Source organism: Primulina huaijiensis, chromosome 18, assembly GCF_012295235.1.
Source record: "Primulina huaijiensis isolate GDHJ02 chromosome 18, ASM1229523v2, whole genome shotgun sequence".
In the NCBI taxonomy this organism is placed as follows: domain Eukaryota; kingdom Viridiplantae; phylum Streptophyta; class Magnoliopsida; order Lamiales; family Gesneriaceae; genus Primulina; species Primulina huaijiensis.
In genome coordinates this window covers 4496836-4629920 of record NC_133323.1, presented here as the reverse complement: position 1 = coordinate 4629920, position 133085 = coordinate 4496836, and the positions used below count along the sequence as shown (strand labels likewise).

Below are 133085 nucleotides of genomic sequence, written 5' to 3'. Positions count from 1 at the left end.
TAAAAAAAAAAAAAAAAAAAAAAAAAAAAAAAAAAAAAAAAAAAAATAGCCGTGAGATGTTTTCAATGGTTAACATAGTTGCAGTTCAATCTGATTTGACCCTGATTTTTCCCTGTCAGAACATTAGCATTTCCGACCTTCACCATTGACACAGCAAACTGGCTTGAGAAGAACTCGGGCTGCGTCGCCATTAAAGTGACCAACGAACCTGTTCTCGAGTCCGAGTAAAGCAATTGATCCGTTGAAAGCAAGCCCATCTTCTTTCCAAGATTTTGATAGTAAGCCACATCAAATGTCCTTGGTGTCGTGGCATCAAGATTGACGTAATTAGTGTCGAATCTGCATTGTGTTTTCAGTAGATTCGAGTACTTTGAGTCCAAGGTGGGGTCAGGTTTCCCAGTTCCTTTGAAATTAAACAACCTTTGCTTCACAGAAGCGCAGGTGCTTCTGCCAATGGTGTGTGATCCAGAAAGAACGACCAAATCGACGAAGGTGAGCCCCAGTTTATCGAAGAAACTGAGTAAAGAAGTGATATTTTCGTGGCCATGTGGGACTGCGTTCGCTTCCTTTGCGAGGGAGACTAGGCCGTCTTTTCGGCCAAACGGCACTTCCCAGAATGGGCCGCCAGCAAGAACTGTCGTGTCGCGGGCTGCGGCGGTGAGGATGTCGGCGCAGGAAACGGTTTTGGGGCACTGGCGCTCCACTTCTGCCTTGATCTCGTCGATTAATGCGAACCCTCGGAGGCTCTTGCTCGCTTCTGCTGCCCTCTCGCTGCCAGGATGGTTTAGCAGTATTGAAGCGTCGCAGCCCTGCAAAATAAATATTTATCTAATGCTTACTCAAAGACCATAAAGCTAGTTACTTTCATACATATTGGTAAGAAATTTTGATATTTTAAGATGATTACTGTAATACATTGCGATCAAGAATTCAAATATGTAGCTACGCTCGATCCCTTTGTTAATTGATCTAGTGCATGCATTAAATTTCGAGCATTCAGGTGGAAATGCATCATTTTACTGGAGGGAGATGCATGCGCGCATTAAAAACAAGAGTCAAAATCTTTTGGCTAAAAGTTCACTTTTTCAGGTAAATTTCATTTGACACTACTGCTGGTCCACTCTCATTCGTATTGTAAGTTGTAACAATATATCACACATCATATTGTTTTTTTATGAGTCAGTTACCCTGACGGCGCAGTCGTGGAAATGGAGACGAATGATACTCGGAGCCATGGTGTAGTCTTTTTTAACCCAAGCGCTCACTTTTTGTTGGATTATGCGCTCCAGATTCGGGCATGACTTCAGATAATAAGTAGGGGATAGGTAAGCAGATGCAGGAAGCACTGCAACTCGTGGCTTTGCCTGTGGCTTCAGTGTCTTCGGTCGGCCGATCACAGGTGCGGCCGTGGCCTTCGCGAACAGATGTAGCAAAACAATTACGCAAACCCACCTCATTGTTTGAAGATTTTGGTATTTTTTTCATGCAAGTTTTTGTATAAATTTTGCAAGTGGCACAAAGTTTATTTGTATACATGTATTGGTATTTGTTTGGAGAGAACGTGCGTAGCACTAGCTAGGTGACATGCTACCACGCCGAAGGTCATTTTCAAGAATCAAATACTTGCCAAATTTCCTGGTTACAAATATTATTATTAATTCAATGAACGACTGAAATGGAAGTGTGCGTGGACTCTTCAAGGCAAAACCAGTGAAGGTTGTAAGCATTTTAAGTGCCTAGCTGGCCTTGTTTATCTTACATTAGTCTGTCGTGATCAACGTGTCTTAGATTAATTTTCAGTCATGGATCATATAATACCCACTTGAGCACCTCATGTTTCACATTCAGTTAACTATGAAGCCATAAAAAGGCAGCACCATGCCAAAAAATGCAAAGCATAAAAAGTTGATGTCTTGAAGAAAAATACTTACATTGGGTGTGCTTAGAAACACAGCCCACAGAATTTTGTAACAATTAAGCAAATGCTGAAAATCTCTAAAGACACACCCACAGAATTTTGTTATGATTAATCAAATAAGGGATCCAAAAATCTAAGTGTAGCATGAGAGTATGTTCGGTGAAAGTATTTTGTACTTCACAACCTAAAGGTGTAAAGTTTCGTTTCAGATCACACAATCAACAATATCATAAATTCATCCAATAAAGGAATGTATAGAATCGAAGTTCGCTAAGAGCATTCTAAGTTTCTAACTGTATAAGTGTTGGCAAATGAGGTATACAATTGTCTGCAGATATCCCTGCTCCCATATTTACACAGACATGGTAATAGCCATGGTCACTGCCACTGATAACCAACCGACAAGAAAAGGTGATCGTGATCGTGATCAGATGTAGTATATTAGAAAAATAAAAGAAATGACAGTAGAAAATTGAAACACATCCACAACAGTAAGTTTCTCAACGTTCAACAATTCATGAGAATCTGAATGATTTATTGTTTACTGCACAACGTCATTGATTCAATGCTACTGTGAACAGAACAAGAAGGAACGCACATTTAGCAAGTCTCTCTTTCTAGGTTACACAGTGAGCTTGAAGTTCAACTTTTGTGAGATTTCAATTTTGTAAGATAAATTTTTTATTTAGATGTTCATATAAAAATATATTATTTTTTATAAACAAAATTTACATATTTATTTTGTTTCACTTATTTTGATATTAAAGAGCAAATATAAAATCCAAGTCCGACCACAATTACAGCGTTTCAAACGGCGATCCTTGCGCATCCCCTCTCCTTACCTTACCTCCCCCCACGTCTTTCGATTTCTTGCTCCCTATTTTCTTCTTTCATAAATGGGTTTTCAATTTTCCTTTCATACTCCCCACTTTTTCCTCTCCTTACCCGTCAATGGAAATGGCTGTAGAAGCTATATCAATGGCGAAGACCAAGTTCCATTGCCCTTGGTTGCAGTTGATTTCATCCGAGACCCGTTAATAAAATCCCTGCTACCCTTTTATTTCTCTTGCCTTTGCCTTTTGGAATCAATGTTCTACTTACGATTGTTTGGTACGGGGAAGATACGTTGTAGCTAAAGTGGTGTTGGAGTATCTCACAGATAGCCAGGTGGGTTTCTCATCCATAGCTCATTTACGAATTTCTTGGAATCTTTGTACAAATTTTAAAAGCACGGCGATCATATGCTTTAATTATTTGACCTGTATTCAGATGAAAAACTCGGGAGCTTTAGTCAAATTTGGTTCGATTTTAAATGAAAGCACTGGCATGTATCTTTTTGGGGCAAAAATTTTTTTTTAGAAAGATTTATAGAATGGTGTGATTGGTTTAGTCTCAAGAGCCTGCATGGCTAGAAATTATGGAAGATATTTATTAAGAAACTATTGATGCGTTTTCTTACGTTTTTTTACTCGATGTCTTTTCTTTGTTTCTCCCCTTTTTTGTGGCAACTGGCAAACATATCAAATCTTGCATTTCGTTGTTATTGTTCTTCTAGTGGTACAATGGTGGGAAATATGAATGCCATTTTTGTTTTGTTTTTCTGTGAATGCAAATGAATTACATCCACAGAAGAAAACGAAAGTGAGCCGGCGAGCAAGATGGATCTAGCTTCCAAAGGTTCAGGCCCATCTACATCAAATGCATCTCATTTCTTGAAGAAATCAGAGCAAATGCCGAAGAGGAACGGCAATCATGGCAGGGTCTCACCATGTGAACCTATCTCTGTCGGTCCCGGATTCCAAAATAATTCAACTTCAGCTCATAAATCACCGAGTGATTTTAAAAGAACGGAGGCAGCGATGTCAAATGGGACAAATCCATGCCCGTTTCCCAGCCCAAGAAGAGTTGTGGCTACCGATAAATTGACTAGTGTAACATCTAGCTCATCTACTATCCACCATGGCTGGAGTAGTAGCAGCAGCTGTAGTGACAGTGTGGACGGTACAAGTACGCCCCTCAGGCCCCACACAGGTGGGGATGTTCGATGGGATGCCATTAGTTCTGCTTCTTCCAAAGATTCTCCTCTTGGTCTCAGTAATTTTCGGCTTTTGAAACGGCTTGGATATGGAGACATTGGAAGCGTCTATCTTGTTGAGCTTAGAGGAACCAATGCGTTCTATGCCATGAAAGTTATGGATAAAGGTTCTCTTGCAAGTAGAAATAAGCTACTTCGGGCTCAAACAGAACGAGAGATTCTTAGTCTTCTTGACCACCCTTTCTTACCGACATTATATTCGCACTTTGAGACTGAGAAGTTTTATTGCTTGGTCATGGAATTCTGCAGTGGAGGTAACCTTCATTCTCTTCGGCAAAAGCAGCCCAACAAATACTTTACAGAGGAAGCTGCTAGGTCACCACCTGATTATTTTAGTAATCTTTACATATCTCTGTTAATTGTATGTCTTCTCGCTTTCTCTGTTGCATCCGTTGTATTAATCAGCCACGGCCTACAGCTGTCCCTAATGTCCTCTTTGACTAGCTACGCACCACAAAAACTAAAGCATGATGCATAGTCTGCTATATGGTTTAAAATTTTGAGTTGTATTGGCAATATTTGTTTTAACTTTTGGTAATCAGCGAATATCAAGTCCTGCTTATCAGTTCATTTAATGATTTAACTTAGTTGCGCTGAATATATGCTCTAGTTATTTTCTAAATCAGTATGAGGATTGCATAGCAAGGATCTGAATGGATTTGAAGTTTTGTTTGTAATTTGACTTTCTGCAGATTTTATGCATCCGAGGTCTTGTTAGCACTCGAGTATCTGCACATGCTTGGAATTGTTTACAGGGATCTAAAGCCAGAAAACGTGCTAGTGAGAGAAGAGGGTCATATCATGCTTTCTGATTTTGACTTATCTCTCCGTTGCTCTGTGAGTCCAACACTAGTAAAATCTTCATCTGTCCATGCCGGAAATTCAATCGATGCTTCTAATTGTGTCATAGACAATGAAAATGCAGTGCGCAGCTGTATGCAGCCATCAACCTTTTTACCACGGTTCCTCCCCACCAAAAAGAATCGAAAATCAAAATCCGACTTTGGATTAGGCCATAGCATCAACGCCCTTCCCGAGCTAATGGCCGAGCCTACAAATGTACGTTCAATGTCTTTTGTTGGGACACACGAATATCTCGCCCCAGAGATCATCCGAGGAGAGGGACACGGTAGTGCAGTGGATTGGTGGACATTTGGCATTTTCTTGTACGAGCTCTTACATGGAACTACCCCTTTTAAGGGTTCAGGAAATCGAGCCACACTGTTCAACGTTGTTGGCCAGCCATTGAAATTCCCTGAAACTCCACAAGTTAATCTTTCAGCCCGTGATCTCATACGAGGGTTACTTGTGAAGGAGCCACACAAGCGAATCGCATACAAGAGGGGTGCTACCGAAATAAAACAACATCCTTTCTTCGAGGGTGTGAACTGGGCACTGGTCAGAAGTGCCTTGCCTCCTTCTATTCCTGAACCTGTCGATTTTCTGCAGTTCGCATGCAAAGAGTCGGACAAGAAAATCGCTGATATTGGAAGTGATAGGAGTAAAGGCTCCTCTACTGATTCTCCTTGTGTTGATTTTGAATATTTCTAAGGCTAAGGATCTCGATGTTATTGGTGACGAGTGAATGTATTTGTATCGTTCTGTGGAGAGTATTTTGTATGATGACGAGGTTGGTTTCACATTATGTTGTCTATCAGATTCTATAGGAACATATGATTTCACCTAGCAAAGATCTCTAGGTTTAGTATCCTTTTGTGTGTGTTTTTTTTTTTTTTTTTTTTGAGTGAGACATATTCAAGATAAATACATTTAAAATTAATTTATTACAGGGATAAAAAAATTTATTGCACAGAGTTTCACATATCTATTCTTATTATTATTACATATATAAAATTGATTCGTCTTATCGAAGTTAACGTGTATTATTATATGGTAAAAATTTGTGTGAGACGGTCTTACGGGTCGTATTTTATGAGAATAATATCTTATTTTGGTCATCCATGAAAAAAGTATTACTTTTTATGTTAAGAGTATTATTTTTTATTGTAAATATCGGTAGAGTTGATATGTCTCACATATAAAGATTCGTGAAACTGTTTCACAAGAGACCTACTCTTTTTATATATAAAAAAGATGACATATTTTTTGTGAATACTCAAATTTGTCACATAAAATCTGAATGACAAAAGTAGGAATCCGTTTACTTCAATTTTATGTTTTTATAAGCTACAAAGAACTTTATAAAAAATAAGTTTAGTAGATCAAATGTTTTTATAAAAGTTGTGAAAACTACAAATGAACTCGTCTCATAAAAAGGATATGAGCCGTCCTTACATTTGTTACAAAGTAGGAATCATTATTCTATGCTGTTCAGCTTTACTTGTAATTCTTTTCAATTTGAGTTCTTGGGAGTAGAAGAAGAAATAGTGCGGTAGCAGCCAATGACCTTCGAGAAGATCAAGGTTGAAAATCCCATCGTCGAGATGGACGGTGAGGTTTAAAATTCCGTTTGTCGTGCTTTCAGTATTGGTGTTTTCTTGATTAAGATCCAATTTTTCCATGTCTGAAAGCTTTGAATTAAGTTTTGGTTGGATTACGTGGGCATCAGGGGATCTTTTGGTGGTGGAGATTTAGGGGTTCTTTTTTTCGGTTGTAGATTGCTATGGAGAATGGTGGCGATGAGGATTGAAAAGAAAATTTCCAATTTTAAGCTTATCGTTTCTAAAACAATTATTTATACTCGAAATTAACTAAGTCGGAGTTCTTTGTTGGTGGTGGTGATCTATGTTATTGCTCGTGCTCTTTAGTTGCAATAGGGTGGAATTTCTCCCGGACAAGATTAGGTAAAGCCACGAAAAGTTTGGTACGGGATTGTTTGTCATTCGTGAAGTTCTTTTTTTTTTTTTAACCAATGGAATTGTCCTCTCACGATTGAAACCCAAAAAACTTGTAAAATCTCTTTTAAAAAGTCACCGCAAAACCATCAGTATCCACACACTTCTATTCCCGTGCAAACAGAGAAAAAAGATCATACTGATTACTGACTGCAATGAAAAATATGGTGCAGGTGATGAAATGACTCGAGTTATATGGAAGCTAATTAAGGAAAAGGTTTGGGTGGTTATTCTAATTTTCTCCATGTGAAAAAACAAAATCATTATGCAGCAGTCTAATTGATTTTATGCTATTAACAGCTTATACTTCCTTTCTTGGAGCTAGACATAAAGTATTTTGACCTTGGTCTTCCTCATCGTGATGCTACCAATGATAGAGTTACAATTGAAAGTGCAGAAGCCACTCTCAAGTATGTAATGTATTTTAAAATTGTTCTACTTATACTTCAAAGGGTTAACTGGGTACATCTATTTCCCAGAATTATGCATGCAAGATCATCAGTCAAATTTTAGAATGGAACATGAGCTATTATCAGTGTTTAATTCATCTTGTATGAGAAAGTGAAACTCATGATATTAATTTTTCTCCCCCTTTTCTTCACTTTTATGAATGTATTCTGGCTTGTATATATTTTGAACCTAGGGTGGCCCTGATTTGATATTTATGTGTACAATCGCTGATGTACTTGCTTATCTTTGTCACTTTCTGTATTAATCAAATTTTATGTTTCATTGTTCCGATTCGAATCCCCAACCAAAAAGATTTGGAAAAAATAGAGAATTGGATAACTGTTTCCCAACTCTTCTGCATTTGGGTTATCTGAGTTTTGTATATGGTTATGCTTGTATTAGAAGTTAAGCCATGTAATCTATTATTTTCCTTTAATAAACTCCAGGTACAATGTAGCAGTTAAGTGTGCTACTATCACTCCAGGTATGTGCCTTTATCACAATATTATCTGCATTCTGCTCTACCTGATGCCTATTTTAATTTACTTATTGGATCTGGCTAGGATTTATTACTTTTGCCAGTCAACACCAGACCATTATTCTTGAATAATAGCTAATGACGTTGATTTCGTTTTCCTTGAAAAAATCGTGGCATTATCCATGTCCGAGCAACGTTTATTTCGAACAATTTTTATATTTTTATCTTACTTGCTTCTTAAGTTGACATTCTTAAATTGATTGTTTTGTTGAATAGATGAGACACGGGTCAAAGAGTTCGACTTGAAACATATGTGGAAGAGTCCAAATGGAACCATTCGAAACATCTTAAATGGTTGACAAACCTCTTTCTAGTTTTATCTTTTTATTCTGAATATTTGTTTCTTGCCAATTGTAATTGAATTGTGAATTTGACATGCTGCAGGGACAGTATTTAGAGAACCAATCCTATGCAAGAATGTACCTCGGCTTGTTCCAGGTGTTTATTCTGAGTTCCTTGGCGATTCAAATGAGGGCTATTTCTCCCTTGCTTGACGTTTCAGTTTTTTTCAGGATGGACCAAACCAATATGCATTGGCAGACATGCTTTTGGTGATCAATATCGAGCTACTGATCTAGTAATTCAAGGAGCTGGAAAACTTAAAATGGTTTTTGGTACACTTTCAATTAATCTTATTTTCTCAATAGCTTTGCAGAAAATAGGTTTTAGCTTTTTGCATCACCTTTATTGCGCTGACGAAGACCTTTGTCTTTGTTGTCACCTCTCTCTCAAATATATGGTACGGATCTCAATAAAAGTGACTATCCGAATGTATTGCAGAGCCCACTACGGCTGATGAGAGCATAGAACTGGAGGTATTCAACTTTACAAGTTCTGGTGGTGTGGCATTATCCATGTATAACACTGATGAGGTTTGAGTTTATGTATGTCTTTGTACGGGGAACTAAATTATTTTGGTTATTGCATGATGAGATTAGTGATAAACTTTTCATTTTCAGTCGATTCATGCTTTTGCGGAGGCTTCAATGAACACTGCTTACCAGAAGCAGTGGCCACTTTATCTTAGCACCAAAAATACAATTCTCAAAAAGTATGATGGAAGGTAATCTTTTCTTTTGTCGCGCTCTTCAATTTTCAGACTCTGTCATCATCATTTTCAATTTGTGCATTGCTGCACTCTTTAAGTTTGTACATTGTTTCTCCCGCATCTCTTTTTTCTGTTGTTTCAACTATTGAAGATTTAAGGATATCTTCCAAGAAGTTTATGAAGCAGAATGGAGGTCCAAGTTTGAGGCATCTGGTATCTGGTAAGCCCAAGTATATGAAAGAAATAGAAGTTGAAGTTTTCTATTAAAGGTTTTTTTGATACAACAGGTATGAGCATCGGCTGATAGATGATATGGTTGCTTATTCTCTAAAGAGTGAAGGAGGTTATGTTTGGGCATGCAAAAATTACGATGGGGATGTTCAAAGTGATTTTTTGGCCCAAGGTTTCTTACATCCTTTTCTACGAATTTTCATGACCAGTTCCACCTACAATGGAGACACCTAGAAACATTTATATTTCCTCTAAAGGATTACGCGTTTTCACTAAAATGAGGTTGACAACTTGTCTTCTCTCTTTCTGCAGGATTTGGATCTCTAGGTTTAATGACTTCCATACTCGTATAATCCCACATCATCATACTCTCCCGATGCCTTTTCATTTGATGGCACTTTCCAACATTTTACCGGTTTAATAGGTATGCCCTGATGGGAAAACAATTGAGGCGGAGGCAGCGCATGGCACAGTTACACGCCATTATCGTGTTCATCAAAAAGGAGGTGAAACTAGCACTAACAGCATAGCATCAATATTTGCCTGGTCACGGGGGCTTGCACACAGGTAACAGATAACTTCACCTCATTTTACCTCTTTGTTTATCGCTATGGCGGATATGTTTTTTGTGTAGTATTACATTACATTTGTTCATATTCACAGGGCAAAATTAGACAGTAATGCCCTCCTCTTAGATTTCACACAGAATCTTGAAGCTGCCTGCGTTACTAGCGTCGAGTCAGGAAAGATGACCAAGGATCTTGCTATTCTGCTTCATGGTCCTAAGTGGGTACCGTTTGCAGTTTATGTTTTTCTTTCTTTGAATATACACGCCTTACATGCAGCTGCATTCTTCACAGGGTGACTAGGGCGCAATATTTGAATACTGAGGAGTTCATTGATGCGGTTGCTGAGGAATTGAGAGGCAGACTGCCTAAGAGAGCAAAGATGTAAATAGACACGAGGTTAACTTTGTGCAAGACTTTACTAAGGTGAGCCGATGCGAAAATTTAAATCAAGTTGTGCTTCATGGTAGCATCAAGAATGGCTTGATGACATCAGTATATCGTAAATGCAGATCCACCTTGTGTCTAGGCATCGAGGCGCTTTGCTCGTATATCTATATTCGCGTGAAAAAACTTGTTGCTTACTAATAAAAAGTGGTATTTCTCTCATGTTTCACGTTTTGATTAATGAGACACTTCTACGAGGTTGTGTGGATTTTAGGTTGATATATTTGTATCTGATGAAAGAATTTGAGAAACGGATTTCAAATTAATTCAGGTTGCATCTGGGTGCATCAATCTGAAATTAGAGAATTCAAATAAATTGGTTGAAAAATCTTGGCAATAGATTTCAAATTTCATGTAGTTATTTTTTGAGTCATTGAGATGAATTTCAAATTCACCGAAATATGGAGTCAGTTTAAAACTTTTCTTCAAATATTTTATCAAATCTAAATCTTCTCCGGACACAACCTGAGATAATTTGAAATCCGTTAGGTAATTTAGATATAAGCTTGCAATTATAACGGGAAAAAAAATTGGGAATTCAACGCAAAGTTTGGTTCTTGTTTTTTTGTTTTGGGGAAATTTTGTAGGGAGATGCGCGCAGAAATAATTTTTGATAAAAATGTGTTTAACATTATTTTGTAATAAGACGATTTCTTATCAATTGAATTTTTTGTAATGATGATGATTTTGTTATTTTATTAATTTTATAATATAGTATATTAAAAAAATAGTATATAATAACAGAATATTTTTTAGGAATTTCTGAAAAATTTAGATGAAGTTGGAAAGCGTAGAAACACAACAATATGTTTTAGGGGAAAAAATTAAAAATGATGATATAGTATTCAATTCTACTTCGATAGTAAGAATTAGGTTTTGAGATCCAAATTAATATAGATTGTATTTGGATGAATGAATTTGAAGTTAGATATTTCAATTTGATATAACAAATCCATTGCTAAATTATGAAATATGCAGGTATTTCAAATCTTTCATTTAAATATTCTACAAAATCCAGATATTTCAATCCAAATACAACCATAAGTAATTTGGATCTAAATTTAATTTTAAAAAATTGTTGAAATAAGTTTTATCGGTTTATGGACACGAGAGATATGGGAGTTAGTTGTATACTTGTATTTTGTCAATTGAGCTTTTTTGTGATCGGAATCCTACTTTGTCTAAATTCACTATATTTTCTGAGATTGCCATTTATGGTCTTTTTGCTAATTGTTACTCCATTTTTTTAATTTGTATTTCAATTGATTTAATCGTTAGGTCATTATTGATACGTTGGGATGAAATCTTTAAATAATATAGAAATATAATTGTTAAATAGTACATAATCATTTAGGTCATGATTGATACTCTCAAATGTTTAATAGTAATTAGATCGTTGAATAAAAAATCGCTAGGAGGTCGTTACCATCATGTAGAATGCATGAGTGTTAGAATAATAGGCTAACCATCCTTTCAAAATAACCTTGTCTTGAATCTGAACCGTGGAGCACCATTTTAAACCTGTCGAGGTTCGGGCCAGTTACGACGCTCGGAAAAAATAAGGGATTGGACTTCATATTAATCAATACATTTCGAAATACACAAGCTTCAGCGAATTCCAAACAACTTTTAGTCAACAAAGTTAATGAAACATCTAACAATGCTACATATAATCAACACCATTTATCCAGGATATTGGCAAAACCAATCCATAAGAAAAAGCTTTCAGATCGATGTCAACTGCTGCTTCTTCGATTAAACTTCTTCTCCATCGACATCAGACTCTGAGGCACCTTCTGTTCCTGCAGATGCCATCACCTCTCCAGGAGGGGGGTGGTCGAACTTGCACGTTGCTCCAAATTTGCATGCTCCAGTCTTCATATAATATGGGCAATGTATAGCACCCTGTAAACATACTCGAAAGATAGTTCATTTCTTAACGAAACGAGTAGAACTGTGGGAAAGAAAATGATGAAAAACAAACAGAAATTAAAAAATGTCGAGATAAGAAGCAATGGACTTCTAACCAGAAATACCCAATGAGAAATAAAACCATGCCTTCAAGAATCGATGACTAATACATTTACATGTAAGAGAAACGGAAGCAGTTATAATTGTTGGATCCTCACTCCTCAGCCTTAACTTCTTAGGTTAATACAGACCAATAAAAAGATTCATGTGGTGTTTCAACATAGGTTAAAAAATACCTCTCTCCTCGGTAGCCCAGCAAGAGTGAACTTCATTGCTGTGCGATCAATAGGGTGATGAAACCTGCAGCTATCTCCAAACTTGCATATCCCGGTTTTCATGTAGTACTTTTAACCAAAGAAATTTTAAAAAAATAATAATAAGATGTAAAGCAGGAATAAATGTGCATAATTCATTCTAAAGATATTATGGGACAAGCACAAGAAGGTTAAGAAGTAAGACATGGTCTATATTTTAACCTAGAGCTTAACGTATGAACAAGCTAGAATAAATGAATGAATGAAATAGTCGAATCATTCTCCTTGCCATGATTAGATTCTTACACCTCAAATAAAAGACAAAAATATGGACACCAAGGAAGGTTGAGATTGTTTAAAAAAATAGTTGAATCATTCTCCTTGCCTCGATTAGATTCTTACACCTCAAATAAAAAACAAAAATATGGACACCGAGGTTGAGATTGTTTAAAAAATAACTTTGGAAATACATATACTTAATCATATCGGACAAAATATTTGATAACTAAAAACGCACATCACATTCCAGCTGTCCAGGACGTTGAGGGTAAACAGATGCCCCAAATCCAAGCTGCAAAAAGCAAATATATGAAATTCCATAAGATGGTAAGAACAGTTTAAAAATACGTATGGGGATTTTGGTTGATCCAAAATAACATAAAACTCGGAGAAAGCAGAAGAAAGATGAGCAATTGTAAAACATAGCTTCACATGTGAAGTTTGATAGTCTCCATTCCAAAAAAATCAGGATGTGAAGAATGAGAAAAGTTTTAAAAAGAAACAAACTCTGCTGTCTGAAACAACATTAGAGTGTAAAACTCAAAGATGGCCCCCACACTCAGCATTCCTGCGTGTTCACGCTAAAATTTCATGTGAAACCACCAAAAAACATAAAAGTTCTTCTAACTTACCATAGTTTGAGTCAGCCTTGGATCAAAAGCTGGCAGGAGGGATGTTGCCGAGGCAACAGCACCAATGTTGAAATGTGTCGAGGAAGAAGTTAGAAGACTAGGGACTATGGCGGTAGAAAGTGTGTGGGACGCTACATAAATTTTTATCATTTCATAGTTAAAAATCTATTAACCAAATGACCAAGGTAAATTTAACCCACTTACCATTTCGCTCTGGATGACTGTAGCGGCAAGTGGCCCCATATTTGCAGCTGATTAATGCATGTAAGTAAAAAAAGATTATTTCTGGAATGTCTTTTCCAGATGTACATCATAGTTATTAAAAGTGTTGCGCCCATAACCCAGGCGCACCACTTGAAACAAGAGCGCTTAAAGCGTGTGTCTCTGCCTAGGCGTGAGACATCTGAGAGGCGCAGAAGCGTGCTTTTTAAAGAAGTAGGCTAATATTTTGTAGGTAAATAAAAATTAACTCGAGCCCAATCAATTTTGAAGCACAATTAGCAAAGCTCATGGATATTTAAAGATTAAAAAACCTTATTGTCACTCAATTATGCAAGACGTCTTTATCAGAAAGTTCAAAAGTCTTATATGCAAACGTTTATGATAATCTTCCCCCTATGATGATGATATAGTTTGAGGAGGATGAGAAGAGTTTGATGATTTAGATGATAATACAAACTTTTACTCTAATTTCTTTTACATTCATCGCTCATCACAGTTTTGGAAGATGGTAATGATGATGTAGTTGAGGAGGGAGAAAATGAATTTTAATTATTTAGATATTTGAATTTTTTTTTTAATATACTATGAATTAATGACTTACTAATGAATTTTAGATGATTCAAGTTTTTTCTGGTTCTGATTTACGTTACATTATCTATTATTGAATTTTTATTTATAATATTTGCTATCTTTGTGAAAAATATTTAATTTATATAATATTATAGTATAAATCACTTTATATATATTGAATTTTAAAATTTATATCAAATACGTTTTACTTCGATAGCTTGCGTGAGCTTCGCCTTGGGCTCCAGGGTACCCTAGCGCTTTAGTGCGCCTTGCGCCCTAAATAACTATGAAGTGTATATGATGCAAAAATAACAGGTGTCCAGTATATTAAATGACAAAGAATGCACTGACCTGCCAGTTTTTAGATAGAATGGGCAATCTTCTCCGTCCTATCAACAATGATCACAAATAAAGTGAGCGCACAAAAACCAACTTGTGTACCAAAGAGAAGGAATAAAAATTTGATCAGATCAAAGACGTTAACCATTAAATCAAATTTCTAGTTCAAATAAAGCAGTAATGGAGGAAACCACAGTCGAGGAAAAAAGGTTTGGGTTCTGGAAGCCTCCAAATACACAATTTTGACAGTCTCGTGAATGTCATCCATTCTGTCAGATTTGACTTCTAAGATTTATCATATTTTATAATACTGTAGAAAAATGAATTATTGACACAACAAGGTTGTGTTCGGATGGATGGATTTGAAATCCATGGATTTCAATTATATTTTATTGATAACAATGAAACAATATATGAAATCTTAAATCTATATTAATCTTATTTACACATTAGTTACAAAAAAAGAGAATGAATTTCAAATGTATCCATTATTGGAGGAACTTTAAATTAATCTTAATTAACATGAAACACTACATAAACATGCGAGTAGATTTGAAATTTATGATCTTGCTTCTCTAAAACTACAAAATATACATTTGAAATCTATCAATCCAAATGCAAACTAAAAGAAATTTGTATATCAGGTACCAATTGATCATCTTATTCGATAACAAATAATAACATTTTTCAAAGCACGTATTTCATTTTGGCCTTAAAAGACATAGAGCAATCACTATGCTGTAGACTGCAAATTCCAACATGAGCCATATATTAAGTAATAAAGCAAAGGGATGATGACATGCTTCAGAATTTTTAGAACCATGTGAATCTAAACATTCAGCACAAGTCAACTATAATCATCGAACATAGTTTATTCTTATTACAATCTTAAAATGTTTACCCTGATCTGAAATCCCAACATGAGTAATGTATTAAGTGATAACTGATAAAGCAAAGAATGATGACATGCTGCAGAATTTTTATTAACACTAGTGTCACTTTGCATGTATAGCGTATTTGTAGCCTTTTTTATAATATTAGTTATTATTTTGTTATAGTTTTTAATTATTATGTGGATAACATTAAATAATGTAAATACGTAATTTGTAGAGATAATAACGGAAATTTTGAATTTTAAAGTGGATGAGATATTATAATTATGAGTAAATTACATAAAAAAATACTCATCTAAATGGGTAGGGTATTTTCATAAAAATTAATTGTTGTCACAAAGTCGGACCACTAAAGACATCGATATTTATATATAGTATAGATGAATCTAAATATTCAGCACAAGTCAATTACGAGTACCTGACGCTAATGACCTATTACTTACCTAAAATAGTGAATTAAATTTTAACTTTGAAAATATTTTATTCACTTTTAATTTATGGACCCAGATACGGATCCACCCACACGATGAATAGCTATATGTATTCGCGTGTATTTCAACTACTAAAATACATAAAACTCCTTCCATATACATGTGAGCTTCATTTACAAAATGACAAGAAAAAGTATTAAATAAGAGAAATTAAATTAGTGAATGTGGATGTGGGTGGATTGGTCATCTCGGGCCCTCATACGTGTTTCTCCATAGGATTTTGTTTTCTTTGTTTTGCCGACACATAACTTATATTTGAATATTAAACTGAGTGAACTTTACCTCCTCCTTGTTTAACTTCATAAGATCGGCAAAAACATGAGCGAACATTTCGAAGTATCACTTCCTCACGATCTAAGCTTACGATTTGAGTTGAAGTGTCAAATTAAAGAAGAATTCAAGTCCTTTGTAGTGAGGTATAATTATTAAATCTCCTTTACATATAGATTCATGGTTGTGCTGCTTAAAAGCTAAGAATTGTTTGAAACAAAGTTTATAGAATTTTAGTTGAGTTTAAATGGATATGAGATTGCTATATGATAATAAAACCATTTAAATTTAATATTCAGGTGATTTGTCTGCGTTGGAATTTCCATTCTTTTCTTGAGGAATTGAATTATTGATAACTGCTTGGTTGAGGTACATAGAGATCAATTATTTTCATAATGTATGAAAGAGGCATATGATGATCCTAATGTATGATTTATATATTAACTGTTGATTTATGTGATATTATATGTTGAGTTGCATATTATCAGTTGGTAATTGATGTGCAAAATAAAATAAAATATTATTTTTGTTTACATATATTTATATATTTATTTTAGCTAAACACATCAATACAACTTAATATATCATGTTAAGTCTATCTGTTACTGAGATTCGTTATATGATATTATGTTGTGTCTTGAGGATTTTTGGACAACTCGATTCTGTCCGACTTAGATAGTCGATGGGATCGAGAGTGAAGCCATATTCATAGACACGGACCACTGAGGCATGGACCAACTCGAACATATTATGTATGATTATTGATTATCGATCATTTGACTCCTGATATCCTGATATCTTGTACACGTACATTCATTGCATTCATGCATATCATCATTGCATTTCTACGTCATATTTTGTGGTTTCTCAATGTCTCGTAATGGGGTTTTGAGCCCCCGAGGAGAGCTATCGTGTCTTTTATGTGTGCACATGACAGGTTGTACATGTGGTTTGACTCCAGGTGCTCGAGAGGAAGCATCAGGAAGTACCAGAGCTCCTTGAGAATAGACTCCGTTGTATTTAGGTACTTTGTCGTGGTGTTGTCTCCCAGATAATATATGTACATATTATGGGGTTGTACATTCACCGAGGTATGTCCCGAGTAGTTGTACGATATATTTGGAGTATTTTGGAATAGTATTATGTTATTATCAAGCTTTGTCGACTTTATGAAATTTTTGGTTTGTTTCTATTGTGATTGTATCTAGCCGGCACTTATTTATGTGTTTGAGTTCGTGGAGGGCGTATGACAATTATTTGAGTATTTGATTTATTTTTCCGTATGTCCTATTTATAAGAAGGTCGTGCTGAAATTTTTACAGGCCCAAAAGCAAATTTTAAATCACTTTTCTTATGTATATTAATTAATAACGATTGTGTTATTATTGTTACACTCTTAAAATGTTTACCCAAAATCTGAAATCCATCCCATTAAATAAAAAAAGAACAAGTAAATCCCAGTTGCCAAATGCATACCGATCTGATTGGGAGGCCTTTGGAATTGTGTGACAATGCTGGTGTGAAAAGTGGCGATTTTCCATCTCCAGATATTTTTTGCTGCACCCCAGCACCATTTTCTTCTCCAGCTGATTGTATCTGCACACCTTTGGGGTGATGAAATTTGCAGGTCATACCAAATTTACAATTTCCAGTCTTCATATAGAACTGTTAAAAAGTATCAAATTAAATCACTAAATTAACATTATATCCACCAAGGGATCTTGTGTGAAAAATCTTACAGCACACGGAGGTTCTGATGGCCTTTCTGGTAAGACAGAGACATCAATATCCCCTGGAGCCCCCTAAAATCAAGTTAACAAAGCAATAAGTTGAAAACATGACAGAAGTAATTGTCCCATTTAAATTGAATAGGAACAAACCTCGACAGAGAATTACCTGGAGTGCTTCTTTCGGATGGTTGAATTTGCATCTTACACCAAACTTGCATCGTTGTGTCTTGAGAAAGTACTGGACCAACAAACAAAAATAAGTGTAAGGATCCTAACCACCAAATGATGTAATAAAAGTATATACATTAACTTACCGGACAATTCGGTTCTCCTGGTCTCTCAGGAAGGGACTCACTTAATACAAGTGGAACCTGAAAAGATAATAAAGCAATTGTGATTAATCTTTCATGAAAATTTCTAAATATATGCAGCATTTCATGAGAAAGAAACAGTCGATTGAAAGAAAAATTATTTTCATTTGTCCAAAAAAATGTCGGTTCAAAGTTAATTAGCCATTGGAAGCCATGATCCATGTGAACTCATATTCATAATAAATAACTGGATTAATTGACAGGTTGAAAAGTGCTTCTTGACCAACTCCCTGCCGTACAGTGTATACAGTAGAAAACCCCAACAAAATCTATAAATTAGGCCCTCAGAGTTCTCTAATTCTAATCATGCTTATATGCACACACATAAAGAAGAGAGTCATGCATCATGGGAACACATGTAATTAAGTATTATGGTGTTTAAACCAACTCACACTAGAAAAGAAGTTAACTTTTTAATATAGTTAACTAAGTCGAGTAACAGTCTTATATTGCACAGCTAGATAAAAATGGGCAAAAGCAAAAAAAAAAAAATGTATAATAAGGTCCCCTGATTTGCATGGGGAATCCATCACCATGGAACGATATTTGGTTTCAAGAAACCAATGTTCAAGATAACAATGTATCATTCTAGAAATCTCGCATATATAGGTTGTCTAGGCATAGATGAGATCTAAAATGATGTAGCATTACTGCAGTACCAATAAGGATAGTACAAAAACAGACCTATTGTAGACAAAAAGTTCCCAGTTTTCAGGATAGAAAAAGTGTGGAGCATTGGGTTGATGAAGAAGTTCACCAGAACTTATGTGATAACCATGTACAATATTCCACTCACCCACTTACTACGACCCCGAAAAAGGAGGGAAAACATAACAATACACTCATGAAATTTCAAAGAGAAGAGAGAGAAAGAGAGTTATATAAATTGGACCAAATTATCAACTTATATCAAATTCAGAGAGAGAGAGAAACAGTTTATATCTTACTTTGAAAAAATTAGATATTATGTACCACATCCCGAGGTAACATTTCTGTCCACCCAACATTACTTCTTTCTAATCCAGTGATGAAATAGAATAGCATCAAACAATACAAAAGGCAGACATGTGAAAGTAATGAACCTAGTAGAACCCACTTTATCTTGAGCAAGCCGAAAGAGTATTGGCACTTGTGTGTTGCATGGACCTCTGAATTAAGAGGTATGATAATATTATATTTACCATATAGTTGTAATAAATAGTACCATACACATATTGTAATAAGGTAAACTAAATTAACTAGTAACCACGTAAAACACCAGGGAATCGAGATAGATTTAAAAATAATTGATATATGATAACTAAGTAATGGAGCACTGCTAGATATTAAAGCAGCAAAAAGATCACCTCTTTCCAATCTGGGATCCCTCCTTCTGGAACCCAAATAGGATGATCAAACTTGCAGCTCTCTCCAAACTTACATGTCCGTGTTTGCATGTAAAAGGCACAGTCCTTTTCTCCAGGCCTCTGAGGATAAATGGACAAATTGCTTGTGCTCTCATATCTAGGGCGCTTGGCTAAAAGGTCTGCTGGATACCAAGCTTCGGTCTGCCCAATCGGGTTATGGGCACCCAACGGATGATAGAGTGCTAAGTAGATAGTAGACATATAAAAATAAACCAATTACATGCATTACTTTACAAATAAGATTATCTATATATAATAGAAAATATGAAGGCAAATTTTATTGACTGATGATATCATCGAACTCAGATCTCTACATAATAGTATTCGCGAATTATAAGTTTGAAACAACTAGTTATTAATATAGATTGATATACTTCATATTTCCATATTAACATTGACAATAGATTAAAGTTTTCAGAAGGACAATTGAAACTCAACAAAGTCCCTGTAAAACAGCAACTCACTGAAGAGTGAAGTTGTGTACATCCGACACTAAACTCTAGCTTTTCTTTGTATTTTACTTAACATATGTTTATTCGAATATAAGATACATTTTGAGACATAGAAACATCATTTGAGTAGTAATTTGACATCCGAAGAAAATCTCGACACTCTTGCTCTGATTCCCTTCTCTTCATATAACTCGTGCGATGTATCAAGGATCCTTGGATTATGTTTTGATTAACCACATAACATTAATAAGCTATCCAGTTCATTCGCATGAACCTTTGGACATAGCATCAACAGCTGGTCGATAAGCGAGATATTGTCGTTGCATTTGTTGGATGTTAAGAACTAATCACTGAAGGAAATGTACTAGTATATGGGTGAAATTTGGTCCTCAACACAACCTGACTCTCCCTCCTCTTCTATTTATCACAAATTTGTAGAATCAACCAATAGTTTACCATGATAAATAAAATAAAATAAAACCATTAGCCGCGCGCAGCTGCTGTAAACCACTAAATTTATCCTTCTCGGAGCATTCAAGAAAAGTACCCTTGAGCGAGTAAATAGGAAGTAGCTAAACAAGTACTGCATTATATATTCTCTAATTTGAAACGCGTGCTAACAGATCGGTACAATACAACTAGAGTATGACAAAATAAATAAAATTAGAAGATGGCAACACAAGATCAAGTCATCCATCACAAAGAAAATATCAATGAAAATAAATGAAATAGGGAGACAATTTTCTTACAATCAGACGAGGCGCGCTTCAATCCAGCGTAAAGTAAGCCAGTGGACGTAATGGTAGACCCCAAATCAACACCAGGAGGGGCATACGAACTAGTCGAAGTGGTGACGGATACACCAGGAATCTTAGTGGAGTAGCTGTCAGGGTTGTAGAGCATTGAAGAAGAGATGGCTGCAGCGGCAGCGGAGAGTGAGTCGGCGCTTAAGAATCTGAAAGCACTGCCTCGCAATGAAGTATCAGCGGGCAGGTAGGAGTCGACGATGGATCTAGAGCTGTACAGACTGGAGGTGGTGGCGCCGCCGTAGCTGCTAGGGTTGTAGCCGTAGAGTTGATTCGCCATCTGCAACCGCCGCTCTGTTTACAGAGCCAACACGATTAATAGTAGTGACGGGGAGACAAGTAGTTATTATTATATACATGGGGAAATTGAGTCGATTTCAAGCGTTGTAAGACTCATTTATAAGAAAATTTAGTTTTTATTTTTTCTACGGCTAATCGTCGTGTTGGCATGTTACTCCTTATAGAAATCTATACTAGTATCTATACTATTATATTAAGTGTGATGATATGATAATAACTACTTAGATAGGACATCAATTTTTTTTCAATTTTACCTTTATATGATATTAATATTACACTTTTGTTTTTTTTTTATTTTGTTTTAATTTCAATACACATTTTTATTTTTATTTAAAGAATTCAAATATCAATTTAGTCCCTCCATAATTTGTCAAATTTCACTTTAGTTCATCGATAATAATAAAAAAAATTGTACACACACGCATCGCGTGTGCATAATAACTAGTATATAGTATGGATGCCAAACAAACTATTGATTTAGGTCTGAGATATTTTTTACTCATATTATTGTTCGTTTTGTTTTTTTAAAATTTGGTAATTTTTTTGTCATTTTAACTCGTTTTTCTTGACGTGGTATTGTATACCCCAACAACGTCTTATGGAAAAAATTTGATTGTAAAAAATAATTACGAACTAAGACTAAAATTTAATAATACATAGTATAAAAATCGTTTATAACCAAACACATAAGATCAAGATTATAATTTTTTCTTGAGACATAAATTTTCAGTGTAAATGAACACAACTTTTGATTAGATTAAAAATAAATTAACTTTAACCTACAATCATTGCCTAAAAACTAAACAAAAATGTATTAAAAACAAATAAACCAACTTGAACTAAAATTTATTAAATAATTTACATTCTTTTTAATAAATATGCATATTTTTAATATCAAATTAAAATGAAGGAAATGAGGCATCCAATCAAATTTGAAATAATTTTTTTTTGTTTGTAGATTTTCTCTCTCTTGTTATATACTTTTTCTTCTTCTTCTTGAGTTTTGATGTTTAATTTAATAAGAAATTGAACATGTTATCATCTATGAAATGAATCATAAATATCACCTCACGTGATTCAAAATGATAGTGATATTTACATTTCACTTTTTATTTTATCATGTTCTAAATTTATTTTAAATTTTTGTAATACCAAAAAGTAAACTTAGTTATTTATTTAATTTTAACATGGTAATGATACCTCAAATCTTCGACACAATTTCTCAATTCTATATTTTGTATTTAACAAAATTTTATTTTAATAAAAAATTTAGATTCATTCAATAAAAAGAGAAATCATGATAATAATAATAATAATAATAATAATAATACTTATTAATTGTTTAGTATTTAAATAAAATTGAATCATCAAAATTTTCATGTAATGTGGCTTTCGTGATTAATATTATTTGACTTATTTGCAAAATACAATATTTTTTATTCGTAGTTTTCTTGTTTTTTAATATCCTTGATTTTGCTGTTATCATTTCAATAATACATGAATCTTTTAGTTTGAGATGCAAATAAATAGAAGATTATATAAATTACAATATAACTAATTTAATTGAAAAACTATATCTATTAAATACTTGTAATTTCAATGAAACTTTAATACTACTTTCATTTTGATATGATGTCTCTTACGAAGTGCAGTTTAACATATATGTGCTTGAACCTCTCGTGGAACATTTGATGTTTTTGTCAAATGTATAGCACTTTGATTATCACAAAACATTTTTAGCTGCTCTTATCTTATCCCAAGCTCTGCTGTGATTGCCTTGAGCCACATAACTCCCTAAACGGCCACTGTTACGGTTATGTATCCTGCATTTGTGGTTGATAAAGCAACCACCATCATTCCATACATTATGCTACCTACTCCACTAGCATAAGGTATTCTTTCCATATCCTCTCTATCTTCCTCACTGGCAGGAGATAGTTTTCTGATAGCTTCAACTGTTGGCCAAAAGGTGTGGTAACAACATTTGAATCATGCATTCTGAACTTTAAGAACCTTACGTATATATGAGCCTTGACTTAGAAACAAGCTTTTCTTCATTTTATTATTGATTATGTTCATCCCCATAATCCTTTGTGCTTCTCCCAAATCTTTTATTTCAAACTGAGTTTATGTGCACTTTGATCTCGATCTGGTCTTGTTGTTTCTTGGTGTTCTCCTTTCTGTCCCGCCTCTTGCAACCAGAATCTCTCCTTGAGTTTGTTCAATCCCCTTGCCCTGAATCTTTCTCTGTAATTCTTTGGATTGATTTTTAGATTACACTTCTTCCAAAGTAATATAGATTGTTCTCTGCCCTATAATATTGCATCTTTGAAGTTTTCATATGACTTTAGAATATCATTCAATATGATCGAAGCTTTATCATCTTCATCCAATTTAATCTCAATATTTTTCAGATCATCCAATATCTTAATGAACTCATCAATCTGAATTGAGATGTTATTTTCTTCTTGGATCTTGAATGAGTATAATCTTTGTTTCATGTATAATCAGTTGGCCAGGGACTTTGTCATGTATCAAGTTTAGGCACTTTGAGCTAGAGGTGGACATAGTTTGGTTAAAACCGAAATAACCGACCGGACCAAAAAATTCGATTTAAATGGTTCGGTTTTTCGGTCAGTTACGGTTTTAAAATTAAAAAAATTCGATTTTCCGGTTCGGTTTACGGGTTTGATCCCCTGAAAACCGAAATAACCGAACCGGCCATATTATATTTAACTATATGACTTTTTTTATAATGAATTAATAAATGAGAAAGTTCTTTGTTAGTTTCAGTAAGTTTATATATATTTAAGTTATGCTTCAAGGTTGTGATTCATATTCACCATTGTGATGAATTTAATATTATTTTTGTTTCTAATTTTGCAAAACATGATTTTGGAGTTTGACAATTGGAAGTTAAAATTGTTATTGAAGCTCATATTGTTAAATGTATTGAGATTTGAGATGTAAAATATATGTGCATTTTGGAGTCTTAGAATTGGAATTTAATGATTGTGTATCTTTTTATTGAATAGCTATTGTTTGAAATTGTATTTCAAATTGTTATTGAAGCTTAGATTGTTAAGTCATAAGTATATTGTAAACATACATGTTCTACTCATCTAATGTCATTGTTTCTTTTATATGTGTGGCATCTATCGAGCATCAAGTGATGTATAATTTTATTTCTTAACAAAATATTATAAAACCGTACATAACCGACCATATAAACCGAACCGTATTACAAAAAAATCGAACCAAACCGTAATAAAATGATTTGGTTTTGGACCAGATATATTCAAAACCAAAAAATAAAAAAACCGAACAGTTATAGAGAAAAACTGAACCGAACCGATCGACGTCCATCCCTACTTTGAGCCTTTTCCAAGATCTCAATCTTGTCCAAGATCTCAATCCTTGTCTTCTGCTTGCAGAGAGCTTGGCATCTTTTCTTCCCCTTTGAGTGCCTCCACCAATCCTTGTTGTACAAGAATTGTTCACATCTTTATTCTCCATATGCCAAAATCATTATTTCCCAAAAACTTCTCTAAGTCGCATTTTTTCGAACCCACTGATCTCTTGATTCTCACATATGGCGTCACTTGTAGAAGAATCACTTTAGATTTTACATAAGATAGTCCTGGACTATCTTGTTAACATCTCATACTATTATTAAATTTCTTGTATTCATTGAACGTCTAGAAATATTGAGATAAAGTCCATAATTTTTAAAGAACGTCTACGACGTTTTTCTTTTTAGACATTATTCTTTTTAGACGATAGTTTGAGAGGAATATGAATCACATTTTTTTTCCAACTCAATCTCACATGCAAGACGATTTATAATTGTCAACAACAGAAAAAATGAATCGTGTGTATTTGTGTACCATCATTTGTTCTGTTTTATACATGTCGGTTACACCGACTTCTTTTACTAGCTGTTGGTCTTGGACGTTTTTATCAGTTGTGGCCATCGACTAAACAACATCCACACCATCAAGTATAAAATGATCAAAGACACTAATATTGTGAGACACTTTCTCACAAAATCATTCAGGGGTATTTTTGGCAACTTGTAGATTAAAAGACTAAATGATAATAATTAAATGCGATTAGGGAAATGACATCATTCTTCTATGTTTCTCAAAAAATTTTGTACTTTTCAAACAAACCCACATAAATTTGTCCAATGTAGTATGATTTATTACTGTAGCGACGTCGAAAAAATAAAACTATAATAGTAGAAATTCAAAGGACACTGGGCGTGAGATTGCAGGAAGTTGGAAACGATCGAATTCCTCTTCCAATCAAGAAAAGTCTAGGTAAACCCCCTAAAAGCATATACTCGTCGACACTATAAATTATATCGCCTTTCCTTGATTCGATTCTGGTGTAATTTGATCATCATCAGGGATCGGCATGGATGAGCTGCAGATATCTCCGGCCGATCCGCGAGGAAGTCCGGGGAAAGACCAGCAGGCGGCTGGGGTTGGGATTCTTCTGCAAATCATGATGCTCGTTCTTTCATTTGTTCTTGGCCATGTCCTTCGACGTCACCGGTTCTATTATCTTCCAGAAGCCAGTGCCTCACTTTTAATCGGTTACGTTATCGTTCATGTCCACTTAACCGCTTCAAAACCACTGTACAATCTGATTATGATTTTGAGTGTTATGTGGTCTGACGATTATGATTTGGGAACACAGGTTTAATTGTCGGTGGGCTAGCTAATGTTTCCGATACGGAAAATAGCATCAGGTCTTATTGCGATCATCAGTTTCTTGTTCTTGACCCCTTTTGTAAAACCCTAGTTCGAATTTCAGTAGGCAAAAATGATTTTTTTTATCTCTTCGTTTATCTTGGTTTTGCAGGGCATGGTTCAACTTCCACGAAGAGTTTTTCTTCTTGTTTCTGCTGCCCCCGATCATATTATATCCTTGTTAAATGAACCTTTTTTTTCCGGTGTAGTACTATACAAAATGTGTGCCATTTTATTAAGTTACCTTCATTTGTTGGCTAGCTAAAGTAATTTCCTTAATTTATTTGTGATTACTCAGTCGGGGTTCAGTCTACAACCGGTGAGCCTTTGGTTTTAAGTTTATCTTTTCCTGCTCTTTAGAAAGTAATCATGAAACTGAAGAAGAGAAATTTATATGTATATGATATGCATTCTGAATTTTATTTGCAGAAACCGTTCTTTTCTAACTTTGGTGCAATTGTCACATTTGCTATATTTGGAACTTTTATAGCTTCTGTTGTCACGGGCATTTTAGTGTGAGTTTAATTTATATTTGTTGCCTCAAGATATATATACACATATATAAATATACATACATTTTTATAAATCAGCAGTTATTGAAGATATGCCTTATTGGACTAATGCCCCTTATTGAATGCTATAACCTGTCATATTACAGATATCTTGGTGGAGTGACATTTCTAATGTACAAACTTCCATTTGTGGAGTGTCTGATGTTTGGTGCTCTCATCTCGGCTACTGATCCCGTAACTGTTTTGTCTATATTTCAGGTGACCCGGTGTTTTAGGCACATAGCATCCAAATTTTGTTTGCTGTTTGCTTGTCACTTAACCATTAAAGACTTCTCATTAAATAGTTGCGAATTTTGTGAATGTCAATGAGACTAACTTACTTAAGGTTCATCATAAGACAACATTTTATTAATAGGCTGCAGTATCTCTCATGCATATTGAATTAAATGATCCAAAATTTAGCACTTGATAAGTTTTGCATTAGATTATTGTAAACATGTTTGTTAATTTACTGGCTTAGGTGAAATTGTTTGTTTAAGAATGAAAAAGAACTGTCAATACTTACAAGTGATTTTAAGTATTGATGTCGATTGTAACCTGCTCATCTCTGTGATGATAATCATTAATTTGGTCTCATCTTTATCTCTGTTAAACAAATGATCAGTTCTTTTTTTGTCATTGACTAATTTTAGAGATGGAAGACATACCTTTTGCTTCTTCAAATTCAAATCAAAATGTATCTCAGTATGATACAATTGTAATTGAGATCTACTTGATATGACATTTTTAGGAGCTTGGTACAGATGTGAATCTATATGCTTTGGTCTTTGGCGAATCTGTGCTAAATGATGCTGTAAGTCTACTTATTTATAATTTGTTTGTTTCATGTTGAGGATGCTTTTGTGGAAATAAGATATTTTTCATTGGGTGATTTATCTATTCACTGATTTGTTTTGCCGGAACTTGCATATTTAAACTTTTGAAGATGGCAATTTCTCTGTACAGGTCTGTTAAATTGCATTTTTCCATCACATCGTGTAATAATCTTGCATATGATATTGACTTGGCTCTACACATCCAGGACAATGTCTTTGGTAAGGAGCCATGATTCATCAGGACAGAATTTTTTCATTGTCGTGGTCAGATTTCTTGAGACTTTTGTTGGTTCAATGTCAGCAGGTTCGTATTTGTTTGACCCTTGTCATAATTGAAATTGTTCTTATATTATTCATATGTCGTGGTTAAAATATTCATTAAACGGCAGGAAATCACGAGGATTTTTTCATTAATTCATTTGTATACATAACAAAATCTCATCCTTCATTATTCTACCTTAAATGCCTTTTTTCTTTGCTGTCGTGACAAAAGTTTCTGGACTGTTGGTTATCTCATACTTCATTATTATGAGTAATTACGTTGGTAGAAATATGTCAGTGAGAATGATATCAACGTCATGATGGGCAAGGCAAGTCAATTCTTTGAACTCCTTGGCATTTTCTAATTCTCAATCTGGAAAATGGCTTTTGTTTTGCTGAAACATTAGTTATTAAGCGTTAAACTTCCAAGGAAGAGTTCCAATGAATGTGTTTATGTGTGTTTCAGGAATTATTGTACTCTGACTAGCACTGATTCCGTATTGTGAAACCTATTTGTTTAATCCCCCATGCCTACGGTGGCCGAACAACTTATTGCTTTTGTTAAAACCATCTTTCTCAAAACTTGAGTTCATGGGAGTTGGCTCAAGAATGGTATATAGATTATAACATGCCCTATAAGTCGAAGTCTAGAGAGTATATGTCCCATTTTAATATCCAAGGAGACAAGTGAGTGTTGGTTGGCTACAACGAGTACCCAAGATATCCAAGTTGAATACATGCAAGTTGATTGGGCCTTGGGCAAACAAGGAACACCAAAGACTAATTTAATAAAAGTTATGAAATTTCACGCAACTGTGGTTTTGACCATTTAACCTCAATCTTTGATATTTGAAACTACTTCTTACAGAAGCGCGAGCTTATGGAATGTGACCCGATAATTCTATTTATACTTTAATTAATAGATTTGAATTGAAATTTGTGAAACCACTCAAGTTACTCATCTAACTCTTCAAACCTCTATCCCATGCGCATCTGTGAGGGCTGCATGTTTCACTTATTCCTCCTGCTCAATTAATCTTCATGTTCTATTCCCATCATCTTGGCATATTTGGTGTTAGTGACTTTTTTGTACAATGAATAGTTATGTTTGGGGAATTTTCCAGTGTATGTCTAACTGGAAAATTTATGCTCCTATACACTGTGTTGAAGATTCGTACCCATTGCTGCTAACTGTAATTTGTTTCTATATCCACAGGGGTTGGAGTTGGATTCACTTCTGCTTTGATATCCTTTTTCAATTCTTTTCTGTTGGGTCGCCACTTTCTTGCAATGATCTTTTTTTCATAGCCTATTTTGCGAATCCTTAACTCCCAGAACCTTTTCAAGTATGCTGGTTTGGATATTGACAAGTAAGTACATTTTTTAAATAGCATCAAGTTCAAGTTTCAGATCTAATTAAACCAGGTACTTACTGCAATCATAATATTTTCAGTCTTCAGAACTTGGAGTGCTGTTTATTTGTCCTTTTTCCGTATTTCTCGTAAGTCACTTTGGCATTCTTCCATATAGTTTCACAAAATCAGTGTTTTTAGGAGTCTTTAGGACTCAGTCGTGTTTGATTTTCTAGGTACATGCTAGCTGAAGGACTTGGCCTCTCGGGAATTGTTTCCATATTGTTCACGGGAATAGTAAGTGAAACTAAGTAGTTATGCTTTATTGGTCTTTAATTTGTTCTTGTTTATTTGTTTTGGTAGATGACCTTAGCTCATGGACTTTTTATGTTTTAGGTCATGAAGCACTACAGTTTCTCAAACTTGTCGGACAGTTCGCAGAAATTCGTGTCTGCTTTTTTCCATCTAATATCGTCATTGGCTGAGACTTTTATGTAAGCAATCTGTGAGTTCATTTAATGTTTCTTTGAATTCGTTTGATGTTTGCTTATTTCTACTGTTGGGCGCTTTTTTGGTCTGTCTTGCAGATTTATATACATGGGATTTGATATTGTGATGGAAAAACATAGCTGGTCACATGTTGGATTTATCTTTTTCTCAATCGTATCCACAGCTGTATTAGTTCTAAGCGGCTAATTTGGTGTTTACTATCTGATATCACTATTATTTTCCTTAACTTGCTCTAACTTACATCAGCTATTCATTGGAATTGCAAGGTATATTTGCTTTGCCTTCTAAATTTAAACGAGTTTATCGCTGCTATCAACTTCACCATTATGTTCATATTGGCAGCCAATATTCTCCTGTGCAGTTTTTATTATAATATATAGATTATGTAGTGTTGGAATGATATGACTCCTGCTAAACCTTCTGATACTTGTTCTGTGAAGAGCTACAAATGTGTTCTCGTGCGCTTATTTGGTGAACTTGGTTAGACCTGCACATCGGAAAATACCAATGAAGCATCAGAAAGCACTTTGGTATAGTGGTGAGTGGCTGAAAAACCATTGGTGGTGTGCAAACAGATTTCTCTTGCATATCCAACACTTTGCTAACACACCTTTTTTAAGTAACTCCCAGTTTAACAATTATTCGATCATGTGGATGCCCTCTGGCTGCTCTGACTCGTGATTTTCTTTTATCACAGGGCTCCGAGGGGCTATGGCTTTTGCCTTGGCTCTTCAATCGGTTCATGATCTTCCGGATGGCCATGGTCAGACAATCTTTACTGCCACAACTGCAATAGTTGTTTTGACTGTGAGTGCAGTTTTCTGTTCTAAATATTACTAGTTTATGGTGGACCTTGGCTGCTTTCATGAAGCTTAATGGTAGCATGTTTTTTGTATGATAATCCAACTTTTTATGCGTAGTTTCCTCAAAAGTAATCTGCCTAATTGGTTTTAGAAGTTTAACATGAAAGTAATTGTGTCTTGTTTGTCTTCCAACTGTTACCCAAGGTCTTACTTGTTAGATCAGAGCTTCCCTTGTTTAATTAAACTCGCAGGTAATTCTGTTTTCATAAATTTCTCTGGAAATAGAATGTTTGTGTGTTAATAAATTCAATTGATTTAGCTAGCAGATGTTCCCTGAAAAACTTTCAGTTTTGCTCATAGATATACACAGAAATTTTATTTCGTAATGTTCTTGGGTAGAATTAATTTAGCTTGTAGATGGGGCCCAGCACTCAGTTTTGCACATAAATATAAAGAACCGTTTTATGTCTTATTATTCATGGGTGGTTTCAATTTTCAGGTCTTGCTGATAGGAGGATCTACAGGGACCATGCTGGAAGCTTTAGAAGTTGTGGGTGAGGGTCATGATGGCCCATTGGGAGAAGTAAGTCAAAAATGTCAATTTAGCTGTCCCTCGCCCATCTTTTGAGGTGAAAAGTTGGTGCATTTGTTTCAATGAAAATTGTACACACTCAAGTAGATTTGGTTCGGCTGAATGTACCATCATCTTTCTGCCCATCAGTTTCACTGTTGTTTTCGTTTCCTTTACTACAAAGCCGTGACTTCAGGAAACCGAGGTGTGCAATATGTTGATTTTAGGGAATAGTGGTCCCTCCTGTTGAATCCATTTAGAGGAGTCTGCTAGAACTTGTACATTCTTTTTAACAAAGTGGAATGGCATGTGGTGAATTGCAGAAAGCATCATAATACCATATGGTGGAAAACTAGAAGCACATCTGTTGAATTCATTCCTTGCTGTTGTTCCAAGTTTTTCACATGATTTCAAATTTGTTTTTGTTTCATTGAACCATTTTAAAAAATTTAGACAAAATTATTATCCTCCATAAATTTTACTCTTTATTTTCAGAGCTTTGAGACGAACAGCAGTTACCGAGCCCCTTCTTACGAGGGGGAATCCTCATCTGGAAACAGGTTCAAGATGAAACTCAAGGAGTTTCACAAAAGGTAGCTAAGAGGGATTTCCAACTTTGCCTATATTATTTTCTTCAAATTGTTGTAATGTCAAATTCTTGTTTCATTCTTGCAGCACTACTTCTTTTACTGCGATAGACCGGAACTATCTCACTCCTTTCTTTACAACTCAAAGCGGTGATGAAGATGAGCATGGTAAGATACATTCTGGATTATCTTCACCTTTCTTGTATTTTGCAATTTAGGTACTAATAACTTGTATGAGTCTCGAGATCTTCTCGTTGAATGGCCGCCTCTGCTGCTGGTTTCTATCATCACTTAGCAGCCACTGACATTGATCCTATCTGCTTATCATTTTTCTCTCCATTGATGCATTCATGGTTTGAACTTTACAGTCTTGGAGCCAGATTTTAAATATCAATCAAATGTTGCATGTTTAGGTACACTAGCATAAGTGATTCGATTAAGTGAGATTGTGCACGGCATCCAGTAGTATGCCCATTTAGATGAAGTGGACACGAGTTTGTTTACTCTTCATCACATTATTTTTTTGCCTTTTCCCTTTACTTTGACCTGTTATTTTCAAATGTTTCACAGATGATTTTTTGGGTGATTCTAGCAGAGGAGCATTTCGTTGACTCGACTAATCCTGATTTCACTCATTTTGCAAGATAGAATGACTCATTACGAGGTTGCATGTGGTGACCTCGCTTCTAATCCCGATCTCATTCATTCTGCGAGATAGAAATAACTTGAGTACATAGTTGCACATGAAGTCTCAAGTTAGAGACTTAGAGCGACAATGTCGGGTTATCAGAACCTTCTTGCTGTTAAAAGTATACTTCCATGAAATTATTGATTAGGTAATTTTAGTACAGAAAAGTTAGTCCTAGGAGCGCTGAGCTGCACTCGAGGTCTCTACGAAACATAATTTCTGTATCATTGTGTATTGAGCTTCACGTTGGATCAGGTGTTGAGATGATGATGGTGGTTACAGATGTCCATTTTCAATTTGAATTTTGTATAGCATAGAAGTTTTATCTTTTGTTAGTCTTGATTGATAGTTTCTTGAATTTTCTTTCTCGAGGATTATTACATCTACTTGTATTCCATTCCTGCCATGGTCAAATTCGGCGTTTGTGCTCCGAAGGCAATTTTCACTAATAGGATTATAACATTTGCTTATTAGCTATGTAAGGTCTTGATTTTGTTCTTAAGTTTATGTATTTACAAATCGAACAAATCGCAAAACAAAAATCAACAGAAAATTGGGCAAGTGATGACATTCTATATCCAACTGTGGCCCTTGCTATTTTTGGTAAAATGTCATTTTGTATTGTAATTTGTGAACAGTGTCTTTTATATCGAAATATCAGCTAGCAACTTCAATATGTCAGATTTATACTATGGTTGATTAAGGTAAGCATATGTTTATCACATTCTCGATATAGTAAATCGATCCATATGTTTTATTATACGTAACACATTAGTATTGTGTATATGAATTGCGTGAGTGTGGCATATTAAAACCTATTATATGGATTAATTTAATATTTAACGATAATAATAAGGCAAAAAATATATATCTTATTACCTGATTCGGGTTGACGGGCCAAACATTTTGAAATAGAATACTAGGAATAGACCCGTTATGTGTCGAGACACGGTGAACATTTCGCAACGGCTAGTTTTTCAATCGTGTTCTCTTTTGTTTGTGACAAAGTTCCCAATTATGGTTTTGTGATTTTGTTCCATACCATTTTCGTTATTGGAGGAGGATTTGAACTTTTAATAATCGAACATTGTTGGATTGGGATTCTTTTGCTTCTGAATTTGGGGAGGATCGAAGAAAATGGCGGACCGTACGGACGTAGCAGCGACGGGTTCGATTGGAGAGCCGCCAGCTCCGCCTCCCACCCAACGGCGGCCGAGAGTGAGGGAAGTTAGTTCTCGCTTCATGTCTCCCCTCGTCCAGCCCAATTCATCCCCGAACCATCTTGACCACCCCCGGTCGAAATCGGTTCAGAGGCGGCGAACAGACGAGAACCACATCCCAGAGACTAATCGTAGCTTGGATAAATCTTTAGGTTTCGGTGTTTCCACTGTTCAGAGAAAACAACAGCCGCAGCGAGTTAAGCAGCAGTCTAAGGAGAACGGCGAGGATCACCAGCTTCCGAGTTTTACGGTTTCATCGAGACCTGACACGCCAATCGCCAGCGGCACCGATAGAATTGTTCAGTCTCGATATAGGCAAGTTTTTAACAGTGTCAATCGTTCAAATTCGTCAAATGGTAGCAGCAGTGGAGGATGGACACCTGTTTCAGCGGCAGCTAGGTTATTGCAAGAGGCGACTTCTGATATGGAGAAGAAGCTTTCTAAGATCTCGACATCGAGGGATGATTCAGATTCATGTAGGGTTACTTTTTCAGATCAGAGCAGTTCTTCATGTCCAAACTCACCCCTCTGTGTGCCAATGAGTAAGCTGCGGAGTGGTCCTGATACACGATCTTCTATGCCAGATGTGGATAAATGGACTACAGAGAGGAATCCTAGTAATGCTGGCAAAATTCCGAGTGATTGCACACGTTCCTTGAACTTTTCGTCTTCTTTGAAGGTGGTGGGGGTAGGTACTTCATTGCCTCCTCATCCTTCTTTCAGCATTAAGTCGGGGCTTGATGTCAGGAAAGGAAAAAAGATATCCAATCATTTAGAAGATGTGCATTCTCTCAAGATCTTAAGTAACCATCATCTGCAATGGCGATTGGCAAATGCAAAAGCAGAGGCCGCCATCCATGCTCAACAACAGGAAGCTGAGGTTTGTTGCAATATGCGAAGCCTCGTCCCTAGATTTTTTTGAACTATCATTTAGAACATGGTTGGGGCAAGAGCGACAAAAGCATTTGAAAAACTATGGCTTAGGGTTTCTTAATAGGCAAAACTAAATCAGTTCACACCATTCTTGTCCCTGCTTTGATTGCAATCAGAGGTTTGGTTCCAGTTCATGTTCATGTGGGGTATGGTCGTGCATATTTAGTTCCCGATTTGAACTTGGTTCCTTCTATTCTAGGTACTAGCTACTAAATCAGATTTCCTGTTCGATCAATTTGAGTTTGTTTACATACCATTTTTATTCATTCCTGTAAACAGATTGACTCCTTATTTTGAGAATCATAATTCCTTTCACAGCATGGTAATAATTGACAATTCCCAATTCAAATGTTATTTTTGCTGATCAGTGGTCTTCTTTTTCTTTTTTTTCAGAAAAAACTTTATTCACTTGGGTGTGAGATATCAAATATACGTGAAGATGTGCAAAGCAAATGCAAGGAACTTGAAGCATTGAGAGGAATACAAACTCTGACTTCGATTGTTGAGGCTCAAGTAAGAACAAAATCAACAATTTTATTATGTCATCTAATTGAACATTTCATACTATGAAAGATATTCTGTCAGCATTATTTAACAAAACTTCTTTTCACTAATCTTGTATCCAAGTTACATTTAGAAAACCTTTATGTCACAACTTTCCAACTCACAAACCGCTTATACAACAATCTATTTCATCCAATTAATCATAACATGCATTTTGGTATTTACTACTCATCACTTTGCTAAGAGCTAGAAGGAAAGATTACTCCCACTGATAAATATCTGCCAAAAAAATCATTTCATGTCGTCAGCTCCACATAATGTTCATCGGTGATCATGATTGGCTTTCTTACATCCAGCAAATACAAAAAGCCAATAATCTTCTAGCTGCTTGATTCATTTTTAACTTCATGTAAAATATTTACATGTACTGTAATTCTGATTTAGATGCCATATCTTGATGAATGGTCTACAACGAAAGAGGATTATACCACTTCTCTGTCAGGCATAACAAATGCATTGCTCAGTTCATCTGCCAGACTTCCAATCAGTGGCGAAGTGCGGGTGAGATCTAGTTTCAGTGTTTTCACTTCACTAATTATCTTTGTTTCTTGTATTTGGTGCTTTTATGCGATGGACTAAGCTATGATGTAATCTTTTTCAGGCTGATATTGAGGAGATAGAGAATGCTATGAGTTCAGCTTATAAAGTTGTTGAGTCGATAGGTTCTCGTATTCAGAGATTTACGGAAAAAGTAAGATCTATGCATCCTTTAAGTAATTTAAATGAGGAGGCTATTAGATTATCCACTCGTGGCGAGCTACTAGGAGCCACTCGGACGTGTGAGTTGGCGACGGTTTACTAACCATTGGAGCGCAATCTGTAGTCACGATGAAGGGGTGTGATGATCCAAGAGTTGGTGCAATCAGGACATTGGATTATGATCGGATGGGCTAGATTGATCTATACCACAATGATTAAATCTGGAACGTCAGATCAAGACAAGCAGTTCCAAAGGATGTGATCATCTTGAAAAGGAGCTACGATCTGAATCGTCCAATTCAAAATGGACACACCAGATCAAATCTGATCAAGTGACGTGATGATGTGATCCAATGGTTCTGGTTTACCAATGGGGTGCAATCTAACCATTAGATCAAGATATGACGGATCAAATTGAATCTAAATCGAGTGCAAATAGTAGTTCCTGTTGAAATCAGGAGAATCCTCCTGGTTAATCATGGTCCATGGAGTAAGCACATAACATGATGTTCAATGAGCATACAGCAGGAACTTAAGTGGCCAGGATATTTGTTTGATGGAAAAGTAAATAGCAAAACTAAATGTGTTTTTAAAAAGAACAATATGTTGTGTATTATGATGAGATTTCGAAATCAAAAACCATTTTTTCTCACCGCAGGCTGAAGAAATGGATGGCTCAATTTCAGAATTAGCCAGGATGGTTGGTGGAGTAAGAGTTCATATCGAAGAGTGCTGCTATCTGCTAGCCAAAACACGTAAATCACAGGTTTGTCTATTCTTAAAAAAGTAGTAGGCTCCTCAAAAGGTAATACATATATATGGGCTATGAAATTCACGCCTTCTTAACATGGAAATTTTTTTCCTACTTCTCTAAAATGCCTTTTTTCCAAAATAAATTAAACTAAATACCTCATCGGTTTGACTGTAAGAAGGGTTTGTTACTTGCTTCGTAGTTGAAGCAGCACAAGCTTCTAAGGCTAGTAAACTCTAAATATGACCGACATTTATTTTTGCAGGTGGAAGAGTGCAGCCTGAGGGGAACTTTAATACAACTACATCATATCAACCCATCGGTGAATGCTGAAGCTCAATAATACATACATATATTGTGAATGTACTCTTGATTCAAAAAATTCATGAAGAAATTCTTTTGGTCACACCCCCCCACCAACCCCCCAAAAAAATTTTGTGTGTAAATTGTATTCAATTTTTTAAGCAGAAGTATAAAATTAATGATTTTGTACCCATAAAACCGAAGATTCAGTGACTTCTTACTCATTATTTCAAAGCCAATTAGCCATAACCATTTCTCGCTTTAGATAAAGAAGGGGCATGGATTCCTGTTCCATGTTGCTCTCGTTCTAAAGTAAAGTCTCCGCCTATCTACTATATTATTTAGGTTGTATACATTTGATTCGGCGAAGGATTTGATTTAGAAAAAGATTTGAAAAATATATTTCAAATATATTATAATTAATTTTAATTAATTTTTTTTGACTTAATATAATGAACTCGAAATTCACTTGAATTTAATTTAAGATACAGATGTTATGATTATTGTGACAATAAACAAACTTCCTAACTACATTTTATTTTTAGTTATTGTTCTTATTATTTAAAATATTATTAAAATACAAGAATGATTGGATTATTTAAAGAATTGAGTTGTTTATTTGGAATTAATTTTTATAAAAATTAAATGGCATACATTAAAAATGTAAAAGTCAAATTAAATTGCTTGTGTTCATATATGTTTGATAATATACCATGTTTTTGTTTCTTCCATCTTTTATATGTTCATTCATAAATGATTCTTCTTTTTAATTTTATATATTTAAAAACAAAATTGACCAATAGAACGAGTATCAATTTCTTTTTTAAAAAATTATATATTATATTTGAGAAATTCAAAATTTGGCCTCAAAATTTCTCATGTTGTCATTTTTACCGACTTCGAATTCGATCTCCCTCGATTCCTGTATTCACTCTTAAATATAACAATGATATATACAATCTCGGACTTTAACTTCACTGTCGATGTTTTATTAATAATTTTAACGATCTTCTTCTTCTTAATCTATTTTTAAAAAGAGTAAGTTTCTTGTGAGATTGTCTCACGAATTTTTATCTGTGAGACGGATCAACCCTACCAATATTCACAATAAAAAATAATATTCTTATCATAAAAAATAATATTTTTCCATAAATAACTCAAATAAGAGATCCGTCTCACAAAATACGATCCGTGAGACCGTCTAACACAAGTTTTTGCCTTCCAAAAAATGGTGTTATTTATATGCATTAATTAATTCAAATTTTTAGTTTGTAAAGCAAATTAAGACATTAAAATAAAAAATAATGAGATAAAAAAGTTTCTTTTTATAGATATCACGAAAAATTATTATTTTTATAGATACAGATTATATTTTGTTTAAAAATCGTGCGAGTCTTGTAATTGAAACGCATTTTCTAGTAAAATCGCTTTTGGGACGGGAATTGCGAAATCGTGAGACCGTCGACAGAAATATCTGGTTGGCCAAAAGATTTGCTAATTTTGTCCGCCATGAGTGCCGCCGCTGTGCTGATGCCGCTCAGTAGCACCAGCGCATTGCATTTGTTGAAAGGCGGAGGAAAATCAACAGTTTTTGTGCGGAATTCAGTCGCAGTCGGTACGACGGAAGGGCAAATCTCGACGGAGGCTCCGCCTGATGCTGTCGCTCGCCGTCTGATACTGCTCCGCCACGCTAAGAGTTCCTGGGAGAATCGTTCGCTCCGAGGTACTTACGTTACAGAAATGACGGAATCAGTAAATCAAGCCAGTGCTTAGCAGTTCTAGATTATGCATTTGAGTTGTGGATAATGCACGGCGGCACGGGCTAAAAGCTATTTGTGTAAAATTTGGAAGTACCTCGATTACCTTGACTTGAATTTCCTAGAACCTTGGGTAGTCGCAAAAAACATAATCAGCAGGGGAGGTTCTATTTATTTCGGCTTCACAACTTTCGTTTTTATGAAATGTACTATTTTTTATTTCCGTAATCCATCTTGATCATGGTTTCCTGGAAGAGGATGCAAAATGTTCAAGAGAAGCATGTCTTGTTCTCCATTTTTTTTCAGAGTTTCGTACTTTTGCATCTTTTATTTGAGACAATCATAAAATTGTAAGTACAAATTCTAAGTGCGTTGCTTAGAAAATTATACAATAAGTCAATTGTATAATTTTTTATTACTCGTTGTATAGATCATGATCGCCCTTTGAGTAAATCCGGACGAGCTGATGCCGTCAAACTCTCCCAGAAACTTAAAGAAATGGGCTGGGTTCCTGAACTTATATTGTCCAGGTTGGGGTTGCCTCCCTATTTAAACTATTGAAATGAACAAATTGAACTTCATTCAATTTTTGTGATTTATGCAGTGATGCACAGAGGACTCGGGAGACATTGAAAATTATGCAGGAGCAAGTGCAAGGTTTCTTGGAAGCTAAAGTACGCTTTATTTCAAGCTTTTACTCAATTGCTGCAATGGATGGGCAAACAGCCGAGCATCTGCAGCAGGCTATTTGTAGATACTCGGGAGATGAGATCCTTACAATAATGTGAGCTCTGCTGATTGTAACTTCTCTGGCACTGTGTTGGTAAACCAGGATGCTATCGATGTTTATACGAACTTTGTCTTTTATTACTGTTCTTGCTAGTGCACCACATTTCAGTAAAATGAAACTGAAACTGAAACTTATGGTGATTGCGTGAAAGAAAAGTATAATTTATTGAAAAGTTTGTTTTGCATTTGATTCAAATATATTGTGCAGGTGTATGGGGCATAATAAGGGTTGGGAAGAAGCTGCCTCTATGTTTTCGGGTTCCTCCATAAATCTCAAGACTTGCAATGCTGCGTTGCTGGAAGCAACTGGAAAATCATGGGAAGAGGTTATGCCTACTTCTTAATTGTTCATGGATCCCATCCTTATAAAGTTCTGTTTCTTTACCTCTTCAAATATATTAAGTTGGCTTAGTGAATCCTATATCACAAATAGCATCGTGTTTTCAAAGAAGAAAAGCTTCTTTGTGGTTTGCTACATTTGATTGGAAACTTTAACGTCTCACTGGTAATAGATTTGTGGATGCATCATTTGAAACCCTAAAATCATTCAGTAGCTTAATTGATTTACAATACTGTTTGTGTGGTCATGGATCAATGGTGTTGTCTTTACACCTTCATGCAGTCGCATCGTTATGTGTCTCCACGCTCTTAAGAAAGTGGTCAAGAGTTTTCAGAAAATTTCCATAAGCTTCATAATGGTCTACGTATTTTACATTCTAGTGCTAGGACTAGCAATTAATATTAAATGAACATGATTGTTCAAGTTGATATCCACATTAGTTGGAGGATTCAGGTGTATGGATTCTTTAGAGTAACACATGATTTGTCATGTATTAGCTTATGAAACGAAGATGGTGTTTGCAAATGCACAAAAAAAATGATTACATATTGCAAATTTGTAAAGGAAAAGTCTATAATCACTTTTTTTAACCATTTGCAAACACTGCCGAAGTCTTTCTCTATTTGTTGATTCACAAAATAATGCCACAAAATAATGAGCCTGCAAAGAAGATTGAAGATTTTAGTTGTAAAACAAGATTGATGACCATGTTGGTATATCGCTGTATGGTATTAGTTGTTTTTGGCTTGAGGAATCCTGTTTTCGGTGGCAATTGATGGCATGCTCCGTTTCTTATGATATCTCATATATTTACTCCCCAGCTAACTCTTGCTTTTCATACTCAGGCATTTTCGCTGGCTGGATTTGGTGGGTGGAAGCTTCTAGGCATTGTGAAGCCGAACACTTAACTCGACCACCACTCATTCACATGAAACCCATAACTTTTGACTCACTAACTCACTCACAGTTCACCTTAGATGCAAGCAGGCTTCCACCCAGTCAGAGAGGAATCGTCCAAATTTTGCTAAGGTGGCAAGCACGTGGTCTTGGGAAATTTTTAGTACCATCCCATAATCAAGCCAACTAATGACTAGAGGCAAAAGTTCCACTTCTTGGTTTAAAATAAAAATCTGCCTATATCCCCTGAGTTGTGAATGTGCATTAGCTTTTTTCGTTATATAACCTGTGTTAAGTGCAACCCTGATATGTATCAGTTTTGTGCGTAGTTACAATGGTGTTGTCATTTATTCTGCTGCGCATAGTGGAAACATTATTCCATCCATGCTCGAACTTGAATTTTGTTCCATCAGTGTCAAGAGAGTAATTTTAACAAGGGTTGATTTGGTTTTTGTTGTGGAGTTAATTTTTTGAAAATTTATATACCAAATAAATCGATCATATGTAACTAGCACGAGATATGTAAATTAACTTGTTAATTTGGTCCTGGACACCTTATTTGATACTCGATGGTCATGTATGGCTCATTTCCTATTTTTTGATATGCTTGTTATGTTTTTAAAGAATTTATACAAATAAAAATTGTGGGCGTATAAAAAATATCTTTTTCCTTTTTCGTCTCTCAAGTAAAGTAAGATGTGTGCATGATTAATATATGTTCGTCTCTCAGACGTGGGCATAACAAATATACAGTCGTGAATAAGACTTTGATATTTATGTTATCATGAGTCTAAGGTTAGCTATCAAGTGATATCTTATCGCCAATTCAATCGAAAATCTCCATGGGTAAAGACAAATTTTGACAGACGAACGAATGGATAAAATGAGCTCCACTTTCCCAGGTGTTCAGGAGATTCTGGTACGGTTCTTTCTTTTTACAGTGTTCCCTATTTCACTTTTTCACTCCCACTGACCGTTCTCTTTCTCGTGATCCGTCCTTTACCTTACAGTTGTTTACACTTGACAGAGCGCAAAGTCGTGAATATGTTGAAATGCGATATTAGTTTTGTGCTCTATCCTGTTCTTTACTCACCGCCTTCTTTCCATCTCCCAAGATCTCTCAGCTTCACGAGGCTTACTTGCGATTCTCCTCCATGTTTCCGAGTCTGATTCAATCTCGTGAAGCTATTTTGAATCAAGACAACCTTCAGGTGTCGAGCAATTTATGTTATGGTCAACGGGTCAGTGCGGACCCGTGTCTGGTCCTTACATCCGACCCCAAACCACGCCTTCGATGGACTACTGACCTCCACGAGCGCTTCGTCGACGCCGTTACTCAACTCGGTGGCCCCGGCAGTAAGCGCCCTTTTCCCCTCTTCATTCTTTTTTTCCCCCAAGTTAATGGACACCCATTTTTTTGAATTTTCTGATTGATAGATTAGATTGTGTGCTTGTAATGAGTGCCGACTTTAGTGCTTAAGGGTGCGTTATTACTTTATAGTCGTATACTTGTTTTAGTGGATGACAAGGATCTGCATGTTATTTGATTAGTCTAACAAATTTCTTTTAGACTTGAACTTATTTATGTAATCTTGGTCATCATATGTTTGTCAGTTCAGTTAGTGCAGTATGCTATTTGAAAAATCAGTTGCTTCATCTATTAGTGCTTCTTCATGAAGCTTGATGCACGCAGATGAAATGGAGTGATTCGATTATTGTTGGTTTTAGTTCGGTTTCTCTATTGGATTGAGAATATACTATTAAACTATCCATTAGCGGGCTTGGTTCTATTGCAAGCTAAGACTTCAGCTTGTTGCTGAGATAATTTACTTTTTGTTCTGTTTAATAACGTGCCACTTAGGAAATGAAAAACAAGCAATAGCAGTTTGGCAGTGGTGTCTCCTTTCATTCTGTTTTTCAACAATGAAACATTTGTCGAAAGTCGACGATATAAAAAAATAATCAACCTGGTCCGGAGGAACTTAAATGTTCCATGATACCTGTTCGGAGGGACTTAAATGGCACGCCCAATATTTTCTGCTTTCTGTTTTATCCAGTCTCTGTGAGTATGTGGATTTCAATTTTCATATATAAGTTTTTTCTCGATATGGATTCCAGTCCAGTGATTGCTAGAAATTGACTGTTTTTCAGAGGCTACTCCGAAGGCTATAATGCGTGCTATGGGTGTCAAGGGATTGACACTGTTTCATTTAAAAAGCCATCTCCAGGTTTTACTTTCTTTCTAATTAGTCATGCATCTTTTTATCCCTCGGATGGAGTTTGCCTTTTCTCCCCATGGAAGTTGCAGTGTTGTGATGCCTTTTCGAGGTTTTTAACAGATATCCATACATCATCGCAGAAATATCGATTAGGGAAGCAATCAGGGAAAGAATTTGGTGAGGCTTCTAAAGATGGTAGGTCCAGCTTGTTCTCTATTCGTTGGAACAGCCTTTAAAGTCAAATTATAAAATCAATAGGATGTATAGAATAAATATTATCGTTCCATTCTATTGAGCAGATCCCTGAATAAATTGACTCAATTTGTTCAGCCAAAAAGGACAAACCATATAGACTCCATTCGTTCTGGCCCTGTTCGATCCTGACTCCCAAGTCCCCAAGCGAGCTGGAGATGAAAAATGGAAAATTTCGAACACATCTGTATTGAGTCAAAAACGAACAAGTCATTTTGATATTTGTATCTAAAGAGATTGTATTATTGACATTTTAAGTAAGAGTTATTCTATTTCGATATCGAAATAGTGAACTGACTTATGATCTATCAAATGGTGGGGGTCTCAGGTTCATACCATCTGGATAGCCCTCGTGCCACCGATTCTCCCCAAAACATACAAGTATCTGACATGAATGAGTAAGAGTTTGTGTTCTTGCTTGGGCAGCTTGTAAAATGCGCATTTTACTTCAATTAATAATTCGGTCAAAGATTGGATTTGTTGTAGGGGTTATGAAGTCAAGGAGGCGTTAAGGGCACAAATGGAAGTTCAAAGCAAACTACACTTGCAAGTAGAAGTAAGTTCATGTCTCAATCTGCCTCATAATACATTGGCAAGTGCATTTACAAAAGATTTTAGGCACGGTTTGTTTTTGTCTTGCAAAATAAATTTAATTTTTGGAAAATTACATCAAATTGCTTTCACCTTGATTTCAACTTATTTCCCGAAAATTCATTTCGTACCATTTCAGATTTGAAATTCAAAAATCAAACCCTTGCCAAATTTTGCACAGGCTGAAAAACATCTGCAAATTCGTCTAGATGCAGAGAAAAGGTACATGGCTATGCTAGAAAGAGCCTGCAAAATGCTAGCAGATCAAATTCTTGGATCTGAAGGAACAAATGATGATGGAGCTGGTTTCCATGGAAAAGGAGCAAACCCGGCTCCCATAAATCCACTTGAACCATATCCATTACAATCTGCAGATGCCTTTCAAGCTCATGTCCCAGCGGAAGTGTCTCCCAAGTTTCATCCACCACATGCTGATTGTTCTACAGAAAGCTGCCTTACATCTCATGGGAGTCCTGTGGGAATGCGGATAGAAAGGTCTTCACCAGGGGGAAAGCGAGGAATGCCAAGTAAGGACATGACAGATGCATCGTTTATTTGGGGCGAATCGGATGGCTATACCCCGGATTTGCATACTGTGCAACATGTTGATTCTCATGGGATCGCTGGGTGTGGTGTATAAAAATGTCTTGACCGTAGTCGTGTTTGATTTCCATTAGTGATCTGAATCAAGCTTTTGGGTCATCTATATTCTGGTAGTTTAAGATAAACAAATGACAGCTAATTTATCTCAATATGTAATCAAAGATGGTTTAACATCAAGAATGAGTTTATCTCTTCATGTTCATGTTCCACCTCTATTACCATTTAATTCTAACTTTTTTAGTATTTGATGAATTTTTCTGCAACAAACGTGTCCGATTTGTACACGGGTTTGCCACTTCGGAGAAATACCAATCGGAAGGTTAAATTCTATTTCATATAACACTGGAAAACTATGTACGTATACTCGTACGTACAAATATATTTTAAGCAAATCAAGTAATAGGGTAAACTCGAAATATAATAATAATAATTTTGTAAGGCATTGTTTCACGTGATTGATAAAATATTAATTAATTACTTATTCTTGTTTTGTTTTACTCAACTAGCTCTACAAATGATTAATATCATGTATTATTATTCTTATCCAGATATATTGATTGATATATCATTTTTATATTACGTATTTTTTATCATCTATCAATGAGCCAAGCGATGTTTAAGATGATAAAATTTGAATTAAAAATAATGTTTGCTTAAGACTCCAATCAAGCCAAAAAAAGTGATAGAACCAAGAACCTGATAAAAACTTTACTAAAAAATACAATAGGATCTACAACCTATATTTTACAAGACATTGTCTAGTGCCGATTCAACTTAAAGATTATAAATATCAGAGTATTTTGTTATCTAACACTGATCAATTATTATTCTTAAAAAATCATTTTCTGCAGTATGTATCAATAAATGTATTTCTAAGTGCTACAAAATAAAGATTGTAAAAGTTACTAGTTCGTATAGTGACAATATAAAAAATTAAAATTACAAAAAATGCAGGATATCCAATAAAAAAACAATTTTGTCCTCAGATTTAAGGGGCGGTTTTATGAAATTCCAAATTTGCCCTTGCGCCGGACTCCCCCCCTCCTGTCAGCTCCATCTCTGTTCTTCTTACTCCTCTTCCATAAAATCAGGGGTGTATTTATTCTATACTTTTAAATATTTTTAATGACTTTTTTAAATGAAGGACTTTTGTGAAGTTGATGGATTTTTATTGACTTTTATGAAATCTCATAGAATTGTAAAACAAATTTCATAGACTCTTATAGACTTTTTTTCAAGATTTTTGTAGACTTTTGTAAACTTTTTCATAGAATTATGTGAATTTTGTAGTTTATAATTGTGATTTATTTTTTATTAATTTTTTTAAAATAATTATTGGATATAGATAACCTCTTCAATTTTAAATTATTATTTTTATTTATGAATGTAAATGAATTTTACTTACTTAAAAGTTAAATCAATTTAATTTGTGAAAAACGACAAATGAACTATCCAATTTATTGAAATCAAAATTTCAATTCTTTATGTCAATTCAACATATTAATGAACAATATTTTTATAAGTTCATAATAAAATTTTATTAAAAGAACACTCAAAATAATGAGTAACCTTTTATAAAAAAAAAATCTAATCATTACTGACAATTTGATCAACATTGTTCTACATTCCATTGGCTATGGTATCCCTACATGTATTAGCATTTGCTCGTTATTGTTTTTGATTGTTAAATAACTGATCAAAGTCGTCACCTTCATAAACTTGTGCTGATGAAGACAATTGAGCTTCATTATATAGTTCAATTTGAAATTCATCAAATTGACACTTCTTTCAAATAAAATTGTGTAATATAGCACATGCCAATACAAGCCCTGTTAGGGGTGGAAAAAAATACTGAATTTTCGGTATATCAAGATTACCATAACAAAAAAATATTGAATTTACCAAATTTTAAGTATACCGAAGATTTCGGTACGATATGGTAACAATACCGAATTTTTCGGTACGGTAACGATATCCAATTTGAAAATTTTGGTATATACCGAAATAACGGAAAAACATACAAAAATATTAAAATATATAATATTTTAAAACAATAAATTATAATTTTTTTAAAAATGTAAGGTTTTTTTGGTTCGGTATACCGAAAAGTTTGGTATAGTATCGGTATGAATTTGCTTATACAATAATTTAAGATATAGATTAACTAAAATTAAAGAAAATAATTAAAAATAAAATGTTATATAATAATTAATAAAAAAAAATTAAATTTTTAATTATGTTTTTAAAAAGTACAAATAAAAAGAAAAATAAATAGATGAGAAAAGAATGAAAGTTTGTATTGAGTATGTGAATTTAGGAGATTTCTCAATTAAATGTATATAAAAATCTTTAGGTTGAATCAAATACTTTTGTTGACATTTTATTGCTGTACCTTAGGCTATAATTCTTGTACTTAATAGAATTCCGTAGAGTTATTAAAAGTCTATTGACATTTTGAATACCTATAGACTTTTGTAGAGTTTTTAAAAGTCAAATTTGAATATCACATGACTTTTTAAAATTCTACAAAAGTTTACATTGAATATCACTAAACTTTTATGGAGTATATAAAAGTCTAGTTTAAATACCTATAGACTTTTAAACTCCATAAAAATCATTAAAAATCTATAACCAATACACCACTAAATCAGCTTAATTCACATCGATTGGATTATATTTCTGATTACTTTAGGTCGCAGTTTTGCATCAGCCATGTGATTTTAGTATGCTTTGAGTTAATTCGTAGTTTCTCGAAAGGTCTCGAAGATTTACAGGACGGCGAATTCGAATTATGTAGATCCGGTAATTTCAATTACCTTTTTGTATTTTGTTATCTAAATTCACAATGTATATTTCTTGCCTTTTTTTCTAAATTCTGCCGAAATCTTTTGGAATAAGAATAAATTATCAGGTTTATGTCTATATGTGATTTTCAGGGTGCTTAATTTTGCATTTCATCGTGAGGATTATTCTTGTTTTCTAGTTTTACCAAATCTCCAGTGTAAATGATTTGAATTTTGAGCTTTGGAAGATCCTTTCCATGCGTGTAACTGGTGGTCTGCTGAAGCTTACGACAAAGTTGGGAAGGTTTTGACTTTTGTTCGTAACAGATATTGTGCAGTCAATGATTTCTGATGATGGTTATATGTGGTGTTTTATGTTGCTGGAATGGATTTATACTTAAGTTAGTAATTTAAGAGCGATTTCTCACCATTTTGATTCTTCTTTGATGATGACAGCGTTGCATTTTGCCAAGTCTTGTTATACGAAGCATAGTGTACTAAGTGGACGACGCCTCCTTGCACGGCCATGAAGTCTTGGTTCTCGAATTATCCGTCTCATCTTGTGTATAACCCAATAAAAATTTTGCATGTGTTTTTCGATCACCTACATTTTGTTATAGCTTATAACTTACGCTGATATAGTTTTTTGTAAGATAACTAGAATCCAGTTGCTTGCTTACTTCCCCGAAAGGAGAGAATACCAAGCCTGTTTTCTGTTGATAAATAGACAAGGCTTCCATTCCTTTTAATAAAGGAATCTCAGATTTGGGGAAGTGGGGTTGCAGGTCGGTCTTAGTCCCACATAAACATAAATGACCAAGAGAAGAGTGTCAAGTTGATTATATCATAAACTGCCTTTTCATCATCAATGCGTTGTTTTAAGTGCAATTAGCACAGATATTAATTTTAGGATGAAGAATCTTCAGAAAATCATCATAATCATTTAACATTGATTTCCTTAAAAATGACGATAGGATAAACTTCTGAATGATGACTACTTCGAACTTAAACATCTGAGGGCATTTAGTTCCCTCTGTGACACTCTCCCCAACTCTACACTACATCCATGAGAAGGAAAATGGTAGAATATATGTCTTACCTCAATATATGTTGATAACATATCCATTCATGGTCTCATAAATATTTAAATTTTGACTTAGGCGATTTTATCTTCTGCGTAGATTAATGAACCATACACCTACCCGATGGTGTCCGCTCAAGCTTAGTTCATAATAATCCAGTTGGTTTTGGTAATCCATCAAATTGTGGTGCCAGTGCAATGGATAATGTCAGTGGAGAGAACAACATGAACAACAATTCAACACTGGCAGCTAAGCAGCGGCTTCGTTGGACGCATGAACTTCACGAGCAATTTGTTGATGCTGTAGCACAACTTGGTGGGCCAGATAGTGAGTTGCTTTCTTCCCCATTCAGAAAGCAAAAGTGTTATACCCTCCCCCTCCCCCAAAATTGGGCAAGTAAAAAATACTCAAACACCCTGAGGATGGAATAAATTTAAAGAGAATAAACACAAAGAAAAACATAAAAACTTTGACGAGTTAGCTTTGACGGTTTTGTGTGGAGAATGTATTTCCTCTTTAGTGCCTTCCACTGATCTTTTCTAGCTTATTGTAGTTTAACGGTATTACCACTCTCAATAATTTAGGAAAACACAAATTGAAGATAGTCAGTTGTATCCACACAAACAGCTGACCATTGAAATGCTAGATAATCACGCATTTATGTGCAAGTTCCTTTAAGAAAGGTTTGTTATAATTCTCTCACTTTAGTATGGAATCTGCATCGCCTTATGAATTGTACTTGAAGTGGTGAAGCAAATAACTCTCTTTGTTGCCCTCATTTCTTCCTCTAACTATTCAAATAGATGACATCAGTGTTTAGGTTGAATAATTGCGCAGATGTAAATGCCTTAATAAAATATTCTGAGATATTCTCATGGGGAGTGGCTTTTTGAGAGTGCCGTACTTCACCCACGCTACATAAACTAAAGAAATTTTCTGATATTTTATTACCGTATATCAGGAGCTACTCCTAAAGGTGTTCTCAGAGTAATGGGAGTTCAGGGGTTGACAATTTACCACGTAAAAAGCCACTTACAGGTGCCTCGGAATTCATTTCACTAGTGTTATCTGTGTAAGTTTGTCTGCATGGCACCTTGCACTGAATATATTCTTTAAACAGAAATACCGGCTTGCCAAATACCTTCCAGATTTTTCATCTGATGGTAGGTTTATCACATTCTTATTGTACTGTATATAAATTATACTGATTTTTTAGGATTGGGATTGTACCCTCACTTGCCCGTTTTCTTACTTCTGTATTCTGTATTGATTTATGTTAGAAGGGAAAAAAGTCGAGAAGAAAGAACCTGGAGATACTCTGTCCAGCTTGGATGGTTCATCGTGAGCACATCCTCCTCATTTTTGTTACTTTTTTTCAGATTATCTTGTGAATGACTGTTTTATAGTTTCTTTACCTTGGTTATTTACCAATCATTGCTAGCTATTTCCTTTTTAATTCTGACTTTCAGTTGTAACTCACCGTTTCTCATTCTCTTTCCTTGATGATGTGATAACTCCAGTTTCCCATACTATTATCTACAGTCGCCATTTGATCCATAGATAATGTTTTTCTTGTAGTGGAATACAAATAAACGAAGCACTGAAGCTGCAGATGGAGGTACAAAAGCGACTGCACGAGCAGCTGGAGGTATTTCCTATTTTGTTTTCCTTTTGTCTTTAGCAGATAAATCAACAGGATATCCTTAAATTCTACGTGGTAAGGTTAAATCTATCCTTCATTTGCTTCAGTTATGTAAGAGGAAATTATTCTTCAGAGATAATTTAAGAGGACCAAAATTTCTTTTCCGCTTAATCATTTTGATTTGTAATGCCATAGTTATCTTCGAGCAAAGATATATTTGAAATTCTTTAAACTTTTAAGCACTTGTTTAGACTAAAATGTCTACGTATTAGCCTGACACACTGTGAAATATAAGATCTTTGTCTCTCTGATCTTCTTCCACAATCCAGAGTTGATTCTTTTGGTTTGTATTTTTCCTCTTTGCATCCTCCCAGATGCTTGAGTTCTACCTATTTTTTTAAGGGAAGATGATGGCATTTGTAAAGCTCCCAGAATTTTTTTTTTGCATCTACTGACAAGTGAAAGTAGTGCATCATATCAGAGTGTTAATGACTTGTGCAGGTGCAAAGACAGTTACAGCTACGGATAGAAGCCCAAGGAAAGTACTTAGAGAAGATAATCGAGGAACAACGTCTGAGTGGAGTTTTTACTGAATTGCCAGACTCTGTTGTTGCTGCTTCTGGGACTAGTAACAATTGCCCAGATTCTGATAATAAAATTTTAACTGACCCACCAACTCCTGCTTCAATATCTGAGTCACCGCTTCTGAACAAGCCTGTCAAAGAACGTTCTCCAGCTAAGAGCCTCTCTGTCGATGAATCCTTGTCCTATCATGAGCCTCTAACCCCAGATTCCACTTGTCCTGTGACTTCTCCAGTTGAGAGCCCAAGTGAAAGATCAGGGAAAAAGCAACGGATGAGCACTGCTTTAGCATTTTCTGAGCCAGGAATCATTCTTTCCCATTCGGTACTAAAGTCAACCTTCAGCTCTTCTTACCAGCAGCCGCCACATTCACTGTTCTTGACTAACGAGCAGATCGATCATTCTTCAGGATTATCTGCTGGTAAAGAGAATCAGATAGAAAAAGTCTCAGGTACCAGCAATTCAGGTACCAGCATGTAGTTCGTACCATAATTGCTGTCTGTAAGCTATATTTGGTCAAAGGTATGCAACTATAAGAATCATACCCTGTGCAACCTAAGGTACATGATTGTAAAAGCGACATTAACACTGTAATAATGAAGTCAAAAAATGTTATGCAAAATAATCTATAGCCTCTAGACATGCAAATGCTTGGACGATCTTCTAGCCATGAAAGTATCATGGTAATCCCAACTCTCCACATCGCTAATCCTTCCTTCTGTGGCACCCGCCATGAGGCATAAAATTTCACCAGTTCTAATACATTCATCTTCTTCACCTTCTATGTAGCTAAATTCCTCAACTACATGCTCGAGTCATCTGTTTTCAGCGGAACATCCCTTCCTCTCTTCACACCCTCTGAGTTCTCATACCCTAACAATTCTTATGCTTTCCCTAATCCTCAACTGACTACTTGGTTAGCACCTTCGAATAGTGTTGCCAGAAATTCTTCAAGTTCATGCATAATAGACCTATTTGAAGCTCCAAATCCAAAGCCCACGTGGAAAAGATGAACGGGTATTTTCATATCAAACTGGTAATAGGATGGATGATTGATTGAATCGTGGGTTCTTGTGGATTCAAGTATCTTTATCCTTTCTTAGCCCTTTCCATTGGATGAACTAGCGGAATATAGTATAGGCTATCATTGACATGTAATGCAGCCCGCTTCCAATGTGAAGACATATGATGAAGGGAAAAGACTGGAGATGTGGCGTTAACGCCAGTCTCAATGGCCAAATGTTACGCAATAAGGATACAACCACTCCATTTGGGCTTGCCCTACCACCCAAAGATAAGCTTGGTTTCTTGGGGAATGTTTTGGAAATTCTGTCGTTGATGTTGTGCTAGATAAACGGTTTGATGGTATCTCGTAAAAGAGGCATGAAGACGATTCAAGAGTTTGGTCCGAGCAAGAATCGATGTTAGGATAGGGTAGAGATAACATCAAGTCTGGGTTGATCATGTGTGGTCAGGGGTAGACTGGATAAACGTGGTCATGATGAGCAGAATGCAGAAAGGACCGCCTATGATCCCCAGAATTGGCAATATATTCATCGAGAATCTGTTAAATGGGATCGGTCTTATTGTCCCCGAGGGACCAACCGTTCGAGGTTGCGAAGTAGCTGCTTCCATTGGCAGATGAGTCAAGTGACACTACCATAGCGAACATTTGACGAGATGCAAGGAATATGGAAGACATGGGAGCATTGGGCTGTAAATATTTCTCGGCCTGACCCGCTACCTGAGTTGTAACTTGTGAGATCAAGGCATATTGAGCAAAGTTCCGCAAGAATTGAATAGGGCCATGGGGATTAGATGCGCGAAACAAAAAAAAAAAGACAATAATCACGACAGACAAAATCAAGATTCTCCAGCAACATAAGAATTAACCATAAGATGAAATAGGGGATATTTAGCTATATGACCTCCTGACACCAAATTTTTAAAAAATTGATGGCTTCTTTTAAATTGGTATGAAATGTCAAAATTGATCTTATATATACGGTATATCCAAAATTAAACTATTATATTTATATTTAAATAATTAATTTATTAACTTACACGGGTCAAAAAAGAGAGACTAAGAAGCGGATCAATAAAAATATTAAACCCTACCCATATTATCAATATTCTCTCTGTACTCATGTCTCTATCTTGCAATTTCTAACAACAAGACCCATTTTCTCTTTTCTGGATTCAAAAAACTTTGCTTACAAGGAGGCAATATTGAGAAACAGTGTTTTTCTTGCTATTTTCTGGCTCTTTGTGGATTTTGTTTGAGAGTGGTTCTTATTTTTTGGTGTATAATTTTTGTTTTTTGGTTGGAAGGGGTCAAAAGTGAAGTTTAAATCGAAGAAAAGTGAGAACGAGCAGGAAAATGTTTGGGTTAGTGTGAATGTAAGATTATTGCAACGTAAGATTTTTTCTTGAAAAACAAAATTTATTTACCAATTATCCTAATTCATGAATTGAAAAGAAATTTCTTGAGATATATAATGTGGATGGCGTGAATGTGTTTTTGGGGTTGAACAAAGACCCGACCAAATGAGATTTTTCTGGATTATAATTTTGTATTTTGAGGGAATTAATTAATTGAAAATATAGAAGGAAGGTCATATAAAAAATATTTAAAGTCATTAACCAAATTAGCTTTCCAATGGAGGTTATAAAACTATTGCCCCTTGAAATAGACGCATCAAGAAAAGGTATAACATTAAAAATGACAAAAAAAAAAAAAAGACACCTTATACGGAGTAGTGCTTGCATTGCTTTTGCTTGTGATCTCCGAGGATATTTTCTTGCAAGAAATGTCTCTCGATTTTCCTGTGAGTAATTATGATTTGGTGAATCACAAAAACTTTAGAACGAACAAATTTACTCACACCAGAATCAAAATATCCATTCGATTGTCGTAAACAAAATATGGACGGTAACAAAGAGAATTCTTGAACATTTTCGAGCCAAGCATCATAGCACCTTCTAGTTATTATCCCAAAGGCCACCTTAGATTGCCATCATCAAACTTCTTGCCATGAAAATATGGATCAAGAGCTGGTGTAACATGTGAACTCCGCTCGACTTGAATATGATGCAAATATATCTCGAACTCGAAACAGTTTCATTCTCTTTACAGATCACGACTTCTTTGAGCCAGGGGATCTCAGAAATCCACTGTTCTTTTTGTTGGTGTACAATGTATCGTCCAAAGAAATGGGTTCGGATTTATATAAGAATCATTATCTTATTAATTTAGCAAATTGACTCAAACCGGAGCAAGAAAAAAATATTATTTTAGAGATATTACATTAACTTGTAATTTGGATAAATAATGAGATGAATAGGAACATATTTTTCCATTAGAAACTAAATTAATCCAATATAACCAACCTCCCAATGAAGAATAATAAACAAGACAACCTAACTAAACATTTATTTACTTCAGGTAACTCTATATTCACTGATCACCAGAGCTGGTCACCACAATTGGACTCCTCACATAATGCCTTCCATCTGACCACAACAACTCTCCGAACTCGTAATCATTTGTGGGTTTTCTTGCTTGTATATGCACCTTAAAACTCTTCTCTTCTCCAAACGCCTCAAATTTCAGAATCCTGGGTTCAACTGTAACCGAAAATCCATGTGGCTGACGCACCCTGGCAGCATAAGTCCCTGCCGTGCCCACGTTTTTCAGTTTTCGTGTCACTGTGATTGATCCCGACACTAGATTTGTTATTGAAATGGAGGGATAGTTGAAGTTTGTGAGGCTGTATTTGTGTGGACAGTTGTAATTTCCCCCCGAGAAAGATCGCATGATGGTTTGATTATAGCCACTTCCGCAAAGGAAATCCAGATAGTCGTTCACGGTTAAGTCGTAGACCAATCCAGGGTCCATGGCGCGGTTGGGACGGATATGACCAGACCCGTATGCAAATGGAGTTGCTTTGCTGTAATCCGCATCCATCATTGGATTAATGGTGTTGTCTCTGGTTCTTGCTGTTGCGGTATTTTTTTTTCAGAGAAAATGGAGTTAATTTGAGGACATTGTTGCAAGAAATGGAGTTTGGAGAACAAGATTTTGAATCAGTACCTGTTGTCATGATTGCTGATCGAATAGCAGCAGGGCTCCACTCGGGATGGAGGTTCTTGAGCAGACCAACGACCCCAGAAACATGAGGACAGGACATTGAGGTGCCGGATTCAGTATTATACGGAGTTGTGCGTTTATCGAACATAAGGTCCGTGGGGCTAACTCCTTCGCTGAATGCGGCTATGATGTTTACTCCTGGAGCTGTAATATCGGGCTGCAAACAGAATATTTCATAATTAAACAAACAAAAAATTTGAAACAAATTACACCAAGGCAAACAAAAACTTGATGAGCAAACCTTGAGAATTTCGGGGGTCACAGTATTTGGCCCCCTGGAGGAGAAAGCAGCCATAAATGGAGCCGGTTTTTTCTTTAGTTCTGCCTTAGGAGCAGTAATAAGTCCCATCGGATTGCTGTTAAGTTCAAAAAATATAATAAGAACACGAAAAACATGGAAGAAAGCAGCAACTTTTTTAAAGTGAGAATATAGGTTGATTTCCAGAGGGAGACGTTCCGTACTGGCTAGTGTTGACATAGGAAAATACGGCTACACCATCAGTGTAATTTATATGAGTTGCTGGAAGAACGTGTGGATCTGATATAATCTCATTGCCACTCGCCTTGTCATTACAGAGAATCATTCCAGCGGCACCAGCAAGAAGGGCCTGCTCGCCCTTGTCCACCCTCGCATTTTCTCCCCTTAGACACACGAGTATTTTATCTTTCACCTTCTTAGAGTCCAAAGTTCCTGGCTTGCATAGGATCCTGGATAAAAAAAACAACCAAACTATGTTTGTTTTTGAGCAGCTAACTTTTGTCAACTCCGACAAAATTCATCAGAAAGAGATTCTTACGCATCTTCAGCAGAAGCATGTGCTGCTTTAGCCTTTGAAGCGCTAATCAGTGGATAAAACTTGTCATGTGGTAATGGTGCTGAAAGGCTCATTCCCTGATTTCAAGTATAAGTGAGAAAAAATTTTGAGAATCAGGTAAATTGTGCAAGACAACTAACCTCAAGAATCAAGCCATTTTGCAGTTTAACATTAGCCTGGAACTGTCTATCTAGAGTGCTGGCTCCTACAGTTATCATCCATGGTGCCACATTCGACACAGATCCAGGCTCGGGTCCTGAATTACCAGCTGACGCTATAACTACAAGTCCGTTCTTCACAGCATGGAAAGATGCTATGGCGAGGCCATCATTGAAGTAGTCGACAGGCTTTCCACCTAGAGACACTGAAAGTACATTTACACCATCGTGTATCGCCATGTCAAAGGCTTTCATGATATCAGCATCGAAGCATTCACTTCCATTGACTGGAGGCCAGCACACTTTGTAAGCCGCCACCCGGGCTCTTGGGGAACCCCCTTTTGCTGTTCCATTGCCTACACCGAATACACTAGCCCCTGGGACAAAGTTTCCGGCAGCAGTGGACAGTGTATGGCTGCCATGGCCATCATTATCACGTGCCGAATGGTACGTAGAGTTGAGTTTCCCAACATAGGCAGCATACCCTTTGTTGAAATATCTCGATCCAATTAGTTTCCTGTGATACCGAGGATTTATTTGCTAATGAAAATAGTTTCTTGCCATTTATTCAAGAATGGGTTACATTTGATGATAGTAATATATCTGCTTCTCATGGTGGGCACATTGTTAAAATTGTATTTGGTAAGTTTTTAATTACGAAAATATACCAGCAGAATAATATAGTAACTAGAGTTCGCTTTATCTAAAAATATTCACCAAGTATGCTATTCATTAATATTGACTCGTCAAATTGGATCATAGACAAATAGTAACAGCTCTTTTCATAAAAAAAAAAAAAAAAAACTATCAAGAAAAGCTTGGGGTGAATGATTATTAGGGAGGAGTATGTTCTGTGACTCATGGTTGTGTCATGTACCTCGAATTCGATAATGTCACATGATATCTACCCAAAAAAAAGATAATAAAGTCAGGTGTATATTGATCCGAAGAAAAGATACATGACACAAAACATAGATAGAACAAAAGTCATTTGCTGACACATCCTGGTGCAATTGGAAAGTAAAAGAAATTAAAGAGCACTTTTGCAAAATAAAATGCATTGATATGTTGAGAAATTTGATATAAAGAAGCATTTTCACATGGTGCAGTACTAGCTAGCTATTATCGTCATCTTCATTAGAGAAACAAAATGAATAAAGAGAGAGAGTACCTATTGCAAAGGGATTTATCATTGCCATCAAACTGACAGATTCCTTTCCACTTTGATGGAATGGGGCCATGAATCCCTTTGTCACTAAAGCTCATCGATTCGGGCCAAACACCTAGTAAAGCCATGAAAAATCATTCATTTTGTTCTCAACTTTAAACCAAAAGCACAATGCAGGATTTGAAAAAGAGGGTTTCAATCAAAAAGATGACATCAAAGAAATATTAAACCTGTGCTTTACCAGTATCAAGATTTGCGATGATGGTATCTTCACCGAATCTCGCTTTCCTCCATAATGAAGATGGATGAATCACACCATTTCTTTCAAGCATAAGAAAATCCCATGAATGTGTTGTGTGAAGTTTTCTACCATGATTCAGGAAAACAGATACCACGTCCGGATGTTCTGTATTGAACACAAAAACGAGCCTTTTAGCATATAGAAACCGATAATAAATTAAATGCATACAAAAGCGAGAAAATCAAATGCATGAAGGCGTATATGCTCCTTACTTGCAATCTCTGCTGCCTCTTCCTCTTCAAGAACTGCGGCAAATCCATTTATGTGTCGCTTGTATGAGTAAAATATGGCATCCTTTGCCTTGTCCTTGCTGCAGGAAAGGACACGAAATTTTAACATATCATGTGATAATTTAAGCAGATTTCACCATGGCAAAATCATTACCTTCCCAAGAATGAGGCAAGCAACTCATGGTGAGAGTCGACTACCCGGTGCAGATCAGCCGTTGTTGCATCCGAACCATGGGAGTGTTCACCCAAGTACACTATATAAGACTGCTTCACACATAAAAAAAATATAATATATAAAGACACACACACACACACATATCCGATTAAATAAACATGCAAGTTTCGATTATCGAGAAGAAGACAATGATTTTACATTGTGAAAAAAACACTGAATATAATCAATTACAGAGCAGGACAATGCACACCTTTTTGATGGCTAAAGCTGGTTCTTGAAACACAGCAAAAAGAATTAACACTGCAAGAAAATACGAAAACTTGGCAAATAACATTGTGCTTTTGTCACTGTAAAAAGCCTGTGGTAGTGATACTACTTTATATTATCGTGTCTGTTCAATAACCAAGCACAGCTGCAATATATTTTTTGAAAAGAGAAGACGCAGCACACAACATTATAATCGAATAAAATCAATCTCAAATGCTTCCAAAACACCTTTGTTTTTATATTCAAAACACAAGAATTACAAGAGTAAAGAAAATCTTTTATCTTTATAGATATAGATAGAACGATAGATAATCCAACCCAATAATATCTAAACAGAACGGATTTGGCGAATGGCTCAACAGAAACTCATGTTTACCCGATTTTCTTGAAATGGGCCATCTTTAAATGGCATCAGAATTTATAGGGATTAGGGTTCATGGTTATCTCCGACCTAAAATTAGGGAATTTTAACCGATCCATATTGCTCCAATGCATGAACCTTTTCTTGAATGGGTTGCTTCTGATCTTAGTAAAACGTTGATTCATGAACGTACAATTCCCCTCCGGAGGTTACAAGCTAAACTAAATTCATGTACTTGTGCATCATAGATACCCACAAAAAGAAAAGAGAATGAATCTTGAATTATTACTCTGAACTGATTCACTTTTCTCTTGAATTATTATTTACTGAGAACTGATTCATTTGAAATTATATGAACATTATAATTCACAAAAAGTTTCCTTAATTCTCTTTTTGCCAATTATTAAAGTCAAAAAGGGAAAACGGTGTATATATTGCCATTCTTGCATGTTACTAACGCAACTCCATCGTCTTCTAAATATCTCAAACTGAAGTACAAAGGGTAGATTTCAGAGTTCGTTCAAATTGTGTATTTTATCTTTTTTGATTGATTGATTGATTTCAAAAAGGAAAAGTTAATTGGTTTTGTGTAAATTATTTTTTAAAATATTTTAAAAATTTACTTCACTTTTTATTAATTAAAAATGTAAATATACAAATTTAGGAGACATAAAATTTTTGTGCAATATAGTTATACTAATTATAAGAATAGTATTTCTAAAGTATCGGTTTGTTAGGATTTGGACGATGAAAAATTGTAATTTTGGTCATATGTATTTTGTTTTTAGCATGTTGTCTTTATTCTTTTTTATTATTAAAATTTACTTACCTTGACGCAGATTTATGTAGTACCACATAACACTGTCACAGACAATTGCCCATATTAATACTGACTTTGACGATATATATAACAAAATTTGTAAAGAAACGTGACATACAAGATCAAAATTACAATTTTTTAAAAATAATATCACTGCTAGTAAAATTTGTATGCTTTTTTAGAATATGGAAAAAAAAGGGTTTTAATCAAGGCAAAAACTTGTGTGAGACGGTCTCATGAGTTGTATTTTGTGAGACATATCTTTTATTTGGGTAATCCATGAAAAAGTATTACTTTTTATGTTAAGAGTATTACTTTTTATTGTTAATATCGGTAGGGTTGACCTGTCTCACAGATAAAAATTCGTGAGACCGTCTCACAAAATACATACTCTTAACTTTTTATTGTTAATATCGGTAGGGTTGACCTGTCTCACAGATAAAAATTCGTGAGACCGTCTCACAAAATACATACTCTTTAATCAGTTAATAATTTGTCGATTGACCATATATCCATTTTCTTGGTGTTCGTAAGTTGGCGAAATGAAGAGTATGGGGAGTAAGAATGTAATTATGTATGGTACTTGCTTCGTGAAATTGCAATAAAATTGAACGGACTTGAAAGATTTGCATTATCAAATAAAATCAAAATCAAGATTTACTCTTCAAATTCTATAAAGTAACATTTTTATCATTTCTATGTGATCAAAATATTCATACCCTTCTATGTTTTTGGAAACAAATATCTCTAGTCCAAAGATCATATAATAAAGATTATGTCTTCTATGACCGAGTCTTGCTGATATTTAATTATGAGACGAAACAACCATGTCTATATTTACAAATAAAATATTCGTCTCACAAAATTGATCCGTGAAATAGTCTGGAGTTTTTGTGCATAATAAATAATTATTTTATCTCTTATCTAAAATTTTATTGCTAACAAATTGAGTTATAAGATTGGGTATTTATATATTTCCCAAATAACCCTTGTTTTTATCTCTTATTTCTGATCTAAAACCGATGATTTTATGCCTCTTAAAAAACAATAAGTTTTAGATTTCAGCTACTTTAGCCAATATATCACTGGAAAATTCATTTTTTTCCTCAGAAAATGGTGCTTAGACGGTGGCTAAAGGTGACGTAGCAAAAAATTGGAGATTTCTTGATTTTGAAGAAAAATCAATTTATTTAGAAGTATCTTGACATAAAAAAAATGTTTAACAAATCAAACAAATTTTACCACTTCTATGCATTCTACTAGAAAAGATTAACGATTGTGACATCAAAATGTGATATGCCACTACTCAATCAGTGTTTTCTTGTTAAAATTAAACATTCTGGTGGTAAATGGACCAAAAATAGCCGAAATTCAAAAGTTATTGTACTAAAACCAAAAATTCAAAAGATAGTGGACCAAGAACAAAAAAATTGATAATTTACTAGAACAAAAAATATTTCCCCTTATATATACTATATATAAAAGTTGAGACTCTTAGTGGTCCGCCTTTGTGACACCAACTAGTTTTTAAGAAAATATCATATTCATTTAGATAAGAAATGTTTTTCATATAAATTACTCATAATTATAATATCTAATCCGCTTTAAAATTTCAAAAATTTACATATTATATTTACAAATTACATATTTAATAGAATTACATTATCGTTATCAAAATAATAATTAAAAACTATAACAAAATTTTATATGTCAACTCTATCTATTAATGATAATAATAATTATTCATATATATAATAGTAATTTATTTTAAACACCATCGGCGTTCACTAGTATTAATGAATAATTATCATGTGATGCAATATCTTATACAAATGTAATGATCTATATAATATGAAAATTAAATTTAATTATCAGGAAAAAAAATTAACGTGATATGATCACTATGAGATAATTTTATTATTCATTTCCGTTTGGAATGCTTTTAAAAACATGATAATTATTTGAAATTAATATTTTATTATAATGTAACAAGTAAAATTTATTTGAAATTAAAATAATTTGTGCAAAATAAGAGTCTTGAAAATTTAAAATTGTTAAAAAAATATTATTTTAGTAAAACACAATATCTTAATATCAAAGTTCTAAATAAAAATTTGAAGTTGTTATTCAAACTCTCAAATGTTACTTATATATACACATCTATACATCCTATTTGTTTTACTTTTACGCATTTTCTTTTTAAAAAAAAAACATTTATGAGACTATCTAACATGTCGATTTAGTCAAACAAATATCGTACCCGATCGGAAGATAAAAAAATATTACTTTTTACTCTAAATATGGACCAAGTCGACCCGTTTACGAATATATATATGTGATAATTAAAGTGGAGATTCATATACTGACTATTAACTTTTAATTTATTTGATGAAGCCTAATTTAAAATTATAATTTTACTTTAATTGTATAACTTTGTTGATGAAACTTTTTTCTTCCTAAAATAATCTCTGTTTTTATATCTTCAAACCTATATTTATTTACATTTTTAAATTTTTATATAATCTATCACTTTCAACAACAAAAAATATAGAAAAATAGTTAATTTGAAATTAACAAAAACTATCATGCATAAATATTTTAGCTGAATAAACACATTGGAACCAATAAAATCATTTGTTAAATAAAATATTAATTTTTCTTACAATAAAACTTTATCTGCAAAACCCCCGAAAATTTTCTTCGAATTTCTCTACGTCGTTTCGTCCTTCACCTAAATTTCAAGACGATGACCGTCTTTNGTATCGCCGTCGAATCGGCTCTCAAGTTATTGTTCGTATCGATCCGCAGTACATATGTATTTTGGTCATATCGAAGGACTGTCCTATGTTTCAAACGCTACTATGGAATTTAATTGATTGCTCTCGGCGCCTCGCTTATATAATTTGAATACTCCAATTTCGCAAATAAAAACAGTACATTCAAATCATAATTTTCATGTTCATCGATGCTGCATGCCCTCATCTTCTGCTGTACCCGCACCTCGAACATATATTACATTTTTTTTAAAAAAAGAAAATCCTAGAAATTAAATCCATAAAGGAAGTTTTTAGAATATTCTGACTTGAGTTGGCTGATTTGTTTGAATTGAATTAGGCAGCTTTGGCTTGAGGCGTTGGAACTATTTCAAGGATCCATGCAATGCCGCCTTCTCCACTTGTCTTAGCTTTTAGTTCTTCCACACACCCTAAAGTTAAGCTATTATAAATATACGCAGAGAAAACTTCAACTTTGTATACCCTCAATATAATCTTTCATGAACTCTATGCACGAATCTTCCGGCGCCATCCTGAATTACATCCTTCCCTTCAAATCATTCCGGCCCCGACTCCACTCATTTGGCTTAGCTTTTTGCAAGATATATATATATATATCGCAGGTGGTTTTTCGCCGGCCGAGGAAGATCGACGATCAAATTTGTAAGCTATCGACATCTCTAATTAGGACGGGTTAAGAAATATGATCTGCCTGGCTCCCTGAATGCCAACTGAGAAAGTTGTCAAGAGTCAGAAGTTGATGGTTTCTTACTTGGCATCAAGGGAGTCAAGCAGGACATTCTTCGTCACAATTCTACGTATTATTGCATTATATGATGGGTCATCGTTTATTTCAAGAACAATGTAAGTGCATGCTTCCCTCTACTTTTAGTTTTTTTTTTTAAAAGATAAAATGCATAGTTTTAGAAATCAAATAGGGGGAAATTGTAATTTTACTGAGGTAATTAAGTTGAACAAATTTAAATTTTGATTTTTTTTTATTAATTTAGTCAAAAGTCGGACTTCGAATATTTTTACTTTGTTTATTTTATAGCCGGATACTTCTTAATAACCATATATTTCTTTTCGACATCAACACTCTTCTACATGACTATGTCACGAGTAAAAAACTTATATGATACACATTAATATAGGACAATTAGTTCTTAGGGATTAGCGTATGCTTTTCTTTTGTGGAAAGTATGACTCCCCTATTTTATTTTATTTTAAAAAAAATTCTGAGACGGTCTCACGAGTTAACTTTGTGAGACGGATCTTCTATTTGGGTCACCCATGAAAAAAAATATTACTCTTATGCCAAAATTATTACTTATTATTATAAATATTGTCAAAGTTAACTCGTCTTACGGATAAAGATCCGTGAAACCATCTCACAAGAGACTTACTAATTTTAACACAAAAGATTTGAGGTAGACAGAGTAGCTGACACTGATTTTATTCGTAAAATTTAAAAATATTATTCGAATCCATACATACATATTTGTCGAATTTAGATTTAGATTAAATTTTTTTGAATAAAAGTACTACATTACATGTTATGCGCATCTATGTCTATCAATCAGGTGACACTCATATATTGTATGCGATTAAACATATTCAAATTATACATCAAATAGATGAGTATATATCACCTCATTGATGAGTATGAACCAGACCCATGTCTGTGATTTCATCATGGATGGCAAGTGGTGGACAGAGAAACATTGCTACCTTATGTGGTGGATGAGGTCCGTTGCATTCCCCTCCCGCAAGAGCCGTTATAATATTCTAGATTTTGAAAGTTTGAAGTGAAGAGTAAATACTTCGTCATGCTTTGCAACTTTTATAGTCATGATACTACGAGCCACGCACTCTTCTTCTGCACAGCCATTCACACGGCTTTAATTTTGGAACAATCAGATTTACAAGAAGCTATTAAAACAGGTTCGATGTTGTACCACGTTGTATATTTGCCTGTGAATGATGGAGCATTTAAGAAAATCTGAATTTATTTGAAAGATTTGCTTACAGAACATGGAGTGTCTGGTGCAGCGATTTCACCACAGTGCCGATGATACACGTTTCTCTTTACCGCAGATGTGGGAAGTCATGTATACCTTGGGGAGTATTGGGCTGCATTGCGCGATGTTCAGGTTGAAAAGGATGGGACCCCATCCGATTCGCCAAGGACCTAGACTGCACCAGCAGCTGGCTACCTTAGGTTGGACGTGGCTACTGCTCGTTTTTACCCCTATTTTTTATTTCTTGATCTCTTGCGACATTTTCGCGGGATGAACGGAGATTTTCCATTTTGGTTAGTTGATTTTGTATCAAGAAACAACTTTTCTTAATAAAATTGATACTAGATTACCAATCAAATTTTTTTTATAAAATTCCAATTTCCAAATAAAGGTTATAATTTCAAAATGTTATTTATTTTCTTATCAAATGAGAAGGTACTCAAAATGACAAAAATGTCTAAAAAAATATTTTTTTATCCACCCGATGGTCATTGGTTAGATGGACTTGGAAGTAGGAAGAGTGATGATCAGTCCAGCCCATATAACTAAAGACCGATCCAATAAATCTTGACATGACCCCCGTAAGTATTTGCATCCATTGCCCAATCAAACATTGGGTATGCTTTTTTTATAAAAAAAAGACACAAATTTTATAAAATTAAATTGCATCATAAAATGGCTAAATTCTAGAATGGTAATGGAAGGACAGGGCGCTCTCGAATCCTAAACTCGTTCCCATTCTCACTTCAATATCCGTTTTTCTTAATGGGAGATTCTTCATTCTCGCACAGGGACTAAGTCCTCATCTCCATCCTCGTATCTGTTTTATTTACTTGGAAAATCTTTATTATCAACCCACGGAGATTAAATGTTCACATTGAACCTGGGCTACATTGGGTCGAGGTCGGATGCTCTTTCAACCTAAGAAATGGGAAGAAGAATGGGTGTTGGTTTGAATCGTGGGCGAGATTTGAGTGTTAGATATTTGAGTTTTTTCTTTAGAAAAAATTATTATTATTATTTACTCATCCCTAATTTGAAGCTGGGATTTGAAAAATCCTCGAACTCGTATATGTATTCGAAAATATATCCCTGAACCCACATGAAAAACTCTCATCCTACTAAAATCGAATCAAATTGTTTTTTTTTAATCAATATATTATGTAGCGTGGACCAATTTTTAAGAAAAAATAAATTTTTTTCTCGAATAACAGTATTCATATTATTTTGCATCACATCTACTCCATTTTATGTATAAATACATTTGTAATTTTCAAAAAACAAAATTGTCATAAGACAAAGCAAATCATATAAAAAAAGATTTAACATGATGGATACATGTCCAATTTCCACTTTTAGTCTCCTATACAATCCAGCCCCCACAACAACATGGCTGCTTATAATATCGTCCATTCGAGTGGGTTGAGTGGGTTGGATCAGGTTGAGTAATAGTAGTATTCAAAAATTGTTCAATCTGAACCCGAGCCAACTCGAAAACACTCAACCCGAACGTGAACCCGAATCAACCCGATTTCGAATTTTTTTAATTTTTTTTTAAAGAAAATTAAATAAAATTAAAAAATAATAATAATATTTTAATTTAGCACATAATAACAAAATCTCCCTCATATATATGATTTAAATTTAAAAATCTAATTGTAGAAAAATAAAATATATTTACTAAATCAAATAAACAATTGTTTAGAAAATAAAAAATATTCAAAATAAATATTAAATTATAAAAATTTATGATATAAATATACAATGAATATTTTTTCAGACATACGATATATAAAAATGTACGCAATTATTATTAATTATATATTTTTTTAAAAAAATTTAAAATTTTCTGATCAACCTAACCCAATCCGATCATTTTATTCGGGTCAGCTATCAGGTCCAACACGAACTCGAAAACTCCAACCCAAACCTGATTTTTTTCGGGTTGAATCGTGTCGAATTGGTAGGTCTTGTCTGATTTTGACACCCCTAGCTGCTTCTAAATTAAGTCCCAACTAACAAAAATAAAAAATAAAATAAGCATCCACTCCTAATCATATCTCACAAAAAAAAAATTAATGTTATTTGTTTTTTTATAAGGATGAAATACGTTTTTCGATTTGTATTAGGTAAACATCATGACTAACATAATAGTCATTAAACTTTTCTAGCTAGTTAAATATCACTAGACAAACTATACAATAAATTTGATCGATAAAATATTGATAGGAGGAGTCAAAACCATTAATGATATTTTGATTATGATTTAGAGTGGACCTAGTTATATAATATTATAATTACATGCAAATGCCAACAAATATTGCATTATTTTGGTTAAAATCTATCAAAATTGTTGACAATCAAACTAAATTTTTAGTAATTTCATGTTAAGATTGAAACTTGAACTTAATTTAACATCAAAAATTAGTTCAAGAAGAAATGATTGTTAAGTCCATCTATAAGACTTTCAAGAACTTAATTCAGTCGATTTGATATATTTAATACATCACAGTTTTATAAAAATTGAATATTTAAGCGATGAGATTGTAAATTTTAGCTCGAACAAATTTGAAATACTAGAAATGGAATTTAATCAATATATTTTTATCTGGAGAATCGATCGAGTTCAAGCTCGTCTCAGAAAAAGAAGAAGAAAGACTAATATTGAAGGGATTGATTAAAATTCATTGTCAAGTTGCACATTATGGCAAATCGTATCAATCAAAAATCCAACCTTTTCGAACAGTAAGATACAGTTGGCAGTTCCATTGTCGGCACTAAGGCCCCAGAAAAATCGATTAACCAAGTTCTATTCTATCTTCCTTCTTTAATTAAATCCTGTCGTTTATATGATTTTTAATGACAATATATATTTAATATCTTGAAATTTTAAGTATATGTTCTTTTACGATCTTAAACGCTAATCGCTTTTCCGACCGTCGTTAAAGGATACGGTTTAACGTTTAATGAACTGTGAACTCTCTAAGATTCTTAGACCGGCGTTTGAAAATGGCAACAACCCATTTCTACGGCGAAATCTTGCTGCTGTTGTTTTGTATGTCTGCAGTGGCGGTGGTGGTGGAATCGGGCATAGGAGTGAACTGGGGAACATTGGCACTCCACCGTATGTCGCCGGAGACGGTGGTGGATCTATTGAAAGACAACAAGATATACAAAGTGAAGCTGTTTGATGCCGACCCAACTTCGATGCGGGCATTAATGGGAAGTGGGATTGAAGTTATGGTTGGGATCCCAAATGAAATGCTTGCTTTACTGAGTGCTTCTACTTCTGCTTCTGATTTATGGGTTTCTCAGAATGTTTCCAGTTACATGGTTAAAGGGGGTGTCAATATCAAGTATATTTTTATTCCCGTATTTTTAGTTGATTTTAGATTTTTTTGTGTGAATGGTTTTGATCTTGATGCTTTGTTAGTTTTTGCCACTTTGATGTCTTCAAGTTTGGATTTTTCTCCTTGTGTACGTTCTTTTGTTGACTGCTTCTCTCCTAATTGGCGTCGCTGATTCTGGCGAATACAAGAGTGTTTTTTTTCCTTCTGAAAACTCATTTATTATGTCCTAAATTATAAATGCTGCAATGATTTGAGCATGATTTGAAGATGTTTCTAGATGGATTCGTTGAAACTAATTGTGTTGATTCAGTAAGACTAGACAGTGCGCAATTTACCTGAATAGAAAAATCATTTTCCACGATCAGCTTTAGCTCTTGCAGTTTTCAAAATCCTTGGGAAATATGTCGAGGAATGTGCACTTCCAATTCTTCATTAACTCTATAAGTCTCTGCCTCTGTTTGCCTTGGGAAATTTATTTGCAGAAATCTAGATGTTCGGCATACAGGCTGAAAGTGAATTATCTTACTTGAACAAATGGACATGTAGTTTCTCAATAAATTTAGATAAAAAAATTTTACCCGCGTTTTGTGAAATGCAGTCTGTGGGGTTTGGTAATAATTTTTTATTCTTAAGTAGTGGAAAGCTTGGATCAACATTGTTGTTTACAGTTTAAATTTTCTTCATGCTGCTGATACTTACAGTGTTATTGCAGGTACATCGCAGTAGGAAACGAGCCTTTTCTGACTAGTTATTCTGGTCAATTTCAATCTTATGTTTTACCTGCTCTTATGAATGTACAACAGTCTTTGGCAAAAGCAAATCTTGTGGGCATAATAAAGCTGGTTGTACCGTGCAATGCTGATGCCTATGAATCTAATCTACCATCACAAGGAACCTTCAGGCCTGAGCTTACCCAAATTATGACGCAGCTCATCTCTTTCCTGAATTCAAATGGTTCGCCATTTGTAGTGAATATTTACCCATTTTTAAGTCTCTATGGAAACTCAGATTTTCCTCAAGACTATGCATTTTTTGAGGGTACAACTCATTCTGTGATGGACGGATCAAATGCGTACTATAATGCATTTGATGGTAATTTTGACACTTTAGTTGCAGCTCTCAGCAAGCTTGGATATGCCCAAATGCCCATCGTTATAGGAGAGGTGGGTTGGCCAACAGATGGAGCTGTTAGTGCTAATTACAGTGCTGCGAGGGCCTTCAACCAGGGTCTTGTGAATCATGTTCTAAGCAACAAAGGAACGCCTTTAAGACCAGGTGTGCCTCCTATGGATATTTATCTTTTCAGTCTGCTTGATGAAGGGGCAAAAAGTATACTCCCCGGAAACTTTGAGAGACACTGGGGCATATTCTCTTTCGATGGGCAGGCAAAATATTCTTTGAGCCTTGGGTATGGATTATTGAAAAATGCAAAAAATGTTCAGTATCTTCCTTCTAGATGGTGTGTGGCGAATCCTACCCGGGATCTTTCTACCGTGGCAAACCACTTCAAACTTGCTTGTAGTTATGCCGATTGCACAACACTCAACTATGGGGGATCTTGCAATAATATCGGTGAGAAGGGAAACATATCATATGCGTTCAACAGCTACTACCAGTTTCAAAAACAGAATGCACAGAGCTGCGAATTTGATGGGCTCGGGATGGTAACATTTTTGAACCCTTCGGTTGGTGGTTGCAAATTTCTTGTTGGGGTTGCTGATGGTGCAGCAGGCTTCAGTTTCAGCAATGGAAGGATGATATTATTGCTTATTATTTTTTTGGGATTTTACATACTTCTGGTGTGATCAGAGTCTTCTGGAGTGGGGTTCTGAGGGTTCCTTCTTATAAAACCGACACATTGCAAAAGAAAAGAGAATACTGCACAGATAGATGAATTGGAATTTAGAACTTACTTTAGATTATGTACCATCATAGTATACTATTCAAGGATTCATGTTAAGCTTGTATCTCTATAATTGCTAATCATTGCTTTATACTAGGTAAGACTGAAGAAATTGTATTGCGGTCATGGCGGTTGTGAAAGAAGATGTGGTTATTCTTATTCATAGCTGTGTGATAATTGCCATTCTTTTGCTTCAATCTTAAATTCAAATTCTCTAGAAAAGTCAAGAACATCACGGTGGACAATTAACAGGAATTATGAATAGTTTTGTACTTAAATGGGGTAACATGTGATCTTTTTTTTTTACAATTTCAGACGCAGAACTCAGAATGATCCCTTCTGCCTGTTAAGCAACAAAATTATCAACATGAAGTATATAGATTCTTGGTGTGTTATGTTTCTCTGCCTTTGCTCTAAGTTTGCTGAAACTCTTCTTACTCGAGCTTTCTTGACTGGATTTCTCTATGCTGAATCGTGTGTGCTATCGTTCTCTGCCTTTGCTGCTGTGAGGTTTCCCCAAGACTCTTCTTTCTCGAGCTTTCTCACGAGGATTCGAATTTGAATGCTGAATTTCAGATATCCCTTCATCTCTGATTTCCCTTCCCGTTCTCGTTTCTTGTAGCACACTTTCCCTTATTTTAAAGCTTAGTTCTGGTCTTAGTTGGAACTTGTCATCATAATTTCTACGATCCTTTCCTTTACTCAATTGATGATCATCTATACTTAATTTTAATTTGTTCATGTCATCTCTGACAGCTGAGGTTTGATCTGATGATCTGTGTTTTATATTTGATGTAGTGTTGCCTTTCTCTTTGTTCGAAGAAGAGAAGTTGCACCACAGTTCTCAAAGGCAATCTTTCGTTTTTCACTGCATGTGAACGTACTTCTGGTGACAAGTTTTGGCAGTCAAGAATCCGGCAGAGGTGCTTCTTATCCATTTTGCTCAGATCAGGATGCTCCTGTTGTCAAGTTTATAAGCAAGAATTTATCAAATGAACTCTTGAAATCAGAATGCAGTAGATTAGGAAATGCTTATACATTTTTAAATTGAAAAAAATTGGGCAATAACAATCGATAATAGTGTGGTGGCTGTCTATACAGTATATCAATCAAAGCATGATGAATAGACTAATCTAAAATTGAAAAAATATGAGTTTTATTGTTGCTAATAACTATAGACGGGGTGTTATGGTTGAGATCAAGTGCTCGATTATCATGAATTGCAGGTTGGAATAATGGTTAAGACGGATATTGGGTATCTACAATTACCTATATCATCTGTAGATGATACAATGTCGCAGAGTGATATTTTGATTTGTTCTATAGTAAAAAAATATTTGAGTTTTAACTTTGTAGACCTTATAGCCTTTGGCATAGATAAATATGCACTTTTGCGAGAAAATTATTGATTGAAATCTGTGCATCACACCATTAGAACAGTACCTTGAGATAAATGTTGATCGCCTTGTACAGATTATCGTGATCTGTTCGTGCAATTCCTGGCAGTGTTTCAGCTAATGACGTCATTTTCTGAACCGACAGGTTGGCATCCTTTGAAACCACTTGCAGGTATGAATCAATGAGCTTGCCAACATTATTAATCGATCTTTGTGACAAGCTTTCATTTGTAGGCGTTTGTCTTTTCCATTGCCTCAAAAAACTCTCTAATACGGTCTGAACCAATTCGACGTCATACGAAGTTTGATCAGTTGAGACTCGATTAGGGAGCAGCAAGTCATCCAATGCTGCATCCTCGAGTTGCAAACCTGAAAGCCTCAAAAGTTCTGTTTTTGTCACTGGAGACACTCCAAGAAAATTGGAGATGCTAACAAGTCTTAGCAAGAACTTAACCGAGACAGACCCTTTATCTGCTGGAATCAGGCTGACAATGGTCTCAAGAATTCTCTGCTTCCTGTCCGGAGAATCCTGATCTTCTACTTGAGACGTGGACCCTTCGTTCAGTCCTGTATTAGTGATTTCTGGCAGCCACCGACACGCGTAGACATGTAAAGACTCACCAATTAGCTGTGGCTGCAGCATATTTGTTGATTTTATAGCCATAACTATGCATCTGAAAATGTCTACATCAAGGAGTGATATGTCCTCTGTCCACCAATCTTTCGGCACAGACTCTCGACGGTTTTTTTCGTATCCTGGTCTGGTATATGTATAAGACCATGAAACCTGAAGAGGGCTTCATCCAAATCAAAATTTTATGCGTAGTCACACTCACACCAGATACTAAGTATAGATTCTTACCTTGTGCGTAGGTGTTAGTATCTTGTCAACAATGGATTCAATGCATTTTCGAACGAGACCGAGACTTTCTGACCACTCGTATATCCCTCTAGTATTCTGAAGAGTCACAACCGAGTCCTTCCACCCCTCAAGAATGCAAGATGAGAGAAAAACCTCCAATTTCATGACAAAGTTCCCAGTTTCGACTTTCTCGGTCATTCCAAGGTACTTGGCAGCACAAAAGGCTGATGCAAAATTGCGGGCACTGAGGTTAATTGTGATCCCATAGCAATACTTGGCACACAGCTCAAAAGCCTCCTCTCCTCCGGGAATATCGTGTAGGTTCAACTTTGCATTGCTCGAATCTTCAGAATCTGAGATGAGTCGTTGCAGTAGCCCACACTTTGGAAGAAGAGGATACTGTAGCTAGGCACGCCAGAAACAAGTATTATACAAGTGATCGTTGTTGGTTTTGAATGATCTACATTTTTACCACCAACAAAATTTACCTTGTGGAGAAGATATCTGATATTGTTTATTTGAATGGTGAGGTCGCTTGGTACATCAGATATAACGGTCCTGAAAATGGCGATTCCCAGTCAAGTGCCATCTTGTTATCATGATCAGTAAACAACTGCATCAGAAAAATCTTGCTTACCTTGTAGCCTCCTCTGTGATGAAGGTGTCTGGCCGGTTCCCCAGTTTCATGAACTTCATTTTCGCAACAGTTATTACCCGATTGCGATGAAAGTTTCAGTCCAAAACTCATAGAACTTGTACCTGTCCCTTCAAGAAAATGGTGACTCGTAAAATGAATTGGCGCACAGGCAGAAAGTGAACTCTAAGAAACAAATCGAAGCCAGCCCTTTTATGATTTTTCTTTGTGACTTTGTTCATTACGAAAAAAAACAAACAAAATAAAACCACATTTTCACCACTGATTAGGTATCGAGGAAGAAGTTAAATAGAACAGGTACTCCCTCTGATCTGCATCACAAGAAGAAGTCAGAAAGGAAAAGCATACTTTTTCCAAGAATTCTAAATTCTATAGGATCAAACTGGCACAGAATAATTCGGCGCATATTTGCACGTGGACTGGGTAAGACAAGCAATTTTCTACGAAGATCGTAATCCTGAAAACACACTACGTGCCTAGACATATTCATACCACAATCTATTGACTGCATGAAAAATTTTCGCCTTTAGTTTGTGGGTACTTGGAATCTTTGCATAAAGACCATAGAATTATGGCTCATAGTGCACCATCAGTTTTAATGCATTACTTTTCCACATATCAAGGGAACAGAATAAAAAATGAAAACTATGCAAAGAAGCTAAGCACTGTGAAAACTTTACGTTTGGACCAGAAAACTGTGAAGCAAAGTAAAGCACCATGTTTCAGTAGCCTGACACATGGGATTTTAGCCAAATTTGGTACTAGATTTTGGACATTGGTAAGCATACTCGACAAATTTCCAATACATAGTTGGGAATTTCCCTTTGCCCATACTCTTGGAATCGTGTTATTAAATTCACAAAGTATATTCATGACCATTGTTTACTTTCAAGTAAACAAAAAACATCACATAAAAATACATATAAAGTGGCTTAAGCTTTCACAGTTCATTATGGAAGAGGAGAGATCATCAGAATTATAAGCATCGAACTAATAAAGCAAATAATCCAACCTTCAAGCATGTAACAATACCGTAAACAGATTCGACAAAGGAGGAGGAGGAGGAGGAGGAGGAGGAAATGAGGAAGGCGTGGCTAATTATTTATGTGATCATCTTGTTTGAGATCCAGAAAAGGCCTACCACTGAAAACATACGACACAAATGACAAATGAGTGGATACTTATTAATTGTGGGCTTAGTCAACATTGTAATGCATCAAAGTGAAAGATAATGATAACATACTTGAATGTAGAAAAAGACGAAGAAAAGATCAGTATCTTTCTAGAATATTGGATCGAACCAGACGGGCAGTTGCTTCCTCCATTGAAATATAACTACGAAACCTACTTTTTAACTATGTATACATACATAATACATATTTATCAACCTTTTTTTATTCCTAAGATTCTTATTCACCCACACCAGCATGCATTGCAAGTGGGCAAACCCCACCATTTCTTGGAAAGTGTATTGTTCCAAGAAGTGGGCCATTGAGATTTCAATATCATAACTTAACTTACGTTTAAACTTTTTTCTCATTTCAGTTTATTTATTTCTGAAAAATTAACATGGAAGTTTTTAGATTTATGTTTATGGGATCACTTTATCTGCTCCCACCACCATTAGAATAGGAAGATCCCGGAGTGGCACTATTCTGATCATAGTTTCCTCCACTAGGAAGGATGATATATGGTCATGGTGCAATTGATCTCCCCACGTACGTGTCTTGTCCTGTACCGTTTGATTTGTGTTGAATACAGAGAATCTTGAAAGGACTGGTCGGAGTTGAGATCTGGTGATTTGCTTGTGTGTACATGTTGGTGGTTTTGGAGGCCAAAGCATCGCCCACCCAATTTTCCCACTCTTCTTCTTAGTGCGCTTACACGCGTGGGCGTGGCTTAATTCCGTCTGTCATTTCTCGACTTGTACTCAATTTAGGATGTTACTTGTCCCCCTTTGCTTTTTTCTAAATAAAATATGGTTTCATCTTAATTTCAAGAAGTGGTTTAAGATTTTGACCAGAGAAATCATCGTTGTGCAACAGTTTGAAACGTATAACAGATAGAAAAGTTACTTCTGGATCGATTATGATCACAGAACGTGCATGTTAGAGCAAAGCAATTTGATGAGAATGAACCCATCATTCTGCTCATAATGATATGCCTATCATTGTGTGCGTCAAGTTTAATTTTAAATGATATCATTCTTTAGGAGACAAGTAAATTCTTGGTAATAACTTCATTTTCTTGATTTTTTGGGTCACTACTTCTCAACCAAATGTGATCGTTTTTATGTTATCAGATAGATCGAATTCGTCTCGGCATATAGACTCGTGAGATCGTCTCATAAGATATTCAATCTGAATTTTTTTAAGAAAATAATTTATGCATACATTTTATTATATATAAATTTCACTGTCTTAAAATAATTTAAATTTTAATTTATAGAAGTTTATTCAGAAACAATATTTTTAAATAATGAAAGGGAATATTGTTTAGAAAAATGAAATTGGGTAGTTGGTTGGCACCATATCTCCAATGAGAAATTTTAATGGAGAAAATTGGTGGTGTGGGCCTGAGATACCCATGTCGGCCCTCACCAAACCGAATCTTTCTCGTACAATCAATTATCGATCCAAAATACTCAGGGCCGTTAGTGGTCGGAGTCGGACAAAATAATATTTGAGTTCCAGAAATATTCCAACTCAAATTATTTTTTTTTGTATTTAAAAAATTAAAGTAGCAGTTTGGACTGATGAGTTTCAACTTATTTGATGGAAAAAAATTCGACTGAATCTAAAATCCACAGTTATGTATTTTCAATACTAATTACCGTGAATTTCAAATACATCTAATATAATAGTAATTTGAAATTAATACTTCCTTCAAATCCAAATATTTCAATCCAAACACAACTTAAGAGAAAATTGTATAATGATAATTTTACACAATATCTCAAATTTAAGCTCATAATCGATCATTAGAAATTTAGAACCAAGCAAATTCTCTCAAATAATGCTTGCCATACAAACCCATGTGATGAAAAAAAAACCTTTTGTTTTGGACGGACTTGGCCATAAATTTCTTTATTTTGTTTAGAAACGTTAAACTTGAGATTTTGATATCAGATGAATTACAAATAATCAACAGTACTTTTTGTTATTTTCGAGCTCGAGTATATTATATTATGTTTGAATTCACGATCCCAAAAAAAATATATAGGGAGAGGAACAAATATGGTAGAGACTCGAGCAAGCAAGTATGAACTGCACGGCGTATCAAATTCTTGTAGCGGAGAAAGTCGATCAGATCTAAACAAAAACATAAATAAATGGCGGTGCGAAAAGTTCAAAGCTCGCCTTTATTTCAATCCAACAGTTGCCGGAAAAAATACCTGGAGAGGCATTTTCCGTTTCAAATGGCAAGCAAAGTCATTGATGAGAAACTCCTCGGAGGGAAGTCTAAAAAGCTTTTGGAATGCTGAATTTGTTTGAGGAGAACGAACTCTTATCTGCAAACAATTCATGCATCAATTAACGAGAAAAATCAATATGTAATTTGACCGTGAAGTGAATCCATAAGATGGAAAGAATTTTACCTTTTTTCCGACCTCCTTTTCCATCTTAGTTATATCATCTTTCACGACATTGCTACCTCTTGAATCGTTCAAGAAAATTCTTGAATGTAGCTTTGACTGGCATGCTTGAGATAACTCTCCTTGAAGAGTAATCCATACGTACATCAGATAAATCTGAAATACTAGATTTCAAGAAATTAATCTCAGCGCGCCCAAGTGATATAGCTTCATCAAACGGCCCATCAAAATCGAGAACTTCCGCTTTCAACACAGATGGTGGCTCATCCATCGCATCAAATTCAAAAAATTCTGCGCGAGACACCACAAAATAAGAGGAAAATACATCTCAAGCTCAGAAAGAAACATACCACACAATTAGCAACCAATGAAACAAAAGGATCCAAAATTTACAGTTCCAAAACAGTCTCATACTTGAACAGTTTTGAATTCTCTCTCATTATGGTGTGAGATAGGTTCATTCATGTTCTTTTCGTCTAGAAGTCTGCTAAAATCCGCTCATTGTCACCTCATTACATCGACGATCAATCACCGCCCTCTTCGGCCGTGAGCATTACATGTCCACCAACTTCCGCTTGATTCGTCCCCGAACTACATCGTACTAGAGAGGCCGGCTCTGATATCACTTAAATGTCATGCACCGAGACCAGTTTAGTCGACACCGACGTTGTTTTACAAACACACAATTGAAAACAACAAGTCTCGTAGTACATTATAAACCAAAAATCATTTTATTACTCATAATCAATTGTAAAATTGTCTTTACAATATAAGTTCTGAAAACGATAAAAATCTGCGGAAGAGTTTACAATTTGAATTAAAAACTTAAAAGAAACATAATTAAAATAGATTTCTTGATTCATCTTATTACCAGCCCCAAAACTGGCCTTGTCTATCTTCTTCGATTTCCCCTTCTGACTTATCTAGAGAAGGTAGAGTAAGGGGTGAGAGATGTGGTCGTCACTCATCAAATTGGTATCGTTCGAGCATATACATAACAAATACCAATGGTGTTTGAAAAAACATATCATGCATAGCATATTTCGTATAACATATATCATAAGCATAGCTTATTTCGTATAACATAGATCATAAGCATAAACGTAAACATAGCTTGACCTAGGCACTGCGATTCATCTATTTTTCATAGTTTACATGTATCTGTTCCTAATTTTTACCCCCTCTAAATGGGCGAAGCCATATAACGGTTACAATCCCAATGTGTAAGAACCATAAACATATCTCATATTGGGGTTCTCACTCATATCCAGCTGAATTCTAACTTCCCAAAACATAAAACATATGATAATCATATCAAGAATGGATATAAGAAAAATAGCGCTTGACCGTAACTTTCAAAAAACGAACAAAGTCATGAACAAAATTAATAGTTTTAAAACAAACTCACTTACCTTAGATTTGAATGAAAACGTGAAGAACGATTTTGTTGATAGGATTTTCGAATCCTCCTTGGATCTGGATAGCAACAGAATTTTCATACTCGACAAAACTTGGGGGGGAAAACTCGAAATCTTGATAGTATTTTGAGAACAAATTCTCGAAATTATGAATGAATTTTAGATGTGAAATTTCGAATGGTATTGGTGGTATTTATAGGTGATATGATGAAAATCTTACCATAATTCGGTTGATATTCTTCCATAATTTCGAGATGCTTCTTCCCTAATTTCGAGTTGTTCATTCCATAAATTTCGAGATATTTTTTCTATAAATTTCGAGATGCTTCTTCCATACATAATATCATGCCAAAATTTGAAATTTGATATTGGACTAGATGGTTGAATGTAGACTACTTTATTATACAGATTCATAATGTACCTAAACTGTACTGAAATTTGTTAACTTCTTTGTTGAAAAAAATTGTCTTGTACGTAATATTTATGATTTCGAGATTAATACAAATTACAGCCTTGATTTCAAGATTAATACATATCTGACAATGGATTTTGAATTTCATGTATTTATTGGATTGAAAATTTTGAATATAATATATTATCTAATATTTTTGAATTTCTTATTATACAATATAATACTAAGATTTTGAAAATATAATCTTATACATATATATGATTACATAAATAATTACATTTAAAAAATGTTTTCGGCCTTTTTATCCTTAGGCTGCAAGGAGAACCAAATAGGGCCAAGGGAGTTGTCCTTGGATTCAAAAACCCAAGAAATGGGCACCTCGACCACCCCGATAAAATCGAACATGTCTTCATCAAAACAGATATAAGAAGCTCTTCTTTCAAAACATCAACTTTAAAATAAAATTCCTCGCACCACGATGGGTTCAAGCATTTCTCGATAACTTTGCTCATGTACCTCTGCTTCTCTAACTGTAGTTGGGTCCATTGCCGGTAGGTTTCTTGCTTCGATTACGCGCACTAGAAGCTTCGTTGTTCGCGTAAAACCAAATTGAGATCGAGTCTTTATTGATTCCATCACCAGAAAAACAAATTCCAGTCTTGGTAAATTAGCGAAGCTTACTTGAATTTCTATGGGGGACAAATGTGGTGATCAAGAATGGAAACGCGTAGTAGTGTTTGCAATAAACTTTGAATGGGACAGATGAAATGAACTCAATATGCTTCATGAAGTACTTGAAATCTTAGGACAACGAAAACAGAGCCGATCACTCGGAAAAGAACCGTAAGAACTCGAGAGAAACTGCACTGTGTTGTGGAGCAGTTGGGTCGCTTGCTATTGAAGAGGAGATAAAAGTCAAAGTCTGGATTCTTGAGGAGAGAATACAACAGGATTTGGTCGGCGATGTAGATACATATATATTATATTAATATTTATTTGGTCGGCAATGTAAATAATCCATAGTAATGACAATTTAGTTATAAGACAAAGACTGAAAAAACGAGTGTTAGGAAATTGTCAATTTGTTAACATGTTTCACGGGAACAATATTTTCCTATTATTTTTTGTCTTTAGAACCACACGCAACACTTTCCGAATCAAGCACGGTAATTTGGACACATCACTATCAAAACTTATTAGTTTTTTAGAATAATAATTAATTTGGACCGAGCAACTTTCCTTTCTAGCTACTACGAACTTTCGCATATAAATATTTTACAACTAAGTAAGAAGTCTTCAATAATTTTATGAATTTAATGGATAGCATGAACAGATAAATTGATTAGAAGGAGATTTTTATAAATTGTTGGATCCGGTGAAGTATTTTGGGTTTTGATCGATAAATATTCGTGAAAAAACACTAATTTTTGTCACGCCCAATACTCCAAAACTTCTATTGATAAAGTTAGATATCCGCGTTAGGAAACCGTGTGATAGTGATTTCTTTCCCTAAATCAGAATGTATAATCTTATCTTTTGACTATATAAACGTTTATTTTTGCCTAAGCTGACTTGATTTTTAAATACAGCCGGAATTAAATTAGACAGACGTTTCATTTTTCATATTTCTCGAGATGTATGATTTGGGACAATTCATTCTATAAATTAACACGCTCGCCTTACTCTATTTTTGTACTCAAAGATCGTCGAATCAAATCGATCTTGAAGGTGGAGGACGTTCTGAGATCAAGAACATGCGTAGCGTCGTAAAGTTTATATATGTGTTAACAATCATCTGTCTCCTCCTCACATCCGTAGTCGCTCCTCCTAGCGGCGGAGGTGGAGGTGGAGGTGGAGGTGGCGGCAGCAGCGGGGGAGGAGGTGCAGCAAAGGGTGGCACAAGCGAGGGATCTAGCGGAAGCAAAGGCAGTGGCAGTATCAGCAGTGGCGGCTCAAGTAGTAGAGGTGGCCGCGCTGGTGGTGTGGATGGAGGAGGTGGTAGCGGCGGCGGCGGCGGCAACGGCAACGGCAACGGCGGTAACCGCAGCTTGTCTATTTCATTTGCATGGCCATACTTAATTGTGGCATATTTGGTTACACTTTATTTTAATAATTAGATTAGTCGTTTTGGTAATTTATTAGGGTTCAAGAATTATTGATTTGATTCGATTTGTGATGTATATATAGGATATACAAAATTATTATACTGTTTGGTTCAAATACTTGTAAGTACTAATATAAATAGTCCTATCATATCACTTGTTTTATACAAGTATTTTTCATCTTGATCAATCAAATTATTAATTATTTATTTCACATCAATCAAATTCGTAATAATTTATCTCACATCAATCAAATCAATAATATAAAATTACGATATTACCCTTAATAAATAATATTATTAATATTCTATTAATATTTTCAACAATGATAAAATGGTAATATCATATTATCTCAAATTTAATCAATCAAATCAATTAAATCAAACACTATATTAACTATCATTTTTTATTTATTTTATTATTACAAAATATTACTTATCTCCATAATATATATCTCATATCATGAACCAAACGGTACCTTTTGAGTCATAAACAGACATACTTTTATATATAAATATAAATATAATATTTCAACAAGCAAAAAGATTATCATAAGAATAAATCTTAATTTTGTGTAATAAAAAACCACCAAAAAAAAACTACATAGATGAAAGATTGTATTGAAATTGCAACTCCAGTATTTTGAGAATAGAGATGGAGAAATTTGATTTAGGGTTTTCTTTTTTCTTGATTTCGAGCTTTTGTGAGTATTGTCCATCGAATTTCTTCTAATCTAATCCTTTCAATTATTTTATGGGTAAATTTGTGAAAAATACATTGTCAATGTTTGAATTAAAATTCATTACATAACCACGATTTTTTAAGAAATAGTACCTGACAATGCTATACTTGTAATTATAACTCCCTACAAACCCAAATTTACATTTTTATCCTTTTATTATTTAAATAAATATATTATTTTATCCATAAAAATACACATGTCTTCTCCATCTAAAATATAATTTAAAAAAAATATTGTTTCTCAATTATCATGAAATAAGCGTAAATACTTATTTTGACATACAAAGTACCTGTTATAAGATTTCGGATACTTGATTTCGTTCTTTCAATATTCTAAATGTATAAGAAAATATTGTTTTTTGAGTAAGCACTACAAATTCAATATTTTTTGGTCTTTTTATGAAAAATACATTAGGATGATTTATTCATATCATTTTATTTTTGAAAAAAACACAGTTCATAATTCATCATGAAATAAGATCGATTATTTATTTTGACACCATCAAAATTCAGTAAATATTACTTGAAACTATATTTTTTGACTTCCCAACGTAATCAAAATTGAGTCTTAAAAAGATAAAATTGAGTATATATAAGATCGAATTAGGTACTATTTGTACCAATTTAGGTATCTTAATTTTAATTGACAAATCCCATCATGTAAGTCAACTCAATATTAAATTCAAACTATATATCTTGATATCCTTAAATAATCGAATTTGAGTATTTAAATGGTAAAATCAAGTATTTGTAAATTCGAAATATGTCTTATTTATATTAATTTAGATATTACATTTTTACTTCACGAATGTCATCATGAATGTCACTCAATATTAACTTCAAACTATATTTTGATATCCCCAAATAATTGGATATGAGTATTTAGGGAGTAAAATCAAGTATTTGTAGACTCGAATTAGATTTTTTTTTGTACCAATTTAGGTATTACATTTTAACTTCACAGATAACAACATCAAAAGTCATTTAATATTACTTGAAACTCAAGTATTTTCTTACACATTTGAAGTATTCAAGTAGTTATATCAAATATCTGGAACCCCAAAATAGGTATCTTATCGGTCAAAATAAGTACTTTTTTTATTCCATAATGAGTGAGAAACTTTGTTTTTCAAAAATTAGATGACATGAAAAAGTCATTTAAGCATTTTCAATGAAAATACCAACAATGACGGAATTTATGGTGATCGTTTGAAAATCCAGTATTTTCTTACACATTTGGAGTATTCAAATAACCAAATCAAGCATCTGGAACTCCAAAGTAGATACTTTATATGTCAAAATAAGTATTTATTTTTATTTAATGATAAGTGAGGAACTATGTTTTAAAAAAATAAAATGACATAAATAAGTTATCTTAATGCATTTTTGATGAAAAGACCAACAATGACTGAATTTATGGTGATTGCTCGAAAATAGTATTTTTACACATTTGGACTATTCAAATAACGAAATCAAGTATCTGAAACACCATAATAGGTATTAATTCGGTAGATGAAGAAGACATAATTATTTTGGTGGAGAAAATTATATATTTATTTAAATAATAAAATGACAAAAATGTAAATTTGTCTCTGTAGGAGTTAAAACTAAGTTTGTGGTGGTGTCAGGTACTGATTTGTAAAAAAATTTACATAGATACTAAATCTTAAATTAAAGATATATTTAGGTTTTTTTTTTCAAATTTACCGTTATTTTTTTCTTATTCTTATTTTATTTTTTATCTTATTTAAATTTTATTTGTTGGGTCAATTTTTTTAAAAAAAAATTGAGGGGGCAGGTGTCATTTTGCTCCCCAAATTCGTATATCAATACCTCTTTGGCTAAAGACTCCGAGTCTCCGATGAATAAAGTCGATGGATTTTGAATTTCCCAATAATTATTTGCAACATGAACTTGGACATTAACACCTCCAACCGTATGCTCGACTTTGACTTTGAATTTGACTTTTGATTCGGCAAAGCTTTTATATTGAATAAGTTCGATTTATTTGTTATTTTAACGTCAAATGATATATAAACTAAATTGTTTGATTTAGTAGAAATCTTCATAATTATTCCCAAGTAATTATCTGCTGACATGCTCAATGTCATGTCTATACTTCCGTAAAAAAATATTAAAATTAGATAATGAAAAAATACAAGTTAGTAGATTAAACCGAAAATTGACCGATAACAGTAAAAAAAACCAAAACCATACTAGTTACAAAACAAAAAATTTTAATACGAAAAATACACTTGTTTTATAGATTATTTGAAATTTACGAGTTACAGAAGTTTAACGCCTTTAAAAGCACACAAACAAACAAACAAAAAAAATCAATATCAAAATTAATTTAAAATTTCTTTTTATATTAATAATAAAAAAAGAATTTCTAAGTGGAAAAACATTTTAATAATACTTTAATTATTCAAAATGATTCGCAAATTAATATAAAACCATAGAATCAACATTTCAACAAGCTCCCAACATGATAGTTAATCTTATATTATATTTGAAAGATGTCAATTACATCTGAAATCTCTAAAAAAAACATTTTCCTGCCATCAAATTTTTCATATTTTATTTAAAGTGCTTATAATATTAGAAAGCATGATTCGTTTCTAATGGTTGATTTTTAGTGGGCTCACACGGTCTTAAAAGTTAAATACATTTTCAGGGAAGATAATATCATTTGACATGTTTTGACCAGATGAAATCTTGAGGTCTTTTAAAAATTATGACGGACTTGACTACGAGGTTTGTTGAATTTTAACATTTATTAAATTTTATGGTTTGAAGTACAAAATCAAAACTATAATTATATAAAACTTAGCAACAAAATATATTTAATTAACTTTTGAGAAAATAACTTTTTTTAATAAAATTTATTAACTTGCCCCCATTTTTTTGTTCAAGTAAACTAACTACTCGAACTTAATTAATTTGATCTTGGTGAATTAACGTTTAACTTATGGTTATTTTTGTCCTGTTAGTGACATGACGTTAGATAATTCCATAATTTCAAGATCACGTCTATGTTTTAAAAGACAAAAACTTGTGTGATACGATCTCACTGGTCGTATTTTTGTGAGACGAATCTCTTATTTGGGTCATTCATGAAAAAATATTACTTTTTATGCTAAGAGTATTACTTTTTATTGTGAATATCGGTAAGATTGACTCGTCTCACAGATAAAGATTCGTGAGACCGTCTAACAAGAGACCTACTCATTTTAAAAAACAATTAATTGTCGTTTCTCCAATCTGTGCAATTTTGACGTCCAATTATTGACATATAGAGAAATATCACAAACCACGCGTATTGATAATCACACGTCTATTTCTTTCTTTTTTTATTATTATTATTTTTTCAACACTTGGTCTTTATTATTATTTTTTTAATATACACACATTCGAAGATGTTTCTGGGTAAGAATTAGGACCGTTCCACCATTCTATAAATACGCTCGCCTACTTCTGATTTTGCATTCCAAAAAATTTCATCAGACCATAAACCCAACGAATCGATCTTGAAACTGTACGTTCTGAAATCAAGAATATGCAGAAAACAGTGAAATCCATACTTGTGTTCACAATCATCTGTCTACTCCTCACATCCGAGACCGCTCGCGGCAGGAGGGGTGGAGGTGGTGGCAGCAGGGGTGGAGCAAGGGGAGTTGTAGGAGGTGGTGTTGCCGGAGGCACGGTATCCACCGGCCACGGGCACAGTAACAGCAGCCCATCTATTTCGTTTGCATGGCCGTACTTGATCATTGTGGCATATTTGGGTTATTCTGTATTTTAATAATAATTAGAATAATAGGCATAAAAAATTATGGATTTCATTCAATTTTTTTATGTATATAAATAAGATATTGCTGTATTATGTTTACTAGAAATGTCCTAATTTATTGTAATGTTCATATTCAACGTTTTCTGGGTTCGCCCAACATGTGGTTATTCAAGTGACGTGTGTTCCAACTTCTACGGTCTCTGGGAAATTGATTGGAGAGAAATAATAATATCTATTTCTATTTTATAATAATATAAAAACTAGTACAATTTTGAATTTTGTATGTTAGTAAAGGAACCAAGTTAGAGTCGAAAATATGAGGTTCGAGATCGGTTTATTTAAAATTTATATAGGGTCGAGCTCGATTCGGGTTTTATTATGAGATTTGAGCTCTGCTCATTTTAAAATTATTAGGTTCATGAATAACTCAAACTAGACTCGTTTATCATGTTAAATAAGTTTGACTCGAACTCGACTTGTCAACATGTCTCGTTTTTTAACTAATTAATCTTACTAAAGAGCTAACTTGATTTGACCTCGTTAACGATTAAATTGAAATCAAGCCGATAATGTAACTATATAAAATAATGTTAAATTAACATGATGTAAATAGTAAACAAGCCGAACTTGAGCTGGAGCTCACGTATCACATAAGCTAGCGAGTCAAGTTCGAGCTCTCGAGTCTATAAACGAGCATGCATGAGCTCACGAACATGGCATTTTGCACGCGTTATATGTTTATATAGTTGAAATAATTATCTAAACATTTTTTTTCTCAGATTTATAGTTTCAAATTATTTATTAGGATCAATGTCATCATCTAAAAATTTAAAAATATTGATGAACATATGATTGAATTTAAAAATATAGATGAAAATATGATCGAAATATTTAAATGTTGTTTTAGGAAACAAATTCCATCAATAAAGTTATATTTAGAAGTTGGTTGGTATACTTTAATTATTATAATTATAATTATAATTATAATTATAATTATAATAAGATTACAAAAGTTCCAACTGATTTTAAAATTCACATATACTGATATACATACTATGGATTTTAAAATATAAAAACATACAATAATATTGAATTTTTTATGTTGTAAGAATTATTGTACAAATTTATTGTACATTAATCATTACTCTTTTATTTATTTTATAAATATCTACTCATATCAAGGGAAAAATTGTAAGATGGATACACATCGATGGTTGATTTTTGTAATTTTTAAAGTTAGCGAGTGCAAATTTAAAATATATACAAACATTATTGAATGTATGTATTATTTTCAAATTTGATGAATATTTTTGAAATTATTATTATTATTATTACAAATATTATGGGAAATGTATATATAATTAATTTGAGAAAAACAACTATAGAAATAAATAAATTTGTTTTGTCATATTCTAAATAAACACTTATTAAAATCTCATTTAAAAGTTAAAACCATTATTTTTATTCATAATTGAAAATAGTTAAGTAGCTTGCTGTTCTGATCAAACAGTTATTACCTTTTAACTTTAATTTTAATTCAAGTAAAAATAAAAGATATTAATGTTAACACAAAAATTTTGTGAGACAATCTCACAAATCAATTTTATGAGAAAAATATTTTATTTAGGCCAACATAAAAAAACTTTACTTTTTATGTCAAAAATATTATTTTTTACTGTAAATATTAAAGAGTGGGTCTTATGTGAAACAGTCTCACGGATCTTAATCTGTGAGACGAGTCAACCCTACCCATATTCACAATAAAAAGTAATACTTTTAGCATAAAAAGTAATACTTTTTCATGGATGACCCAAATAAGAGANTGCCACCATAAAAAAAACATTACTTTTTATGTCAAAAATATTAATTTTTACTGTAAATATTAAAATGGTTAATCCGTCTTTATTCATAATACCGTCTTACAAACATTTTTAAAATTTAAAAATCCTCTAAAAAATTGTTCCCCAGAATATTTTCGCAGGAAAATGATATTATTTATTTAAACTAGAAAAATAAACAGATAAGTAAATACACAATACAACAAGAGTGGGTCTCATGTGAGACCGTCTCACGGATCTTAATCTGTGAGACGGGTCAACCATACCCATATTCACAATAAAAAGTAATACTCTTAGTATAAAAAGTAATACTTTTTCATGGATGACCCAAATAAGAGATCCGTCTCACAAATATGACCTGTGAGACCGTCTCACACAAGTTTTTGCTATACAACAAAGGTCCTATTTATAAAACTTTTTTTTAGAAAATGGACTATATTCTCCAAACAACCAATTTTTTTTTTATTTTTTTTAACTTATAACTTTTTTAAAATCCCAATTGAAAATTATTTTTACAAAATGCAAAAATAAAAACCGAAAAATTCGATATTGCACTTGACAAATAATTTTTTTAAAATACTCAATCTACCATCCCTACAAAATATATAAAATTATTTACTTCTTCAGAAAGATTAAGAAAATAAAAACAAATTCCTTGTTTTGTTCTTGTTTAATTCATTCAAAATGGTTTCACATTTTCCAAAACTTAAGTTAATACGATAATATTAGTAGAAAACAAGAACATTGTAGAAATTGAAATATATATTTGAGAAAAATATATATAATTGAAATGGATGGCTTAATATTCATAGAGACAATGGCGTTCTCTTTGTCAAATGGGATTGAATTTGTGAAGATTGGACAGCCTGATAAATAGTTTATTATTCTGAAGCATATTAATTAATTAATTAATTAATTAACTAAATTGATCATATTTTCCCTTTTTGTATTCTTAATAATTGTCACAGGTACAAAACCAACAATTAGATACAGTGCAATGGGGGCCGTTTCTTTTCCCTCTACAACATCCCTTTTCACTGCCAAAGCTTTAGAGCCTTCAGCTTCCGATCATTGCAAATTTAGGTGCTTTTTCTTTTTACAAGTTCTATACTTTATGGGTTTTGGCCCTTTTTCCTCCAAGAATCTGTGTATTTTATGAAAATATCTCTGTGATTCTGGATGTGAGTTGGGATTTTCCTTTCAATTCCGATTCTGCAACCTGGATCTGATTTATATGGGAAGTGCTACTGTTAATTGTTGTTATTAATTGCATTCTGCATTTTTCAGGAGCTGACCTTGATTCAGTGCCTCTTTACTTTTTGTGGTGGTCCGGTTCCATCTTTTCAGGTTTTCTGGAAGTGGGCTTGATTTAAAAATTTGCAAAAGCCTCTTTCCTGGGTAAAAAAGAGAGTCTCTTTATTGACTGTGGAGTTGTGTGATTGACTAGTATTGTCTACTTGCGCCTTCACTCTCTATTTTTTTCAAGCTTTTATTATTGTTATTTTTCTAGTTTTCTCTTCATTTGATGTTTGATAAAGCTGTGTACTGCTTTGTTTTGGAGCTTTTGAGTTTGTCTGGGAAGTATGGATGTGAGGATGTGGTCCCTGAGGTTAAAACTTGGCTCTAATGATTTTTAGTTTTCTGATATGTTTTAAATTTGATAAATTGTTGCAACTCAGTGAACGTGAGTAATCTATTCTATAAGTTTTGATTGTGCATTTTATTCTGTTTTTCGGTAAGATCTAGAATTTGAGCTCTGCGAATTTTTTTTTTTATTTTTGCCTTGGGAAATCTTTACTCCTTCTCATTGTTCTACTAGTACTTGAACGCACATATTTGTCTATGTTAGAAAGCATGAATCAAGCTGTTTTATGATGTTTTTTAAACTATTGAATCAATCTTTGACAGGCTTGTGGTTTTCCGGAGTTGGCGGAGGCAAAGTTTTTCGGTGTTTAGTCAAGGGGATTATAGCTATTGACGCAACTGTGGAAAATCTTTGTTGAATCTACTTTTAGAAAAATTGTGATTGTGACATGGCCTCAAGACATGACGCTAGAGCTCCCATGGAACTCCAACAAAAAATTATTGCTATCCACCATGCAAGTGAATCAAATAAATCAAGCAACTCCGAGCCTTTTAATCCTGAACAATCAGCAGATTCAGGTGTCGTAATTAAGCCAGTCCCAATACAAACTGGCAAATCAAAGACATTGCCGATCGATTTCAATGGATCTTTGCATTTGTCATATGTTAACTCTGATTCGAAGAATTCTTATGTTGAATCGGAGCAAGTGTCAACAATTGTAGATCTGGAGGCTAATGAGATACAAAGCTCGTTCGAAACTTCTGTTAATCAAGAGAAGAAATCCGAACGGGGAAGTGTAAAGAACAGTTCAGTGTTTGGAAAAAAAACCAGCGGAAGTGGCAAAATAAGTGATCAGGCCGATATGGTTGAGAGTGGAAAGAGTAGCATTTGCCGAGGAAGCACGGGTAGTGATGTGAGCGATGAGAGCACATGTAGCAGCTTTAGTAATAGTATCAGTAAGCCACATAAAGCAAATGATTTACAATGGGAAGCCATCCAAGCAGTTCGTGCCAGAGACAGCGTGTTAGGCTTGAGCCATTTCCGGCTCCTGAAAAGATTAGGTTGTGGAGATATTGGAAGTGTATACTTGGCAGAGTTGAGCGGAACCAAAAGTTACTTTGCAATGAAAGTTATGGATAAAACATCTCTTGCTGGTCGTAAGAAACTTCTTCGAGCTCAGACGGAAAGAGAGATATTGCAGTGCCTGGACCATCCCTTCCTTCCGACTTTATATAACCATTTCGAGACCGATAAGTTTTCTTGTTTGGTTATGGAGTTCTGCCCTGGAGGAGACCTGCACACTCTCAGACAGAGACAACCCGGAAAATATTTCTCCGAGCAAGCAGTGAAGTAAGACAGCTGTGGACAGTATTTAAGAATGAAGTAAAAAATATCAAATGCTTTGAGTATTCTTTACTTATTTATGGAATGTCTACCATATAAAGCGTTTTGCATGGGGCCTTATACATTTATATCACCTTCTTGCATGAGGAGCGACTCCTTGTATCCACATTGCTCTTCCTAATCTGTTGTTATTTCCAACTTCCCTATGTCTTTGTTAAAATTTGGCAAAGATTTGTTGGCAAAATATCTGAGTACTGGATTGGATAAATTCAGAATACTTTTCGGGTTAAACCTCTATGCAAATTATATCAACTATATAGATTACAGGGGAGGGACAATAGTTGAGTCAGAGAAGGGCTAATAGGGACCCCTCTATCTTAAATTTTCTTGAGTGGGGTTTTGTTCCTCCAAATTTTGGAGTTTTAGTTTGGCCCCCTCTGCCACTCTTTCCTCCCCACCACCTTTTGAAGACTGCTATCTTATGATTATACTATGTTTAATTTTAGTTGAAGCTCTTTTTTATGCAGTGCAGCTAGTATCAAACATTCTAGTGTTGCAACTAATAAGCATTTTTAGCAGTCTATAGTGATGTCCTGTGTGGTGTTTGTGAAGACAGTTGTGTTCTGTTATACAAGTTATCTTTTTCTGGATTGTTTAGTTTCACAAGCTGTTTCCTTGAAACTAGGGCAGAACTCGAGCCTTAGATGTTGATTGAGGTTATTTTATATAAAAGCGAGTGCGCCTAACAATTTATTTTTTCGTCATTCTCTTTTTGGCAGATTTTATGTCGCAGAAATCTTGCTCTCACTAGAGTATCTACACATGCTTGGGATTGTCTATCGTGACCTTAAGCCCGAAAATGTCCTTGTCAGGGACGATGGACATATAATGCTCTCAGATTTTGATCTCTCTCTTCGATGTGCTGTTAGCCCTACTTTGGTTAAGACGTCCTCTGACTCAGATCCCCAGCGGAAAAATCCTGTGTACTGTGCCCAACCAGCATGCATCGAACCATCCTGTATCCAGCCATCATGTGTCGTCCCAACAACATGCTTTGGTCCTCGACTCTTTTCAAGCAAATCCAAAAAAGATAAAAAACCCAGAAATGAAATCGGGAACCAAGTTAGCCCATTACCCGAGCTGATTGCTGAACCAACCAATGCTCGATCAATGTCGTTTGTCGGAACTCATGAGTATCTTGCACCAGAGATCATCAAAGGTGATGGCCATGGTAGCGCTGTGGATTGGTGGACTTTTGGTATCTTTATTTACGAGCTTTTGTTCGGCAAAACCCCATTTAAAGGATCAGGTAATCGAGCAACATTGTTCAATGTCGTCGGACAGCCTCTTCGATTCCCAGAATCTCCTGTTGTCAGTTTCGCTGTTAGGGATCTCATTCGAGGGTTACTCGTGAAAGAGCCTCAGCATCGGTTGGCATATAAACGAGGAGCAACAGAGATAAAGCAGCACCCTTTCTTTGAAGGAGTTAACTGGGCTTTGATACGTTGTGCCACCCCTCCTGAAATACCAATGCCTGTTGACTTTGACAGACTGCGTCTTCCAGGAGCATCAACCACCGAAAAGGCAGATCATACTGCTGCTGATAAGAATCAGAAAAGTGACAAGTATCTTGAATTTGATTTCTTCTAGTTGACATCTGTATCGCCGGAAGTTAAACTGTGGGGAGCCATTATTTTTTATTATCATGGAAAGTGGCGATCAAGTTGGGAATTCGGCGGAAAGATTGAGCAACGGAGACAATAAAAAAGTATCATTTGAGGAGTGTTCTTACTCCTTTGAGGCCTTCTATTCGACATCATGGCTGCAAGGTGATCTTCGAAATGGGCTCGATGTTGAAAAATTGTGTGGCATTTGTAGCTTGAGAAGCATGGGGTGGAGAACATGTGGCCAGGCCACTCTTTATGTATAAATTTTTCCTTTATTTCTTGAGCAAGTTGTTGAAGTGAAGACTTGGTAGGAGCAAATTTTATTTGTAGTCTCTGTTTGTTTTTTCTGCTGGTGACATTTAAACAAGTGAGCCAGACATTGGTAGTGTGATTCCATTGTGGTTTCTCGTTTTGTTGCTCACTGGAAAATAAATATCATTGCCAAAACTCAGTTTTTTGTCCTATATTTTCGGAACTTGGTTTTCTTGAGCAGTAGTTTAATATTGAAAGGGGCAACAGGAAATATGTATAATGATTATTATTATTATTTATTAGTATTAATATTAGTATTAGTATGCTTCTCAATTATGTTTTTTTGATGAAAAACTTTAATGTCATCAAAATGTGAATCATTTAATTTTAATATCGGGATCTTAAATATTGAAAAAAAAATAATATTTAGCCAGAATGTCGCATAAAAACAGAATGATTTTTCAGAAAAGATGAAAACAATATGTAAATGCTACATGTACAGTGGCGCAAAAGGGAGTGAAGATTGTTATTTGGTATAAAACTTCGAAAAAAGTAATGCAACAGAAGTGTAATTGAGATTTATTCTCGAACCTTAAAGCATCCACAACCAAACAAATCATTTTCCGTTTTCCGTTGATCTTGCACAAGTTTGGGAGTCGCATCAATCGATCGGGGTGAAGGAGATGGAGATAAAAGAGACGACTCCATCAACTCAGCCATTTCCTTCCCCTCACATATGATCTTGACATCGCAAAATTCGGGTGTGTTGTGCAGTATTTGATCAATCACTCCATTACCTCTCCCAGACTTGATCTTCCTAAAATTCCCACAAGTTGTACAAGATTTTAGAAAACGTCTGGAAACCCAAAAAAAATAATAAAATGGTAGCCAAAGAACAAAAACTTGTTTAGTATAAATGCAAATTAATAGTGGTTGAATCCTGTGGCATGCCTTTTGTACCTTACATTGGATTTGGTGGCGCCTAGCACAAGCTTTTTAATGTAAAGAATGGGAATAAGATCCAGTATTGCTTTTGCCTCCATGTCACTTTCAATAAGTATGGTGTCCACTTTAACCTACGTATTTTCCATTGACGCACTTGTTAAGCTTTTAGAATATCACAATTCAAGAAACTTGTGATATTCTAAAAGAGATTCAAAAAAATTTAACAAAAAAAAAAGACGATGTATATTTTAAGAACTGGTTCAATACCCACGTAACTAAATCCTTAACCAAATCAAATTCATTCATTCGTACCTGAGACTGCGAGGTCGGACAGACATTAAGAAACTTTTGAAGGAATTCTCTTCTTTTGCCTCTTTCTTGGGCCATGTAATTCTCCTTCTGTTCTGGGTTCACTTGACTCACTGAAAGCTTCCCCACTACCAACAAACGATCGTTAAAATAAAAAAAAGAAAATCACATTTGGAATTTATTTATATACCTTACGTGTTCCGTAGATTCTTACATGGAGAAGGAATGAACTTGGTCTCGGGGAAGACATGAATGAGGAAAACAACAGTAGAAGAGGTGATGACAGTATTCTTCATCGCCCAAGTCAACGCATCCATGCTGGCTTCTTCGTTCTGTTTCCACACCACCACATACACAGAATCATCGCCGCCCCCATGAAAATCGAAGGAAAACAAGCTTCCCTCGGTTTCTTCCTTAATGGTGACAAGATTATTCATCTGTCTGTTGCTGCTAATATCAATTGAAAAGTCCTCTTCAATCTCGCTCACTCCACCGCCGCTGAAATTCTCCAAGCGATCGTCGTAGTGGGCTCTCGACCCATCATCAGACACGCCTGAATTTCCACTGCCGCCTATCGTGAGGTTCGACTTCATTTTATGATCTTCAGAAAAAAATATATATATACACAGAATCTACGTCGATCTGATGGAGTGTACTTTGAGGGGGTTCCTTTTCAAGTTGTGAACAGTCGGAGAAAGAACATCGTTGAAAAGCTGGAAAAATGGTGAATATGATTTGGATTTTCTCCTCCCCACCTTGACTTTTCCGAACCAGTATTACAGCTGATTATAAGCAAAAAGACATGAATTCATTTTTCACCGTCATGAGTGATGTAATCTTGTCTATAAAAAAAAGTATCTTTTTATTTTTTTTAATCTTGAGATTCACAGCCACTAATCTTTAGTGTGCCTAAATAGATCGAAATGATCAACGAAATAGCTACAAACTATGCTGATAAGTAAAACCACACTTAATCAAAATTGGGATGACAGAAGCAGAGTGAGATTGAAACTCTGACCTCTTGACAGAGGCTCATCATATCTTACCATTCAAACTACTTTTTCTTTTTGGCAATCTTCTATTTTTATTGTGAGTAGGTCTCTTGTGAGACGGTCTCACGAATTTTTATCTGTGAGATGAGTTAACCCTACCGATATTCACAATAAAAAGTAATACTCTTAGCATAAAAAATAATATTTTTTCATAGATGACTCAAATAAAAGATCCGTCTCACAAAATACGACCTGTAAGATCGTCTCATACAAATTTTTGCTTTTTATTGTTATAATTGGATCTCAATTAAAAAATTGAGAAAGTGTGTTCGAACAACTCAGAAAAGTGGTTCGGAGAGTTTTTCCCATCGACTAAAAAGCTTGCCGGCCTAGTCTTTTGACTTTCGAATAGGTCATTACAGCATTGATTCTACAATTATTAATCAGAAACATTTCATTTGTACTTGTTGAGATAAGAGGTCTCTTTTTTCCTTTTTTTTTTTTTTTTTTTTTTTTTTTTTTTTTTTTTCTTTTTTTTTTTTTTTTTTTTTTTTAAGCTTATTCACACAATGTCATTGATAAGTGCTACAAGATCCATTCGTTCTTCTTTTCTTTTCAAAATTATGAATTCGAAAATCTCGTCTTAAACTTGAAAACTGGATACAAGATAGATTACAAGTGGTCGGCTTTAATTTTTGGTTTAGATTATATATGGTATAGAATCATTGTGAACTACTTGAGGACCCTAAGGATAACTGTGTCCAAATTGAAAATTTTCAACATTTGTATACATGTGGACTTTTTTTACATAAAATAAAATAAAAATAAATCAAGTTTCTATAAAGTAAGGTACTTTGCCGATTTGGCAAATATATATGTTATTTTCCTTAAAATCAAATTGACCCATTACACTGTAAACGGAATATTCGCATCGCTACGAGAATCTCGGACCAAGCGAAGTTGTCCAAGGTCAATGTCGTTAATTGGATTATAAAATTTAAGATAAAAAATTATGTGACACTGTCTCACGGATCGTATTTTGTGATAAGATATCTTATTTGGGTCTAAAAAATATTATTTTTTATGCTAAGTGTATACTTTTTATTGTGAATATCGGTATGGTTAACCCGCCTCACAGATAAAGATTAGTGAGAACGTCTCACAATAGACCTACTCAAAATTTAAATAACTCGGATCCCCGATTCCAATTTATTTAACTTTGGTATAATCATCAAGAATATAATTTAGAATATCTAAGTATTATGGAATTTTAAATATTAGAAAATTATAAAGAAAAATTTTCGAGGATAAGCATTTGTTGTAAAGTGTGAAGGCCTAATAAAATTTTACGAATAAAATTTTTATATCATTTAAAAGAAAAAAAAGAAGATAATCTAGCTTTTACTTTCTTGTTAGTTGGTGTTATTACAATCATCTCAGATATAAGTTTATTTATTTATTCACTTGGACTAAAAATTCATTGAAAAATAAATAAAATTTTACAAAAAAGTTTCCTATCTTATCATTATTTAATTCATTCAAAAAATATTGCACATCTTTCAAAAGATAGTTAATAAGGTGACTATTAATAAAAAAAATACAAACGAAAAAGAAAATTGAGCATATATATATATGATACGGAGACCAATATATAAAGTTAAATTTGGTCCATTATAAATCACACTTATAAACAATTTTCGCCATCAAAAGTTTTTGGAGTCAATGTGATTGTATAGTATCAACTATTAATCAATGTGATTGGAGTAAAAAAAAACTAATTGTTCCAATTGCATATATCGAAATAAGAAGATATGATCGACTCGTAAATAAGTCCAGGTAGTGGTAGACAACTAGCTCGCGAATGAATCTAGATTGTCTTAGATGGCTGGCTCGTGAACAGATCCAAGCAGTCATAGACAACTAGCTCGTAAACGAGTCTATGTAGCTAGACGTGTGGCTCGTAAACAGATCCAAGTATTCGTAGTCACCGACTCATAAACGGATTCGGATAGTCGTATGTGGGTGTCCCTTACATCACAAGCAAATGTTATAGGTTTCGAGAGTTGCCCGACGCAGACACTACAACGCTCAAGTTAATAGACAGTTCACGGATTTTATTTAAAAGTTGTAGAGTTCAAATTGAAAAATGAAATAGCGTATCTTGAATATTAAGGATATTCCTCTATTTATAAATTTAGGAATGCTTAGTGTTTGTGCATAGATCGAAGTAAGAAGATATATATATATATATTAGATGTAGAATAGTTGGGACAGGCTTGACTTACATATATACTTGAATATTTGCTTGTTTACCCAAGGATATATATGACGTTCTTTAAATTTAGCTTACTCAAAAAAACGAGGCTTATTCGATAAGGGTATTAGGCCACCAACCTAAGCAGTTAGCCTTCCATTTCTCAACTTCCAACTTGGGCGTCGTTTAGTGCAAAGCATCCCAACATCTTCTCAATGTTTGTCTCAAATTTTACCGTAACACTCGTTATATCTCTTACCTATTCTAGATATCAAAACACAAATTTTTTCACTACAACTTAAGTCGTCTTGTTATCCGAATTCCGCAACTGCACGTCTCCATTACTTTATTTTAAAGATTTGTGGTCCTAATGGAAGAACCTGAGAAGCTATAATTAAATTTAGGCAAAAACTTGTGTGAGACGGTCTCACGGGTCGTATTTTGTGATACGGATTTTTTATTTGGGTCAACCATGAAAAAGTATTATTTTTTATGCTAATAGTATTACTTTTTATTGTGAATATCGATAGGGTTGATCCATATTACAAATAAAGATTCGTAAGACCGTGTCACAAGAGACCTACTCTTAAATTTAAGTGTCTTCAATCAAGAAACATACAAGAGACTTACTCTTAAATTTAAGTGTCTTCAATCAAGAAACATATATATCGAGGACAAGATCGTAATTTGGAATGACGTCCCTTGCATACATATACAACCCAAAACGTAGTAGCTTCGACTTCATTTTCACTTCATTCTCATCTTTGCTTATATACAAATTTAAGCCCTACAAATAAAAAAACACACACAGAGATGATCACTCTTTTTCTCCACGGATTCATGAAGATGTCGGCAATCGTATTCTCAACATTAGTTTTATTCATGATTCTGATCGAAACTCCGGTGATATCAGCCGGAAGAACGCGTACAGAAGTCGATGAACTGTTGGTTAACTGGGCTGGTTATGGAGAAGAGAAGCTCTCTACTGTTGTGATCAGTGGCAAACTTCTTTGCCATGAAAGCACAGCTGCAAATGCCATAACTTCTGTCCATCCAAATCCAGTCTCGGGTTAGTTAGTTTATTCTTCAATCTCAACTATTTCTGCATGTATAGTGTTATTTTGTATTTGATCTTTTCTCCAAAACGCCTCAGTACCCGAGTTGACAAGCAAATCCTACGAAGCTAATACCTCAATACTAAAAACCCTTTCTGTTAAATTAGTTAGTGTAATGCATCGTGTCCCCTATTAGTTAGTAGAGCACATAGTTGAAATTGGTAATAAGTTAGCAACATCTGATACTAAAATAGTGAGAATGTGAGATTTCCTAATAAGTAAGTCAATAGGTTCAACTTTTAGTTGATTCATTTTGTCGAACAACTCCGAACCGATTTTATTTGTTTTCTCCTTTTTAAAAAATTTATTATTTCAAAATTTCAGTTTAGTCTCTTAGTATTTTTTTCATAATTATGGTATGACTCTCATTTAAATATAAACTAAATTAATTATGAAAAATACGGTACAAACACACAACGTGTGCCAAAGCTCACTAATTATATTAAAAACCATTTATCCTAAATAAATGCATTTCAATCAATACAGCAAAAAGACTTACATTTAATCTTACAAATATTTTGAAATTACCTAACGATATTTTTTTAAAAAAAAAACTAATATTTTAGGAGTAGGGAATAGGGATCGTGGGAAAGGATTGATGATATTGATCAGAAGTATTTCGAATCTTCTATTTTAATTATTGTTATATCTTTTAGTTTTTCAAGCAAACGAGATATGATAAGAATCTTAAAAAAAAATGTCTATGAAACTATAGGCGTCATATTTACCGCCAAATTGCGATGATTAATAATCTTTTCCTGACCATTTGGCGTGATTAAACTTCCAGTATTTCATAATTACTAAGTTGATACTATTTTAAATTAAGCATCAACAAGTTAATCAAAAAATTAACGTGCAAGTATGGTTTCTATATGGAGCGTTATGATTCGATGGAGAGATAAACCTGTGGCTCTTTCCATTGTGCAAGCAAGATTGGTTGGATTAGCCCACTTTTCTGTAGGTTATATATTTTGTAACAAATCACTTCCTCAACTTAATTTAGGGAGAAAAAAACTCATGGGCAGGCTTTGAATGCATCACATTATGTGTGTCACCCAAAATTGAGGATATGTAACTCAAGTATGAGATAACACAAAAGAATATAACAACAAACCTTGAGTTAATATTTGTTGCAGGTGCTTCTGTGGCTGTTTTCTGTGGAATAAGCGGGAGGAAAACAAAGAAAACAATGGCCAAAGGCAGCACAGATAGATATGGAGAATTCCAAATCAATCTTCCATCTCATCTCCATGCAATTCCAAATTTGGAAAAAGTATGTTTTGTTAAAGCCATTCATATCCCAAAGAGTTCTTCCTGCAGACAAGCTTTTACAGGGAAACACAAAGGAATAAAACTTATATCCGTAGGTGAAGGTATCCGTACTTATACCACACATAACATACACTTGATGTTCAAAACATCGAAAGGCAGGAAATAACGAAAGCAAGATACAAAGTTGGAGACTATTGAGATATTCACGGCTCGTGCAGACGACACTTTAGTTGTGCAGAATTACAAGCTTCAAAGGGTTGTTTTAAGTAGGATGAAAAGCTGTGTACCTGAAATGGAGAGAGAGAGAGAGAGAGAGAGAGAGAGAGAGAGAGAGAGAGAACTGATGTACAGTGTGGTTGGTTTGGAGAGAGAACTGATGTACAGTGTGGTTGGTTTGGTTGAATATAAGATACACTAGTGGAACTTCTCAACAAACACAAAAATCCAGTGTGCAAATATACTATAACTACAAGTAAGATTAAATTCATTTCAATTTTGTGAATAAAATACACAAAATAAAAAGGAAAAAAAACCATTGAATCGGCAACAATGACAATATAGCACACAAAGAAACACATGTAGCTTGGGAGATTCTTGCATAAATGGGGTATTAGTACAATTAACTATATCACTTGCCCCGTAAGTACAATTAAGAAGTCTCCAAAACTTTCTCACTGGGACAAGAAGTAATATATTTCGCAACATCAGCACAGCAAGTAAGCTTATCTGCTTCTGCATCAGGTATTTCAACAGAGAATTCTTCCTCAATAGCCATAACAAGTTCAACTCTATCCAGACTGTCGAGGCTCAAATCCTTTTGAAAATCTGCCGTTTCTGTGACCTGTGAAGTGTGATATGAAGAGTATGTTACTCATTTTCCTATCATTCGAAACACGCACTCACAAAATTTAGATTCAGCATGTCAAAAAGGGCACTTCTAGTTGGATTATTAATCCTTAGAGGAAAATAACAGCAGCACAAGAAAGAATGTGTTGCTTATTACCTTAGCTTCATCAATTTTGTCAAATTTCTTTACCAACCCAATAACACGATTGATCAGCTGATCTTGGTCAGTGCTTGCGGCAGTGCTGTGGTTACGGAGCAGTTGCGCATGCCTACAAATGCCATACAGATCTTCTCTATTCGAACGCCCATTTGAATAGACCCCAATTCTCACACGATTCAAGATAGCATTACGCAAATTTAGCATGCTGTCAAAAAAATTGGTGAAACTAAATACTCAAATCTGTGTGAAAGAACAGCACATTAAATTCATGAATAGCCTAAGCACAAAAGGAGAAAAAAATACAGTAAAGCTCATATAATAATGCTAGTATAGCATTAATGAGCACATGGCTTTCTTCTTCCTAATGATCTCCTAGAATAAACCAGGATGGATCAAACCACGCAAATTTTGCATTTTTTACCTGTAAAAAGATCAGTGAAGTAAAAAAAAATTATGCTAAACAACGGCAAATAAGGTTTGTGGATGGCTTGAGCAAAAAAAAAAAGAAAAAAAGAAAGAAAGCTCCGAGGAAAATGGCTAATATGGCACAAAATGGTAAGAAATGGATTATAATCCAGGATTTAAAATTTCTTCCAATGAACCTTTATTATGTTAAAAAAAGAAACATTTATGCAAGAAAATATCCGTTCCACACACACAAATTTCAATACCAGGAAAACTATGTCCCAGCCTTTCACTTGACAAGAAATCCAAAGCATCGCATTCATGAAGCATAAAATCATTCCTACGTTCATCAGTATGCATCCATGAAGATCAATCGAGGAGTTCAACTAAAGCATACTACTGGTGCAAGGCTGCCAGAAAATTCTGGCACAGAAAACCATATCCGCAGCATAGCCCAACCCTTTCATGCGATATGAAGCTATAAAACACCTCAAATATGTTCGTTCCACACTCAAAATTGGAGGAACTAACAAGGTCGCAGCCTTGTACTAATTTATAAGCAAGTATACTACACCAATACACACATAAAGAAGAAGAAAATGTGTGCGCGTAAATTTCGAGAATGTACATAAGATCATCCCGATAAATAAAGCTATGGATATTGAATTCAACTGGTAAAACAACGAATCAAACAGAGTACGTTGCAAGGGAAAAAATGCAGTAAGAAATTCGATAAGCAAGGAGTCGTCACCTGTTTGTTATATTGTCTCAAGGCGAATACAAATGAGGCGAACAATTTCGGAGGGGAGGGTAAAATATAAGGGCCTGCTACTTATAAAAATGGATGACAAGAACTTGCCCCGGCCCAGATAAACCCATCACAAGCCGTTTTTTTGGCGAACCGCATATGTTTCCTCCGAGGTCCAAATACCGGGAAATCCTGAGTAATAATCTTTTTCAATTTAAGTTTTTGAGAAATAATCATTTCCAAAGGTATTCGAGTGTATTCAAATACTGACATTCGGATCAAGGGATTTTAAGTTAATGGTCTCAATTCATGATTTGAAATCTATTTGATCGTTTTGATTAATGTATGTTGAGTGGATTTTAAATCCATCATTTCTTACTTTATGTTGACGATATTATAATCGAACTGAAGGATTGGATTTGGAAAGAGGAGAGGTAATGGAGTCTTTTGTGAGGGTCTGTTAATCTAAACATGATTTATTAACATAAAATCATGATTAATTAGTAAAAAAACAAAAAAATGAGTTAGTTGCTTTTGTCCTTGTGAAAATTTCGGCACGACTTTTCCGTAAGTAGGATGATATACAAAAAAAAAATCAAATATTCAAACTAAACAACATCAATAAACACAATTAACATAAAAATGTGTTCGTTAGACACAATTACAACATAAACAAACCAAAAATATCATAGAACTCCTCAAAATAATCCAAATACATAATACAACTACTCGAGTCATGTCCCGATAAAAGTACCACTCTATAATATATATAGACAACAACACGACACTGTACATAAATACAACTGAGCCACTCAAAGAGCTCTGGTACTTAATGATGCTTTTTCTCGAGCACCTAAAGTCGAACCACATGTACTACTTGTTATGTCCACACACAAAAAACGCGACAACCTCATCTCAGGTGTCAGAACCCCAGTACGAGACGTCGAGAAATCACGAAATATAACATATTAAATGCAATGATATTATACATGAATGTAATGCATGAACATATACAAGATATCATGGATTAAATGATCAATAATCAAAATATTTATAATATGCTTGAGCTAGTCCATGCTCCAGTAGACCATGTTTGATAATATGACTCTACTCTCGATGCCAGCAACTACTTAAGTCGGACTGAATCAAGGTGTCCAAAAATATTCAAGACATAACATGCTATCATATAAAGGACCTCAACCGAAATATAAATGAATATCAATGACAAATATGCTCAATATGATATGTTCAGTGATATCGATGTATTTAGTTAAAATAAAAATGTGAGCGAACAAAATAAATATTTTATTTTATTAGCTCGAAAATAAGTATAAATTTAGGTTTATTCTTGCAAATCATCGAGCATTTTAATTTTATCAAAATTATCATTATATCAATATAAATTAAATTTGAAATTCATCAAATATAAATTCATCCAAACAATCAAACATTATCTTTCAATCTCACCTTCTCTCCAAATATACAAAATATTACAATGATAACCAATCAATCACCTTTTTATTATGATAGATACAAAAGGTTTTTATAGTGTAATTGCTTGTCATAATTCATGTAGTGTTTGGTGTATGTGTTGATAGTTGATTGAACCATGTATACCTATCTAATCAACCAAACCAATCAGTGTCAACATGAACAATACATTGTCCGAGACAGCAACGCAACGCAACGCAACGCAGGTTCATCCTAGTACTCAAGATCCATTACAGGAACATGTAACAGAACTCATCATCGAATAATGTACTATTCTTACAGATTTGCATGTATTAATGAATCTCAAAGAGAACGCTACATATATTTGTTCACAAATGCATTTGCTTTTCTTATCTTATCAGTAACTCATCATAGTTCTAGAATATTGTAAGTAGCTGCTGAAAAAAAAAGTTTTAGATTTGAGATATGCTGAACCACATGACTGTTTTAAGGCGGATTTATTCAAAACTGAGTCGAGCTTTTGTACAAGGAAGTTTTAGTATCTCCTTCATCTTTCACACCAAATGCGTGCCGGCCGCAGACACAAAACTTTAGTTGCATCTTTGTAAAAAACTTATAATCTAAAGCCATTTTTTTTTTATCTAAAAACTGGGCACCCTTTAACTACGATCCCTGGTGCAGTGGGACATGTAGCCAAAGGGCAATGGTCTGGACTCGATCCCCACCATTTCACAATCTTTCCCTCATTCTGCAGGGCAAAGAACAACAGAACACCCATGAAAGCTGTTCCGGCATCCAATGCAGCAGATAACACGTAATTATACTTCTGCCACCATTCTTTCCTGTACTTGAACACAAAGTAATTGAATATGGTTCCGGTCAGAATCCAGCTAGCTATATTCGTGGGAGTTGCTGGTGGCATTCCAGCGAACCCGTAAGATATAACAGGTATGTTGATCAAGGGAATCCATTTCTTTTCGGGGAAAATTCTGCTCAGTATCCAAATAGGAAGTGGCAACAGAGCTCCAATGAGGAACAACCAGACCAAGTTTCGGTACATTCCTCCCGCTCCAAAAAGTCTTTCCGGTCCTATGAGACCCCAGATGACGGATGCATCAAATGTGACTCGAAATTTGGGACACGTCCAGGGGCTCTCGGGATGTAAAGCCTCGACATCACAGATGTTCTCGATGCTTTCCATCATCCACCACGCGACTCCAAGGTTCACTACACCAGAAACTAGTGTTCCCACCAGCTGGAAAAAGAGGAAACTTTGTCATGAAAGAAATAAATTATTTCACATTCGAGAAATGAAGTGAGTTCTGGTGTGTAAACCTGAGCTGTATACATGCATCGAGGTGGGATTTTCATGTAGTGCCCGAGTTTGAGATCGGCTAGGAAAGACAGAGCGTGTATTGTGCTGATTCTCCCGTAAATCTTGAAAAGAAGGTTCGCTATTGGTTTTCCTGGGAGTATGAAGCCTATTATGAACTGCGCGATTATGTCATACCCAGGTTGCTGCATGGTTTTTCACTAAAAGTATGAATTCGACTTCATCCAAAAAACAAGGTTACGATTTATAGGGAAAAACGAGTCGTTTATTACCTGGTTGGTGGTGGCTTGAATGACTCCAATCGGAAGAGTTACGACCCAAGCTAAACAGAATGCAAGTATCAACCCCCACCATGGAATCTGCACGTCATCTTTCCACGCAAAGGACATCATCAGGGACAACCCCATGCTTCCGACTAATAAAACCAGGTACCACCATTGAGGAACTTGCTTGTATCTTTTCATCAATCTCGAATGTACATCTAGTTTAATGTTCTTTACAGCAGATTTACTCTGCCTCCATATATCACTACACAATATACATCAAGAATGGCTTTTGAATGAGTTTCAAATGATATAAAGTGCTTTGGGATTTTCAGAAAGCACTTAAGAAAAACAAAAATAAAAAAATAAAAAATGATTTTCACGTTTTTGCTTACCTTCTTTCTCAAAAGGATAAAGAATATATTTTTTCACTACCATATTTAAACATAAAACCGCTTCTGCGTTTTTTAAGTTAGTTCCTTCGTATCTGAACTTGATAATAGTAAATTTCCGAAGTAGCTAACCTGCCATGGAACAAGGCCACATGAGTGAGAGTTGCCGTAAACCTTGCGAACCCTGATCCAATGGAGAGGGCGAAAAGCGGGCTGAGGTAGAGTTTGCTATAGTTATCATAAGCAGCAACATTAAGCTCATACTGTGGGGTTAAAATCTTGGTAGTATCATATTTCTGTCCACTAGAAGTAAACAGCTGGTTTGAAAAGATGGGGAATTTCCGAGCATCAAAAGTATTGAACTTCCAGTAGCATACAGGGACGATGATGTATATAAACATGACGAATCCAGCCATAACATTCAGAATCGAATAAAAGGGTGTCACCAAAGGGCTGCCATGGTAAGCAGAAATGCCAGCCCAGTCAAGAGTGAAGGCACCGACACCAAGACCATGGTATCCCGAACCGATTTGCTGGGCTGTGATACTATGAGGCCACACCCAACATACCCAAGAGAAAAAGGTTAAAATTTGAAACAGGTATCCAGGGAATAAGTAATAGGCAAAACTGGCAGCCATGAATATGAGGAAAAATTTCATTCTTGTCATGTCTGTTGACTTGGGTTCCTTTTCGTGAAGTGCCCTGCAAAAGGTTACGTGACAACACAATTTTTCAGCACAACTAGTATTTGATTCTTTGTGGATTGCTACGTAAAAAGTGAACTAGTTGATGAGTAATCTTCACTATAAGCATTATTTTTGGAATGTAACAGTTGGAGAATTTGGAACTGATTTTCCATTCATTAATCATACTTTTCAAAGGGAATATCGTCCACTGAACTTGGTTCAACATATATAAAGATGATACTCAGCGTCGTCTTACAGTTTGATGAGGTCTTGATCAGGCCTCTAATTAAAATTTTATATCTAGTTTTTCTAAAAACAAAAATTTCATATGCATGATCCACAAAAATTTTATTATTTTATCAAGAAAAGTTGCATATAAAGTTTGAATCATTTTATGGGAATGCATTGGGGATCGAACCAAATAACAGCATTAAATCATGCATCACAATGAAACACTTATCCAAAAAGATCTAAAGACAAAAGCAAACCTAAAGAGAGAAACTTGAGCAAGATTAGATGGCCACCACATCTCAACTGGATCCACCAAGTATTTCCTCAACATTCCAGCCCACCCATATCCCACTATCTGCGATCAACGAATTAGAGGGTAAACTGCAAATTAAAGCTTTACTAGCTAGGACTTCAGATCTTGGATTCAAGTCACAATAAGAAAAAAAGTCCAAAGCTTTATCAATTAATCACAATGACAGAGATTTAGACCCATTTTCTTGTAGCAGGTATTCGATTTTTTCCCCAAAATTTTACATAATGAGAAGAAAGAGACGTCAAGAACAAGATTGGAGCCATAAGTAGTAAAGAAAAACATTTAAAGAATCTCTCGAGCAAAATATTTCAACACACTTGCGTACGTACCTGAGTTGTCAAGACAATTAAAAGAGCGCATAGAAAATTCAAGTTCTGCTTATAGTAAGTCTTCATCACAGTTATGGCACCAATCGAGTACGCATCGCCGCCGCCATACGACACCCCGCAATTGGCCATTACCGTTATAATCACGTGCTCCTTTATGTTAAATGGGCCCGGGTTAAGACTGAAGCTCCACCTCCCGAACAACGTGAAAGTCCTCTTCGGCAGCGTCGCTGCCATGAACTTACCGAGGGGCAGCGCCATTATTTGCATGAGAATAGCGGAGATAGTCAAGGGTTGCGTCCTGTATATGAAGAATGTGTTGAAGAAAATCAAGATCGTGCACAAGGCTATCCCGAGGACCCATGCACGGAATGTCATAACGGGGAGCGTCGGGTCGTCTGTTTCCGGCACCACCAGCGCCACCTCCTCCACGGAGCATCTATCTTCGGCCGCCTCCTCGCCGTTGGCGGCGGATTTGGTGGTGGCGGAGTTGGATACCATTAAGCTAGTGTTTGTGAGAGCTTAAACTTGGAAGTAATGATATATTGCTCTACGATAATACATTTGTTGTTGCTTCGTGTGGGTGACTTACGTATATATATATAGTATGGAAGAAGAAGAATAACTATTAGCTAGCAAGCGCCAATTATTGGTGAAACGCTAGCGGCTTGTTTGGTCACGTTTTTGTTTTGTATTTTATTTCCCAAAAATAAAAATAAAAATAAAAATTTTATAACTATTTTATCAATTTTTTTTTTCCCAATTTGATATTTACACTAAGAAACGTGACTCGGTAAAAATTTATTCAGTGTATATTGAATAATAATTGTTACGATTTTCATAGTCATAAAAAAAACAAATATATTTTCTCAATATAAAACCAATTAATCTATACTTTTTTACTTTCTATCAAAACAGATTAAATCAGCTACAATGATTCAGAATGAATATAATTAACAAATTCTTTAAAATACCAAATTTGGTTTCTTCGATTTGTATAATTTTGAAAACAAAAATGAAAATTGATTCAACTTAATAGAATTAGCATATTATTTATAATCAAATTACTAAGAGGATGTTTGGTTGCGCTTATAAGCTCTAAAAAAATAACTTATAAGTTGTTTTAGAGTTTATAAACTCTCATAATTTGTTTGATAAGAAAATCGCAAACAACTTATAAGCTGTCAAAATAAGTTGTTTTACAATTTTTAACCTGTTTTAAAAAAACTTGGGACGCTCTTCATTTTTTCAAAAAGATTTTATTTTAATATTTCACTTCTCCAAAATATCATTATATTTCTTCTTAACTCTCCACTTTATCTTCATTTCTTTAATCTCCACTTTATTAATTTACCTTTTATTGAATTTAAAATAAGGTTATGTTATATCTTTTTATTAGTATATAAAAAAAAAAGTGGTAAGTTTTATTGAGTAAATTATTAACTATAATTTTTTTAATCAACATTGTACTTATGTGATAGATGAAATTATTTTTCTCACACTTGTTTTATGCTACAATTAATATCATTAGCTAGCACCTTGATTTATATGGGACCTTTTATTTTCATATAGACTATATTCACTATACCATTTTTTGGGAGATAAGGGTGAAATCTTTTCATTAAGTTGCACACTCGGTAGAGAGTAGTCATTTTCGAAATATATAAAATTAGTGTGAAATAATTATGGAAAATACGATGAAAAAATAAAATAATAATATTTGATTTTGTTTTTAATAACAAACCAAACATAACCTATTTTGTTTGGTCCCCCAAACCTACGTACCTTTAGTTTAATCCGTACTAATCACCAACAGAACTCAAGAGGGAAGGATTAATTCGGACTAATATTATTTTTTTATTATGTTATACTCTATTATTATATTTTAAGTTTGTGATTGAATTTATGAATTTGAGACAATGAATTTCAAATTTTTTATATTGTTTAGATGGTAAAATTCATGTTGATTTCAAATCTACAAGTTGTACAATTTTAACGGTAATTGTAGTAGATTTCAAATATATACACGAGTATCAATTGAAATATATATATATCTAATTCTTTCTGAAAGAACTTTGTTTAGCATAATGGTAAGGATTGCGTGTATCATATATACTTATTATTTCGGATGATGTAATACCTTGTGATAACATGTAGTGGAATAATATAACACACAAATAAATAACTTTAAGTAAAAGTAACAGATAGATAATTATCCATAAGTGAACATATTAGTATGATGTTTCATGGTAAAATAAGCACTAAAAAGAAATCGAGTTTATAAAACGAATATTAGTGAAGAAACAAAAAAATATTTTCCTTAACAAGTAAAGAAGTAAATTGCATCCTAAAATATTAATAACAAAAATAAACAAAACACGAGAATGCAAATATGTGTGACCGAAATTCAAAGCAACATAACAATTCTTCAATCAACACTTTGTATGAATGTTGTCTTCAAATGTCTCCAAAATATCACTACAACACAGTGAAACAACAATAATTCGTCTTTTCCATTTGTTTAGAAAATTCTCCCGAGCTTTATCTTTTTTATCTCATATCTCGTTCGTCTTGCTTTTCTTTCAAGCATCAATCAGTTCATATAACATAGAGAAATATAGCAATGAAAATAATTGTACAACGGAGGAGTCCTGCGAATTCAACCTCATCTTGAGTTAGCAACACCACGATTATCGGTGACTCGAAGTGAAATTCGAAAGTTATTTACCTATCGATTTCTATTAAACAAGGGTAATTGGGATTCAAATCTTGTGAATAAAGAAACCAACACTTGGCAAACAGATTTATAGACAATAAAAATGATATAAATTTTAATAATTTTTGTAATTTTGGAGCTTGATTAAATTATAAAATCCCTATGTATATTGAATACTAGTGCACCGACGCACGAGTTGCGTTCTTGTATAATATTTTTTATAATTCATTTGATTTATATTTAAATGAGGATAAAATATAATTATAAGAAATAGTGAGGTACTACACTGTAATTTTGATATATAAATTAAAAATAAATTGAAAAATAAAAAAATAAAAAAACGATCTCAGTAAAAATTGAACATATAACATAAACCCAAATAAACAATGACTGTATCCGCTGAAATACATATAACTTACATTAAATTTTTAACATTTTATTAATATATATAATTAGTAAAACAGATCATGACACCAAAATTAATTACTTTAAGTGTCTCAATCGTAATAGAATAGGATAGATTTCTTTTTAACAATAATATAACTTCTGGTTATCATTTTCCTTTGCAGCAATTAGCCAATTAAGTCATGATTACATGGGAAGAAAAGTGGAATACGTTGGACTAAATAATAGTGGATAACCAAAATGCAAAAAGTTTGTGCTTTTTGGCCTTCAACTTTTGGGCGTGTGCGCGCCACAAGTGGTCCGGACCTGACACACTTTTGGACCGCAGTTGCACGTACCAACCCACGTAGGACCCGACACGTATATCGGGTTTCAATCAGGGTACTGACGGACCCTTGACACCGTCACTGGGGGACCATGGCTTTCACCTATTACAACATAGACGGGACCGTTAGTTCTGACGACAAGTACGTGCCGCAAGTGTGTTTCATTTAAACACCAAAGTATGTTCTTAGTGCCCTTTTTAGAAGAAAACAATGGGCTGACCGTTCGTACATTGGCTATCGAAAGAATCTTAGTCTAGGCTCTTAATTATACTGACTTTTTGAAATTGAGACGATGATTTTGAATAAATTTATGTTCTGTCAGACATTTATAGTATTTCGAAAAACGGTTGTTAGTCTATGATGTATCATCTACAACATAGAAAAATTTACGTCACGAGTTGATAATCCAAATACTAAAATTCACCAAGAAAGAAACACTTCAATAACATATGAGTGAGAAAGAAGAGGAGTCGAGACCGGGTTTGTAGTCCAGTTGGTCTCACCCCTGTCCAGATTAGCTAACCCCTCTATATCGAGTCCCCCTCGTGTGTAATAAAAAAAAAAAAAAGGAGAGAAGAGGAGCCAGAGCTGCACCAGTTGATCAAAGTCTGATAAGAATCTGTCCGGAATTTGACTAGTCGACAACAGAATAGACCCCCCACCAATTGTGCTAAATATTGTGAACCCAACTTTTCAGTTGGTGGGTACCAATCAGAATAAAGCTGCTGATTATCCAACACTTTGAGAATTGTCAATGCTACTTCACTACATGTGATATACAACTACTTTAATTTCATATCAAAATACCACTAGCTAGCTTTTGTTGACAGAAATCCAAACCACTTCGAGTTTTGGTGATCAGTTTCAGGCAACAGTGCACAAGTTGACCCGAATCAGTAGAAAATATAATGAAAAAGGGGATTTAAAGAGTGATCCTATCCATTCGATTCAGTCATCAACTTATCTAATGATGGTGCACGCTGGCCAAGCTAATTGAACTTTTACCTTTTGGAAGTTGGATGCAGCTTCCTACAATTTCGATTAAATCGACTCGAATTTCGCGAGTTTTGGTTCTATCCATTCGATATATATATTCAGTCTATGTTCTCTGATACCCTCATAAGGATTCGGGTCATCCTCAAATCAGAGTCAATCTGCTGGGTACTAGCTTCATCAACGGGGCATTTTATCCTCTTCCCGGGCAATCAAGAGCCCGGGCTCTCATACAAGCTCTCGGGCTCCTTACTACCTGGGCTACCTCGATAATTGTACCGCACTCGAGTGTGATTGATATGTGCAATCTTATCTGTCAGAATAACATGGATTTGGCGTGTGAGAAAAGTTATCAGAAGGTATGGGCAGCCAACTTGCCATACTTAGTAGGTGACACTGAAAACTAGGTAATTATGGGATTTACTACTATAAATAGCAGATATTATTTTCATTTACAGATTCTGGATTTTTGAACTCTCAAGCACTTACATATATTCTCACATATATTGCTTGTGTTCTTCACTTTCAACCTGCTAACTTTAGCATCGGAGTGGACGAATTCCTTTCTTGTTTGCAGGTGTTATTAAGGCCAATATCTTTACTCAAATTTCCTAAACACTAAATAACTTTCATTATCCGGTGGATTGTCCACGTATCTCATATCCGATTAACTTGGATGACATCACTCTGAATTGTTTGAACGTGTTCGATATATAAATAAAGTAAGTTATACAACAAAAATATATAGTTGGCAGGCAGCAAATAGACCCACCTGGCTGCCTTCACCACTAAGCGTAGACTTGCATTAAAGTCGTGATCGAATATGTCAGGATGGGATGGCAGCGACAAACGCATGGAACAAAGACAGCACAGTGAGTGGCGGCTACTTGCTCCATCCCCACATTTTTTCTGACCTATGTTTATCTATGTGCATTTCTAAAGTGGAACTGTGTGGGGGGCACAAGTTATAATTGGATGTGTGAAAAAGATCGATGCAACTATAATTGTACGCATCATCTTTGATTTTAACTTAGATTACGTACGTTTCTGGTGAGAACCCAAGAAATTCCAAGATTACAAATCTAAGGATGTAGTTTCGATTGGCGAGCACGTGAATGAATATGTAACAATCAAGCATTATCAACCTCTTTAATTAATCACCACAAGCTACTGATCCGATTAAGCAGGTAACGGTCGGATAAAAGGTTCTTAAGCAAAACATAGGTGTCAATATTTCCTATACGGTTCCAGGGGTATTGTTCATATACATCTATCTCAATGAGTCGTTGATTGAATTGTTGCAATTGATGTTCGATTCTGAAGAGAAGGTTTAATTCATGAAAGATAGGTTTTAGTAATGGGGATTATATATTGTTACATGTTTTACATTGGTTATATTAAGTGTTTGAGAATTGTATATATGGCTCGAGTTAGTTTTTAGGATTGAGTTAGGTCCAAGTTTCAATCTTAACATAATATCATAGTCAGATTCATATACTTGCCAATGCTCATCGTTATGGATTTATAACAAGTTAAATCTTTATTTATGAGATTAAGAATATTCAAACACGCCATAGTTTTAAAAAAAAATTTGTTTCTAAATCGGTGAAGAAGTTTGTTACAAATTGGATCTCTAGCACTAGAAATTGTTACAAATTTGAAACATTGATGTCAGATTAATTATAAGTCATCTACAATAAATTTAAATCTTAAGTTTGAAAATTTATTACTTTTAGTTTCAAATATTTCAATCCAATGACGAAACGGGGAACAAATGATGTAGAGCTAGCATGTAGTGTGTTACAATATTTTTGTAATGCAAGTATCGATTGGTCGCTGTGAAAGTTAATAACACATCTCTTGGAAATAATCTGTGAATAGCGGTGAAAAAAAAAATTATCATCAAATGATTTTGAGTTCAAAACTCAATTATAACAATGTTTAAAAAAAAATGCAATCCGGTTTCAAAATTTGGGCTTAAAAGAGTCCAGCCCATGAATTTCTGTTGGAAATCCTACAATTTACCATTCATGTTGGTGGATTTCATTTGGTTACGTAGTATAATTGGCCCCAAGAGGCTAACGTAAATTAATATACGACCCCAATTTATATATTCTTCCATCCTCACATTGAGTAAACAAATTAGATTAAAATATTAATTATTATTTTTCCCAGAAATCACAGTATCTCATTTCAATGTAAAATAATTATTTTAAATTTAATTTTTATCAATCTAAAAAATAATTCTATCATTGATGTTGTAACCAAATATGTTATCCGAAATTAGGGGATCCAAGTAATCAATCAATCAAGTGGACAGTCAATCTTTCGGTGCTTCTACAATTAAACTATGTGGTTGTCAAAGGATACCGACGAAAATCTCCTACCGCTCAAATCAACGATCACCTCAAAATATATACTCAACAAACTAAAGAGTTTTTAGAGCATAAAATGATAATCTACCTTGATTATGGAGATGACTCCTCTGTTTATAGATTTTGAAAGTGTGGCTCATTTTTGGGCTAATGTTACTTTAACAATTGTTTGGCATCTGCTTTTCTTGTCACGTCAAAAACCAAAACACGTCATCAGCGTTAGTTTAACAATTTAAAATCGCGAAACAACAAATCATAAAGTACATAAAACAGTCAAAAGCCAATATATTACATAAATTAGGACTATTTTTATAGTACATGACATAAATACGGAAGCAATAACGTAAAACTAAAATTGATTATTGAAACTTTATGTTTCGAACTTGATCACCAACCCTAACATATGTGTTATTCATCATCTTCCAATTGATCTTCTTCCTTATTTGGAGAGTGAAGTAAGGGGTTGAATGTTTGGAAAAACACTCAGCATGTAGAGACCAATCGTACACAAGATTATCGAAATATACATATAATATGAGTTCAAAAGTGACATATCGCAGAACATGTCCCAACATGCTCAAGACACGAGACAAACAGAATTCGAAACAAGACATCAAAATATATCATAACCGAAGCATAAACTCGTACAAGACATTGTCGTTCATCTCTTTATCTATGGTATATTGATAAGTCCATAATTGTCACTCTTCTAAGAGGCGAGACAATATATCTGTTATTATAACTCACCACAACAGAGCCTTATCTTTATCTTATCATGTTTCAGAAATTTTCTTACCACTTTTAATTCGAATCATAGTTGTGCATTTTCAAGATTTCATAACATAAAAAAATAATCACGTGGAATGAAACATATACAAAATCAGGAAAAAAAAAAAAACGAGTAGTGTACGATTGAGTTTTCGAAAACAGAAACATAATTATTTTAAAACATACATATATGTCCATTTACTCTTTTTGTGGAATTAAACGTGGCTGGAAGTTGCTGGAATGGTCGAGCACTAAGGATTTTGAACTATCCGACTTGTGTAGAATTCGATGCTCAAAAGCTGCAGTATCTACTTGGCCTTTGACAACGGCTCTTTTTGCTCGATTCTTGGACAGAACTTCAGCTACTGGAGTGCTTCGAAATTGATCAGAAAAAGGGCACGAAATCTACTGTTCTTCTCGCCCAAAAATACTAATGTTTGAGTGATATGTTGGTGTGATTTTTCCTCTCAATTATTGGGGTATTTATCGGGGACTAAGACCAGATGAATAGTCATGATTTTAAGGCTATTACAACTCATTTTAATGTCATGAATGAGCTATTACAAAATTAATATGAAATGTTGTAACAATTGGTCTAACGATGTATTTAAATTGGCCCTTCAAATTTCAAGAAATATGTGTCAAGGTGTTTAAAATTCGAAATTATGGATGAATGAATTTCGAAATTTGGTTAAAAGAGTTTGTTGCAGCTTGATAAATTATTCATTTAATTTCACTTTCGATTTTCGAAAATTGAAAGTAAAAACTTGTACATGACTTTATGTACATGGAATCTTATGTCTTCACATTTCTAAATTATACTAATTATAATTTTCATAAATAATTTTAACTTAATCGAATTAACTACGATCCTAAAATGGGTTATTACTCATCAATCATTTAATATTTTTAAAACATATATTTCAAAAAATACATTAACATAATCAATAACAGCCTCGGGGGATAAGTAGGAAATATTGATATTTGTGGAGGGCTATTTTGGTCTCTCCAACACGACTAGATAAGCTAACAGCAAAATCCAAAACCTCGGCACTCTCGCAGACTAAACCGCCAACACTGTGTGAAAAAGAGGAGCGGAGCAACAATGGCGTACATTCTCAGTGCTCCGACATCTGCTTCAGTGTCCCACGAAATCCATCTCTTCTTCCCCTTTATCTCCCCTCCAAGCCTTCTTCAACTCAGAACACCACAAAGAACCCTCAAATTTCACTCCCCGAAGCCTTTCTTTAGCGTCACCCAAGTTTCTTTGCAAGAACAGACAGTCGCCATCAACTCAAGAGATGCTGACAGCCCGGATGAAAAGGCCATATCTTCATCGAATCCTAACATCTGGGTCAACCCGAAGAGCTCCAGAGCTTCGAAATTGAGGAAGAAATCTTCTGATTTCAGGTACGCTTCGTTAATGAAAGTTGCGGAGTCCTTGGATTCTTGTGGGCCAGTTGAAGAGGATATATTGAGTGTTTTAGGTACTCTAGGAGACAAGATTGTCGAACAGGATGCCGTGATTGTGTTAAATAATATGTCGAATACCGAAATTGCATCTCTGGTTCTTAATTACTTTCAAGAAAGATTTAAAATTAGTGGGCGGGTTGTTTTGTATAACGTGGCTTTGAAAATATTTAGGAAGTGTAAGGATTTGAATGGAGCTGAAAAATTGTTTGGTCAGATGCTGGAGAGGGGGATCAAGCCGGACAATGTTACTTTTTCTACCATAATCAGTTGTGCTAGACATTGTAATTTACCTGATGAGGCTGTTGAGTGGTTTGAAAAGATGCCATCTTTTGGGTGTGAGCCTGATTATGTCACTTACTCGGTGATGATAGATGCTTATGGGAGAGCAGGGAACGTGGATGTCGCTCTGAGTTTGTATGATCGGGCAAGGAGTGAGAAATGGCGTCTTGATGCCATAACTTTCTCTACTTTGATTCGGATATACGGGTCTTCAGGGAATTTTGACGGGTGCTTGAATTTGTACGAGGAGATGAAAGCTTTGGGGGTTAGACCTAATGCAGCTGTTTATAACACTTTGTTGGATGCAATGGGGAGAGCCAAGAGGCCGTGGCAGGCAAAAAGTATCTGTCGGGAGATGCTGAGTAAAGGGATTGAGCCTACTTGGGGTACTTATGCTGCACTAATTCGGGCATATGGCAAAGCTCGATACGGTGAAGATGCACTTGCAGTGTATAGAGAGATGAAGGAGAAGCAATTGAAGTTGACTGTTATTTTATATAATATTCTTTTGTCAACTTGTGCTGATGTAGGATTGACTGATGAAGCTTTGGAGATTTTCGAGGATATGAAAAGTTCAGGTACATGCACTCCAGACAGTTGGACATTTGCCTCCATGATCACCATATATTCTTGCAGTGGGCAAGTTAAAGAGGCTGAGGCTACGTTGACTGAAATGTTGGAAGGTGGATTTGAGCCTAATATCTTTGTCTTAACTTCTCTTATCCAGTGTTATGGAAAAGCTGGCCTTATAGATGATGTTGTGCGCACATTTGATCGGCTGTTAGAATCAGAAATAACTCCTGATGAGAGGTTTTGTGGGTGTCTTCTTAATGTCATAAATCAAGCCCCAAAAGAAGAACTCAGTAAGCTGACCGGTTGCATTGAAAAGGCCAATCCCAAGCTCAGTGATGTTGTCAAACCCCTCGTTAATGGAGAGGATATTAAAGGAGAAATCTTCAAGAAAGATGCTGGTGAGCTCTTTAATTCAATTGGCAATGATGTCAAAAAAGCTTATTGCAATTGCTTGATTGATCTTTGTGTCAATCTAAACCAGTTGGAAAGGGCTTGCGAGTTGTTAGACCTTGGGCTTACACTTGAAATATACACTGATATAATGTCTAGAACTCCAACACAATGGTCTTTGCATCTGAAAAGCCTTTCTCCAGGGGCAGCTTTGACTGCACTCCATATATGGATGAATGACTTGTCCAAAGCTCTCGAAAATGGTGAGGAATTACCATCTTTGCTTGGTATTAACACAGGGCATGGGAAACATAAATTTTCCGAAAAAGGCCTAGCGGGTGTTTTTGAGTCGCACTTGAAGGAACTTAATGCTCCATTTCATGAGGCGCCCGACAAGGCTGGCTGGTTTTTGACTACAAAGATCGCAGCAACATTATGGTTGGAGTCCAGGCGTTCCCACGAGGTAGCTGCTGCTTAGATGAAATTCTTTTAAGCTGGTGCTATACTGCCATTAAATCACCGGGGATCTTTAGACAGGCATCACAACGGTGTCTTTTGACACAAGGCATCACAATGGCACAAAGTGTTTCTCAAACTCATTTCCCTAAATTTATTCTGAATCTGCTACCAGAGGGAAGTTTTGTATTGTTATTGAATGCAATATAAGGTATATGAGCTGTTGAAACCAGTATTAGTTATCAATTTTAAATCATCCTAGAATGGATTGTGGAGGCATAAATTTCCTACGGGATATTGCTAGCGTACAAGCCAAAAGCTTTATGAACTAAAAGAATTATAAAAATTTCAAAATCTGAAATGTATTTTCTTTCTTAGTGATGTCCAAAGCACAAATCTATGGCAGAAGAGAAAAGGCTGAGGCATTTCTCCTTCTAAATATCTAACCTATTCAGGATTCAACAGATCAGCTTTTGTTAGCATTCATGAATGATCAATATCAAGACTTCTAAACCCGGCCATCACCACTGCGATATCTTCCTCACTAATCTTCCCCCTCTCTTTGAGCTTATACACAACAAATTCAGCAGCACTGTATGAGAAAAGATGAAAAAAAGAAAGAGAGTCTATTATGAGATGCTCGAGTCTTGATGATGGATATATCCAAGAAGAAGATGAATAATGGGATTCTAAATATCTAGTTGAAGGACAATCCATGACTAAACATAAACTTTGAAAATTTTAATGTAGTTGTCATTTTAGTTACTTTTGGATCTCCCACGGTCGAAATCATGTAATTATTTTCTTTACCTCACTACTTTGTCATTATCAAGATCAGCAGCTTCAAGATCTGAAACTGTCAACTTCTTTGAAAGAATCCAATTCATCAGTGATCGCCTTCTTCTCTCTGTATATAATTCAGCCACAGAATAAAAGAATTGATCCAAACAAGGAATATTTAAAAATATAACCTCCATTTGACTCCCACTTAGATATATGATTTTATTTTTTTAATTAAGTTGTTACTTCTTTACTTTTTTCACATAAATCTAATAAGAAAATCATTTTGACATAAATCTAATAAAAAACAAATGCTTCTGTTTCAAAATTGAAAAAAATTACAAAATATCAGCATATATATTTTGAAAAGAAATGGACTAGAATCATAAATGATGTTTTGTTCTTTTGTTTATGACATATCAGGCAAAATGTATAAGATGAATTTTCATTTTCAAGTTTTCATTTTAAATTGAGAAAAAAAAATTTGGATGCAATGAAGTATTTGGTTGGTTTATTTAATAATGAGATGCTAAAAATACCAAAGAAAGTAGAAAAATAATAAATAGAAATGGACTGTTTATTATTTTAGTTTTGATATTTGTGAAAATTTACTTAAAGTTTAATCTTATGGAACTGTGAGAAAATTGAAAACAATAACAAATGCCAACAGATTATTGTTTCTCATTAGCTCAAATGTCCAAAGAACAACATGTCTTTGAAACAGATGAAAAATATGAACTCATAAGTTCTAAAATACCAACGTAACAAGAATTAGAAAATTTGAATATATATAAATCAATAGAATATTAAAATTCTTAAATCAATAGAAACCAAAATGCCAAAGTTCCAAAATACCAACATATATATATAAATATATATTTTTTTCACTTTTTGTCTTATTCTTAAATTAATAGAATATTAAAATTCAAAAATCTCGGTCACTGTAACATCACTACTTGTCTTATTCTTTAAAAAAAAATAAATGTGAAAGCAATTCACATTCTTCCACTATTTTTCTTTTTTCACATACTTTGCAGACAAATGAACAAAAATAACATAAATGATCAAAAGTAAACAAATAACAAAAATTATACATGCAATCGTTATCCGGGATAAACAAATGATGTTGGGCTGTTTTCTTTTTTGGTACGAAAGATATGTAGAAGAAAGCAAAAGAAAGAAAATAATCTAGAATATGAAAAATGGATAATGATAGAGAATAGGAGGGGAGGCGCCTAAAAAAAATGATATGCCGAGGAGGGAAAATCAATATTTTAGATTAGAGTAAATGAGTCATTAGGTTAGAATAATTATGTTTGAGAATGTAAGAGTAATTTTGACCAAATTCATATAGAAACTTTACATAAAGGTTAGTTTACAAATTAAAATGGTTAGAAGGTCAAAAATCTAAGAAATTATCCTATGAAAGATTATATTTCAAATTATCCTTCAACCGTCATTCTCATTGCATCAAGGCATCAACAAGTCCAAATTAGCACAGATTTTGCCACCGATAAACTGTACAATTTCGAGAACAACGCAAAAATCATCTTCTGAATATTTTTTATTGTCTTCTTTACAATTATTCTTCTATTCAATCATGTATTTGTTCATAATTTACTTTTAAGCCACTTATATAAATAATTCATTTAATTTATTTATATAATATGATATTAATTAAATGCTATGGTATATGGATCCTTGCAACAAACAATTCTTGAATGTTCAACCTATAATACCAGTTTCAAGAATTGGGCCATTTTCGTGTGGTATCATTTCATCCCTTGCGTCATCCTTTTCATATGTATTAAACTTGCAGCAACCAGATTCTAGTCTAAAATTATATCAAGAATTGAGAATAAAGAAAACTGGCATTTGCTATGCTCATTTGACACCATATCAGAGATAAGCAGTTGAAAGAAAAGAGTTGCTGCCGAGGATTGAAATCCAAGAATCTTGTCCCTAGTTGTTGTTATATGTTTGTGGCAAGTTTCTATTAAGTAATTTCATTCGCAAGAAAAATGTATGTTAAGGTTCCCAAGCAATCAAATAGTTGGTACGGTGAGCTTATTCTATCCAACAGCCGGTAAGAGTTGAAGTGTGTCAGTGATGCCAAGGAACCGAGGACTTCAACAATCTCCTCGTTCATGGTCAAGAAGCTTATAAAGTTTGCAACTCGGTGGAACATAAAGATAGATCAGTATGATTGTTGTGGCAGGAGACGTTCGTTAACGTAACGAATGTCGTACAGATGAAAGTTTGTTATAAGCCTTTCATTGTGAATTAATTTGTTTTTTCAGTGCGATGCTTATTATTTTCTCACCAACTTTGCACATTATAAACCTTCCGAAAATATATCGGTCATTCTTTATTGTTACTTCACCATGTACATATCATATTTCATCTTTATACACATAGCATTTTAACTAATCAAATATGAGTTCAAATACAATGAGTTGTAGATCATAATCACTGTCCATATTAGAATATGAACCATTAGCTCTTTTGTAGAGTTGTGGCTTCTTTGAGCTTCTTCCATCAGACATAAGTTTTAACAATTGACATTATCTTCCTCCTTTGTTCATAAGAACTGCATCAGATGATGTGTTTCCTATCCTTGTCTGTTGGTTTATTTGGAACGGAAAAGATAGAGACATGTTTACTTCACCATATCACGACCCTTAGGATTGATCAATGAAATGATATTGGTTCGTGGCCAAGGACTAGATATTCAAAGAACGTAACCATTTCTAGGCGAAAATAGGAGATAGTTTTGGTGGAAAATGGCAAGGGATGATAGCCAGAAGGTAATCCAGGGGAAGCAGAGCAGTGTTTAAAGGCATAGTCGCTTAGAAGCAAAATTCGGAATGTCCATTGGCTCATCTCCTTATTGAGAAACAACATCACTCCTATTTTCTGGAAAGATAGTCTAAGGCTCCCAAATTTAAAATTTTCTATATTTCTATGTGTTCTAGTATTCTTCAAAGTTCAATACATAATCTTCCTACTGTAATTTCTTTACTTGCACCGGAGGAGCTTTCCTCCTTATTCCTTAATTTATTAGTTATTTGCATGTTCAAGTCCTCCTTTAATTTTTTAATACGTCTGCATTGCTAATATCTAAAGATATAGACGTAGATTACCACCTAGATCCATCCTGATGGCTAAAAACTCAAAAATAGAAATTGTCTTCATTGGAAAATATTATTAAATAAAAAAAACATTAAGTGTACTCTGCAATGTCACAACTAATAATTATAATCATATGAAAAATCGCTCAAACCAATCATAGCTGACACCACTTGAGAAACAATGAAAAAGCCTCCACCAATTATTGCCAGTATAAGAATAGCGGAGATGGGATTCTTCAGCAGCTCCACTATAGGCTGCAAAAGAGTGTAAATAGCACCAGTACTTACCGTCAAAACAAACAGTCCATATCTCCTCATATTGTCCCAAAATTCTTCCATCAATGGTCCTTCTGGACCCAAAGCGAATGCCTTTTGATGATCGTCAAAACCCATTAACAAAACTGCAAGCCCTAAAGACATTGCTCCAAAGAACACGATTCTTGAATGCCCTTTTGAGGTAACTGCAGAAAGTTCATTTCTTGGGTGCATTTTGGACTTGAGAGAAGCAAGATTAACTAGGGTTCTGTCATCATGGTTTGATTTTCTTCCAGTTCTTTGATTTACAGGTGATGGTAAAGACGTAATGGGGTTGAACTTGGCTTTTTTGTGGATGATTCTTGGCGAATTTATGGTCAGATTGTGGAGATTTGAGTGCATGAAGAGGAGTTGAAGCCTCAAAGTGTTCATCTTCGTCTGCTTCTTTTAAGGTTCGTTGAGGTTTGGAAAGAAAGCATATGGATAAATGGGTGGTGTTGGTGCGGAGGATTTACTTTGTTTTTTTGCTTGCCTTATCCTCTAGAAACAAATGGGCCTACGATTTTGGACGTCGCTTTGTAGTACTTCAATTTCGTAGCACAATCTCTCTCTAAAAGTAGCCCAATCAATATGAGATGTACAATCTGCGGAAATGAGAGAAACTATCGTTTGAGGCAGACACAACGCTTCCACAATGTATGACTAAAGTAATTTAATGGGGCTTTCTTCCGGCTCTCAAAATTTTCTTCACTTTGCTGTAATATTCTCGATGTTGATCTTGGAAATACACAGATTTATTGAGTTGTTGGATTCTTGGAGAAATTGAACATGAAGTGTACAACCTAATCTTGATGCAGGATATCCATTAACAAGAGATACAAATCCATTGAAATCTCACTCAATCTCTCGTTTCAAATACTATTCTAGTATTCACGTACGTAACTAAATTACACATCATGTACGTGTACAGTGAATGTAACATGTGAAATTACCTTTGTATACCAAGCAAGAAATAAGTGAGCCGTTCGTAGAATAGAAGATTTGTACAAACAATCTACACCCTTCGAAAACATTACACATTGCTAATCTTCTTCACAGTCGTCTGCAAGGAGCTCATGCATATTAAGCTTCAAAAATATTCTTCTTTTCATCCCTTATAATCAACGGAAAAGGCAAAGATGAATTTCTGTGAAGCTGCTTCTCCTACAGCCTGTAAAAGAATTCAGATACAACCCTAAGTTTTTAGCCCGATACGTTGGTGATACCTGATATAGACCATCACATGTTGCAAAAACATCAATAGCTGGAGCATATATGGATCTTGTCGCTGGAAATATCATTGCAGAACCAATCCCTTCTTCAAAAGCAGATCATATACTCTGTCAATTTTGGTTCGATCAACTTGAAAGAACGAGTAAGCATCGGATTTGTTGGATAAATTGCCAATCATAAACTGTATGGTCATTTCCGCCTGAAGTTTAAGAAAATCAGGTGGCGCTAACCTGATCTCATGGCACAGTTGTTTCTCCTGTCAATGCGTAAAATTATATGGATAAGTCCACGGTTAAACCACAACTCTGACTTAACAAAATAACATTGGTCAAACTTAAAAAAAACAAAAAAAAAACCTCTCAAGTGCATTTGATTACACTCAAACACACTTGGAAAAGGTTGTTTCCCAACTTTGCCCGCAAAACTCTTGTTGTGCATCTTTTCGGTCTTCTTAATTGTGAGTCGTGACTTGCAGCCTCGTATTAATAACTCAGTAAAACCTACTACACATCGCCATATTGTATAAGCTATAGTTGGTGGTGCAACTCAGTGTTTAAAATCCAACGTTAGTCCAAACACCAAGTTATGATCATTTTGTCCCTTAAATACATACAGAAAAATAGAGGCCATTTTTATTTCTCAACAATCCCCTCCCAGTAATTATTAAAGTTGTAATTCATGAAAATCAAACACATGACTCTCTCTTTCGCCGACTACCGTATCTAATAACGGCCATTGTACCAAAACATGTAGCAGATTATGACACAATAAAACCCCGATCTTTTAAATCGTATAACACGAAAAATGCTGTAGTTCAATTCCAGTATGCAGACAAAGGATAACAAGGATTTCTCCCCAACAATATTTCCAACTTCAAGATATTAATCGATCTTTTAATCTCAAAAAGTTTAATAAAAACTCGTAACACTTCAGGCTAGCTCAATGACAAATCGCTTTTCTATCACAGCAAAGAAAGACTTACAGACTCCGATAAACAATTTGCAGCAGAAAACGAAACGATGTCAATATCAGTCTGAGTTGAGTTAGCTTGGACGGCCGATGGTGTGTTCGAATATGCACCAAATGAATCTGAGGAAACAGGTATACTCAGACTTTCCTGGCTGCTTGGTCCAGCCTGATAACTTTCTTTCAGGCTAGCACCATCTTCAGCCTCACGCCTTTTTTGCTCAAGATATCTGTCAGCTTCGGCTGAAGAACGACAACCGGCAGCTCGTGCTTCCTGAATATACATTTCCAAAAGTTAATTATACGTAATATATTCACTAAATCTAAAATCTATTAAGATTACAAAATTTCAACTAAATAACCTATGCAAGTGATTAATGATAGTCAACCATTGAAAAACTTTATTACCAATCATTATCCTTCCACTATTCTGAAAGCACATCAAACAACGTCCAGCAAATGTCTCTAGGGTGTCACATGCAAAAATCTTATCCTTGGAACACACCACAATGAGTTGGAACATAATTCATAAAATTCCTCGTATTTTGCATTATTTAACAAAGCTAGCGACTTACATTTCAAAATATAGGATATACCTTAAGTTCTTGAATTCGTTTTAGAATCCTGTACTCTGACACAACAGTTTTTAGAAGTTCTTCATGCTCCTCCTTGGAATGGAAACGCATGAAGACATCATATCGCCAGCATAAATCCTTCTCTTCTTGAGATAATTCCTTACGAAATGGACTAGGATGGAGTATGTTCCTATCCAGAATGAAATCCTTCCTTCGTTTTCGCTCATCAAGTCTGCAAAGATTAATCTCAGTAATGAACTCGAGAATATAAGATACGTAAGCTTATTGTAAGCAATCGATGAATTTATTAAACAGAATTACTAATGGACAAATGGAATATATGCACCATTTCAGCATAAAGAAACTGAAAAGTAATCTCTTGTGACTAGGGAGAGATTAACCATATGAGGTAAGCCAAATTGGTGGATTTCACTCATACAGCTTGGAAAGGAGTATAGATAGCCAAAACCTCTGATAATTTGAGTCTGACGAACAATACCTCTTTGAATATATATGTAGCACTCGCAGTTTCAACTCACGCTCCTCTTCAGTATCAGTTTCCTTGAATTCCATATCAGCCAACATTTGTTCCGCGTCATTATCATATTCAGGATCAAACTCTCGTCTTTTTGCATTATAACCACCTGAATCCGGTAAAGATGGGGCCTCAATCTTTGCTGATTTTGGTTTGCTCCCACCAAAACTCCTCCCTGACATATGATCTGCAGGAATATTAGAAAGAAAAGCAAATTTTCCCAGAAATTGGAACTAATAATAAAACTAAAACACGTCACTCACCCTCCATTTTTGAAAGATCACCCTGATCCTTGATGTGGGCCATGTTGGATGCCTTAGCTTTCGCTCCGGTAAAATTTTCTATATTAATAGTTTCAGAAAATCTTCTGCAATGAGAAGAAGACAATTTCCCTCTTGGTTGCCAGTTAAAACATAATTCTAATTACCTGCCATGGAGGTGGAAGGTAAACGACCTGAAGGACCGCTTTTGTATGAATCTTCAACTCTAAAATTCGCATAGATGATTAGAAGTGCTTAAAGATAATTGAAACATTTTTTAGAAAATGATGAATATACTTGACTCTCGAGAGAGAGAACAGAGATTCCTCCTTTAGCTGAAGTTCCCCTGGCAAACAAATCCAAGTAAATTATTAGTCTATATTGTTAGAAAAGCATCTCAATTTAGAATGATGTGATGCATGGGAAACATTATTAACTTATGGCTACCTAGAGGGGTTCTAACATGCAATGAAAGAAATTGTTGAATTCTAGTGAATAGACTTCCTAACACAAGTTTAACACATCCTTAAAACATTACACTGCTAATTACCATAATTTCCATCATTTAAAAATTCCATACAAAAGTTAAACAAAGAATGCAATTTACAAAACTGCCTACTTAACCTTCGCCTGTCATACAAAATTTTCAAGCTTTTACCGAATTGCATCCAAACAAATCCACCAAGTAGGTTTTGAAAGCAATATGAGGCCAATTTCATGCATGCCTATTTTTTTACAGCATAAAATAGTCAAAATGTCATCCCTTAGGTTATATGAATGCTTATAAAGAAAACAGTTCCTGTCCATGAGTCGTGACATATATGCTAGAACAGAAGCAAATTACATAGCATTTACACAATTTCCTAATAGCTAAATAAAGGAATGATGGACTCAAACCTAACTCATCGATGCTAGAAAGAACAACAAGGAGAAAATGCGAAGAAACGTAGAGGACTACCCATAAAACCGACCTCTTTTGTCATCAAGATGCCCTTTAGCCATAGCAAGGAGTTCATTTCTATTTTTACCCACTACATGTGTCATGTCCTGAGGAAACAAATGTATATCTTGTAGCACTGCTTGAAGGAAAAACAGTTCTTGGAAGCAACTTAATTATGTAAGAAATCATACCGGTATAGGAAAGTGAGGCGAGTTTAGATAAGCATTCCTATAATGTTCTATACATGCTTCCTTCGTCTTTGTCCCAACATGCTCTGCAACTTCTGCCCAGTTACACATGCCATACATTTCAATCCCCTGGTTAAGGAACATTTAATGAGGCAAAAAACAAAGCTAAGATTTTCAAGAGAAAAGGTGAGGCTTTTCATATCAAGGGTCTGATAAACACTAAAAGGAATAACAGATCACCTCCAGAAGTAGCATTTCTTCATCGGCATTCCATTCTGGACATATGAGAGGAAAGGATAATATGTCCTGTTAAAATTACACTTTGAATATCATCAGCAATGTGAGCAGCTACATCACTCAGCAGTAACAAATAAAATCATATGGAAAAGAATCAATGGATAGAGAAAAACACAAGCATATTTATATTGAAAAACATTTAGAAACAGAACTGATTTAAGATATATTACACTCTTCTCGTGTTATGTCGTAAGCAGTTTGTCCAGCAGAAACTTTAAACGACACAGTAAATATGCACCAAAATATACACTGCATTATCAGCATTAGCACATTGAAATACAAACTATGTACTTATAGAATAGAGTTAATAAAAACATCTATGACAAAAATAAGTAACCTCAATTTCAAAATATAGAATGCTTTGTGTTAAAAATAGAAAAAAAATTCAGATGAGGAACTGACCATAACCCGGTACCGATGACCACTTTTGTGTGGATGAACCTCAGCTCCTACTGAGAAACACTCAATGCATAAGTCAAAATCAGAACATACACCACATTTTATACGAATTCTCCCAGTAATATCTTTGTTACAATAGTTACAATGGTATAAAGCCCTTTTTCCTTCACTTGTACCCGGACCTGAGCATTCAAGAATTAAAAGCAGGATATAAACAAGTTTAATGTATTGCACGTCATATAACATAAATTGTATAAATATCACACAAAACAAAACCTAACTCCAAAGTCATCTACAATAATATACTTTCTAGTCATCGACCCAAAATACGTAGATTGTGGACTCCTATAAGATGATTAACTGCAAAAAATTAAGTGTCACTTAACATTTCAAATCAATAACTGAGTGATATAGCCAAGACAAGATGCTAGACATGGAAGGCAAAAGACTAATAAATGGCCACCAGATCCGTTTCACTCCATTCTCTTTTAACACATTACATTCAAAGATAGCCATAGTGAACTACTCAACGAGAAACATACTAAAGAAGACAATCTACCAGCAGCAAGAGATTCTATGTTTTCTCCACTTGATGCGCTCTTTTTTCTCCTTGATCTGCGAAAAAGCACCGAGTATTTGAAGAATCGAAGAGAAGTATACGGATTAAACCGTACAGAAAAAGAAAAGGAATAGTGATAGAAAAATACTAAGACACGGTTCCACTTGATATATTGGAAAAAGGATAGACCTCATCGCATCACATAATGCAAAAAATCAGGAGCGATATTAATTAGTTAGACAGCAGAACGACACATTCATTTTTTGTGTAAAACTAAATATTCCTGACAATGCTTCAAACTTTATACTTCAAAAAACAGTCACAAAACCATATCCCAATACAAAGAAATGAACTTCGTCATTTGTGGCATTGCACAAAGGACCATTCAATCAAATAGACTACATCCCCGTATAACTCAAACAAACATCAAAACATCAAAGCTGACTGTAAATGCCTTCGCAGATGATAAAAACACCATAGATATTATGCAGCCATTAGCATATGCAACAGCAAGATAATACCAAAAAAAAAAACTAACCTTTGACTTGGATCTTCTTCAGAATGAAAATTTCCACGAGAACGACCCATTTCAAGGATCGAGCAAACAAATTTTACTCCGTAAAACGAAACTGTGAAACGTGCGTAATTGATCTAAAAATACATCGACTCTTCATGGGAGCCAATCATTTCAACGGAAAGCACAAGAATTAAGTTTGTAGCGTAGCATAGCGTAGCGTAGCGCAGCGCAACAAAGAAGATTCGGGTATCTCTCGTGAACCCTAAATTCCAGTAAGAACTGAAAAGATTCAAGAAAGAAGCTGTATGTATAATTTCTCGTGTGAGGAAATGTTCCATCATGTTTCTGTATGCGCTTTCCTTTATCCACTTACGAGATAACACGACTACTACCAAATTATTATTTAACGATTTCCAAACATTTTAATTATATTATTATTCTAATTATAATATGTTATTCGTAATTGCCTATTATATTTATACATTAAAACATCTATAAATTAATAATTTTTTTAAAATAATAATTTTTCCTCGATCTCAAATTGATCAGTTTGTTAAATTAATAATTTGATTAATTAATAAAATTATAATTTTTGGTTAGATTCTTATATAAATCAATGATCTCATCATTATCATAAATTAATAATTATTAATTCTCTAAAATTACAAGCATAATTATGACATTTTAGTAAAATATAATTATATTGTTGTTTTATTTACTTGAAAGTCAAGTGTCGAATTTTAATTCTAGTTTGACATTTTATTACTGTCTTTTTATACACTAAATAAATTTTATATGAGTAGTCAATATAATAAATATTATTTGATTTACTTTTATGTTAATCCAAGAAATACGATAAATACGTTAATTAGCAAAAGATAATGATTTTTAGTATGCTTAAATATATGTTTACTGATGTGATAATGTACTTTTAAAAACCATAAGTTATTAATTAATTAATTTATTAATATTTCTTTAAATTAATAATATTGGAAATAAAATTTTATTTTTCCAACATAATGAATTTATAACTGTAATTTTAATAATAAACTATTTATTCCCAAAAATCAATTAAAATCAACTTGGTCTGGATACCGGTTATATTAGTTTTTTAATTAAAAAAAACATATAATATATAAACTATCGAATAAAGAGGCCTGACCCATTAGGGCCAAAAAAAAAAAGCAGATCGCCCATGAAACCCAAAGTTTAGTTCCCAACCTTGGGCTCAACAGTACCATCACAAAATGGGCCTGGGCCAAGTTAAGCTTTGATCATGTATTTAAAAATGAACATATTGCAAAGAATTAAACAAACGCTCGAGGCAAGTAAAAGTGAGATCGACAAGGAATTAACATAAAAGAAGATAAAGAGAGATTATCTATACGCTTTCAGGCAGGTATAAAAGCATACAGATACATTATCTGAACAAATCATACATGTATATTGATACTCACGAGAAATTTAGGCTCCGATTCCGGCAAGTATCACTAGTCCAGATGAAGGTTTCGAAATTTTCCTGAGACTGAAATCACCAAGAAGACCGTTAGAAGGGGGCCGCGAGGGTGTCCCGGCGTAACTCCTCCGACGCTCAAGTCAGATACTGAGGATATGAAGTGAGAGAGCTAAGGGTGTTGGTGAAAAATAATATGGTGAATGAATTAAACACTCAAACCTGATATTTATAGGAAAATACATGGGCCCTTGATGGGCCTGCTTTCCATTTGAACTAGGGATGGGCCAGAGATAATGGGCTCATCCATAATATATCATATATTAGTATTAAAACTCTCACGGATAGGGCCGTATATCCTACCCAAACGAGTTCGAGTCAAGTACCCGTTAGACTTGGACTCGTTGTCGTATCTAATACAACCAAGTTAATTTATATAATCAATCACCATCAACGCATTAACTTAATATGTATATAATTTTATAATAGTAGTCTGTAGACATGTATGATCTATGAGGATTGAATCAAAATGATTTAATACGAGTTCACCTTAAATTAGGGAATATTCAAAAATGTGAGCTTTGAATATAAAAATATTAATTTTGATAATAATTAAACGAACAAGTTGTTTTGGTCCTCCTTTTCGGTCATGGCTGACGCCAGCAATGAACGATAAATACTCTAAACAGACGTCACATCGACGTGGCTTTGTCCTTTTTCGTTTAGAAAATGAGTGGCTAAAGGCATGCATATATGCATATATTTTATTATTATTATTATTATTATATTATTATATTTTTTCCTTGGTAGGTGCAAGTTGTACAACTGTGAAGAAGGTAAATCATTTCCCGCGTGTGCTATATAATTACTTTGACTCGTCGTTGAAGCTCACTTGTTTTTTTAATATATATGTTTTATTATTTTTATTAATTACAGTTTCACTCAACAAATATATCTAATACAATGGTAAATAAGTCAATTTTATGACAGAAGATTGTTATTCATATGAACATTATCTCAAATTGTATAAACTTTTTTATATAATAATATATTGGTGTGTAATAATTGTCCATGCTGAGTAGAGAAATTGAAACGTGACGCTTGAGCTATTGTACGATTTAAAATATTTGAGTTGCACAGTGACCATCACCTATAACTTTTGGTAAATAAGCAAACATTCAGTCCTACAATTTGAATCAGAACCAATGTCATGAATTCGATCTCGTTGATTGTAAATAGTGCAATAATTGGATAGAGATTGTAGGTAAGCAATGATTGTCAATGATTGGTAGAACAATCGAAATATGGTGTCTGAGTTGATGTATGATTTAAAAGATTTGATTTGCATTATTACCACTAGATACAGTTTTTGATAAAGTGACAAGCTATGAGTCATTCTTTATAATAATATTTAAAATTTAAATAAATTCATTACATTATATCAATAATCAATAATTTTAACTAATTATTTAAACAACAATACTTACTAATTTTAATCACTTAAGCTACATTTGGTGCGAGGAATTAGGTGGATTTATGATTTTTTAACCTACCTAATCTCATGTGTGGAAGGATTTTTATTTAAACAAGTCAATTCTTCTTATAAATGATTAAGTTATATTAACTGTAATAAAATAATCACTCCTCACCCCCTAAGATTATTTATTCAACTCTTAATTCATCTTATTTTCTCAATTTTACACTTCTCCTATATCCAAACTTACCACCACTTTCCTCCACCGACCACCGGCCGGCCACCACACCGCCGTAGCCGCCGGCCGATCGCCCGCCGCCGCAAAAGTGGAAAGGCAATTTTGTCAATTCATCAAAAGATTCTTAATTATCTCATTTTTAACAATCATACCAAACATAATATTATTTTATCATTATATATTATATTTCTAATTCAATCATTCTTTTTATCATTTATCTCTTAATCATTTCATAATTTTATCATTCAACCAAACGTAACCTAATTATATAAAATAACACTCTATGCATCGTACGATTGAGATACATAGTATAAATTAAACAACAATGGCTTAGATTAATTAATTGGAAAAGAGCGTTCGTGGATGAAAAGAGTTCATCCCACAAAGTGATGCTATGTTGCTTTTGGATCTTTATTCCATCTGCAGGCAAAAAAATGGACGGACTCTATACATTAGACGGCAACAAAAGATGGAATAAAGATTAAAAGGTGAAACTGACACTAATTAAAAATATATTTGATTATTGAAATTTTCCATTTTAAATTAATTCACCTTTCATTTACATTCTATACTAAAAGAACTTAGGCAAAAATTTGTGTGAGACGGTCTCACGAATCATATTTCGTGAGACGGATATCTTATTTGGGTCATCCATGAAAAAGTATTACTTTTATGTTAAGAGTATTATTTTTTATTATGAATATCGGTACGATTAACCCGTTTCACAGATAAAGATTCGTGAGACCGTCTCATAAGAGACCTACTCCAGAACTTATCCGTAAAAAATCATTGGATTAGTATGAACCTTACAAAAATAGATTGGACATACCACAATCCAATGGTTGACAATATATCGATAGAAGGAATCATTTGTGAATTAAAGCATTATTTTTGCATGCCAAAGTCCTGAAAATTAAGATGGGAATATCGTAATCCCATTTTTTCTCTGGATTCGGCAGAATATCATAGTATCCAACCAACCAATAAAACATATGTTATATTTATTTGGAAAAGGATACAATACAACTAATAAATGGATTTTCTCCTCACCTGGCAGAACTCTTGAAATTCAAGATAATTTTTCCTTTCATTCATAATTGTCCGCCCGAGGACACCTCCGTAGGAGAAAGCTCGTATTGTCTCCTCTATCATTTCAACAAGTTCGAGCATTAATGGAGGTTCCTTTCATCATTGTCTTCGTGATGCTAATGTCGATCATGGCACATGAATTAGCTCAAAAAACTACGTCGAGTTTCCGTATGCATTTCATTAATATTTTTTTTTGAAAGAATTTGTACATCAGCACCCTGTGTTCGCTAAACTTATGCAGAAATGAAATGGGAAGAGGACTCGAGATTATGTCAAGAGATGTAATGAATAAGTTGTCTTATTTTTTTTTGAGTCGAATACAATTATATTTTATAACTTTGTTCAGAACCTAACATCAATACTTCTATACTATTTTATTAAATTTGAAACACTTAGAGTAACTAACTTTTGGTGTCATGGTCTGTTTTAATAATTATATATATTAATAAAATGTGAAAACTTTAATGTAAGTTATATATAGCTCAACGAATAGAGTTTTTGTTTTTTAATTATCAAGTTTGTAAGTTCAATTCCTATTTAGCGTATGATTTTTTTCCTTCCTTTTCTCTATTTATTTTTTTAATTCATATATCAAAATTGAAGTGAAGTCCCTCGCTATTTCTTATGATTATATTTTGATTCTCATTTAAATATAAATGAAATGAATTATAAAAAACATTAACGCGTGCTTAGCGCATGAAAATCCATTCACATCAAACGATATTGCATAGTCGTCGAAGATGAAAAATCACACGAAGAAAAGAATGCGAAGGGGTGGGGTCTGCAGGTTTTATCAGTGGCATTTACGTAGTAAACTCATAAATGAAGGGTAATTAACTGGTTGGTATACACCGGAAGTTTCTATTCTAAGGAAATTCATTACTTTCGTCGATAATTTTATAAGCTCCTTCCGCCCGTCTCCCCCTTTGTATGTCGGTTTCTGTGTGAAATAAAATTCACAAAATCTCAGCATAATTTGTCCATCGAAGGTAAGATTAGCGGACCCAATCTTGTGATTTCTTGAATTTAATTAGTTTCATTATTGTTGCGTGATTAATGCTTGATTATACATTTGTATCAGGTTTTTTACTTCGAAGATCTATTTGTTTTGTCAATTTTTACGTTATGTTTTGGTTTCATTTATGATCTTTGGCTTTATGGGTTTTATTTTGGTTAAATACCTTGTTTTTCTTGTTGGATAGTGTCACTTAATTGGCATCCAAGACCTAAATTTTCTTCTAACTTACCCATTTGTGTCATTCTTGTTTTTAATGATTTTACCTTCCGTATAAGGCAATTAGTAAGTTTATTTAATGAAAAATTTTCTCTGATTTATCCATGGGAGGATTCATGTTTGTTCAAAGGTGTTGGCTGAACCTAGGTTGACTTTTCGTTCGAGAGACGTGGCATACAGTCATGTAAAAGATTTTATTTTGCGAAAGGAGGAGAGGTGCAATAGAAAATATAGCCGGCCCTATGTATGACTGTATATGTGAAAATATGAATATAGGAGTTATATGGCTGCCTCTTTCTTTTTGGAAGGTTGTGATTTCATATAGTCATCATTTTTTAAACCTGCCTTTTGGTGTTTTAACTTGAAAACCTCTGATCCTATGTATTTTCCATTACAGATTTGTTGCTTCTCGTATTCAAACATAAAGGTGGCAACTTTGGGGAGCTGTATTTGTCATAGTATAGATTCACTATATCTGTTTAATTGAGGTAACAGTACTGGTTCTGTCTTTTGAGATGCAAACCTCCAGGGGTATTAAAAGCCAAGGCACCGTTGTTTCATTTCAAGCTGACGCTGAAAATTTTTTCACTCTCGAATCTACACCAGCAACCAATTATGCTGCCATCTACAATTCACCTTCAGCTGTTAGTGTCTCCTCCAATATGAGCCCTTTTTCTCCCCAATTATCGAACTCGCATTTTTCTGATCTTCATTACTCGTCTGAGAATACTTATGGATCACCCTTTAGTGGGTCATCTGGTGTTGATGATGAAAACAAGTTGATGCAAGCTCTGTGGGTTTTGAGGAATGAACTGTTGGGGCCCGAATCAGATTTTGAGGATAGTGGCTCCTTCAATGGTGTTACCTCACAACCTTCTTTTTTCACCAGGTACGACAGAATTCTTGAGATGGCCCCCCAAATGGACCTGAAACAATTGCTCATTTCCTGTGCTGAAACAGTGTCAGAAATTGACACAGCCTCATTGTCTGATCGAAGTGTTGCAATATCAGCTGCTGAAGCTCTAATGGACATACTGGAAAAAAGGGTTTCTGTATCGGGTGACCCTTTGCAAAGACTAGGTGCATACATGCTAGAAGGGACCAGGGCAAGATTGTTGTCCTCTGGAAGCATAATATACAAGAAGCTAAAGTGTGAAGAACCTACAAGCTCCGAGTTAATGTCTTACATGTCCGTGCTTTATGAAATCTGCCCATACTGGAAATTCGCTTACACGTCTGCCAATGTCATGATCAAGGAAGCTATGGAAAATGAGGACCGAATCCACATAATCGACTTTCAGATTGCTCAGGGTAGTCAGTGGATGGCCATGATTCAGGCCCTTTCACGCCGTCCAGGCAGGCCATCGTATATCCGTATAACAGGTGTTGATGATTCCCAGTCTGCTCATGCTCGTGGTGGAGGACTTGAGCTTGTTGGCCAGAAGCTAGCAAAACTGGCAGAGTCGTGTGGAGTACCATTCGAATTCCATGGCGCAGCTATGTCGGGATGTGAAGTCCATCTTGAAAATCTTGACTTCCGACCTGGAGAAGCTTTGGCCGTGAATTTCCCTTACATACTACACCACATGCCAGATGAGAGTGTGAGCACAGCGAATCATAGAGACCGCCTACTTAGACTTGTGAAGAGCTTGTCACCAAAGGTTGTCACCATAGTCGAACAAGAATCAAACACAAACACTTCAAGATTCTTCCAACGTTTTTGTGAAACCCTAGATTATTATATGGCCATGTTCGAGTCCATTAATGCCGCACATGCAAAGGATGATCGTCAGCGGATTAGAGCTGAGGAAAACTGTGTGGCAAGGGACGTAGTCAATATACTAGCTTGTGAGGGTGCTGATCGGGTCGAAAGGCACGAGCTTTTTGGTAAGTGGAGACAGAGACTTATGATGGCC

At 34.5% G+C, this 133085-nt stretch overlaps 21 protein-coding genes and 2 long non-coding RNA genes across 56 annotated transcripts in view; 13 read left to right on the top strand and 10 right to left on the bottom strand.

Moving 5' to 3' along the window:
• Positions 1 to 26: 26 nt before the first annotated feature.
• Positions 27 to 1640, bottom strand: LOC140963787 (peroxidase 7-like). Its single transcript, XM_073423183.1, has 2 exons — positions 1188 to 1640; positions 27 to 809 (listed from the first exon to the last, which is right to left on the bottom strand). The coding sequence occupies exons 1-2, from the start codon at positions 1455 to 1457 to the stop codon at positions 63 to 65; spliced, it is 1017 nt and encodes a 338-aa protein (XP_073279284.1). The 5' UTR covers positions 1458 to 1640; the 3' UTR covers positions 27 to 62.
• Positions 1641 to 2693: 1053 nt separating this feature from the next.
• LOC140963784 (serine/threonine-protein kinase RHS3-like) lies at positions 2694 to 5816 on the top strand. The gene is made up of 3 exons (XM_073423180.1): positions 2694 to 3085; positions 3548 to 4328; positions 4706 to 5816. Exons 2-3 carry the CDS (start codon positions 3577 to 3579, stop codon positions 5562 to 5564), a joined length of 1611 nt encoding a protein of 536 aa, XP_073279281.1. The 5' UTR covers positions 2694 to 3085; positions 3548 to 3576; the 3' UTR covers positions 5565 to 5816.
• Positions 5817 to 6217: 401 nt separating this feature from the next.
• On the top strand, positions 6218 to 10310 carry LOC140963786 (isocitrate dehydrogenase [NADP]-like). 2 transcript variants are annotated; one of them, XM_073423182.1, is made up of 16 exons: positions 6218 to 6464; positions 7042 to 7085; positions 7169 to 7278; positions 7765 to 7802; positions 8073 to 8150; positions 8241 to 8294; positions 8369 to 8470; positions 8637 to 8728; positions 8816 to 8919; positions 9056 to 9124; positions 9192 to 9307; positions 9448 to 9482; positions 9560 to 9702; positions 9799 to 9921; positions 9996 to 10127; positions 10214 to 10310. In XM_073423182.1, the coding sequence occupies exons 1-15, from the start codon at positions 6416 to 6418 to the stop codon at positions 10087 to 10089; spliced, it is 1251 nt and encodes a 416-aa protein (XP_073279283.1). In that variant the 5' UTR covers positions 6218 to 6415; the 3' UTR covers positions 10090 to 10127; positions 10214 to 10310. The 2 variants fall into 2 exon arrangements, with proteins under 2 accessions (XP_073279283.1, XP_073279282.1); XM_073423181.1 differs by having other exon boundaries at positions 9996 to 10310.
• A 1392-nt stretch (positions 10311 to 11702) lies between these two features.
• On the bottom strand, positions 11703 to 21171 carry LOC140964299 (zinc finger CCCH domain-containing protein 37-like). The gene is made up of 12 exons (XM_073423949.1): positions 20778 to 21171; positions 19517 to 19758; positions 18114 to 18170; positions 17966 to 18037; positions 17809 to 17871; positions 17546 to 17734; positions 14428 to 14465; positions 13489 to 13535; positions 13285 to 13415; positions 12891 to 12944; positions 12356 to 12463; positions 11703 to 12053 (listed from the first exon to the last, which is right to left on the bottom strand). Exons 1-12 carry the CDS (start codon positions 21112 to 21114, stop codon positions 11904 to 11906), a joined length of 1488 nt encoding a protein of 495 aa, XP_073280050.1. The 5' UTR covers positions 21115 to 21171; the 3' UTR covers positions 11703 to 11903.
• A 4121-nt stretch (positions 21172 to 25292) lies between these two features.
• LOC140964320 (sodium/hydrogen exchanger 6-like) lies at positions 25293 to 32385 on the top strand. Its single transcript, XM_073423989.1, has 23 exons — positions 25293 to 25456; positions 25546 to 25734; positions 25839 to 25890; positions 26004 to 26063; positions 26186 to 26210; positions 26321 to 26406; positions 26550 to 26661; positions 27194 to 27256; positions 27389 to 27408; positions 27485 to 27582; positions 28756 to 28784; positions 28878 to 28909; positions 28993 to 29040; positions 29128 to 29188; positions 29288 to 29385; positions 29479 to 29554; positions 29648 to 29667; positions 29842 to 29939; positions 30099 to 30208; positions 30704 to 30787; positions 31271 to 31368; positions 31451 to 31530; positions 31933 to 32385. Exons 2-23 carry the CDS (start codon positions 25554 to 25556, stop codon positions 31971 to 31973), a joined length of 1572 nt encoding a protein of 523 aa, XP_073280090.1. The 5' UTR covers positions 25293 to 25456; positions 25546 to 25553; the 3' UTR covers positions 31974 to 32385.
• A 543-nt stretch (positions 32386 to 32928) lies between these two features.
• Positions 32929 to 36637, top strand: LOC140964100 (protein ENDOSPERM DEFECTIVE 1-like). The gene is made up of 6 exons (XM_073423625.1): positions 32929 to 34150; positions 34597 to 34716; positions 35152 to 35268; positions 35369 to 35458; positions 36125 to 36232; positions 36483 to 36637. Exons 1-6 carry the CDS (start codon positions 33188 to 33190, stop codon positions 36558 to 36560), a joined length of 1476 nt encoding a protein of 491 aa, XP_073279726.1. The 5' UTR covers positions 32929 to 33187; the 3' UTR covers positions 36561 to 36637.
• Positions 36638 to 37937: 1300 nt separating this feature from the next.
• LOC140964369 (uncharacterized protein At3g52155, chloroplastic-like) lies at positions 37938 to 40811 on the top strand. Its single transcript, XM_073424074.1, has 5 exons — positions 37938 to 38243; positions 38708 to 38807; positions 38882 to 39061; positions 39275 to 39392; positions 40252 to 40811. Exons 1-5 carry the CDS (start codon positions 38030 to 38032, stop codon positions 40312 to 40314), a joined length of 675 nt encoding a protein of 224 aa, XP_073280175.1. The 5' UTR covers positions 37938 to 38029; the 3' UTR covers positions 40315 to 40811.
• A 136-nt stretch (positions 40812 to 40947) lies between these two features.
• Positions 40948 to 44164, top strand: LOC140964368 (protein PHR1-LIKE 2-like). The gene is made up of 7 exons (XM_073424073.1): positions 40948 to 41222; positions 41314 to 41659; positions 42455 to 42531; positions 42663 to 42717; positions 43103 to 43172; positions 43261 to 43330; positions 43547 to 44164. Exons 2-7 carry the CDS (start codon positions 41458 to 41460, stop codon positions 44003 to 44005), a joined length of 933 nt encoding a protein of 310 aa, XP_073280174.1. The 5' UTR covers positions 40948 to 41222; positions 41314 to 41457; the 3' UTR covers positions 44006 to 44164.
• Positions 44165 to 46586: 2422 nt separating this feature from the next.
• LOC140964402 (myb family transcription factor PHL7-like) lies at positions 46587 to 50688 on the top strand. Of its 20 annotated transcripts, none has more exons than XM_073424148.1 (9): positions 46587 to 46770; positions 47208 to 47315; positions 47726 to 47832; positions 47933 to 48160; positions 48795 to 48871; positions 48954 to 48996; positions 49114 to 49174; positions 49412 to 49481; positions 49977 to 50688. In XM_073424148.1, exons 4-9 carry the CDS (start codon positions 48031 to 48033, stop codon positions 50535 to 50537), a joined length of 942 nt encoding a protein of 313 aa, XP_073280249.1. In that variant the 5' UTR covers positions 46587 to 46770; positions 47208 to 47315; positions 47726 to 47832; positions 47933 to 48030; the 3' UTR covers positions 50538 to 50688. The 20 variants fall into 20 exon arrangements, with proteins under 20 accessions (XP_073280249.1, XP_073280247.1, XP_073280253.1 ...); XM_073424146.1 differs by having other exon boundaries at positions 47405 to 47832; XM_073424150.1 differs by lacking the exon at positions 47726 to 47832 and adding an exon at positions 46905 to 47055 and having other exon boundaries at positions 46623 to 46770.
• Positions 50689 to 53389: 2701 nt separating this feature from the next.
• On the bottom strand, positions 53390 to 57604 carry LOC140964098 (subtilisin-like protease SBT5.4). The gene is made up of 11 exons (XM_073423623.1): positions 57305 to 57604; positions 57034 to 57143; positions 56862 to 56959; positions 56590 to 56754; positions 56352 to 56463; positions 55163 to 55697; positions 55005 to 55099; positions 54670 to 54915; positions 54449 to 54563; positions 54151 to 54364; positions 53390 to 54056 (listed from the first exon to the last, which is right to left on the bottom strand). The coding sequence occupies exons 1-11, from the start codon at positions 57386 to 57388 to the stop codon at positions 53515 to 53517; spliced, it is 2316 nt and encodes a 771-aa protein (XP_073279724.1). The 5' UTR covers positions 57389 to 57604; the 3' UTR covers positions 53390 to 53514.
• An 8380-nt stretch (positions 57605 to 65984) lies between these two features.
• LOC140964106 (glucan endo-1,3-beta-glucosidase 6-like) lies at positions 65985 to 68713 on the top strand. The gene is made up of 2 exons (XM_073423632.1): positions 65985 to 66653; positions 67360 to 68713. The coding sequence occupies exons 1-2, from the start codon at positions 66307 to 66309 to the stop codon at positions 68450 to 68452; spliced, it is 1440 nt and encodes a 479-aa protein (XP_073279733.1). The 5' UTR covers positions 65985 to 66306; the 3' UTR covers positions 68453 to 68713.
• Positions 68714 to 68788: 75 nt separating this feature from the next.
• LOC140964105 (BTB/POZ domain-containing protein At5g47800-like) lies at positions 68789 to 72893 on the bottom strand. Its single transcript, XM_073423630.1, is given in 8 exon segments — positions 68789 to 69361; positions 69363 to 69509; positions 69994 to 70734; positions 70810 to 71214; positions 71298 to 71367; positions 71447 to 71574; positions 72497 to 72607; positions 72708 to 72893. Coding segments are annotated over 6 exon segments (1752 nt in total). The 5' UTR covers positions 71506 to 71574; positions 72497 to 72607; positions 72708 to 72893; the 3' UTR covers positions 68789 to 69031.
• A 1941-nt stretch (positions 72894 to 74834) lies between these two features.
• On the bottom strand, positions 74835 to 75455 carry LOC140964059 (uncharacterized). Its single transcript, XR_012172814.1, has 2 exons — positions 75063 to 75455; positions 74835 to 74975 (listed from the first exon to the last, which is right to left on the bottom strand). It is a non-coding gene; the product is annotated as an uncharacterized lncRNA (long non-coding RNA).
• A 7676-nt stretch (positions 75456 to 83131) lies between these two features.
• On the top strand, positions 83132 to 83801 carry LOC140964064 (uncharacterized). The gene is made up of 2 exons (XR_012172816.1): positions 83132 to 83382; positions 83416 to 83801. It is a non-coding gene; the product is annotated as an uncharacterized lncRNA (long non-coding RNA).
• Positions 83802 to 86298: 2497 nt separating this feature from the next.
• On the top strand, positions 86299 to 90506 carry LOC140964063 (serine/threonine-protein kinase D6PK-like). Of its 12 annotated transcripts, none has more exons than XM_073423570.1 (5): positions 86299 to 86446; positions 86651 to 86972; positions 87272 to 87612; positions 87652 to 88298; positions 89072 to 90506. In XM_073423570.1, exons 3-5 carry the CDS (start codon positions 87397 to 87399, stop codon positions 89940 to 89942), a joined length of 1734 nt encoding a protein of 577 aa, XP_073279671.1. In that variant the 5' UTR covers positions 86299 to 86446; positions 86651 to 86972; positions 87272 to 87396; the 3' UTR covers positions 89943 to 90506. The 12 variants fall into 12 exon arrangements, with proteins under 12 accessions (XP_073279671.1, XP_073279666.1, XP_073279665.1 ...); XM_073423565.1 differs by having other exon boundaries at positions 86300 to 86446; positions 86711 to 86809; positions 86925 to 86972; positions 87272 to 88298; XM_073423564.1 differs by having other exon boundaries at positions 86300 to 86446; positions 86711 to 86809; positions 86902 to 86972; positions 87272 to 88298.
• A 145-nt stretch (positions 90507 to 90651) lies between these two features.
• On the bottom strand, positions 90652 to 92249 carry LOC140964914 (U-box domain-containing protein 33). Of its 2 annotated transcripts, none has more exons than XM_073424900.1 (4): positions 91680 to 92248; positions 91469 to 91593; positions 91172 to 91287; positions 90652 to 91028 (listed from the first exon to the last, which is right to left on the bottom strand). In XM_073424900.1, the coding sequence occupies exons 1-4, from the start codon at positions 92056 to 92058 to the stop codon at positions 90791 to 90793; spliced, it is 858 nt and encodes a 285-aa protein (XP_073281001.1). In that variant the 5' UTR covers positions 92059 to 92248; the 3' UTR covers positions 90652 to 90790. The 2 variants fall into 2 exon arrangements, with proteins under 2 accessions (XP_073281001.1, XP_073281002.1); XM_073424901.1 differs by having other exon boundaries at positions 90894 to 91028; positions 91177 to 91287; positions 91680 to 92249.
• Positions 92250 to 95412: 3163 nt separating this feature from the next.
• LOC140964033 (uncharacterized) lies at positions 95413 to 97882 on the top strand. The gene is made up of 2 exons (XM_073423517.1): positions 95413 to 95780; positions 96963 to 97882. The coding sequence occupies exons 1-2, from the start codon at positions 95525 to 95527 to the stop codon at positions 97262 to 97264; spliced, it is 558 nt and encodes a 185-aa protein (XP_073279618.1). The 5' UTR covers positions 95413 to 95524; the 3' UTR covers positions 97265 to 97882.
• Positions 97615 to 99405, bottom strand: LOC140964032 (acyl carrier protein 3, mitochondrial). Its single transcript, XM_073423516.1, has 3 exons — positions 99261 to 99405; positions 98102 to 98309; positions 97615 to 97939 (listed from the first exon to the last, which is right to left on the bottom strand). The coding sequence occupies exons 2-3, from the start codon at positions 98306 to 98308 to the stop codon at positions 97748 to 97750; spliced, it is 399 nt and encodes a 132-aa protein (XP_073279617.1). The 5' UTR covers position 98309; positions 99261 to 99405; the 3' UTR covers positions 97615 to 97747.
• Positions 99406 to 101003: 1598 nt separating this feature from the next.
• LOC140964475 (oligopeptide transporter 3) lies at positions 101004 to 104846 on the bottom strand. The gene is made up of 6 exons (XM_073424303.1): positions 104257 to 104846; positions 103872 to 103969; positions 102830 to 103399; positions 102315 to 102570; positions 102045 to 102227; positions 101004 to 101964 (listed from the first exon to the last, which is right to left on the bottom strand). The coding sequence occupies exons 1-6, from the start codon at positions 104752 to 104754 to the stop codon at positions 101347 to 101349; spliced, it is 2223 nt and encodes a 740-aa protein (XP_073280404.1). The 5' UTR covers positions 104755 to 104846; the 3' UTR covers positions 101004 to 101346.
• Positions 104847 to 112857: 8011 nt separating this feature from the next.
• On the top strand, positions 112858 to 115384 carry LOC140964373 (pentatricopeptide repeat-containing protein At4g16390, chloroplastic). The gene has a single exon (XM_073424080.1). The coding sequence runs from the start codon at positions 112942 to 112944 to the stop codon at positions 115027 to 115029; it is 2088 nt and encodes a 695-aa protein (XP_073280181.1). The 5' UTR covers positions 112858 to 112941; the 3' UTR covers positions 115030 to 115384.
• A 3588-nt stretch (positions 115385 to 118972) lies between these two features.
• LOC140963732 (uncharacterized) lies at positions 118973 to 119705 on the bottom strand. The gene has a single exon (XM_073423109.1). It carries the CDS (start codon positions 119603 to 119605, stop codon positions 119036 to 119038), a length of 570 nt encoding a protein of 189 aa, XP_073279210.1. The 5' UTR covers positions 119606 to 119705; the 3' UTR covers positions 118973 to 119035.
• Positions 119706 to 119995: 290 nt separating this feature from the next.
• On the bottom strand, positions 119996 to 126015 carry LOC140963730 (transcriptional adapter ADA2b). Of its 2 annotated transcripts, none has more exons than XM_073423108.1 (13): positions 125703 to 126015; positions 125165 to 125220; positions 124609 to 124787; positions 124150 to 124215; positions 123913 to 124038; positions 123753 to 123828; positions 123079 to 123127; positions 122949 to 123007; positions 122785 to 122862; positions 122486 to 122696; positions 122008 to 122218; positions 121428 to 121685; positions 119996 to 120701 (listed from the first exon to the last, which is right to left on the bottom strand). In XM_073423108.1, the coding sequence occupies exons 1-13, from the start codon at positions 125750 to 125752 to the stop codon at positions 120510 to 120512; spliced, it is 1611 nt and encodes a 536-aa protein (XP_073279209.1). In that variant the 5' UTR covers positions 125753 to 126015; the 3' UTR covers positions 119996 to 120509. The 2 variants fall into 2 exon arrangements, with proteins under 2 accessions (XP_073279209.1, XP_073279208.1); XM_073423107.1 differs by having other exon boundaries at positions 122486 to 122708; positions 125703 to 126014.
• Positions 126016 to 130791: 4776 nt separating this feature from the next.
• LOC140964736 (scarecrow-like protein 13) overlaps positions 130792 to 133085 on the top strand; it is a 2572-nt gene continuing 278 nt past the window's right edge. The window contains exons 1-2 of the mRNA XM_073424640.1: positions 130792 to 130924; positions 131567 to 133085. The exon at positions 131567 to 133085 is cut by the window's right edge and continues 278 nt beyond it. Coding sequence (XP_073280741.1) covers positions 131685 to 133085 — 1401 coding nt within the window. The 5' untranslated portion in view covers positions 130792 to 130924; positions 131567 to 131684. The remainder of the gene's footprint in view (positions 130925 to 131566) is intronic.

What these genes read in the sequence shown, in the direction of transcription:
- LOC140963787 (XM_073423183.1), bottom strand. Translation starts at nt 1,457, where the DNA reads ATGAGGTGGGTTTGCGTAATTGTTTTGCTACATCTGTTCGCGAAGGCC. An exon ending in TCCACGACTGCGCCGTCAGG is followed by an intron (nt 810 to 1,187) that starts GTAACTGACTCA and finishes TTTATTTTGCAG; the next exon opens with GGCTGCGACGCTTCAATACT.
- LOC140963784 (XM_073423180.1), top strand. Translation starts at nt 3,577, where the DNA reads ATGGATCTAGCTTCCAAAGGTTCAGGCCCATCTACATCAAATGCATCT. An exon ending in TTTACAGAGGAAGCTGCTAG is followed by an intron (nt 4,329 to 4,705) that starts GTCACCACCTGA and finishes GACTTTCTGCAG; the next exon opens with ATTTTATGCATCCGAGGTCT.
- LOC140963786 (XM_073423182.1), top strand. Translation starts at nt 6,416, where the DNA reads ATGACCTTCGAGAAGATCAAGGTTGAAAATCCCATCGTCGAGATGGAC. An exon ending in CTCAAAAAGTATGATGGAAG is followed by an intron (nt 8,920 to 9,055) that starts GTAATCTTTTCT and finishes CAACTATTGAAG; the next exon opens with ATTTAAGGATATCTTCCAAG. An exon ending in TCACGGGGGCTTGCACACAG is followed by an intron (nt 9,703 to 9,798) that starts GTAACAGATAAC and finishes TCATATTCACAG; the next exon opens with GGCAAAATTAGACAGTAATG.
- LOC140964299 (XM_073423949.1), bottom strand. Translation starts at nt 21,114, where the DNA reads ATGGCGAATCAACTCTACGGCTACAACCCTAGCAGCTACGGCGGCGCC. An exon ending in AAGGCCTCCCAATCAGATCG is followed by an intron (nt 14,466 to 17,545) that starts GTATGCATTTGG and finishes CATTGTTGATAG; the next exon opens with GACGGAGAAGATTGCCCATT. An exon ending in CAAGGCTGACTCAAACTATG is followed by an intron (nt 12,945 to 13,284) that starts GTAAGTTAGAAG and finishes TGCTTTTTGCAG; the next exon opens with CTTGGATTTGGGGCATCTGT.
- LOC140964320 (XM_073423989.1), top strand. Translation starts at nt 25,554, where the DNA reads ATGGATGAGCTGCAGATATCTCCGGCCGATCCGCGAGGAAGTCCGGGG. An exon ending in ATGGCAATTTCTCTGTACAG is followed by an intron (nt 27,409 to 27,484) that starts GTCTGTTAAATT and finishes CTACACATCCAG; the next exon opens with GACAATGTCTTTGGTAAGGA. An exon ending in CTGCAATAGTTGTTTTGACT is followed by an intron (nt 30,209 to 30,703) that starts GTGAGTGCAGTT and finishes TTCAATTTTCAG; the next exon opens with GTCTTGCTGATAGGAGGATC.
- LOC140964100 (XM_073423625.1), top strand. Translation starts at nt 33,188, where the DNA reads ATGGCGGACCGTACGGACGTAGCAGCGACGGGTTCGATTGGAGAGCCG. An exon ending in CTTCGATTGTTGAGGCTCAA is followed by an intron (nt 34,717 to 35,151) that starts GTAAGAACAAAA and finishes ATTCTGATTTAG; the next exon opens with ATGCCATATCTTGATGAATG. An exon ending in TTCAGAGATTTACGGAAAAA is followed by an intron (nt 35,459 to 36,124) that starts GTAAGATCTATG and finishes TTCTCACCGCAG; the next exon opens with GCTGAAGAAATGGATGGCTC.
- LOC140964369 (XM_073424074.1), top strand. Translation starts at nt 38,030, where the DNA reads ATGAGTGCCGCCGCTGTGCTGATGCCGCTCAGTAGCACCAGCGCATTG. An exon ending in GGAGAATCGTTCGCTCCGAG is followed by an intron (nt 38,244 to 38,707) that starts GTACTTACGTTA and finishes CTCGTTGTATAG; the next exon opens with ATCATGATCGCCCTTTGAGT. An exon ending in CCTGAACTTATATTGTCCAG is followed by an intron (nt 38,808 to 38,881) that starts GTTGGGGTTGCC and finishes TGATTTATGCAG; the next exon opens with TGATGCACAGAGGACTCGGG.
- LOC140964368 (XM_073424073.1), top strand. Translation starts at nt 41,458, where the DNA reads ATGTTTCCGAGTCTGATTCAATCTCGTGAAGCTATTTTGAATCAAGAC. An exon ending in CAAGTATCTGACATGAATGA is followed by an intron (nt 43,173 to 43,260) that starts GTAAGAGTTTGT and finishes GATTTGTTGTAG; the next exon opens with GGGTTATGAAGTCAAGGAGG. An exon ending in AACTACACTTGCAAGTAGAA is followed by an intron (nt 43,331 to 43,546) that starts GTAAGTTCATGT and finishes AATTTTGCACAG; the next exon opens with GCTGAAAAACATCTGCAAAT.
- LOC140964402 (XM_073424152.1), top strand. Translation starts at nt 48,031, where the DNA reads ATGGATAATGTCAGTGGAGAGAACAACATGAACAACAATTCAACACTG. An exon ending in TCCAGATTTTTCATCTGATG is followed by an intron (nt 48,997 to 49,113) that starts GTAGGTTTATCA and finishes GATTTATGTTAG; the next exon opens with AAGGGAAAAAAGTCGAGAAG. An exon ending in TCCAGCTTGGATGGTTCATC is followed by an intron (nt 49,175 to 49,411) that starts GTGAGCACATCC and finishes TTTTTCTTGTAG; the next exon opens with TGGAATACAAATAAACGAAG.
- LOC140964098 (XM_073423623.1), bottom strand. Translation starts at nt 57,388, where the DNA reads ATGTTATTTGCCAAGTTTTCGTATTTTCTTGCAGTGTTAATTCTTTTT. An exon ending in AGAGGCAGCAGAGATTGCAA is followed by an intron (nt 56,755 to 56,861) that starts GTAAGGAGCATA and finishes TGTTCAATACAG; the next exon opens with AACATCCGGACGTGGTATCT. An exon ending in TCCTATGTCAACACTAGCCA is followed by an intron (nt 54,564 to 54,669) that starts GTACGGAACGTC and finishes TGAACTTAACAG; the next exon opens with CAATCCGATGGGACTTATTA.
- LOC140964106 (XM_073423632.1), top strand. Translation starts at nt 66,307, where the DNA reads ATGGCAACAACCCATTTCTACGGCGAAATCTTGCTGCTGTTGTTTTGT. An exon ending in AAAGGGGGTGTCAATATCAA is followed by an intron (nt 66,654 to 67,359) that starts GTATATTTTTAT and finishes GTGTTATTGCAG; the next exon opens with GTACATCGCAGTAGGAAACG.
- LOC140964063 (XM_073423568.1), top strand. Translation starts at nt 87,397, where the DNA reads ATGGCCTCAAGACATGACGCTAGAGCTCCCATGGAACTCCAACAAAAA. An exon ending in TTCTCCGAGCAAGCAGTGAA is followed by an intron (nt 88,299 to 89,071) that starts GTAAGACAGCTG and finishes TCTTTTTGGCAG; the next exon opens with ATTTTATGTCGCAGAAATCT.
- LOC140964914 (XM_073424900.1), bottom strand. Translation starts at nt 92,058, where the DNA reads ATGAAGTCGAACCTCACGATAGGCGGCAGTGGAAATTCAGGCGTGTCT. An exon ending in CAAGTTCATTCCTTCTCCAT is followed by an intron (nt 91,594 to 91,679) that starts GTAAGAATCTAC and finishes GTTTGTTGGTAG; the next exon opens with TGGGGAAGCTTTCAGTGAGT. An exon ending in GTCCGACCTCGCAGTCTCAG is followed by an intron (nt 91,288 to 91,468) that starts GTACGAATGAAT and finishes GAAAATACGTAG; the next exon opens with GTTAAAGTGGACACCATACT.
- LOC140964033 (XM_073423517.1), top strand. Translation starts at nt 95,525, where the DNA reads ATGATCACTCTTTTTCTCCACGGATTCATGAAGATGTCGGCAATCGTA. An exon ending in CCATCCAAATCCAGTCTCGG is followed by an intron (nt 95,781 to 96,962) that starts GTTAGTTAGTTT and finishes TATTTGTTGCAG; the next exon opens with GTGCTTCTGTGGCTGTTTTC.
- LOC140964032 (XM_073423516.1), bottom strand. Translation starts at nt 98,308, where the DNA reads ATGCTAAATTTGCGTAATGCTATCTTGAATCGTGTGAGAATTGGGGTC. An exon ending in ACAAAATTGATGAAGCTAAG is followed by an intron (nt 97,940 to 98,101) that starts GTAATAAGCAAC and finishes CACACTTCACAG; the next exon opens with GTCACAGAAACGGCAGATTT.
- LOC140964475 (XM_073424303.1), bottom strand. Translation starts at nt 104,754, where the DNA reads ATGGTATCCAACTCCGCCACCACCAAATCCGCCGCCAACGGCGAGGAG. An exon ending in GCTCAAGTTTCTCTCTTTAG is followed by an intron (nt 103,400 to 103,871) that starts GTTTGCTTTTGT and finishes AACCTTTTGCAG; the next exon opens with GGCACTTCACGAAAAGGAAC. An exon ending in TTCAAGCCACCACCAACCAG is followed by an intron (nt 102,228 to 102,314) that starts GTAATAAACGAC and finishes AAAACCATGCAG; the next exon opens with CAACCTGGGTATGACATAAT.
- LOC140964373 (XM_073424080.1), top strand. Translation starts at nt 112,942, where the DNA reads ATGGCGTACATTCTCAGTGCTCCGACATCTGCTTCAGTGTCCCACGAA.
- LOC140963732 (XM_073423109.1), bottom strand. Translation starts at nt 119,605, where the DNA reads ATGAACACTTTGAGGCTTCAACTCCTCTTCATGCACTCAAATCTCCAC.
- LOC140963730 (XM_073423107.1), bottom strand. Translation starts at nt 125,752, where the DNA reads ATGGGTCGTTCTCGTGGAAATTTTCATTCTGAAGAAGATCCAAGTCAA. An exon ending in AAGAAATGCTACTTCTGGAG is followed by an intron (nt 124,039 to 124,149) that starts GTGATCTGTTAT and finishes TTCCTTAACCAG; the next exon opens with GGGATTGAAATGTATGGCAT. An exon ending in TTCTCTCTCTCGAGAGTCAA is followed by an intron (nt 123,008 to 123,078) that starts GTATATTCATCA and finishes TGCGAATTTTAG; the next exon opens with AGTTGAAGATTCATACAAAA.